Source organism: Spinacia oleracea, chromosome 2 (genome assembly GCF_020520425.1).
Source record: "Spinacia oleracea cultivar Varoflay chromosome 2, BTI_SOV_V1, whole genome shotgun sequence".
Classification (NCBI taxonomy): domain Eukaryota; kingdom Viridiplantae; phylum Streptophyta; class Magnoliopsida; order Caryophyllales; family Amaranthaceae; genus Spinacia; species Spinacia oleracea.
Genome location: NC_079488.1, coordinates 84,332,098 through 84,476,276, shown reverse-complemented (window position 1 = coordinate 84,476,276; position 144,179 = coordinate 84,332,098). Strand labels below are relative to the sequence as shown.

The 144,179-nt window shown below is 35.6% G+C and overlaps 10 protein-coding genes and 2 long non-coding RNA genes across 27 annotated transcripts; 4 read left to right on the top strand and 8 right to left on the bottom strand.

Annotated features, from left to right (window-relative positions):
* Nucleotides 1–14,042: 14,042 nt before the first annotated feature.
* On the bottom strand, nt 14,043–15,904 carry LOC110799240 (probable UDP-glucosyl transferase 73B6). Its single transcript, XM_022004460.2, has one exon. The coding sequence runs from the start codon at nt 15,817–15,819 to the stop codon at nt 14,317–14,319; it is 1,503 nt and encodes a 500-aa protein (XP_021860152.2). The 5' UTR covers nt 15,820–15,904; the 3' UTR covers nt 14,043–14,316.
* Nucleotides 15,905–18,896: 2,992 nt separating this feature from the next.
* On the bottom strand, nt 18,897–19,247 carry LOC130467594 (uncharacterized). The gene has a single exon (XM_056836147.1). The coding sequence runs from the start codon at nt 19,245–19,247 to the stop codon at nt 18,897–18,899; it is 351 nt and encodes a 116-aa protein (XP_056692125.1).
* Nucleotides 19,248–26,033: 6,786 nt separating this feature from the next.
* On the bottom strand, nt 26,034–27,921 carry LOC110799239 (uncharacterized). 2 transcript variants are annotated; one of them, XR_002536347.2, is made up of 3 exons: nt 27,216–27,869; nt 26,913–26,974; nt 26,034–26,282 (listed from the first exon to the last, which is right to left on the bottom strand). It is a non-coding gene; the product is annotated as an uncharacterized lncRNA (long non-coding RNA). The 2 variants fall into 2 exon arrangements; XR_008928140.1 differs by having other exon boundaries at nt 26,913–27,921.
* A 9,224-nt stretch (nt 27,922–37,145) lies between these two features.
* On the top strand, nt 37,146–42,338 carry LOC110799252 (uncharacterized). Its single transcript, XM_022004478.2, has 8 exons — nt 37,146–37,609; nt 37,710–37,831; nt 37,980–39,063; nt 39,655–39,746; nt 40,145–40,219; nt 40,308–40,369; nt 41,099–41,168; nt 41,280–42,338. The coding sequence occupies exons 1-8, from the start codon at nt 37,483–37,485 to the stop codon at nt 42,036–42,038; spliced, it is 2,391 nt and encodes a 796-aa protein (XP_021860170.1). The 5' UTR covers nt 37,146–37,482; the 3' UTR covers nt 42,039–42,338.
* A 1,013-nt stretch (nt 42,339–43,351) lies between these two features.
* LOC110799248 (putative glycerol-3-phosphate transporter 5) lies at nt 43,352–45,552 on the top strand. Its single transcript, XM_022004468.2, has 2 exons — nt 43,352–44,485; nt 44,599–45,552. The coding sequence occupies exons 1-2, from the start codon at nt 43,516–43,518 to the stop codon at nt 45,132–45,134; spliced, it is 1,506 nt and encodes a 501-aa protein (XP_021860160.1). The 5' UTR covers nt 43,352–43,515; the 3' UTR covers nt 45,135–45,552.
* A 466-nt stretch (nt 45,553–46,018) lies between these two features.
* On the bottom strand, nt 46,019–48,619 carry LOC110799247 (probable protein phosphatase 2C 27). 2 transcript variants are annotated; one of them, XM_022004467.2, is made up of 4 exons: nt 48,249–48,619; nt 47,414–47,617; nt 46,951–47,162; nt 46,019–46,810 (listed from the first exon to the last, which is right to left on the bottom strand). In XM_022004467.2, the coding sequence occupies exons 1-4, from the start codon at nt 48,366–48,368 to the stop codon at nt 46,249–46,251; spliced, it is 1,098 nt and encodes a 365-aa protein (XP_021860159.1). In that variant the 5' UTR covers nt 48,369–48,619; the 3' UTR covers nt 46,019–46,248. The 2 variants fall into 2 exon arrangements, with proteins under 2 accessions (XP_021860159.1, XP_056693142.1); XM_056837164.1 differs by having other exon boundaries at nt 48,142–48,254.
* Nucleotides 48,620–54,476: 5,857 nt separating this feature from the next.
* On the bottom strand, nt 54,477–54,919 carry LOC110799238 (uncharacterized). Its single transcript, XR_002536346.2, has 2 exons — nt 54,848–54,919; nt 54,477–54,752 (listed from the first exon to the last, which is right to left on the bottom strand). It is a non-coding gene; the product is annotated as an uncharacterized lncRNA (long non-coding RNA).
* Nucleotides 54,920–57,152: 2,233 nt separating this feature from the next.
* On the bottom strand, nt 57,153–60,592 carry LOC110799236 (40S ribosomal protein S11). Its single transcript, XM_022004457.2, has 6 exons — nt 60,448–60,592; nt 60,297–60,337; nt 60,093–60,193; nt 57,782–57,926; nt 57,588–57,677; nt 57,153–57,493 (listed from the first exon to the last, which is right to left on the bottom strand). The coding sequence occupies exons 1-6, from the start codon at nt 60,457–60,459 to the stop codon at nt 57,403–57,405; spliced, it is 480 nt and encodes a 159-aa protein (XP_021860149.1). The 5' UTR covers nt 60,460–60,592; the 3' UTR covers nt 57,153–57,402.
* A 3,826-nt stretch (nt 60,593–64,418) lies between these two features.
* LOC110799250 (ubiquitin-like domain-containing protein CIP73) lies at nt 64,419–76,346 on the bottom strand. Of its 13 annotated transcripts, none has more exons than XR_002536350.2 (17): nt 76,166–76,342; nt 73,288–73,417; nt 73,052–73,169; nt 72,304–72,384; nt 70,134–70,252; nt 69,950–70,021; nt 69,167–69,334; nt 68,446–68,515; nt 68,170–68,342; nt 67,786–67,950; nt 67,627–67,698; nt 67,423–67,552; nt 66,931–67,338; nt 65,196–65,614; nt 65,042–65,116; nt 64,626–64,805; nt 64,419–64,540 (listed from the first exon to the last, which is right to left on the bottom strand). XR_002536350.2 is itself a non-coding variant. In XM_022004476.2 (16 exons), the coding sequence occupies exons 2-16, from the start codon at nt 73,405–73,407 to the stop codon at nt 64,797–64,799; spliced, it is 2,154 nt and encodes a 717-aa protein (XP_021860168.1). In that variant the 5' UTR covers nt 73,408–73,417; nt 76,166–76,346; the 3' UTR covers nt 64,490–64,796. The 13 variants fall into 13 exon arrangements, 10 of the variants coding, with proteins under 10 accessions (XP_021860168.1, XP_021860169.1, XP_021860167.1 ...); XR_008928138.1 differs by having other exon boundaries at nt 65,196–65,611; nt 66,931–67,335; nt 76,166–76,341; XR_008928137.1 differs by having other exon boundaries at nt 65,196–65,611; nt 76,166–76,338.
* A 22,730-nt stretch (nt 76,347–99,076) lies between these two features.
* Nucleotides 99,077–101,065, bottom strand: LOC110799237 (uncharacterized). Its single transcript, XM_022004458.2, has 5 exons — nt 100,831–101,065; nt 100,625–100,689; nt 100,378–100,504; nt 99,794–99,858; nt 99,077–99,612 (listed from the first exon to the last, which is right to left on the bottom strand). The coding sequence occupies exons 1-5, from the start codon at nt 100,901–100,903 to the stop codon at nt 99,424–99,426; spliced, it is 519 nt and encodes a 172-aa protein (XP_021860150.2). The 5' UTR covers nt 100,904–101,065; the 3' UTR covers nt 99,077–99,423.
* Nucleotides 101,066–111,080: 10,015 nt separating this feature from the next.
* LOC110799245 (uncharacterized methyltransferase At2g41040, chloroplastic) lies at nt 111,081–121,003 on the top strand. Of its 2 annotated transcripts, none has more exons than XM_022004465.2 (9): nt 111,081–111,355; nt 112,843–112,940; nt 113,016–113,156; nt 113,572–113,653; nt 113,907–114,100; nt 114,198–114,309; nt 114,928–115,032; nt 115,924–116,079; nt 120,709–121,003. In XM_022004465.2, exons 1-8 carry the CDS (start codon nt 111,200–111,202, stop codon nt 116,050–116,052), a joined length of 1,017 nt encoding a protein of 338 aa, XP_021860157.2. In that variant the 5' UTR covers nt 111,081–111,199; the 3' UTR covers nt 116,053–116,079; nt 120,709–121,003. The 2 variants fall into 2 exon arrangements, with proteins under 2 accessions (XP_021860157.2, XP_021860156.2); XM_022004464.2 differs by having other exon boundaries at nt 111,091–111,355; nt 120,725–121,003.
* Nucleotides 121,004–124,446: 3,443 nt separating this feature from the next.
* LOC110799243 (protein RGF1 INDUCIBLE TRANSCRIPTION FACTOR 1) lies at nt 124,447–127,454 on the top strand. Its single transcript, XM_022004463.2, has 4 exons — nt 124,447–124,911; nt 125,547–125,792; nt 125,938–126,078; nt 126,906–127,454. The coding sequence occupies exons 1-4, from the start codon at nt 124,909–124,911 to the stop codon at nt 127,257–127,259; spliced, it is 744 nt and encodes a 247-aa protein (XP_021860155.1). The 5' UTR covers nt 124,447–124,908; the 3' UTR covers nt 127,260–127,454.
* Nucleotides 127,455–144,179: the final 16,725 nt, after the last annotated feature.

Sequence of the window (144,179 nt, the reverse complement as noted above, 5' to 3'; positions counted from 1 at the left end):
TACCTGAGTTGTCAGCCATATCACCTACTTCACCTTCGGCGGACGACGAGTTTGCCACTACCTCCTCAAGCAAATCCAACCTTTTCCGACGACGAGTCAGTTGACCTGATCCCTCGTCTATCTCCTCCTCCTCGGCGACGTCGCCTGACCGGTCCACCTCCTGCTCGTCTAAAAACTCTCCGTCGCGACTGAAAGACCTATCCTCGACAGAATAACCCAAGAACTTCCAATACTTATCCTCAGAATCAGCGTTCAACTCAGTCAACGACGACGCCTTGACAACTGCAAAACAAAACCAAGTAAGGCGACGTTCAGTAAAACGACGAGAAACAAAGATAAAACGACACATTTACCTTCCATCGTCCATCCCTCGACCAGAAACCGCCCTTTATCTCCCAGAGAATCTTTGCCTACAAAGACAAAACGACTCTGCCAACCCCTGTCGTTCACACCTAAACCAACACCTAAGTTCGTCTTCCCCTTCTTCGTAACCAAGGTATACCTACAACACTTCTGCAGTGCTAGGTCGTAAGAGTACATCAAATCAGACAGGTCAAACGGCGTACGCCAGTTCGCAGTAACTCCATGCACCACCGTGAAAACCCGCCATGTCTGGGGCATCAACTGACCCGGACTCAAATGGAAAACCTCGATAAAGGACCTAACTAGAGGAGTGAAAGGAAATTTGAAGCCAATTGTGAACGGATACTCATACATAACCACATACCCCTCTGGACAGTCAAAGGCTTCCTCATCCGAGCCGGGAATCTTCACTTCCGCCGACGGCGGCAAACCAGCAAGTTCAACAAAAGCCGCCGGATCCACCACAGTAGAATATATCGGGTTAAGGGACTTAACCCGAGTGGAACCCGACTCCCCCTTTCCTCTCGCTACAACCGACTTAGATCTACCCATCTCACTTACAAAAATCTACAAGGAAATCGAAAAAGAAAGCAAATTTTACCTGAAAATCGAACAAACTCAGTGCGAAAATCGACTTCGCTTTCTCCCTCTTCTCTCTCCTGCTTTCGGATCTAGAAATTTTTTGAAAAACTTGGTGTGAAGAACTTTATTGCATGTCGTGAATTGGTATTTATTACTCTAGAATTTTGAACGGTTTTATCCCACGAACTAGGCAGTTGAAGACGGTTTTTTAATTTGAATTGTTTCTTTTGCTTTGTGTGACTCCGCAAATTCACAATTGGGGGCAAACTGTTATCCCACTTTTTGGACTAACGACATAACCGTTCTAACGTTTGGTCATGTCGTGTCACCCAGCTCATATCGTGTCGCAGGTAAACACAGCTCCAGGGAGATACGTCCGACGTAGCATCATACAACGAGGTATAGCCGACGAAGGACAGGCGACAAAGTACAAGCAACTGAGACGCGTCCTCGAGAAACGGGCTGATGAAGATAAGTTGACCTAAAGCCCATGATAGGCAGCGCCGTCAAGCTAGCAAGAACGAGTCCAAGACTCACGCGAGAAGCGCGGAAGCAGTTGAAGGCTGAAGAGACGTGTGATGAAGATACTCCTATCTTTGTGGGATTTTCTCAACCGATTAGACTGTTGAGAATACCCTATAAAAGGACGAAGATAATGATAAGCAAGCGACGTTCACTCAAGCACCGAAACTCTTAAGTTATAAACTGTTTCATTATTCATTATTGTACTTGAGATTTTAGTTATCGATTCTCAGAAAGAAAAGCATAAACAATCATATAGAATACTTAGTGGATTGATAGCCTCATAGCTATCCGCGGTTTTTTACCTTGTTCCTGGGTTTTCCGCGTCAACACTCCTCTGTGTCGTGCCTCTTTATTTGTGTCGTTGATTCTTTGCTTAGTTAGTGTCGACCCTAGCCGAAAGTCGCCCCCATACGAATTTTGGCATAAACAGTGGCTATAAAACCACTTTTCACATTTTCTCTGATATAATAACAATCCAACATCATATGTTTCGTGTGCTCATGTAGAACCAGATTTTATGCAATATGCTGAGCAGACTTGTTGTTGTTAGGTTATGATTCATATGACAGTTCATAAATCATGCGGAAAAACCATAAAGCCAGGAAACATATTATTTACACATAATCATTTAGCATAGTTTAGATGCATACTCTTTGTTGCGTGCCTTCCCTAGCTGCGCCCGAACCGAACAAGAACAAGTCTTTAGGACTCCAAGTGTCGTCCCTCCGTAGATAGTCCACAGCACGTCCGGATCCGCCTTAAGATTGACCAACTAGAATCGCCCTTAAGGTTCTAATATTTTCGGTTAGGTAGGCAAGAATATTGGCTGATTTTTCTGCTTAAAAATCTTAGTTTTGAATACTTAAAACTTGTGTATAAATAATGACCCCTAGGCCTTTATTTATAGAGTTATGGAAAAGGAATCGTAATCCTAGTAGGATACGAATTAATTGAAATTAGAATCCTACATGAATTCTATTTAATTAATTTATCCAATTAGGAATAGGAATTTAATCATACACTAACTCTTGTAGATTTAGGAATCACGCATGAGCACAAACTCACACACACACGGCAGCCACAAGGGCTGCCCATGCGCGTGCGAGCAGCAGCCCACGCAGCGCGGCCCACGCATCCGTGGCCTTGGCGCGCGCTGGGCCTGCCTTGCGGTAGGCCTGGGCGCTGCCTTGGCTGGGCTTGTGGCGCGCGTGCTTGCTGGGCGATGGCCCGGCTTCGTGCTGGGCCTTCGTCCGGCAGGCCTCGTCCGATGCTAATTCGTACGATACGCTTCCGATTAAATTTCCAGTTCCGGAATTTATTTCCGATACGAACAATATTTAATATTTCCGATTCCGGAATTAATTTCCGTTTCGAACAAATATTTAATATTTCCGTTTCCGGAATTATTTTCCGATTCCGGTAATATTTCCGATTCTGACAATATTTCCGTTTCCGGCAATATTTCCGATTCTGGTAATATTTCCATTTCCAATAATATTTTCCGATACGTACCATGTTTCCGTTTCCGGCAACATCTACGACTTGGATAATATTCATATTTCCGATACGATCCATATTTCCGTTTCCGGCAATATCATCGTTTCCGGAGTATTCATTTCTTGCCTGTGACGATCTTAGCTCCCACTGAAACCAAGATCCGTCGGTTCCGAATATTCATAGATGGAGTATCTAATGCCATTAAATACTTGATCCGTTTACGTACTATTTGTGTGACCCTACGGGTTCAGTCAAGAGTAAGCTGTGGATTAATATCATTAATTCCACTTGAACTGAAGCGGCCTCTAGCTAGGCATTCAGCTCACTTGATCTCACTGAATTATTAACTTGTTAATTAATACTGAACCGCATTTATTAGACTTAACATAGAATGCATACTTGGACCAAGGGCATTATTTCCTTCAGTCTCCCACTTGTCCTTAGGGACAAGTGTGCATTTCCTAATTCCTTTGTCGCTCGATGCTTGCTCTTGAACATAAGGTAAGAGTTGTCATCCTTATTATGTCCAGAGGCGTTCCTCGGTTTCAGAGTTCAACTGATCAAATAAACAGATAATCATAGCCTATGATTCATCCGAGCACGGCCATGCATTTCACAGTTTCTAGCTCTCCGAGTGGCCTTGTACAACTTTTAAGCATCTCTTCCCGATTTATGGGAGGACAATCCCAATCTTGCGATCTTGAGATTAGACTTCGTTTGATAGGTGATTACCTGAGCGTTGCCTTTATAGCCTCCTTTTACGGTGCGACGGTTGGTCAACGTCAAAGCAACCAGTTCTCAAACAAGTAATCTCAAATCACTCAGGTATTGAGGATTTAGTGTCTAATAATTTAATGAAATTTACTTATGACAGACTTTCATCTCTTACAGTAAAGTTTCATAGGTCTTGTCCGATACTAGTCTTCCCAAAGTAAGTATCTATGCAAATGATTATGACATTGCCATGTCCACATAGTTCAAGAAACAGAACTACTAGTCATCTTGCATTCTAATCGTCTAACGTTTTCTATGCGTCCAATTTTATAGAAAACTCCGATTAGGGACCATTTTCAACCTTTGACATTCAAGTTCACTTGATAGACATTTCTTAGTCACAGGACTGGTCCTGACAGTCTATCTTGAATATATCGTCAAGTTGAAGGGACTCATCATTTAATAAACCACAAATTAAATGGAAAAATGAATTCCTTTCATTTATTGTGAATGATTAACCAATAATGTTTTACAAAGATTTAAACTCTAAAACTTTAAAACATTAAACAGAGACATCAAAGCCATTCTCCAATATGCTTGATTCCCATAGCTGCAGTGTGCGAGTTGTGCTTCGCTTGCGGCAGAGGTTTAGTTAATGGATCTGATATGTTGTCATCAGTTCCAATTTTGCTTATCTCGACTTCCTTTCTTTCAACGAACTCTCGTAGAAGGTGAAATCTACGAAGTACATGCTTGACTCTCTGGTGGTGTCTAGGCTCTTTTGCCTGTGCAATAGCTCCGTTATTATCACAATACAGGGCTATTGGTCCTTTAATGGAGGGGACTACACCTAGTTCTCCTATGAACTTCCTTAGCCATATAGCTTCCTTTGCTGCTTCATGTGCAGCAATGTACTCCGCTTCAGTTGTAGAATCCGCAATGGTGCTTTGCTTAGCACTTTTCCAGCTTACTGCTCCTCCGTTGAGGCAGAAGACAAACCCAGACTGTGATCTGAAATCATCTTTGTCGGTTTGGAAACTTGCGTCCGTATAGCCTTTAACAATTAATTCATCATCTCCACCATAGACCAGGAAGTCATCTTTGTGCCTTTTCAGGTACTTCAGAATGTTCTTGGCAGCAGTCCAATGCGCCTCTCCTGGGTCTGACTGGTATCTGCTCGTAGCACTGAGTGCGTACGCAACATCCGGGCGTGTACATATCATAGAATACATTATTGAACCAATCAATGATGCATATGGAATCCCATTCATTCGTCTACGCTCATCAAGTGTTTTTGGGCACTGAGTCTTGCTTAGAGTCATTCCATGAGACATGGGTAGGTAGCCTCGCTTGGAGTCCGCCATCTTGAACCTATCAAGCACCTTATTGATATAAGTGCTTTGACTAAGTCCAATCATCCTTTTAGATCTATCTCTGTAAATCTTGATGCCCAATATGTACTGTGCTTCTCCTAGATCCTTCATCGAAAAACATTTCCCAAGCCAAATCTTGACAGAGTTCAACATAGGAATGTCATTTCCGATAAGCAATATGTCGTCGACATATAATACTAGGAAAGCAATTTTGCTCCCACTGACCTTCTTGTATACACAAGATTCGTCCGCGTTCTTGATGAAACCAAAGTCACTGACTGCTTCATCAAAACGTATATTCCAGCTCCTGGATGCCTGCTTCAATCCGTAGATTGACTTCTTTAGCTTGCATACCTTTTTAGCATTCTTTGGATCCTCAAAACCTTCAGGCTGTGTCATAAACACAGTTTCTGTTAAAACGCCGTTTAAGAAAGCAGTTTTGACATCCATCTGCCATATTTCGTAATCGTAATATGCAGCGATTGCTAACATTATTCGAATAGACTTTAGCATTGCAACTGGTGAAAAGGTTTCATCGTAATCCACACCGTGGACTTGCCTGTAACCTTTTGCAACCAATCTAGCTTTGAAAACTTCAAGTTTCCCATCCTTGTCCTTTTTCAGTTTGAAAACCCATTTGCTTCCAATGGCTTGGTAGCCATCTGGCAAATCTACCAAATCCCATACTTGGTTTTCAGACATGGAGTCTAATTCAGATTGCATGGCTTCTTGCCATTGCTTGGAGCTAGGGCTCGTCATAGCTTGCTTGTAAGTCGCAGGTTCATCACTTTCAAGTAATAGAACGTCATAGCTCTCGTTCGTCAAAATACCCAAGTACCTTTCCGGTTGAGATCTATATCTTTGCGATCTACGCGGGGTAACATTTCTAGATTGACCATGATTCTCACCAGATTCTTCTAAAGATCTCTGAGTTTCATCTTGAATGTCATCTTGAGCATTCTCTAGAGTTTGTTGTTCGACTCGAATTTCTTCGAGGTCTACTTTTCTCCCACTTGTCATTTTGGAAATGTGATCCTTCTCCAAAAAGACACCATCTCGAGCAACAAACACTTTGTTCTCAGATGTATTGTAGAAGTAATACCCCTTTGTTTCCTTTGGATAGCCCACAAGGATACATTTGTCAGATTTTGGATGAAGTTTGTCTGAAATTAATCGTTTGACGTATACTTCACATCCCCAAATCTTAAGAAAAGACACATTTGGAGGCTTTCCAAACCATAATTCGTATGGAGTCTTTTCGACAGCTTTAGACGGAGCTCTATTTATAGTGAGTGCAGCTGTATTTAGTGCATGTCCCCAAAATTCTAATGGAAGTTCGGCCTGACCCATCATTGACCTGACCATGTCTAGCAAGGTTCTGTTCCTCCGTTCTGACACACCGTTCCATTGTGGTGTTCCAGGAGGGGTCAATTCTAATAGAATTCCACATTCTTTCAGATGGTCATCAAATTCATAGCTCAGATATTCACCGCCTCTATCAGACCGCAGTGCCTTGATCTTCTTGCCTAATTGATTCTCTACTTCACTCTGAAATTCCTTGAATTTGTCAAAGGATTCAGACTTATGCTTCATTAGGTAGACATAACCATACCTACTGAAGTCATCAGTGAAAGTGATAAAGTAGCTGAAACCACCTCTAGCATTTGTACTCATTGGTCCACATACATCTGTATGGATTAAACCCAATAGTTCATTTGCTCTTTCTCCAACTTTAGAGAAAGGTTGCTTTGTCATTTTGCCAAGTAAACATGATTCGCATTTACCATAATCCTCTAAGTTAAATGGTTCTAGAATTCCTTCCCTTTGAAGTCTTTCTAAGCGTTTCAAGTTTATATGGCCTAATCGACAATGCCACAGATAGGTGAGATCTGAATCATCCTTTTTGGCCTTTTTGGTATTTATGTTATATACTTGTTTGTCGTGATCTAATAAATAAAGTCCATTGACTAATCTAGCAGATCCATAAAACATCTCTTTAAAATAAAACGAACAACTATTGTCTTTTATTATAAAGGAAAATCCCTTAGCATCTAAGCAAGAAACTGAAATGATGTTTTTAGTAAGACTTGGAACATGGAAACATTCTTCCAGTTCCAAAACTAGCCCGGAGGGCAACGACAAATAGTAAGTTCCTACAGCTAATGCAGCAATCCGTGCTCCATTTCCCACTCGTAGGTCGACTTCACCCTTGCTTAACTTTCTACTTCTTCTTAGTCCCTGTGGATTGGAACATAAGTGTGAGCCACAACCTGTATCTAATACCCAAGAAGTTGAATTAGCAAGTATACAGTCTATAACGAAAATACCTGAAGATGGAACGACTGTTCCGTTCTTCTGATCTTCCTTTAGCTTTGGACATTCTCTTTTGTAATGGCCTATTCCATCACAATAAAGACAGCTTGATGTGGACTTGTCCTGCTTTGATTTAGCATTGCCCTTGGACTTTCCACCTTTCTTGAACGGTCTCTTTCTAGCCTTGAGTAAATCTTTGGCTTCACAGTATTATTTCAGCCTTTCTGACAAGGTGAACAAATTCTGCAACTGTTTCTTCTCTTGGTTCACTTAGGTATAGTTGCTTGAAGCGACCAAACCCACTGTGTAGTGAATTGAGCAAGACAGAGACTGCCATCCTTTCGCTTATTGGTGTTCCTAGTAGACTTAGGCGATCAAAGTATGAACACATAAGATCCACATGGAACCTCAGTGGGACGCCTACCCTCTGTTTAGTGCGAAGGAGCTGAACATGTGTTTCTTGGACCTCCATCCTATAACACCTGTTGGGAGAACTAACCTTTAGACCAGACATTGATTCAATCAACTCATGGACGTTCAGGTCCCTGTCCTCCGTACTTCCACGACAGATATCCCTCAGATTCTTGATGAGCGTAAAAGGTTCATAGGCTACAAACCTTCTAGCCCAATCATCAGGGATATTGTTCAGCATGAGACTCATAACCTTTTTGAGATCCGCATCCCAGGCGTAAAACCTCTCAGGGGTCATGTCTCTGGCATAGTAGCTTGGCATGGGATGTGACAGTACATACTCAAGTCCATTGAGTTTGACTATTTCAACTAGCTTAGCTTCCCATTCAAGAAAATTTGTCAGGTTCAGCTTGACCATAAGCTCAGAACCCATGATGATGTTTTGATTGTTGTTTGCCATATTAAAACTACAATTGAAAAGAATAAACAAATAAATAACCATTCACAGTTTCTCTTAATAAACTTAAATTCTAGCATACATGCATAATTCAATGTTTATTAAGCATTTTATTCAAGTTATGTGTTCCAGCAGGTGTGAATAAAATGATTCCAAGATCCTAAAATCATTGAAGAACTAAGCACAGTTTGTCGACTTAATTCTAGAACATCTTAGGTAAGCAAAAGCCTTTTGCTAATAGTCTAGAAACTATTCTTGGTTGATAGGTACGTCTAAGAACTTATTAGGTAAACCTATCGAATTTGCCACGACATAAAAGGACTCCTTACTTATATCGTTGAGTTTCACCAAAACTAACATGTACTCACAATTATTTGTGTACCTTGCCCCTTTAGGACCAATAAGTAACACCTCGCTGAGCGAAAACTATTACTAGATTGATGTAAAGGATATCCAAGCAAGTGTATATTTTGGCATGGCACCTTTTAACTCAATTTTTAAGTTTGGAACTTAAGGCTCTTACTATGTTGGTTAGATTTTAAGTGAACTAAAATCCTTAATCATGCAACATAATCAAGCTTTTGATCTCATGCATTTTAAGACATATTTAAAACAATAAATAACTTAAAACATGCATAAGATATTTGTGATCTAGTATGGCCCGACTTCATCTTGAAGCTTTGACTTCAAAGTCCGTCTTGAAAATCTCCGTGGGAGGCACCATTTTCTTCAAATAGGATAAGCTATAACTAATTACAACTATTTGATGGTTCGTAGACCATATTTGAATTGAAAAATAACTTTGGTACTTTAGACCAATTACATTCAAATTAATGGTACGCAGACCATATTTTCTATCCTATTTGGGCCATACTAGTCACTTCATAACCTGCAAAACAGTACATATACAATATATACCATTCACCCATTCATTATCATGAATGGCCCACATAGCTGGTTAGTAAAACACATTATGCATCACGTAAACATTTGCAGCAATTAATCAAGGGCACCAATAATCTACCAATTATTCAGTCCTTATTAATTCTAATCAAGTTGTTTTAACCTTAAGGATTTGTAGACCTAATCAAGAGTTTATGACTAAAAAGCGCTCCCACTTAAACCAATAAATTCATATGCTTTACCAATTTTAAACATAAAAATGTATTTCTAGTCCAACCGGAAACATACAAATTTAATTAAAATTTAAAGCTCATATCAATTTATAATTGAATCCAAAAATTTAATTTAATTTCAGTCGTATTTAAATTAATTCATGATTTTAATTTTAAAAATAATTAGAATAAATAATATTTATTATAATTATAATATTCAAAATTAAAATCCAAGAAAATAATTCAAATTATTAATTTTAAAATTAATTAAAATTACGTGAACTGAAATTTTCAAATTAAACATTCAAAACGATCTAATCGTAACGCAAACACCCTACGCGTTGCACGCCCATGGGCCGTACGCACACAGCCATTGCTGGCCATGTGCGCGCAGCCCATGCGCTCGTCGCATAGCTACTGCTTCCCTATCGCAAGCCTCCGCACGCATTGGTGCTCGCTGCGCGCGCCAGCGCTCATCGCACGCGAGCTATCGCTCGCAGTGCGCGCGCGCGACATCGCTCGCTGGGCGCGCGACATCGCTCGCTGGACGCGCGAGCCATCGCTCGCTGGGCGCGCGACATCGCTCGCTGGGCGCGCGACATCGCTCGCTGTGCGCGCGAGCCATCGCTCGCTGGGGCGCGACATCGCTCGCTGGGCGCGCGACATCGCTCGCTGTGCGCGCGAGTAATGCTGGGCGCAGCGCTCGTGGCACGCGAGCTTGCGCTCGCTGCGCGCGAGGCTGCGCGCTCTTGTGCGAGGCAGCGCGCGTTGTGGCGCAGCTCGCTTGCTGCCCACACGCGACTGCCTTGGCTCGCTCTTCGCCCATGCCCATTCGTTCATAGCTCGTGGCACACGACACAAGGCAGGGCTGCTGCCTTGTGCTCGTGCACTACGCCCTTGCTCATTGCATTCGTGCCGCACGGGCGACGAGCTCCCTTGCTCGTCGTCGCATGCCCGCATTATACAACACCCCTTAAGGGTAACACGAAGCGTCCATTGCTTCGTGCGTGCAAGTTATATGTACGAATCGCATAAAATTTAAAATTTATATTTAAAATTAATGACAAATTAATAAATAATATTAATTTCATAATTTTAGGGCGAAAAATCGAAAATTTATTATCCAATTGATTTCCGATTGATATGGATTCAAGTTTAGGTCATAAAAATTTAAAATTTATCGTAAATTTACAATTTTTATGGTGGTTTTTAATCATAGGTTTCTAATTAAATTACAATTAATTATGAAAATCAAATTAATTCTAAATTATTCTAATTTTCAACAAATTAATCATAATTAATAATTAGATTGCATAATTAACAAGACTAGGCATTCAAACTTGTTAAACATATGCAGTAGGTCAATCAAAAATTCAAGATTTATCAACAAGAATCGCAAATATTTAATTTAACATCTTAAATTTACGAAATTTTGCATTCGAAAAACTAAAACCTTCGAAAAGTCATAGTTAGGCTTCGAATTTGAGAATTCTGGGTTCGGCAGAAAAATACTATTTTTGTCAAAATTTTAGAATGCCTTTTACATGCGGAATTGACACAAAAATCACTCAATTCGGATGAGTAACGAAGAAACTGCCGAAAAACTGCGTACGTATAATTAAATAAACGCAATTTGCAATTAATTAACAATTACGAAAATTAATCACCCCTTTTAATTCTTGCAAATTTGTAATATTTAACCATATTCATGCAATTTAGATTATGAAAATAATAAGGGGCTCGTGATACCACTGTTAGGTTATGATTCATATGACAGTTCATAAATCATGCGGAAAAACCATAAAGCCAGGAAACATATTATTTACACATAATCATTTAGCATAGTTTAGATGCATACTCTTTGTTGCGTGCCTTCCCTAGCTGCGCCCGAACCGAACAAGAACAAGTCTTTAGGACTCCAAGTGTCGTCCCTCCGTAGATAGTCCACAGCACGTCCGGATCCGCCTTAAGATTGACCAACTAGAATCGCCCTTAAGGTTCTAATATTTTCGGTTAGGTAGGCAAGAATATTGGCTGATTTTTCTGCTTAAAAATCTTAGTTTTGAATACTTAAAACTTGTGTATAAATAATGACCCCTAGGCCTTTATTTATAGAGTTATGGAAAAGGAATCGTAATCCTAGTAGGATACGAATTAATTGAAATTAGAATCCTACATGAATTCTATTTAATTAATTTATCCAATTAGGAATAGGAATTTAATCATACACTAACTCTTGTAGATTTAGGAATCACGCATGAGCACAAACTCACACACACACGGCAGCCACAAGGGCTGCCCATGCGCGTGCGAGCAGCAGCCCACGCAGCGCGGCCCACGCATCCGTGGCCTTGGCGCGCGCTGGGCCTGCCTTGCGGTAGGCCTGGGCGCTGCCTTGGCTGGGCTTGTGGCGCGCGTGCTTGCTGGGCGATGGCCCGGCTTCGTGCTGGGCCTTCGTCCGGCAGGCCTCGTCCGATGCTAATTCGTACGATACGCTTCCGATTAAATTTCCAGTTCCGGAATTTATTTCCGATACGAACAATATTTAATATTTCCGATTCCGGAATTAATTTCCGTTTCGAACAAATATTTAATATTTCCGTTTCCGGAATTATTTTCCGATTCCGGTAATATTTCCGATTCGGACAATATTTCCGTTTCCGGTAATATTTCCGATTCTGGTAATATTTCCATTTCCAATAATATTTTCCGATACGTACCATGTTTCCGTTTCCGGCAACATCTACGACTTGGATAATATTCATATTTCCGATACGATCCATATTTCCGTTTCCGGCAATATCATCGTTTCCGGAGTATTCATTTCTTGCCTGTGACGATCTTAGCTCCCACTGAAACCAAGATCCGTCGGTTCCGAATATTCATAGATGGAGTATCTAATGCCATTAAATACTTGATCCGTTTACGTACTATTTGTGTGACCCTACGGGTTCAGTCAAGAGTAAGCTGTGGATTAATATCATTAATTCCACTTGAACTGAAGCGGCCTCTAGCTAGGCATTCAGCTCACTTGATCTCACTGAATTATTAACTTGTTAATTAATACTGAACCGCATTTATTAGACTTAACATAGAATGCATACTTGGACCAAGGGCATTATTTCCTTCAATTGTCACAAAACAAAGGAATCGGGCAGGAGAAGTATTTTCTTGGCATCGAGGTCACAAGAGATTCTTCTGGTGAAGGGTTGCCTTTAAAGACTGATCGAATAACATCCAAATCAGTACCCGCTACCATCATCAACATAAGCCACAATCACTGTAAAAGTGACATCGCTATGTAAAGTGAACATAGAATAATCATTCACAGATAGAGTAAATCCAAGCTGTAAAAGAAATCTAGAAAGCTCTGAGTTCCATTTCCTAGCTAGCTTGCTTTAATCCATAAAGTGGCCGCTTTAGTTAGCAGAACTTCCCAGGAGGAGCCTTCTCATAACCTTGAGGAGGTTTCATATGTGTTTTATGTGAACTAAAGTTGTGGTCCCATGATCTTTTATAGTAATGATGAAATCTTTTAGGGACAACTCAAAACCGCAAATGGGACAAACAAAAACAAAAACAAAAAAATATATTTAGCCACCAAGTAGATATATAAGTCTTTAAAAGACACCAAACTAAAAGTTACGGAGTAGTATGTATTGAACACCAAAGTAGAAATATAAAGCTTTAAAAAACACCAAAGTGAGTTAAGGTATTTATAATACACCGAATGAAAATGAAGGGTTTAAAGTTCACTTAATTTATATTCTAATTAAAATCTGAATTTTAAAATTAAAAAATACTTTTTAAAATAAACAAACTTAATTTTGTAAAATTCACATCAAGAAAATGGATACACACAAAGTAATACAATTCAAGATGAAAAATATAATGCCCTAAATCATGGATGATGATAGCTACTTAAAGCCCGAGATGATGAACATTGTGAACGATAATCATTATACTTTTTGATGTTTTGGCATTGTCAATTGCAATTTATTTTAAAATATTTGTGAAATATGAAGTATTGATCTGATCAAGCTACCAGTCTCTTCCCGATCGGCAATGTTTCTTGCCAAGTATGGTGGTGTGATTTTTGTTTAGTTGTCGATATGTAACTCTTGGAACCGAGACTAGGTAGTTTGAGGTTAAAATGTAGTTTCGACGTTCTTTTCAATTTCATTTCTTTATCTCGCATTCATTGTATTTCATCCGAAAGGGTGACCTAGGTAGTCCACCTAGTTACTTTCCTTATCAAAACAAAAAGAATTTTTTTTTGAATTTTTGACTCGTCCGGTGTGAATGATTTATTGTTTATTGAGATGAACTAACCTTATTTTTTTAAACTTTAGCAAGTAACTTTGTTTATTTTAAAAACTATTTTTTATATTTAAAATTTCAGATTTTAATTAGAAAATGAATTAAGTAGTTTTAAATCCCTTCTTTTTTGTTGGTGTACGTATCATAAACACCCTAATTCACTTTGGTGTTTTTTAAAGTATTATATTTGTACTTTGGTGTTCAATACATACTAACTTTTATTTTGGTGTTTTTTAAAGACCTGTATAGTTGTGTGTCTACTTTAAATGGCTAAAAAAAACTTTTTTGGCAAATAAAAAAGGGCAGGGAGTATCAGTTATAAGATGGTGAAAGAAATTAAAACAAGGAAAGTAGTTTATTTTGAACTAAAAATATAAGAAAATGCAATCCCCAATTATTTGGACAACAGAAAGTAAAACCCTAAAACACATCCTTCTACAACTTATGGCAAACTTGATAAAAAAAAAACCTAATCTATTTAAAAGCGAAAATCATACAGAGTAGATGATTAGATGACATAAGTCACTATCATCTTTCATCCATTAATTTATTTATTTGTTGTTTATTATAGGAAATATTTTATATCTTTAACACCCCTATCCCTCAATCTTCCTGAAAAGCTAGTTACTTGAAAAATGAGCACCCATTAATTCTTTGGTTGCTCCAAAATGGTAGTTCCTTGGGCGGCCTTTAGACAGTGCAACTCCTGGATCAAAGCAGTCAAATTGTTAGAAGACGAACCACCAACATGAACCGCCGTTCTAACAGCCTTACTCATCTCTTTCACAGCGTGTCTCCTTTCCTCGGCCTCGGATTCTTTACTCATCAGCTCTTTTATAGCTCTTTGTATTTTATCTTTTTCAATTAAATCAGTACTGGCTCCAATACTCGGACTCCACTTGTTAGCCCCCACCTCAACTCCCACCTTGAGTACTCGTGTTACCAATTTCTCATTGTAGAATTGTTCAGCTGAAAGTGGCCATGTGATCATAGGCACACCTGCTGTTAAACTTTCTAAGGTGGAGTTCCATCCACAATGAGTCACAAACCCGCCTATGGCTGGGTGCTCCAGTATTTTCACCTGGGGCGCCCACCCGTTTATCAATACCCCCTTGTTTTGTTCTGTAATTCTTGCTTCGAATCCATCAGGTAATAATTTCTCTCCATTCCTTACTACCCAGATAAACGGGTGACCTGATGTTTCAAGTGCAGACGCCAACTCTAAAAGTTGAGCGGCGCCGAAACACGACAAGCTTCCAAAACTCACGTATATAACTTCTCCTTGTCCCCTTTTGTTAAGCCAATCAAAACATGGGTGGTCGTCTTTGTTAGTACCATTGATATTGATATTGATATTGATATTGATATTGATATTGATATTAACCTTATCACAATGCAGCGAATAGGGACCGATACACCAAGCACGACGACCCAAGTTGTCTCGATAAAAGTCAGCATAAGACTTTTCTAACTCGTAGGAGCTGTTAACAATAACTCCATAGCTCTTCTTGTCACCCTCGTCAATCTTCTCCTTGAAAACCGAGAATGGATTTCGGTTTTGGATCCATTCGGGAAGCTGCGAACGGGTCATATGAATCGGGTCTGGGAGATCAGGTAGAAGAAACAACTCACTATCAGATTCGACCTTCTGATGAGGAGCGAACCTTGAGAGAACCTCAGCAGCACACAAAGCAAAATAGCATTTGACATGAAAGACTAGCCTTGGAATAGCAAGCTGATTTGCAAGATCAGCAGACCAATGGTAATACATATCGGAAACAATAAAGTCGGGCTTGGCAGCCCTGATGGCTTGTTCCATTGGGTTTTGAAGCATTAGTAAGGCTTGAAAAACCTTACTTGCTTGGTCGGGGGTGGCATCGGTATAGTTCTCGATCCCTTCAGGTAAGCCCACTTCCTTGAACGGGAAGTCGACAATCTCAACGTCGATTTGGTAACCCAAATTATTGATGGAGTGTTTGAAACGGAGGGAGTTGTAATGGGTGGTCAGAATGGTGACTTGCACACCACGTGAGGCGAAGAGCTTAGCAATGTCGACGAGATTGGAAATGTGACTTGGAACAATGTATGGAATGAAATACCCCCTTAATGTTTGGGCTGGGGGAGTGATTGTTGTGGTAAGCCCCTCCATATAGTTGGGTTGTTTTTGGTAGGATACTATGGTTTTCAAGTGTAGTATCAGTATGTGTATATTTATACTAGTAGTACGTCTCTTTCACACAACAAATTATTTATGGTTCATGTGTGCCCTCGAGTAGCACGAGAGTCTAAAATCAGATCGAATTGGTGGTGGTGGAATGGTGGATCAGTAATTCATACCAGATTCACACTATCTATCCAACCCATGAGCACAACCTAACCAATCAAATATTACATCAAAAGATTGTCACGTTTTAATTTTCTACTTTATTAAATGTTGTATTCAGTGAAAATGTAGTTTTACAACTACGGAGTATGGAGTATTCTTTAATACTTCCTCCGTCCTTTTAGACCCTGTTTAGTACGCATTTTTATTCACCTTATATTAATTAGGAGTGTTTGATAGTTAACTGAAATAAAATATAAGTAGATAAATACACTGATTTTGAAACGTGATCCTAACTAAACGTTTAGAATTCTGTTTTACAAAGGAAATATTGTAGCAGCAACCTATCATTTGATTGGTATTAATCTGCAATTCTGCGTGTTTAAGTTCCACATGTCCCTATTGTTTAGCCAAGCAAATCTGCGGATTTTCAGAAAATTCGATCTTTAACAGCTCATAACTTCTTCATACGAACTTGGATTCTTGCAAATAATATCTTGTTGGAAGCTACGAAATCCAAATTTCCAATGTCGGCGGTCTCTCATCAATGGGCTTCGTAAATCTCGAGTTATGGCCCAAAGAGTGAAGGTCGGTCCGTTTGGCGAAGCCCAAGTAAAAGTCTTATAACTTATTCGTTTTAAATCGGATTTGGGCTTATGATAAGTCTATGGAAAGCTTAGTCCATGGCCTATTCAATCATGTGATGTGCATGATCCAAATCATAATATATAAGATAGACTTTGACTTCGTAAGGACGTATCATTTGCTAAACGGGCTAACGAGCGTATTCTAGGCACTCGTAAGCATTTTTAAGTAAGTTGGGTTAACATTTACATGTATTGTGCCCAATAAGTATGAGTTTGAGAAGTGTTATTATTCGAGCTATGTTATTCTAGAGCATGAAGGCAAGCACTAAAACATTGTGGCGCGTACAGGTGTGTTGTAATGCGGACAATCATATCCTATCTTTCTATCGATGCAACCACATATTAAGCCGTATCGAGAAGCGAATGCGACTAAATATGTGTCCAGTCTATTTCGGGAGGTTTTCGATTTATGCAAGCTACTATATTTAACAAGTTCTGGTTCGGATGGTCTCTTCAGTCAGTCAAGGGTCGTTCTTTAGCTAATCGGAGTGCTTTGTTGACAAGTAGGTTATAGTTTCATCATCGAACACACCGCTTCGGGCCTAGGGACAAATATAGGCGTCTACACATCCACACCTTAGACCTAATCAAATTGCGAGTCGGACCGGGTCATGACTAACAAATTCTGCCCATTTGGTCAGGCCGGGCCAAAATTTTCTGCTAAAACCCTTTATTTTAGGCTAAAAATAACGGGCTTTCGGGCCATTCAGATCGGACCAAATTTATAACTAAATTTGCAATTTTGAGTTTCCCAAAACCCAACCAAAAATTTAAAAATTGGATCAGGGCGGGGCAGGCCCGAAAACGAACCTTTAAATTCTGTCCATACCCACTATTTTTCGTGCTAGGCTCATACGGAGTAATGATCAAGTCTACCCCACTCTTAAACATTTAGAGGGCCATATGATACATTTAAAATCGGGCACTTTACTTCGGAGCATGTGCAATTGGACTCCTTGCAAACCCTCATAAGTCATAACGTACCGAACCCTGCTTAGGTAGTGTTCTTTCAAATAAGAAAGTTGGAAGACTACCTATTATGTAAACTACCTTAATCTTTGCATGAAATTGTACAACAAATCTTATCTTTTAAGGGACTAAGAAACCTCATAGAGCAAGTTCCATTATCTTGGCTAATTAACAACACATAAAATGAAATTCAGGTGCAATGGAAGACAATTAGTTAATCATGCCATCTGCTCTCTCCAAAATGGGTTACAACTAATCCAAACTGTAGGAACTTCATTTCCAAACCAGCAAATATATTTCTGACGCATTAATAAATTTGTGTTATAATTCAAAAAACATGTATCATAACTCTAAAAATTGCTTAAGAACAAAAAGTACCTCGTATATAGAGGCGAGAAACATTATTATGGAGTACATGATTTGCTAGTATGAGAATGGATATTGGTTCATAAATCACCACCTAATTTGCTAAATAGACCAAAATTGTATTGCTTTCATGTTATAATATTAGGTTCGCGGTTCGTGGGATGATTAGATCCCTCCGTTTTTTTCTTTAATTGTCTCACTTTGAATTTGACACTATTCATATACTAAGTTTGACTTTATTTATTTTACCAGTATATAACAATCAAATATTAATATGTAAAATGTTGTAGGATTAGTCACGTGATAGAGTTCCATAATATCAACTCTTTGTAATAGTTACAACAACAAAAATAAGAGATTTTAATGTTTGACAAATGTGTTGGGTGCGAGTGATGCGATTAAAAAAAAAAAAAAAAACTGAGTAGGTAACAATGGCAAGAACAGTCACATTCGAGCTGTAAATCATTCCTTCAATCCCAACAATAATTGACATAACCATGAATGAATCAAATAAAGGCAAAAAGGAGGGGTCCATCTCTAAAGCATTGCTATAATTTTCCAGACTAATAATGTTGTTACAGACTAACAGTACAGATCTCAATATCTCATCGTAATACACCTCACACATTGTAAATTGTTAAATCTCGTTGGTTCTTGAATCAATAATTAAGACAACAAACATACATAATAATCTAATTAACCAAAATCGCCGAAAAAGTAGATTCATAAACCCTAAAAAGGGAGAAATCAATTAAAATCTGATTGGACAAACAAACGTTAGTTAAGATGCACAGTTCGTAAATTGTTAAATCTCGTTGATACTTGAATCATTAATTAAGACAAGAAACATACATTAATTCAAAATCGACGAATTGGAAAATCATCGAAAAAAATTAGATTGAGAAACCCTAAAAAATAAAATTAAGATCTGATTGGACAAGTATGCAATGTTGATGAGGAAGAAGTGCGAGGAAGGGGAGGAGTACCATTACCCTTAGAAATATGATCAACGGAAGCAGGGGATGAAGAAGGGGATGGATTCAGTGACGAATACATAGCCAAGGATCCTTCGCTCCAGGATCGTTTGATCGGGTAGGAGACTTTAGGGGGCTTTTGATGGGGACAGTTGGCAGTTCCTGATGAACCGTGGAGGGCGCAGGTGCAGTTCTTATGGTAAGGTCGTTTGTCGATCTCGAAATGAGAACCAGAAATGGATCCTTCGAAGAATCCGCGGAATAGTAGTCCTCCGTCTCCTACTCCGGTACTCGCCATTGATTTGATCCTAACTTTCTATTTTTGGTTGCGTTTTGAAATTTGAACTTTTTTTTTTTTTTGATGGAGGTGCAGGTGGGTAGGAAAAGAACTCAATTTTGTTTCCCTCTCCGGGAAAGTTGGGGACTTGCGTGTCTTGCCTTGTTTTGGTTTTATACACGGAAAGAAAAGGTGTTGTCCAGGTGCACATGAGAGTAAATCACGACAAATTTGAACACCTTTTATTTGACTACAAGTCTACAACAATTACAATATTGAAGGTTTGAAGCTTTGGAGTATGGCCTATGGGAGGTTGAAACACAATGAATCAATGGAGCAAGTGTGCTATCAAATAAAAAATGGATCAAGTGTTAACCATTTTAGGAATTAGGATCAATCTAGTTTTACAACTACGGACTTTTCTACTATATATGGATCAAGTGTTAACCATTTTAGGAATTAGGATCAATCTAGTTTTACAACTACGGACTTTTCTACTATAATATTACTCGTGTCTTGTAAACTCGCAGTATTACAAGATATTGATCTAATGACATAGTAGATCGACTTCAAAACTACGGAGTAGTTTGTTATTGCAATACACATCAAACTTTAATGTTTGTTTAAGAGGTTTTATGACTTTAGTGTATAGAGAATTCGAAAAGGAAATGCACAATATATGCATTTACACTCCCGGCTTGTCTTTTAACGTTATAAAAGACAAGCCTACAAAATAACTAATTTCACATGCACTGTGCGCCTAACACACAAAATTCACCAATTATTTAAGCATACAACATGATAGTGATCAGTGATCACTATGGAGATTAGTGGAGGGCATGTAAAAAGGGAGTTGGGGGCTTTGATAGTCCCTATCTGAGTATCGAATACATAGTCGGATACTTGGATATATACTCCTGTCAAATATAATACATTTGTGTGCATTTAATTCTAAGTGTATTCGAACACGTGTAAGGATTTTCACACGCCAGTGCGGCACAAATTTTCATATATAAGCACTTAAATGATATGATATGACTTGGACCATCAAAGCACTTGAAAATATACATACATTGAGCAAACGTATTGTCCTTGTAGTGTCATGGGTCAAGGCTCACTAATCACAAAGAAATATAGGTGACCCTATTATAAGGCTTACTTTGGCCCCGTTTAGTTCATCTTATTTCTCCTTATCAAATCTGATCTAAATTTATTTTTTCTGATCTGATCTGATCTGAATTTATTTTTTCTGATCTGTTCTAATCAGATTTTTCATAATTAAGATTTAAATGACAAAAATTATAATTATTAATATTAAATGATTTGTACGTACAATAAATTTTATTCAAATTTATAATGTTGTTATAATTACAAATTATTTATTTAACTTTAGTCATTATTTAACTATTTCATATATTAGATAGACTTGGACATATTCTTGATAGATCGGTTCAAATTTGGACACGATCTGGACAAAATTGGTTATGAGTTGCACATAATCTGGACATACCGGTTCCAATACGGACATAATGGTTTTGACTTGGACATTATTTGGACACACCTGTTCGGATTTGAACGTATGTGTTCTGATCTGGACATGATATTACATCTCAGTTCTGACATGGACATGATTTGTACAGACCGCTTCTAGTCTGTACATGAGCTATATAGATCGGTTTTGATCTGGACGTGATATGCACATACCCGATTTTGATCTGGACATAATGATTTTGGTCTGGACATGATGGTTCTGATCTGGACATGATGGTTCATGATGGTTCTGATCTGGACATGATCTGCCCATATCGATCGTATACAGTTCTGATCATACCGGTTATGATCTAGACATATCAGTTCAGATCTGGACATGATCTGCACAGATCGGTTCCAATATGGACATGATCTGTATAGATCGGTTCTAATATGGACATGATCTGTATGATTAGTACGATCAGTTTCGATCTGGACATATCGGTTATGATCTGTACATGATCTGGTCATACCAATTTTAATTTGGACATACCGGTTCTCTAGACATGATCTATATAGATTGGTTTTGATCTGCACATATCGGTTCTGATCTGCACATGGTATGTATATATCGGCTCTGATCGAGACATGATATGACAGATCATTTATGATTTGAACATGATCTGATCATACCGTTCTGATTTGGACATATCAATTTAGATCTAAACAATAACTTTTTTTATTATTAAAGCAATAATAGTAATATTGTAATAACAATGATATAAATAATAATAATAAAAAAAAAAAAAAAAAAAAAAAAATAATAATAATAATAATAATAATAATAATAATAATAATAATAATATGATCTGAACTTATTTTTCTGATCTGATCTATCTAATATATATATAAAGGAGGCATATTTGCTGAAATATTAGAGCGCCACCTAAGATTACTAATGGTTTCGGCCAATGAAAAATAAGATTTTTAATTTATTTTTGAATTAAAAAATCGATTTCCATGTAGATAATTAATTAGGTGCCACGTAGATATTTTAATTAATTAATCACTAATATGTACAAATACATCTAAAATCAAACACTATAATAATTTTTTTTTTTTAAATCTAAAATAAAATTTATTCAAAATCAAACACTTCTAAAATTAAATAAATAAAATTCATTATCCAATATTAGAGCGCCGTGTAGGGAATCTAATGGTTTCGGCCAATGAAAAATAAGATTTCAAAATTAATTTTGAATTAAATAATTAAACACCACGTAGATATTTTAATTAATTAATTAATAATATTACGCATATACAATTTCATCCAAAAACAAACACTCTCATAATTTTTTTTGTTTTTTAAATCTAAAATGAAATTTAATACAAAATCCAAAATTAATTTAATCTAATACGAAGTATATAAAATTGGTATATACATAACGATTTAGTAGAATCCGTGCATCGCACGGGCTCTAATCTAGTTAAATATAAAACAAGGAGTAAATAGATCTGCAGGTCCCTAAACTTTGCCAAAAGGAGCAGTTAGGTCCCTCAAGTTTCAAAAGGAGCATTTAGGTCCCTGCGTTTGGATGGAATCCGCTGCTTTTTGTTTTCCGTCACTAACGTCCGTTAAAATGCATTTAAATTAAAAGGAAACTAAATAAAAGGCACTAAACGACAAAAAAACAGTTACATTTACCATTTACCAATAATTAAATAAAGGGAAATTCATTTCAGTTAGCTTTTTACAAAAATATAGCCGTTGAGGCTCTCAAAAAACAGAGTATTTAACATTCCATGGCAAATAAAACACTTAAAAATTTTGTAGAACGTGAATTATGAATTTTGTTACAATTTACAATTAGACGTTGCACTTACCGATATGTCCAGTATTTCATGCTCCTGAATCTAATTTATTTATCAAGTTTCGATGTGTGTTCAAGCCCGTCTAATTAATTAAATAAATGAACATAAACGAGCTTGTTCACGAGCTTGTAACATGAACGAGCATGTTTGTGTTCAGATCATAAACGAGCTTGTAACTGATTTGTTTAATGAGCCTCATTTTGTGTTCTATCTCGTCTCAAAGCTAAGCTCGCTCATCAGAGTATTATTTAACGAAATTCAATTAATGGTCATACTCGTTAGATAAGAGGACGTAAAAGAGCTTCGTCCGAGTAAGGTAATGAACCTTAATACGGAGTATGTGTTCAAACTAGGCACATATACGAAGTATGTATCCACTGTTCTGGAAATTTAAACATTTGTATTAGATACAAGTTGCATTTCAGACGCACTATATTTAATTTGGTCTTCCTTGGTCTACTAACTACTCCTAAGTATTTAATGAGGAGCATTGAGATGTGAGAAACAGCTTATCTTCCATTGGTCTTCCTTGACTATATAAACACAAGGGGGTTGGCTTAAAGCATTACAACAAGACTATATTTAATTTGGTCTTCCTTGGTCTACTAACTACTCCTAAGTATTTAATGAGAAGCATTGAGATGTGAGAAACAGCTTATCTTCCATTGGTCTTCCTTGACTATATAAACACAAGGGGGTTGGCTTAAAGCATTACAACAATATTCATCTCTTATATCTTGGTTTGTATTCAATACTCCATATATATTTCTTCTTCTACTCAACAACCCAGTTTTTTTTCCTTTCAATTCATCACAACACAATGAATATCTTCTTAACCATAGAAGATTTCGTATACAAATATCACCCCCCATATCAGAAAATAAAAATTAGTCATAAAAAAAACACAACCGTAGTTTCTCTGTCTAAGTAGCCTTCCAATGTCATGCTTCCATGACCCCTTGTTGAGTCATTCTCAAAGGGGTTGTGAATGTTGGAGAATCCTGAAAAGCAGATCATCGAATGGTGAGGAAATCATTTTTCGATGAAGTGAAGCTTGGGTTCGACAAAGGCGTGTTGTGAAGGGATCCACCTCGTGGGGCCTCACCTCGAGAGTTCTAGATCATGGCCATCAAACCAAGGCTTCAAGCAGTACATGAAACGAATGGATGGCATGTGAACAGAAGGTACGCGAGGCAGTTGGTCTGTATCCCAGCATGTCTGTATCCCGGGCCGAACAAACGTGAGTCGGATCAAATTGTGCATAAATGGTATCCGTTACTCGGTTGGTCTTATGTTATGGTTCAAGTGTATTACCCTTTTGAGGATTGGGTTGGCAACGGGTATTTACTAGCCTTGTACAGTGGGGAAGGACCATTGTCATGTAACTAGATTATCCTTTATTAATATATGTTGTGATTTTGTGTTTAATAAGTTAAGTGTAAGAACTATTTGTAATCAGTTTTGATGAAATGTGTATGGTGAAAAAGCAAATGAAAAGGCTAAGGAACTTGAAAAAGCTAAGTCAAAATCAAAAGAAGCTATTTTAAATCATTTATACACATGTAAATTGATTTCCCTTTATTTAAAATCAGTTTTATTATTATTTAATTGAACTTAACGGAAAATGTAACGGTGTTAATAAAAATAGCTTATTCCTTCCATTTTGAGGGACCTAAATGCTCCTTTTGAAACTTGAGGGACTTAACTGCTCCTTTTGGCAAAGTTAAGGGACCTCCAGACCTATTTACTCATGAAACAAGTAATAAGATCATATAAGGTTAATTAAACCGGACATAACTATGTGGCCAACTTGATTTCCTTGTCCCTCAAAAAAAAATGTTAATTTCTTTGTAATCGCGTCGCGAAGTGAAAAAAGTTGAAGAATCAGATTCCAAAGGCCTTTTTCATAAATCATAAGTTTATGTCTCATCAAAGACGTGATTAAAGTTATTACTCGTTTTGATGAATCGCGAATCCAGAATTGGGATTTTGTTGAAAGAAATAACAAAACTTTTCTAGTAAGTTTTGGACTCTTGTAAAGTTACAAACTAGATTCGTATTTTGCGTTACAGGGGCTTCTTCCTGTGGAAGTAACCAACTTGCATGTGTAACTTTAGCTGAATTTGCTTATACAATCAGATTTGTGGTGCCTTTGATTTCGTAACCACTGCACCATATTACATCCTTACTCTTATAGCGCAGAGCTATTAAAAACTGACCCGGTCTAAAAACCCAACCTAAATCGATCGAACCCGCAATCAATCATAACCCAAAATTTTGATTAAAGGAGTAACCCGTAACCCGACCCGAATAAAAAAACTGATAATCGATTTTAACTCGATATTGTATGACCCAAACCCAAATCTGGCACCCGACCGAAAGGCGACCGATACCCGAACAGACCCGACAGGAAAATGACCCGAACCCTCGATACCGGATCAGGCAATAACCTTAACCCGATTATTACGGGACATAATCTGTTAGTGACCCAACTTGTAGAGTAAATATTTTACACTTGAATATGTATTGACTTGACAAGAACACACGATGGCCTGATTTGAATAAAACTCAAATTTGAAATAAATTGAACATTATAGTTAAAATATAAGGAAAAAAAATCATAAGTTAAGACCTTGCCCAAACCCGATAGTTATTCCAGATCTTGACCGGTGTCCGGGAATGAACCTGACATGAATTTTGATCGATCACGACAATTTTCCGATCCAAACTTGACCAGACCCCAAAATTACCTGTGACAAAATCAGCTTAAACCCGACTAGATAAGAGCCGAACTTGAAATTGAACCCGACCTAAACATGATTCAAGACCGAGGTGACCCGACCCGTGTAATCGTTTTGACAGCTCTACCATAACGTGCAAAAATTAAGGAGTGGAGAAGGGAGGGGCCGGGAAAAAGACGGAACCTTGTTATATCGTTGATCTTGATCTTGTCTTGAATCGTACGGAGTACAATCATAGATAAACGCATTAACTAATGTCCCTTTTTGTTTGCTATAATTTCCATTTTGGGATGTCCCTTCGAGATTGTCCACACTTTAAATGATAAGTTTAAACTTGTTTTCTCTATATATCTCTTCTCATGACCGAGTCTCATTTTATTAACTCATGTGTATTTTACACACAATTTTTAATAAATTGAGTTTAATTATGAACTTCCGAGGAAAAAGAATGATTAATAGAAGTAAAGCTAACATTTCAACCAGAATCAGGGGCGGTGCCAGTAGGGGTTCAATGGGTTCAACTGAACCCCTACTGGACTTCATGAATCTAGAAAAAATAATAAATATATACATGTAACACCCCGATTTCTAAACACCATTAATTAGGTTAATTATCTTTATTTAGCAGCGGAAACCCTAATTTAGTCGGAGCGTCACATGCGTATCTCCCTCGTGGGAAACACAAGGCGACATACCCTTTTTAAATTTACTGACTACTGTTGAGTAACAGTAAATAGACTTAACTTCGATTAACTCTTTAATATTTACAATGAAATCTAAATAAACCTTAACAAATATTCCTAACATTGATTAAACATTAAAATTAAAATCTAACTCAATACTTGAAATTAAACTTAGAGTTTAATTAATTTATCCATTATTACTAGTGACACATAATTATCTTTACTAAACGTCGATCGTGAATGTGATGGTTGCATCCTCACCCTAAGGCATCCCATGATCTTCTTTGTACCTAAAACAAAAGCAACATCGTGAGCCGAGACCCAGTAACATACTACCCTAACAACGTAAATTCATTTTATTTACTTTGCAAACAGGGAGAATAGAATATATAGTAAATCACTTTCATAAATGTATTATAATAAAACATCATTTATAACTTGAAACTTTAGTAGTTCCCATTATCTTTCATAAAACCTTCATTTTACTTGGTAACTGACAAGTTAGCCTTGCGGGACGTCTCCCACCTTGCGATAGTCCTCAAGGAGCACTCTCCCTTGTTGGACATACGCCCGTACCTAATTAGTTTCTTTTTTAGCTTGCGGTAACCCTCAAGGAGCACTCTCCCTTGTTGGGTGTCCCGCGGTACGGCGGTACGTGCACGACCTAGAAATAGTAACCCCACTAACTGCCAGAACCGGTTACACTTTTATTTACCATGTTTCGTATCTTATTTTTAACTCATAAACATCATTCTTATAAAATCATACATAAACATGCTTGAATATAATCATCATAAAACATATTTTATAAACACATTTCATATCCCACAATCCATTAAAACATATCATTATAAACATATTTCATAAATTCATAAAACACAATTCATAAGGGGACTGTGGGTGTTAGCAATAGATGTTACCTCAACCGTAGTTTATACTTCCTGTTCGATGGACCGTTCTTCCCGAGCTCCGAGTTTGATTTCTTTCACAATATTAAATTGTTAAATTAATACTAAATGATAAATAATTTAAAATCAACAACTTTAACATAATGAATATATATTTTATAATTTCGAAATTAATGAAATATTGTTTATTTCCAAGAATTTGTCAAATTATATATTAAATCATTATTATAATTATTTTTTTAAAATGTTTAAGTAACTATTCATTTTCATAAAACATTTAGATTGATAAATAAATGGGCAAGATAACAAACTCACTTTGGGAATTTGGGCCAAGGGAATTTGGGCCTCTACTTAAGGATTAAAGAAAACAAAAACAAACAAAGTTCCAAATGGAACTTGTTTCCTGGGAAAAAGGAAGCACGACAAAGGAGGCACGAAGGAACAGGGGAAGGGAAGGGAAGGGAAGGAGAGGGGTGATGGTGACCGGAGGTCTGGGCAGCGCAAAGGCGCGGAACCAGGCCGGAGAGGAGGCGGCAGTGATGTGGTTTTGCGGCGGCGGAACTGCAAGGAAAAAGGAAGGGGGTGGTCGAACGAAACAGAGGAAAAAGCACGGGAGGGGTATTTCTGGTCGAACCTGGGGCAGCGCAGCAGCCTATCGCCGGGGATTTTGAGGTGGAGGTAGGTTTATAAGGTGATGCGGTGGCCGGAGTGTGGTCGTTGTGTGGCGTGGGTGGTGCGGTAGATGCGAAGGAGCAAGGCAGGGGAGGGGCAGGGGAGTTCACGACGGAGGGGGGGAGGGAGCAGGGAGGTATGATGGATGTGCGGTGGTGATTGCGGTGGTCGAGTGAATATGGGGTGGTGTTTGATGGTGGTTTCTGGTGGCGGCAGTTACTGCCGGTGGTGGTGGTGGTGGTTTTTGGCGAAATTGAAATTGAAATTCAATACGAAATTTGTGGCTGATTTGTGTGAATAATTGGAGCAGACTTTTTATAGTGTTCAGTAGAGTGAAGAAGAAGCTCAAATTCTTGGGGACCAAGGTATGAATCAAGACTGAATTGAGGGAAGGAGAGGAATGAAGAATTTTCTTCCATTCCTGCTTTGTACGTGGAGAGCAAAGTGAAAAGAAAAAAGGAATTTTGGCTTTGTAGGGGCATTTTCGTAATTTCAATTACTTAGGCAAAAATTCAGAAAATTGGTGTTACCTTAGAGAATTAATTGGAATAGAAATGTTTAATTAAAAATCAAGTTTTTGAAATAATTCTTTATAAAATATCGTTTAACGAAAAATAAATTTAGTTTTCGAATAAAATAAGAACGTTTCGAAATTATCAGAAATCCGAAATTATGAAATAATTAAGATTTAAAAAGTAACTTGAGCTCGTAAATCTGAAATTAAATTATAAAATCTGGAAAAAAAAAATATAAATCGCGTAACAATATTAAAATTTAAGCGGAATTAAACTTTGTTAATTAAAATAAAGTTCGAATTTAGGATTTAAAACGTTTTAAGCTAAATAAAAATAATTAGGCATAATTAATCAAGTATTAAAAATTCAGGGTATTACAATACAATTGCGTGCAGAGTTAATGATGATGAGCAGAGATGGCGCAGTGGTCCACCCCTTCACTTATACCTAGTAGACGCGGGATCGATTCTAGCCAATACCCCTTGCTTTCCCTTATTCTTTGTTTTCTATGTCCTCCGTCTTTTAATACTCACAACGTTTGTAATAATCTAACAAGATCCCACGTGACTATGTTTTATCTTATATAAAAAATACTGCGAACACAAATTCTTATTTATAAAGGTTTTACAATAAATATTGTACACCGAAGTAAAAGTTAACTCAAAATGCTTAAAAGTTAAGCTTATACATGTAAAAGTCATCTATTTTTTAGTGATAAATTTTTTCATTTTAGTAAAACTTATTTCTTCAAAATCACTAATAATGTATAAAATTAATCTTTTAGCCCTTTGAAATGTTTATCTATTAACTTTTTTTTACTAATATAAAAGTTAATCAAAACTAGGTTAAAGTTACAAAAAAGGGGTAAAAGTTATCTTGGTGTACAATAAATTTATTGTACACTTGTGCGCGCAAGACCTTTTGTACTACGAATAGTCAAAGTAGATTATATGAATAGTGACAAAAGTCCAAATATTACAAGTATTAAAAGACAATGAAGTACTTTTTTTATAATTTTTCTTTTTTTTAACAAAAATATCTCAATAGTTTAGGGGGCTTCATTTTTATTTACTTTTTTCTTGAAAATTTTGATCAATTAACTGACTAATATTTTAAAAAATAAAAATCCGAACCCTTAATGGAAAATTCCTGGCAAGGCAACTTACTAGAACATAAAACAGAGACATCTTTAGTTATACTTAATAACTTGTATTTACAACTACAATGAATGAATAAAATAAAAGTACAACAAGATACCGGCGGTAATCCAGGCATGCAGTAGGTTCATAAGATTGGACCTCCTTGAAGAAAAACCTGAAGAAAACCATAGTTACTAATCAATTAAAAACCTAACTACCATAGTTTAGTTTAAGGAGGTCCAGATTTACAGTGCAACAGAAACTAGTGTTTAATTCCCCGATCAAACTTTCTTAATTTGACGACGACGACGACGACGACGAAGCAGGGGACGATGAGGAGGAGAGAGAAAGATTGGTAAGATTATTGTAAGAAGAAGAAGCTGAGAGAGCTAAGGTTCCTTCGCTCCATGAGCGTCGAATTGGATAGGTAACGTTAGATGAACGAGGGAGTGAGGTGTGGGAACAAGAACCTCGAGATCGATGAAGAGCACAGCTGCAATTCCGATGGTATGGGCGGCGTTGGATCTCTGAGTTGCCGGAGATACAACCGTCGAATACACAGTGGAACATCCCGTGATCTGAGGCTGCTGCCATTTCTCCTTCCTTTGATTGATTTATGATTTTTGAGTATTCGCTGACTCGTAAATTCAAATTAGAAAGAAAGAAAAGGTGGGTGGGGTTCGTTTTATAGAGAAAGAGAAGGTCAGGTTGGAGGTTGCCAGAATTTATAGCTGTCGTAGTTCCGGAACACGCCAATTCCTTTCCTCCTTTTTTTTTCCTTTTTTTTATTTTTTATTTTTTTTTTTTTTTTTTTTATGTTTTTTCCGGTAAACTAATTACTTTCGTACTTCGTATGTGCTTATGGCATGATTAACAGATTAACAAATACGAAATACTATGATACACAAGTAAACAGAGCGTCATATTGAGTTGCAAATGTCGGTTGCGTAATTAGAAATAGTATGTACTCCAATTTTCAGTAGCGATTACGTACTTGGGAGTTTTTCGGAGTAATAGTCCACATTTACTTCCTATTCTCATTAGTGATTATGTACTTAGGAGTAACCCTCTAACGTAGGAACTCCTAATATATTTTTCAAAAAAAAACATACGAAATATTAGAGTAGTTACGGATTAGTTTGAATGAACTATTTTCCATAGCATTTTAAATTTGGGGAACTTGATTTATAATAATATTACGGCTTAACGATTTCTTAAAAAATTAACAAAGTATATTTTTAATTTAGCTACAATTGGGTGATATATGATTTGTGGAATTGTGGGCTTGGGTTAAATTGGGTAACGTTATTTTCCAACTCATTGTAATGAGACATTAAGTAATTAATCAATTTCAAACAATTTAAATTCGGATAGAGAAAGTCTCGGATCATCTAATTTCGATTACAAGGTCAAACAATTTTAATTTTATCGAGTTTACTTCTAATCATTTTGTGTATTTACTAATCAACCAAACAAGCATGTACGAGTAACATTTAAAGGGGGGGCTTTGGTCCTATAAAAGATTCCTGATTCCGTAATTCCATAGACAAGACAACTCGTCTGATACCGAAGTTGCACACGGAACGCACACTCGTCAAACAGTGCAACATTGCATAAGCAGAGTTTAGAAACGTAAAGCAGTTAGAGAGGTTTAAATTTTAATTTAATTAAAAGGGGTAAAGTTAAGTGAAGTAGACCAACGGTCCCTGGAATCCCAGATGGAAAGAAAGAAATAGTCCAACATTGGGAGCTGGATATGGGTGGGCCCAGGCCTTAATGGGTCCGGGCCGTCCATACAAGTGTCCACATGCAGCTTATTGTTGGCACTTGTCTTCTCTTCTTCCCCATCCCCACCCATATTGGTATCTAACTATTCAACGACTTCAAATATCTTTACTTTTTAGTAGACTAGTCCACTCTCTCCTTCACATGTTACAACCATTTTTCTTCTTTTTAAATACGAGTTATAAGAGCAATACAAATTACAAATGAGGATGAAGATTTTAACATGTGACATGATACACAAACTCTCATCTTAACAATAGACCAAGTTGTTTTATTTTAACTTTTAAGAACAAGAAAGTAGGACTTACAGAATTATTGTGTCGTGATAACCAAACCACTGCCTTGAAAACGAGATTCGGTACAACCGGGGTGCACAATTGTATTCACTGACCCGTTATCTAAGGTTTACACAACTCTCAACACACAATGACACTCTTGGGTGTGAGATAGAGTTACTAGAAATTATGCCCAAAAGAGAGGAAAAACAGGAGAAGATAAGAGATTAATTTTCTGTAGACAACACCAGAAATGAATCATGTATTTATAGGATTAGTGGAGGAGATCGAACAGTCCAAGAAAACCAATGGACTCAAGAATCCAATGATCTTAATCATGACAATTAACCTATGATAATGAAGAGTTAAAACCCCCTTAATCAATAGGGACTTAAACACACTTAACTCACCATAATCAGAAAGGTTAACAGCCCTTAAAACCTACTTAATAAGGCTGCCACAAAAGGGATCCCAAGGAAGCAAAACCATCGTCCAAAAAACGTCTTTTGGTATCCGCCCGATGGTCCGCTTGATCGGGCACCCACCACCGATCGGACGACAACCGCCCGGTTGGACATGCGTCTATCAAACCAAAAGAACTTTCATTCGCCCGATCGGGCTCCCACAAGTGAAATATTACGAGTCATTCACCCGATCGAGCGACGAGCGCCCTGTCGGGAAAATTACTCGCCCATTTTCACATTGTACGCGTGCCCGATCGGGCGCCATCCGCCCGATGAGCATCTGAAAAGCTTCTTTTTTCAAGCTTTACTTCCAACAATCCCCCACTAAAGATAGAAAAAGAAATGATTGAAAGAAAATGAATTTCTGGGCATAAGAGGAGATCAATACATAACATCTGGTGTTATATTTAAGTAAATTGAAACCTCTTTTGTAACCTCGTTAGCCAAAAAAAAAACATTGGACAAAGACTTTGGCTACATTCTATCCGACTTATTTGTCCGAACTTATCTTAACTTAAATGAACTTATTTTATCTGGAAAAAAAATCTGAAAAAAACTTATTTGTGTGTGATAATGTCTGAAATTTTTTATTTTTTCTGACTTTATATTATAAGATATTGAGGATAGCATAGTAATTATATTCCCCCCTCAATAATATTATTTTATCATAAGAACTTATTTTATCTGAAATAAGTCAAAATAAGTCGAAAAGAACATAGCCTTAATAGAATATTTTACTCAATATTTGTAATATCCCGAATATTTTATGTAGTAAAGTTTGGTATATATTTTCGTTTTTTTTTAAAAAAAAAAATTCTTTAATTAGCGTTTGAAATTAAAGTCACAAAGTTTTTCTAACTTAAGTTCCGGGAAAAACTTCTTTTAAAGAGGGTATATTTAATAATCTATATCTTTCTAATTTTAAGTTTCGGGACGAAACTTCTTTTAAGGGAGATAGATTGTAATACCCCAATATTTTATAATTTTGTAAAATATATTTTATAGTCAAACTATAATTATATCCGTTTTTAGCTAGTCTCTTTTAATATTTTCAGAAGTTTAAAAACGCTATTTTAAAATTAGTAGGACTCTTATTACGAGCACCTATATATAACCCATTAACCCTAATTATTTTTCCATCTTGTTTTATGTTTGTTTCTTCCGCCTCTCTTCTCTATTGTTTTGCGTAGAGACTTTGAGAGCAAATCAAGTTTTGATATTTTCCCCCTACATCACCGTATATGATTTTCATATAGGACTCCATCTTCTATTCTTCTTTATCAAACCCATTTAGTTTTCTACTGTTAATTATCATACTTCATTGTTGCTTATCAAAATTTGGAACCTACTACCGTAATTCGTATCTGATGAGTTCCGCTAGTTATCGTGTGTTGTGGGTGGAATGATGTATTGTGAAATTGTTACGTATTATATTGGTATTATCATTTCGGAAGGTAATCACGCACGCCTATACATATGTTATTATTATTACCAATTATTTGTGTGATTGACTTTATATTATTAGTATACGCCATAATGTTGTGTTAATTATGCTAATTATTAGTTTAGATATAGGATTATTGATGATCCAGCGTACGTAGTATGGATGAGTACTATTATTTTCCATCAAAGAATTAAGTTTATGTACTCCGCATGATCAAGGCGATCAAGTAATATTTTGGCATGCAAATTATAAGTTAATGATTGGTATTAGTTGTACGAATGAGTTTGGTTATTTTAGGCAGAGCTAAATTATATCGTAATATAGTATTTTGGGATCTCGTGCTAGTATTGGAAAGTATAGATTTATTCACTCATAGTGGGTATCGATTATATTGACCGTATTACGAGATCAAGATTGAGAATGATTATTATATTTTTGGTTTGAGGCTCAGCGTTATAGACCTTAGTCCTTGGCATGTTGGTGAGGAGATGATAACCATTAGTAGAGGAGCAAGATACAATCTTTATTTTTCTTAATATCCCCAAAAGTAGGATTTGGTCCAAAAGTGGCCTTGACTCAGAGAGTCTTTCTAGTAGCTATTGAGAGTTTCAAGTTTTTATACTTGTTGGTTTATTTATTCAAATTACCCATGTCCAAGGCTAGGTATAGAACAAAGAGAAAACATGGCACCTATTGGTTTAAATAAGTTTAGTAGAGGAAAAAGATTATATCAATATATTGAGGTTCAGTTGAAAGGAAGATCTAGAGTATCTATAGACTATGGAGCTAAGTACGCTTTTGGGACTATATTTGAAATGTAGTTTCGTACTGCACTGTTTACATGAGCATTTATTATTCTATATTGGTATGTTTTTTATTTCAGGTGATTACTCAGCTTTTTGCTGACGTGTGTGTTTATTTGTTATGTGTGTTTGCGGCCATGTCTTTTTCTTATGATGGCCCTGCGACGATCCTTTTGGAATTTGTCCTCTATGGTGAGCAGTCAAGATTGATTGGAGCCGATTGATCATGAAGGATCGCAGTTACAAGTTGAAGGATCTCAAGTATTATCATTTAGTCTTTTATGACAGTTTAATGCTTTTCAGTTGTATAGTTGTAAATAGATCACCTAGTAATCGAATTGTAACAGTTTGAGTTTTGTAAGCCTTAGCACTTGATAATGTAGTCAAGTGTGGCGGTGATACCTCCGATTTAGGTGTAAGCTTCCGCAAATTTTTATAAAGTATATATTATTCTTATTTATTTCTAGTTAGTAAATCGGGGGTGTTACAATATTAGCAATTATTAAAGACACTAATTTTTACTTATCAATATTGCTTAAATTCATTCAAGGAGTAGTGATTTACGTAACTGTAACAGCCATAGCGGGATTTGGGTTCGCATTTGAGCTAAGAGAGCGATGGGACAAGAGAGAATACTAGAGATATGTGTAATGCCTATACCAGGGTATAGCCATCTATTCGTGTACCCCCCACATGTACCAAGCACATGTAATAAAAAAGAATGCTTATATATAGAGCTTTAAAATAAAATTAAATAAAAAAACATTTCAAAACCCCACTTAATTACTCTCTCCATAAAGTTGACCTCTTTAAAAAAACCAGATTTTTTTCTCTCTTCGAAAAATCTCTATTAAACTTCGAACAAGCTTTAATTGTTCGTCTATTTCGTTGCCGCAATCACTCATAAACACTAAAATTCGTCGAAATATGCATCAAAATTGGAAAAAAAGAATGAACATAAGTCATTAATTTTTTGAGATTTCAAGCAAAAGTAAGGAAGAAACAATTGATGTTTGAGAGAAATCAACTTGAGCAAGATTTTGGATGAAAAAATGCTAAAATAAAAGGGGAGTGGAACACTTTTGCGTACTAATATTTTGTTAATTATAAAGTTGTTTTAAAAATTATGGTTTACATCTCCGATTGATGTTTGAGAGAAATCAAGTTGAGCAAGATTTTGGATGAAAAAATGCTAAAATAAAAGGGGAGTGGAATACTTTTACGTACTAATATTTTGTTAATTTTAAAGTTTAAAAAAATTTGGTTTACATCTCCATTTTTCTTGTCAAATTTTGAGAAATTTATATCTGGAATTTTAATTTTTGTTTAGATCTAGATTTTTTCGAAGTTTATATGATATATACTAATGTTCATTTCGTGAGATTTTAATGTTCATATTTGTTTATTATGAAGATTGAATATATGCTTGTTGATTAAATGTTGGAATATAATATTGTTTATTTTTTGAAAAGAAAATATACTTCCTCCGTTCCGGAAATATCGCACCATTTGTTTTTTACACTATTCACACTACGACTTTGACTATTTTTTGTGATTCGTACGTAAGGAAATTTTAGTCATGTGGGGTCATGTTAGATTCTTATCGATATATATTCTAAATATTATTTATTTATAATTTTTACTTGCACACGATTTGTGATATTAAGAGTCAAAGTAATGGCTAAAAGAGTAAAGGTCAACTATGGTGCGATATTTCCGGAACGGAGGACGTATTCATTTTCTGATAATAAAATGCTTATTTTTGTTGTGTATAATAGTATTCTTCTTAAAATTCATTTTGCTAATACGTAAGATAAATGCTCGTATTAGTATATCATTATGGTAATTTTGAAAAGTTTTGAAGTTTATTTTGAGATTATGATGTTCATATATCTATTATAATAAATATTAAATATATACTATGATTAAGTTTTGTGACTTAAAAAATGTTCATTTCCAAATTAAAGAATAAATTGTTCACTTTCAAACGATAAAATATTCATTTTTTGAATCTATGATGTTCTTATTTTATTTTAGTTGTTAAATTGTTAAATTTGTTTAAAATTATTTTCCAATAGACTAGAGTGTTCATTTTCAACCATTTAATTTTAACATTCAAGTTATTCCGCAACAAACAACAACAACAACCAAAAAAGCAAGTGAAAAAACATACACAATATAAATGAGTTTATATGTTATACTATCAATTTATATTATTGTTGATCATATTCATTTTGAAAGAACACGATGTTCATTTTTGTAAAGTTTTATGTACATATTATGAAAAGGTAAAAAATAGTGCTCTTTCTATTATGATTTTTTTTTTTATGTTCATAATAAGAAGATACTATGTTCATAAACAAAATAGCTTGGATTGTGACAACCGATCCTTAATTAGATACGCTATATATGTTCAAAAATATTTTTTTATTATTTTTATATTCTTTGAACATTGACTAATTTAAGCATGTATGAGTAGGTATTCTGTTAAATACATGTGATTATACGGGTACTTTTTCAATGATAAAGTTGCAATTATTGTACAATTACTACACGTAATTACCCCGTATATGTTTTAACTCAATATTATTTAGTGTAAAGATATGTTCATTTTCGAATACTTATATGTTCATAATAATAATAAAAAAACATGTTATTAACTACTTTAACTAAAGATCTTGTTCATTTTAACTTCTTCAAAATCAAAAGGTATGATATTCATAACCTGGATGCATAATACATTTATTTTTATGTAAGTTTTATGTTTATCATCAAAAGTATAATTTCAATTGTCAAGTTAGTACATACTTCGTATATCATAAATTAGTATTATGTTCATTTATAAAATAATAAATGTTCATTTTAAAAACAATAAGAAAATGATCATTTTCAATTCAGTAAATGTTCATTTTGAAATTTGTATATAAATATTCATTCTGAACAACACAAAACGACGTTATTTTAGAGAGGGTACGGCCAACACTGGTTGTACCTGGGTGTAGCCAAAATGTTGTGAATACATGAGTAGTCAATTTGAGTCTGTGAATGATTTGTTCTGAATCGGGTCTAATCGGTTCAAATCATAACAAATAATGGTTTATGAGAAATCAATATTTCTATACGGATCGAAATATGTATACTCCAAAGTCGACAACCCCAAACATGTGTTAAAGTCTAAACCCAAACTCGAAAATCCTAAAGTCCCAAACATGTCCAATGATCAATAACCGGGTTAGACCGTAACATAGCCCTAATATAGAAAAAGAGGTGAATATTCCATATTCCAATTGGGCTTGGAGGTAAGATACCTTAAGCCCCAAGGCCTAAATTCCCGAGTAGCCAAAGTATAATTCCACAAATCAATTCCCCTTATCTTAGCGCCACCGCAACTCGGCTGCGACTCACTGAATCATCACCGCGCAATTCACAAAACCTCATAAAACCGATCACCTTTGGTTTCCATATCCGAAACTTCCGAGTTTTCAATGGGTGGTGGTAAAAGAAGACCAATTAACAAATCAAAGCCTCGAAGGGTTACACGGCAATCCCTCTTCGTCGAAGGCGGCATCTTGGCTGGCTTGGATTCCCCGCATTCTTCTACTCCTCGCCGAGGTTTCTTCCTTTTCCCTCTTTTTTATTATTGTTCATAATAACTGGGTTAATTTTGGTTTTTGGGGAAGTTAATCAATGAACACTAAATCCTGAAATGCAGGAAACAATCACAAATTGAGATCTGGAAATTCGAAAAATGGCTCCAATTCCGATTCTAAGGCCGCTGTAAGGAAATCTCCAGCTAATTCTTATCGTTATGATTACCCTTTTGTTGATTTCAAGGTATGATCATCCGTCCTGCACCTTTTTTGTACTTTTTGTATTTTTTACGAAGACGAATTATTCATCAATATTTACAAATTAATATCATATACGGGATCATTGAGCTTAATATAAATTTTATAATTAGTATATATCTGCTAAATTATAGGAACCTTGCATTGGGGTAAAAAATGATGAGGGAAGTTCAATAGGATTGCACCCAGTTATCTTATTAGGAAAGGATAGTAAGATTGTTGCTTTTGAAGACTCAATACCATCAATGGGGCCTTCCAAGGTGGATTACCGTTACGAGTACAATTCCGATTTTGTATTGGGTGAGAGTTCTCATTGTGGATTGGGGTTCTCTGATGAACAAGACCAAACCCCTGGTGTTACTGAGTTGTCACCTGGTATGATGGATGAGAAAGAAGTTGAAGAAGAAGAAGAAGAACAGTTGCATACAGGATTGGGATTCTCTAATCACCCAGAAAGTGTAGCTAGTGGAGAATTGGGGTCACCGATAGTTGTGTTAAAGGGAGAAGGGCGGACCAATTGTTTCTCCGCTAATGAGATTGAAGAGGATGACGATGATGAGGGCTCTATGGACGAAGATAAAGATGGTTCTGGATCCCTTGATGAATTTCCAGTTAAGACACCATCTTCTAAAACTAATTCTGCATTTGTGTCAATTGGAGGTGTAAGATTGTACACCCAAGATATTTCTGATGAAGATGACGATGAAGAAGAAGATGATGATGACGATGAGGACGAAGATACGTCTGATGAGGGGAGCTCATCTGAATCATCTGACAGTAGTGACTCTGAAGATAGCTTGAACTTTGATTCTGATATTGATGAAGACGTCATGGAAGATTATTTAAACGGAATAGGAGGAAGCAGTGAAATTTTAAAGTCCAAATGGTTAGCATTACAGGATCTTGATGGTGGAGCCCAAAGGGATGGCAGTGACGAAGATTCTCGCAGCCCATATCAGGAAACTTTAAAGAAATTGAGTGGTGTTGCTCTTCAAGAAGCATCCAGGGAGTATGGTAAGCAAAAACAGCAGACAAAAAAGAAGCCTTCAGGCAAGTCCAAGTCAAAGGCAACTGATGTTGCTTGGTCTTCAGCTATGGATGATCTGATGTTTGTTAAGGATCCAAGACGACTTTCTGCAAAAAAGAAGCATGTTGCTCAGTTTCCTCAGTCATGGCCTTCTGAAGGTCGGAAAGGAAATAAGTACAGGAGGTTTCCAGGTATTGGTCTATCATCATGTTTTTGGGACTAGTGGACTACACTTATAGCTCATCTGATAGGTGGTAATAAATATTGGTGATGGTATTAGTTTTCATTCTTATGTCCATGATAATTCTTGTCCATCTGAAGTATCACTTTTTCTTCATAAGTTTTATTTCCCTTTAATACCACTGGCCACCTCTTTAATGATTTATGAAGAACACAAATTTGGGGATGAAATTGTATTCTATGAAGTTTAAGCATTAACATGAACTTAATCTTAGAAATTAGTCAAATTACATCCAAATTTATCACCTTTACCTCCATTTATTACCACTTATTATATGGGCTGTAAGTGCATTCCTGTGGTATGTTGTCTTTTTTATACGTCTTAAAATGAAAGAATTTGTTATTTATATTGGTTGTTTAGGCGACGAACCCTGCTTGTGCTATTTTGAATCATAGTTTGTCTTCAGGCAGAATGATCGTCATTTTTTACAGGAATCTGTTGGAAATATCATGGAACCTTTTATGTACTTCACTTTGTTATTAAAGCTTGCATTCATGGTTCCATTTAGTCCTTGCTACTTTTCTGATGGTTGATTTTCCAGGTGAAAAGAAGAAACAACGTAAAGAGATGATAGCCGTTAGGCGTAGGGAGAGGATGTTGCGTCGTGGTGTTGATCTTGAGCAATTAAACTTGGTAATTGGAAATCTAGATTATAAATTAATACGCATGATCAATTTTCTTTATCTTTTGTGGTGATTTGCTCATAGATTATCTACCACCTTATTGAATTTGGTATGTAGCCTAACCAGCTTAAGACAAAGAATGGCATTAATGTGACTTTCATTGAAACTTCACTAACTGACAATTAAACATGGATACTACATAATCATGTAAATAAATAAGAGATGGTACTTAATGGTGTTGATACAATAAAACTATGTGAGTTAAGTGAACAATTAATATTAGTGTCATGTCATTTGATATAGTTACTTGTTGTCTCCAGTCTCCACTGATATTGTTATCTTGTTATTAGAGTGATTCTGATTTGTGTGGACCTTTCCTGCTAACTATCTAAAGTTTCTGCTCCGTAGAAGCTGAAGCAGATGGTTTTAAGCAACTTAGATATGCTGTCATTTCCTCCCATGCACTCTCGGGATTGTTCTCAGGTACTTTGAACTGCATTGCATAGGTTCAGGCCTCCTTATTTCTCAAGTCTGATATCTTAATTCAATGGGAACTCTTCGGTACATATAGGTTCAACGGTTGGCTGGAATTTATCGTCTAAGGAGTGGCTGCCTTGGTTCTGGCAAGAAAAGGTAATGTCCTGATTTCCTTTATTTTTTGGAAGTTGCTGGCTTTTCTAATTGGTATTAATTTTAGCTGCATGTTGAGCTTTTTGCAATGTGAAGTCTGAAGCATATCTACTATCATGAACTTACAAGCTAATGAATCCAACATATTAAGACAAGAAAAAGCACTTGTATTTGTACATCACTAGCCTTGTGATGCACTGATGACTGATCTACCTTAACATATACTTCGTATTAGGTTGCAACTTTTCTTAAAGTGCTGTAAAGATACATGTCCTACTTTCTTGGATATGTGGTCAAGAAATCTCTTTAAGCATAGCCTTCAGAATTCTTCACTGAAATTGGCGTTTTGGCTGTGTGATACGCATATGCATGAGCATTTATGCACTATAATAGTTTTGCTTATATGATTAGTTTGTTTATTGGTGACATGTCCTTGTGGAGAGAAAATCCTTGGAACTTTGACCATTTCATATGGATGTTAATTAACCCTTGCGTCTCTGTAAAATAGTTGACTTATTGGATGTGTTTGGAAGTTTTTAATCAGTTTGGGATTAGAAAGTTCATTGGCCTACTTAAAGTGATGCCACAGTTGTGCCTTCTGTTAATATTCCATATTGAAAGAAGAGAATGTCGGTTTAATGGGGTATTTGAACCTATCTGTCTATGTCTAACTGGTACATTGGTATTACTTTGATCTACTATTGCCTTGAAACATTTGCTTTTCCTGTGTAGGTTTGTAACGGTTAGCCGAACACAGCACACGTCTATGCCATGTGCAAGTGATGAAATTCGTCTGAAGAAGGTAAGTTCACCATAGCAATCTGCAGAGAGTTTATTATGAATTTATCTTCTCACTTGAATATAGGTTTAAAATTCTAGCTTACTAATGGACTGGTGCACTTTAAATCCACAGTTAATTGGATCCAGCAAGGATGATGCTGATTTCCCGGTGGTTGATACACCCCAAAGTGGCCGTTCCCGGAGTGGGTCTGCTCGAAAAAATTCAATCAAGAACTTGGCTGGCCAACAAGGAAGCAGCAGCAGCAGGAATGGTAAGGTAAGGAGTGAGACAAAGCCCGGAGCATACAGTCAACCAGTTTCATTTGTCCCAAGTGGTGTAATTCAATCGGAGATGGTCCAACTCAGCACTGTTGGAGCAATTGACAACTCCAATGAAGAAGTCAAAGCTATAGATAATTCCCCATCGGCGTTTGGTTCATTTGAAGTTCACACCAAGGGTTTTGGTTCAAAGATGATGGCTAAGATGGGATATGTGGAAGGTGAAGGTTTGGGGAAAGAAGGCAAGGGAATTGCATCACCCATCGAGGCGATCCAACGACCCAAATCTCTAGGGTTGGGTATGGCATTTGTCGAAAACAGCAGCGAAACTGTGAACATAGCTACAAGAAGTGGTGGATCAGCTAGGAATTCTACTCCAAACATTGGGTCGGTCAGGAAGTCTACTCCAAACGTTGGATCAAGCAGGAATCCTACTCCAAACATTGGTGCTTTTGAGAAGCATACTAAAGGGTTTGGGTCAAAGATGATGGCAAAGATGGGATTTGTAGAAGGAACGGGTTTGGGCAGAGATTCTCAAGGCATAGTTACCCCATTGGCAGCTGTTAGACGCCCCAAAGCCAGAGGTTTGGGCGCCGAAGGTAAAAGGTCATAATTTATATGTGCAATAACTTGTATTTAAATGCCTATTTGCGCAGTCTCTCCCCATCTGCTGCTGCACTCCAAGGTTGTAGGATGATCTCAAAAGGCGTTGTCGGTTGAGGACGAGGTCAACAAAGATAATGCAACTTTAGTTACTTGTATTTAACAGTGAACTTCCTTGAGTTCATGCAGTATTAATACTTTTAGATGACAGACTTGTAAATTGATGAGATGATATGTGATGAATGTTGGCTGTATTTTAAGTTTTTAGTCTTTAATCTGATATAAATAAAATGGATTACAATTTGTTAAAGCGATGAAGGGTTTTCCATTTAAATGAAACGTTTGACACCAATGTGCAGTATGATAAGAAAACGATGAATTTTTAAATTGACTTTGCTTTTCAATATTTTAAAATAGAATTTTATTTTCAATAAAATCGTTACGGCTAATAAAGTTGTGTAATTGAATATAATTTTTATTAAGGTAGAAGTACTCTAAACAACGGTCAATCCATACTAGAGTAGAGCAGTGAACCCGTACCATAGTCCATAACCATAACTAATCGGCTAATCCTTACGCTGTGAACAAATTGAGTCTAGCCGAGTACTAGCGTGTTGAAGTTAACCTTGTCAAGGAGAAATTGGTGTGCGAGAGTCGAAATAAAACGATGTATAAACGAGCTTTATCAAACGAACTTTGTAACCAAACTTTTTATAAAGCCATTTAAATAGCTTAAAATATTAAAATTTAAATTCGACTTAAGATATAATGACTCTGGTCTTAAGGTCCAATCAACTACGTAGTACAATAAATTGGTGTTAAGGTCTGGTTGTCTACAAACTCAAATAGACAAAAGTTGGGATTTTGATTGGCTAATGGACAAAAGTTTAGCAAATGACTAAGAGCTAATTACGATTATAAATGAGTCATAACGAGTTATGAATGAAATATTTGCAAACACAAATAAGCCTAACGCGATATTATTCGAGTAAAGCTTATTTAGTAAACGAGTCTTCGAGTTTTAATCGAGTCTATTCAATTGCTTAATCACTGAACTTGTTCACTAGATGCTCACTATTAACCAACATAGAGTTGGCTCAAGTGGTAAGCAGCTTGATGCTGCTTAAGGGAGGTCTCGAGTTCGAGCCTCGCCGTATGCAGAAACTCTTGTTGGGAGACTCACCCACCATAAGCAAGGTGTGCGATACGAGTCGAATCCGGATGTAGTCGGAGCTAAGCTCCGGTGAACCGGGTGTGCTATGCGTAAAAAAGATGCTCACTATCAACTGATTTGCGCCCACCTAATCTCTATACACTCTTGTTCGATCTTGAGAGACTTGAATACGGAATAATTAAATCCCAAAAACGGAGGACTCTGAATCTCCAATGATACAGTTTTCCACTGCAACAGCAAGAAAGAAGGTCGTTCTCTGTCAGTCTGTCTTTCTCCCCCAAATGTTCATTCTCCACTTTCCTAAATCGTGAAAATGGCACCCAATTCACCGTCTTTCCTCTCTCATCTTCTCCCAAAAAGCTTGTTGTTCCACCAAACCCTAATCCTGACCATCACCTTCTTCGCCTACGCCTCTCTCCACGCTTCTCGCAAACCCCCTAGCATTGTCAAATCAGTCCTTGGGCCTGAAATCTCCAAAAATGGCACCACCCCACTGCAAGATTTGGCTAATTCAGAAATGGGTTGGCCTCCTTTTAATGGAACTCAAGGAACTCATCGGTTAGGTGAGCTTGATCTAGCATTCTTATCTTCATATGCAATTGGGATGTTCTTTTCTGGCCATTTTGCTGATACTACTGATCTTAGGCTATTTTTGTCATCTGGGATGTTGCTAAGTGGTGTTTTTACTGTGGCTTTTGGATTTGGGTATTGGCTTAGTATTCATTCTTTCTTGTATTTTGTTATTGTTCAGATTCTTTGTGGTGTTTCTCAGTCTACTGGTTGGCCTTCTGTGGTTGCTGTTGTGGGGAATTGGTTTGGAAAATCTAAGAGAGGTCTGATCATGGGGGTTTGGAACTCTCACACTTCTATTGGGAATATTATGGGTTCGATTGTCGCTTCGTCGATGCTGAAATTTGGGTGGGGTTGGTCCTTCTTTTGGCCTGGATTCTTTGTGTTCTTGATTGGGATTCTTGTGTATTTGTTTCTTGCTGTGAGCCCTGCGATCATTGGCTTGTCTCTTCCAAGCGAAAGCGAGTTGAACCCAATTGAGGTTTCTGATCATGGAGAAGCTGAACATTTGGGTCTCCTCCAATCCAAGGATTCCAATTCTTTGGAAGAAGTTAAACCTCTTGAACAGGAGGTAATCGTATCTTCGGATGCAATCGGGTTTATAGAAGCTTGGAAACTACCCGGAGTTGCATCTTTTGCAATCTGTCTGTTCTTTTCCAAGCTTGTGGCCTACACATTCCTGTATTGGTTGCCATTCTATATAAGGCACACAGGTAATAATAATAATGCACTTAATTTTGGTATTTCTAGTTTTGGTGTTTGTTACTGCAGATTATGGGAATAATGTTCCATTTGACATGTGTTTGTCTTATGATTGGAATTGAAGCTGTTGGTGGTGTGCACTTGTCTCATGAAACTGCTGGATTGCTGTCAACCATATTTGATTTTGGTGGTGTTCTTGGAGGTATTTTGGCTGGTTTGCTTTCTGACAAACTCGAGGCTCGGGCTATCACTTCAGTTTCATTTCTCCTGTTATCAGTTCCAGCGCTGGTTCTGTACCGTGTTTATGGGAGCAGTTCGATGTTTGCAAATAACATTTTGATGTTTCTTACGGGTTCACTTGTCAATGGACCTTATGCTCTCATAACAACAGCTGTGGCTACTGATCTTGGGACACAGACTGCAATTAGAGGGAATTCCCGGGCATTGGCTACAGTTACAGCAATCATAGATGGAACTGGTTCTGTTGGAGCAGCTATTGGTCCAGTTCTAGTTGGTTATATCTCCACTAGTGGTTGGAATACTGTGTTTGCAATGCTTATAGTTTCGATCTTCATAGCAGCATTATCCTTGGTACCTGCTGTGAAGTCTGAGCTAACAGAGAGGAAATCTAGAATCCAATTGAATGAAACAGCTCACTAATCAGAAGTAAGGTGGCTCTCGGCCTCTCACCCCAGATCAAATCAACAAACATGGATCCTTTTAACAATCCATGATTGTATCACACATTCACACAGACAACAAAATTATATCAACAGTAGCATTCTATAGTGTCGCAGATTCCATAGTGCGAAGAGGTGTGTACATTTTGGCTCTCTTTTCATACAAATACTTTCCCGCTTCATGGGTATTTCACAATCACAAGGATAGCTTCTGTTATATAGAACATAGCTTATATCCTATAATGTTTAGAATTGCAGTTTGTATCACATTTTTTGGAGAATACTTATTAGTAGATTTGGAACTGCATTACATTCTTTACAGCTCTTAATTTCTTGTAAACATTGGACAGATGTATTGAAAGTTTTTCGGTAATAAAGACAGCTCTTGATTATTGTCACATACAGAGTATTAGCATTTCACTTCGTAGAATAACAAGTTGTGGTGGCGCAGACACTAGACAACTCAAACTTCTGATGCAGTTCATCCCAAGGATGAGTGGATGACTGATTGTACAGTATTAAGAATGCATAACTACTTCTAAAGCCAAAGCATGTTGGAATACTTCCATCAAAAACAGTTCCTGATGTCTGCAGCCAATATTATGGTGCTTCTATGCTCGAAATTGCAAAAATTCAGGGGATATTTGAGATGTCACTTGCTTTAGCACAAGCATTCTAGTTATAAAGTTAATGGACACACAAGTAGTTCAGCACGCGCAATACCATTATTGTGTCACACAACAAAAGCTAGCCCTTTATATTGCCCTCCCTGTACAATTACAGTGCATGACTGGACTGTAAGACTGCAAGGCTAACATATTCTACTTTCCCATCACTAAATAAAAGTAATGGTATTTTCCGAAATTCAATCATTAAATAATCAATTATTATTTCATAAAAAATGGATATTGTATGTGACTATTGTTTTCGGATGGAATGAATGGAGCTAACAGATTGAATACCGCTATTCCGGTACTTTCTGCTAACTCACCATCAAGAATAATTATGTACAGACATTACGAATGAAGATGGAAAAGCAGTTCAATAGATGAGTCTATTTTTACTGATTAATCTACATAGTGGCATTATTTTTTCTAACCTTCCAGGTTATTCCTAATGTTCTGAAGTCCATCAGCAGAAATGCTTCTTCTGAACCTCATTCTTTGTGGCACAATTGCTGGAGGTGGATCCAAGTGAAAGCTTACAATAACAACTGTCAAATTATCCATGGCATCCCGCTTGATCGCTTCCTCTACTACTTCCTTGCAGCACAACTTAACATCATTATGGGTTTGAAGCCGCTTTCGAACAAAATCCACCACATTTTGGTTGCTGAAAACATCCCATATGCCATCACATCCAATGATCAAAAACTCATCTTCTTTGGTTAATGTCACAAGTTTAAGTTCGGGCTCAGCACTCAGAGGTCCACCCTTTTTATCAATGTGTTTCATTCCCTCGAGATGCCAATCTCCAAGAGCCCTTGTTACACCTAATTGCCCGTTTAGATATCCATATTCAACGTATCCTCCCAACGATTCTACCCTCGCCAATTCATTTCTACAGCAGGGCCTGTGATCTTTTGACATCTCCAAAGCCATTCCACGTCGACAAAGAACTGCTCGGCTATCTCCAGCATTTGCTACAAGTAAAGATCTGACCAAAATGTCACATTATTCAACACACAAGAATTGGGAGAAGCACATTATAATCTACCAACAAAATATAATCAATAATTTATCACATAATCTGCGTTTTCCATGTCTTAATATGATACGGGATTTATAGTAACCTACCTCCCAAAGATCATTGCAGTAATAGCAGTAGTTCCAGAAGATAGGGAAGATCCAACAGGGCACGACCTAGCAAATGCAGTATCAGTCTTAATGAATGACCTTGTGACCACTTTCTCAAGCTCTACAGGAAAATCAGCATCTTCAACTATGACTCTAGGGAGATGGTCTCGGACATATTGTGCAGCAGCTTTTCCTCCATGACCATCAAATACCTGTCCACGGAACTCTATTGTTATACACTTCATTGCAAAATGTGCAAAGTTTCAACTATATTGTTATACATTTCAACTCTAAAAACATTCCATGATACATAAGCCCCCACTTAGGAAGACTGCAGGGAGAAAAGGCCAGTTTCTAGCTTTCTGTTCCATTTTAAGATTTGTTTTTCTTTTGCTAGCTAATCAACTCACAATCTATAGAGTCAAATATATAGGTTTCCTCAAGATAAACTAGGTAAGCGTACCCCATAGAAAGACACAGCTTCTTCATCAACTGTTTCGCTGCCAAGATTCTTGGCTAAATCAGGTATACATACATGTGTATCTTCCATGTAATCACGTCCTCCAATATCAGACCACTCTCCTGATCGAAGGGTAGGAACGAAATCCACTGACAAAGTTTGAATTTCATCTAAAACGACACTTCTTTCTTCATTAATGCTCTCTAGCTGAAATCCAAAATTCCAAAATAAAATTGACATTAGCACATCAAAGAAGGGTACATCTTTAAGCCAAGACTTGAAGTTACAAAAACCAGCATTGCATCCCCCAAACACCAGTTGGGACTCTTGAGTACACAAAAATGAGTGATATAACAGCATTCTGATATCCTATTTACATACTGAATCACAATTATGTTCTGTTATTAACAATTTACTTTTACGGCAGCATCCTGTCTAACAGGTCTGGTAATTAAGAGGTAAAGCTACAAAGTAAACTGTATTAGCTGCAGCTTAATACCTAATTACCGACAATGGTACTTCAATCATCAATCATCAATCCCCAATATTCAAGTATTCTACTACAATTCAATCTACTAACAACAGAACAAATCAATCCAGTACTACCTAGTTGAATTCAAGCTACAAAAACATAGAAATTGAGTTCAAATTGACAAGAAAACATACCAAATTAGTGGGTATCCTAAAAGGGAAAAAAGGAGGAATTAGAACCACCAATAATTGATTCTTACCTTAGAAAAAAAGCAATCTTTCAATCCTGATCAACAATGCAAGTAATCTAAACAATAAATTAAAACAAATAAGAAGAAGAAATCAAAGTAAAAAAAGTAGTTCTTACAGGAGAAGAATTAGAGTTGGGAGTAGTTGAATAATCCATCTGGGTATTATTGGAATTTTCAGAAAGATTGGAGGTTTTGAGCAATTCTTCATCAGTTGACTCAAAGTCTTGCACGCACATTATATAATAATAATGATAATGGAAAGTGTGCTAGCGTGTTTCGGGTACAGCTACTCCTTTCCTTTCCTTACAACTTGTGTGTGCGTTTCTGCTGATACCAAAAGCAACGGACATGAATCACTTGCACTTGCACTTGCAATTGCAGAAAGATTACACGCAAAAGAGGAGAGAGAAAATGAGGGGGGAATTAAAAGAGCAATTGGGGTTGGGGTTGGGGTTGGGGGTAGCTCAGCATAGAAGATTCTGAGCATATAATAAGAGATCTTTTCCAGGGATATGAGAAGTTGGAGGGAGCTGTCAAGTTTAACAGAGTTTGGTTGGTGAATGGTGAGTTGTTTCTCAAATACCGAGTATGACAGGGAATTTTATTTTTAGTTGAATTTCCACTTATTAGCTTATTGTATCTCGTTAAATTTATTTTTTTTGTTTGATTTTTTTTTCCAACTTTAAGCAATATTTAGTGAGATTTTATAATCAATGAGTATCTGTCGTTTTAACGGGTTTTTATTTATCTATTACAAAATTTCAAAATTTATCTCTTATTATCTTTTAGTGGGTTTTTATTTATCTATTTTTATTTTTCTCTTATTATATTTTACTGAGTTTTATTTATCTTTTAAAAAATGTTCAAAATTTATCTCTTATTATCTTTTATCGGGTCTTTATTTATCTTTTTTTATTTATCTGTTATTATTTATTACTGAGTTGCATTTATCTTTTTTCCTCCCTAGCAAAATTTATCTCTTATTATCTTTTACCGGTTATTTATTTATCTATTTTTATTTTTCTAATCTTTATCTCTTATTATCTTTTAAGGGGTCTTTTTTTTTCTCTCTTATTATCTTGTACTTGTCTTTATTTATCTGTTTTAATTCTTAAGAAATCTAAAATAATATTATTGTTTGATGACATGAAAATCTTAATTATCTGACTAATAAGAAGAGATAATTAATTGATTACATATTAATTGATTACATAACAAGCTAAGCAAATACTACTAATAATAATTTGAGATATGACAAAACACATACAACTCCACTAATCATAAATAAAAAGAAATAAGTAGTGTGTAATTTTGGATAGAAAATAGGATTTAACGAAAAGATAAATTAGAATTAAAAATGATAAAATCCTTTAAAAACACAATTGTCTAGTACTATTGATACTATCCGATGGATTCTAATGACTCTTATCTTGGTAGTTGAATACAACCAGTAACTCCATAATCACTAAAAGTATTAATACGTATTGGTATGGTACCGAATTACTTCGTATATAATACTACGTATCCCGGTGTGAGACTCGAGTATTCTCATCATCTGATCGATCATAAATTAAGAATACAATTTGATCATCCAATTTTGACAATTTATAGTAATCAAATTAATAATTTCAACATGCATGAGTTAATATGTCAAGTCACACTCCGTATGAGTATGAGATATTGAGGTGTTTATATATTTGAATATGATATGAATCCAATCAAAAAAAATATTTTATAAATTTGATGCTAAAAATAGTAAAATCATATAATACAACACCCTATAAATTAACCCGTGCATTGCACGGGCTTAAATCACGTATGAGATACTTCGTATATAATATCTCAGTGGTTATAGGTTTGAATTTTATTGTACCTATGCCTATCACAAAAACTATGTCGTGGAAGGAATTGAGATTAAATTGAAAATTTAAGCACGATGGTGGCTTTGTCAATTGATTTTGTGTCAGAGGATATATATAAAGGGGAGTTTTTTGGAGAACAATGAGAGCGTACACATAGGATTTCATGTTACAAAATTAAATGGTAACGCCATTTTAAATAATAAAATAAAAATATAAAATTTTAAGATAGTATTGAAAATTTTCATAAAAAAATCTGAAAAAACATAAGATAAAATTGAAAATTTCTTGAAAAGATAACTCTGTAAAGATAATTTTTGGTTTAGTACAACACAACATTGTTCAAGTTGTAAAAAAAAAAAAAAAAAAAGAGATGAGAATAAAAAGTGGATGAAATTCTTATTATTAAGGTAACATCTAAATTGTACGTAGTTCGTTGTGCCGGATAAACTTGATGAATTAAAGTTTGTGTTTCACTTTTTCTTGTGCGCCACCATCGACTTTTGCGCTGAAACACAATAAATAATTAATGTACGTGAGTTGAAATACAAATATATCAATAATTAATATACAAAATTCTTGCGATGAAACATAAACAATGAAGCAGATACAAAATTCACATAAACAATTATGCTTGTACAAAATTCACATAAACAATTATGCTTGTACAAAATTGTTGCGATGGGACATAAACAATGGAGCAGATACAAAATCCTTTTTATATGTAACATAAACATCATGTGAAAATAAATAAGAGGTAGATGGAATTAAAATTACTTACTCGATCCATACAATAAAATGATTTGAGTGATACTTACATGGACATAATTTATTCGGCAAAACTTAGAGAAAACGTATGAGAAAGTACGTAATACTGTAATACTCCGTAGGGTAGGTTAAAGAATGATCTAATTTAGTTAAGATTTTTAATGTGAGGGTATGTATATATATACAAAAAGATGGAAAAAGTTTGTGAAATCTATCTTTATCATATTGAGTAGTTAATCATAGCAAGACTCTAATATTATTTATTTAATTAGTTAATAATATATGATGACGTGGAAATCCTACGTGGACGCTCTCAATGCTCACCAAAAAACTCCCCTTTATATATATATATATTAGATTATTTCTTTGTTTTTCAATAGTTGCATCATATTTCGTATTAATTTGTCACTTTATTCAATTACTAACTTTAACCACATTAATTACCCATATGTAAAGATAAATTTTGTATTTTCAATTGTTATTGGGTTAATCTTAATACGTCATATATTTTGAAGTTATTATTTTTATTAATATATAATGAAATATATTCATGGTCAAAGTTAATATTTCCTCCGTTTCGGAAATATTGTACTATGGTTGACTTTTACCTCTTTAACCGTTACTTTGACTCTTAATATCTCAAATTGCGTGCAAGTAAAAATTATAAAAAATTAATATTTAAAAAATATATATCGATATGAATCTAACGTGATCCCACATGACTAAAATTTCCTTACGTACGAATCACAAAAAATTGTCAAAGTCGTAGTGTGAATAGTGTAAAAAAACAAATTGTGCGATATTTCCGGAACGGGGGAAGTATACAAAGTTAATATGAGAATCTAAAAATCATTAGATCTAATTGGAACTTGTCAAAAAAAGTAAACGTACGAGAATAAACTAATTAGAACTTATAGTATGAAATTTTCCTAACATAGTAGACCTGAAACTTATTTCTTTTTGTAAGGTGAAAAAAGTTCACCCTAACTGATTTTATTAGATCAACAAGTAAAAATATATCCCTTCAATTTTCTATAAATATTTTTTGTATATTTTCTTTGAATTATTTTCTTACATTTCCCTCAATTTGCAATTATCTTTATTAATAGTCATGGAACTTCTTTGAACTTTACACATTTTGTTGTAACTAATTCATGCCAACATTAAATTTAAAGACCAACTTAAAAGTCTTTTTTAAATAATACAGTGGGGAGGAAGGAAATAATAAAACAATTAATAATGTAATGTAGTCAACAAAATATGTTGAAGAAAGTGTTTAATACTCCACTTCGTATTTACATAATTGAAAAAGAAAAGGTATTTAATAAAGAAGAATTAGGCCCTGTTCTGTTCACCTTATTTTCACTTATTTCAGGAAAAATAAGTTCAGTTAAGTTCAGATAAGTTCGGGAAAAATAAGGGTTGGCCAAGTACAATTTATAACTAAAATAAGTTTTGATAAGTTCTAATAAGTTCAGATAAGTTCAGTTAAGTTCAGATAAGATAAGTTCAGGAAAAATAAGTGGAAATCAGGTGAATAGAACGCAGCCTTAGTTAGCAATAAAGAAAGTGTGCCCTCTCAAGTCTAAAACAGGCACCCATCTCAATTTCAACCACAACTTGGCCATGATATAAGGGATACATCTCAACGTCCAAAAAGAAATTATATAAGGGATCGGATACATGAATATTTAATGCTTATATGTTGTTGTTATCGTAAATTATTATTTAAAGGAATTTCTACCCATCTTAAACAACTAGATATACATTCTCTGTTTTTGTTGTAAATCATCTAAATTCAAACATTTCAACCAACTTTTGCTTCTCCAAAACAACTTACAATAGAGTAAAATTGAGCAAGTTCGATAATTATTTTTCGAAGCAATTATTTAATTATTTATACTCTGTATGCAATGTGATTATATAATGTTTATACAACTATGAATGCATAAAATAAATAAAAAGTATTTAGTGAAGATCTCTTAAGATTTAAGAGTTGTAGTTTTCATTAAGATGGTCCAAAATTCCTAAGATTAACTAGGTAAAGAGACATACGTACAAATCCAAATGCAACACATAAAGATTGATTAACACTTCAAAAATAGTAACTTTCCAAAAAGAAAAAGAAAAAGAAAAAGAAAAAATGGGTTTGAAATTTCCAGAATGAGGGGTGGACACAATACTACGTAATTAGTTGTATAAATTTAAGGAGGGAGAGCCACAAATGTTGAATGAGTTCCACTTGCACACAATTGTAGGAAAGTGATATCCAAAAACAAGACAACTCCACATTGGATATGGTGGAAACATCACCAACGTCGTCCAATTTTCCCTTTTTGTTTTTATATTTTTTGAGGGGCTCTTAACTCTTAACTCTTAAGGGCACGCTTGGATTGGGTGTAATGTATTATAGGGGTAATAAAAGTCAAACCACCATAATAAAAGGATAATGAATGTGAATTGAGGTGGTTGTAAGGAGGGTGGTGTGGTGGTATTGTGATGAGAAGTTGTGGCAGTGGTGGTGTTGTGAGAAGAAGGGAGGAAAGGGGAAGTAATTACCCCCCAAATGAGGGTAATAATCACCCTAGTGGGATGGTGGGTAACTATTCCCCCCATGATTAGGGTATTTGTTCCCCTTCCCTTTTATTTTCTTGTTGCCAACACTAGCTTGTTTCCTTTGCCACCACTTTATCCCCTCATCATCACCTTCAATTACATTAGTTTGACTTTTATTATCCTTTAATACATTACCCTCAATCCAAACATGCCCTAACTCTTAACTTTCCTTCCTCGTTTTGCCTTTCGTTCTTTTTCCACCCGAATACAAACTTTGTAGACCATCTTTCCCTCGAGGCCTCAAATACCTTTCTCCACTAATACACAAAACACGAGTGTTGTATCAAATGGCAAATTGAACATTGAATAACACTTGGATTTAGTGTTGCGTTATTATAGATTTGTAGTAGCCTATATGCGCGTGATGTATGCGTTGACATATGACATGAAATGCAAAGCAATACTCGTTTATATGTTGTTAGTTTCTTGTTTTTTACTTAAAGTTTTGGGTCTAAATAAATCGAGACACTTCAGGTGAAAATTAACTCTCTCACAGTTGGTTTATAGAATAAAATAATAATAAATGTAATACTTCATCCGTTCTTTAAATATTGCATCATGATTGACTTTACCCTTTCCGACATATACTTTGACTTTTAATATTTCGAATTATGCATAGCTAAAAGTTACTCCCCCGTCCCTTTTTGTTCTTTACGTATTTCATTTCGGGTGTCTTATTTTGTTTTTTACGTTGAAATTTTTTCCTTTATATTATCACATAAATGTTTTATATTCTGTCAAAATTTGTACCCAATGATTATTTTAACCAATTAAAATCAATGGAACATTTAATCTTGCATACTTTTCCATTGGGGCATTAAATCTTTCGCATTTTCTCAATGTCAGAATTTTTATAAAAGTAAAACAATTATAAATAAACGTAATTTGTCTTTTTTAAAAAAACTAGTTCTTGAACCCGTTCGATGAACGGGCTTTGGTTCACCGTGATATGTGTGGTATTTTAAAGATCCAATTAAACTTAACAATCACCATGTTGAAGTGCTCATATTAGATAATGTTAGGAATAAAGAAAACTAATATTGTAGTTGAAGTACCTCCAAAATAGGCAAAAAGTAATAGTACCAAATTACCAATAGACTATGCAAGAATTGGGTTAACATAACTGGTGAATTGTGAAGACAACCCATTTACAAAAGCTTGCTACAGCGTACTCCGTATTCAACTCCTAACATTACAATAGAAAGATGAAGATAATTTCTTTTCCCCATCCTTAGGCCTTTATGCTAACATTGAGGAGTTTGATTACCATAAGATACTTGACGGTGAATAAGTATGATCAAACTGCTAGTTTTGTTTATTTCTGAATGCTAACATTATAAGTGAATTGACGACGCGAGAAATACACACCATTATATCCTGAAACGTGATCAAAATGTATCAGCTTTGTATATTATGCCAAAGTACAAAAAGTTTCTTAATCCAACAAGTTATAATGGCAAGTTTGCAAGTACCTGAGGTTGCATCTTTAAGAAGTTTGCTCGTGTTTTATGTCTCCCAAACGCTATATCAAATTTTTCCTGCAACAATCTCAATTCAGTTCCTCTAAAGCTTAAACACCCAAATTGATTTACATATATGTATTTTGTTTTTCCGAAGTACACATTGCAGATGAGTGGCAAGATTATTAGCAAATTATTATTCTAATCACAAAATCATTATTCGAAAACAATAAAATACAATAATACATAAATTTAATCCTAAAACCGAAAACAAAACCTTTTAAAAAAATATTATTAGTTCTTCCTTCTTTCCCTACAGCCTCTTCACTGTTGTGCTTCTCAGTCCCTAATCCCTTATTACAACATTAACATAACAGCCCAACAATCCAACAGCAAAACCAAGTTTAATTAATCACTGTTGGTTGTCCACTCATTTAATCACAAGAAGTCCAACTATTTACATGAGTAACAAAACCTAGCTTATCTTTGATGGATCATTGTTTTCAAAAATTTTAGTAAAAATCAAAACCTGCAACACTTGGAAATACTCTGTACTATAATTAATTGGGGAAAAAGTTACAGGCTTACACTCAACGCATAAAACACATAATGAGAGCATTTGATTTGACTACACTATGACATTCAACCTCAATCAAACCTCTAATGAAACAAACTTTCAAACACACAAAACAAACTAAATACTCCGTATTAACATACTACTATTTATCAAAAACCGATACATCAAATCTAATCACCGGAACTGGTAAACCCAAATAGAAAAAAGGAACCCAAAAAAAAGTACTTGCCTCGATCGGTCTAGCTCTCACTCATAGCATTACTGTTGTCGTATCTACTGTGTTAAATAGAGTTAGGATTGGATTTAGAGATGAGAGACCAAATATAAGCGATCGTTTGTGATTACGAAGTGTAACCGGCATTATTTAATCAATAATTAATGGTTCTGGGAGGAATTGATTTATAAATGGAGGCTCTTAAAGGAGATGGGGAGAAAATGGTGGATCAAATTGAAGGTGGAATTCCATAAAGATGATGTATTTAGAGGTCCAATTGAAGTGTATTACAATTTACTTTAATTGAAGAGTTTGTACAATTAAAGATTCTAGAATTAAAGATTCATAAAAGAATTAGATGAGATATTTATATCTTGTAACTGCTCATGAAATTGAAGGAGGGTAAATGAAGAAAGGTTTGGCATGGAGTAGAATGGGGAAGTTGGACGGTGCTCTGGTGTGGAGTGATGGTGGGTATTTTATGTTTTTTTTCCTTCAATTTTTACAATTATACGGATGGGAGAGCAATGAGATAGACACGTGGCCAAAGTTTTGGTTTTCTTTTTTAAATATTAGGTATAGATATTGAAAATCTTAATGCACATTAATTAGTCGTTAAATCGTGTGCATAAAACCAAACATAAAAAATAAAATGGGACGGGGGAAGTATAAGAAATTAATATTTAGAAAATGCATGTCAATATGAATCTAATAAGAGCTATAATTTTTATTAGTTATGAATCATAAGAGATGACTAAATGTCTAATGTGAATAGTGTACAAGACAAGATGGTACAATATTTATGTAAAGAAAGAAGTAGAGGGATATGCTAGTTTTTAGTTTCATTTATTTATACTATAATAAAAAAGAAAGTATTGATGACGTTCTGGAACTGATCCTCTTATAATTGAAAAGCTACAATTTGCCCCACACACAATAGGGCCATGCAATTGTATAGACCCTTTCAACGTGATAAACGAGTTTTAATGCTCCCAAAAAGTCAAATTTCAATAATATATAGAAGATCATATGCACCCAACTACCCAAGTGTATAATTTATAGTTATCATATGAAATGGAATATAAATTTATAGAAATAAAAGATATTGATCTTAAAGAAATACAGAGGAAAATAGAAAATAGATTCGAGGCTTTCAAACAAAAAGCAATATTCTTGGATGGTCAAAAGCTAATAATACAGGCAACATGACGCCATTGGCAAATACTCCGTACCAAACCAACAGCAGGAGAAAGTAAAGTTGGTCGAATACTCGAATGACTCGTAATAAATCGCTCCTTGTTTGGGTTCATTCATCAAACACCACCCGAATGTTTTTACTGACATTTTACTTCAGTTCAAGTCCAGAACTCATGCATGAAAATCAGGATGCTGATATTTCAAACGCAACCACCAGACAAAATCAGCAATAAAACCATAATGGAAGAGAAATCCCGCTTTTAACAATTCACAAATTGGTTCTGATTTCAGTCGTGCTATGTTGCCAGCAAAAAATAAAGAATTGATAATAGAGAAAGCTGAAAGGATGTGATTGCAGTAATAATATTGCAAAACAACGTACAGTAGGTCCTAAAACAAAACATTTGACAATATAAAGATATTTGAACTACAATTTCCCAAGATTATACCAAAGAGACGTAATATAGAGTAATCATAAAACTGATTTCAAAGTATCAAAATTAAGGGTCATGCAAAATATCACTAAATTTCAAGCCCCAAAACAGATCCTAGCTACACCACAATCTGTCCAAAAACACCTTACAGTCCTGCAAAAGCCTTCTTTCCTCCAGCAGCAGCTCCAGCTGGAATCACCTTCAACACATTGAACCTCACTGTCTTTGAGATAGGCCTGCATACATACAAAGGTTAATATAAAACATTCAATACTATCATCTGATTCGAAATTTGCAAATAGCTGTGAAAGCGCTCCAAAAGTTACAAACCTGCATTGACCAATGATAACATGGTCTCCTTCCTTGACACGGAAGCAAGGTGACACATGTGCAGGGATGTTTGAGTGTCTCTTCTCATACCTGCAGGCAGAATCACATATAGTCATATAAGAATATACGGAGTACTTCACAATCACATATAGTCATATACCACAGCACGTGGGAGAGGAAAATAGCTATCTTACCTTTGGTATTTCTTGATGTAATGGAGGTAGTTCCTACGAACAATGATAGTTCTCTGCATCTTCGCACTGTGGCAAGTACCAGCTAAAATACGTCCCCTGATTGAAACAGAACCGGTGAAGGGACATTTCTTGTCAACGTATGTTCCTGTCATCAAACATCACTTCTCTTGTTAGGTTTGAATTACAACAAAAACAGTATCACAAAATAGATTGAGAATAGGAAGATCAATAAGCACAATGATACACATGTAATAATCCCTTTCAACACAAAGATCAGAAGGATTTAAGAAACATAGCTATAAACGATGTACTAAATGAGATATACTTCCTAAACCGATCCCATATAAACCTGACCAAGATGACCATAATCCTTTCAAGATACTATGACTGATTAGCACCTCATTTAAAACTAGCTTTTACAGGATTAGCCCATAGAATAAACAAAATCTTGAACGTTGACCAAATGAATCCCAGTATCAGCAAGCAGTACAATATTAGGTCAAATATATGAAGCATAAGGAGCAAGGGGGTAACAAAATGGAAACATATCATATTCAGAATGGGAGCACTACAGAACACTTATGTATTAAAAAGAATATACAAAGATTTATTACTTTCTCTCTTTCCCATTATTCCTAACAATCTCTTATATGACCTGCTCCGCTAACATACGTCTTCTACCCAGGAACTCTTTACACCATATACACGTCAAGCAATAGGGTAGCATCCGCTGTTTTTCAACGGAGTTCAACCAACATTCAAGTGCTTTCTTTGACACCACTTTTTTTCTCTTCACAATAGTTTATATGCCTTGTAATCCTAAACAATTCTAAGTTTCGAACGAACAAAATGTCTCAAGCCCTAAACAAGGGAAACGACTACCATGTTTCTCACCTTGGGCACTCTTTTTCATTACAAAATAGTAAAAAGTTAGGTGTTCTGCAAAAGAAAAAGCTTTTTCCTTCCTACCACAATTTAAACATGAACTCAGCATTTATCTGGAACTTAGGCAAGTTTAAGGTTCTTCCCATGGATTTCAACATCTCTTAAGTGCATCTTTTGACATCCATCTTTTCCGGAAGAGTGGATATTACCAAATACTATTCTAAATAGGGAGTAAACTATATACTATGTCCAAAAGCAATAATCTTCATTTTAAGACCCACTATGACACATAGTTCAAACAAACTCCAATAATATTTTATAGTCCATTAAGGCCTCCTTTGAATAAAATAGCTGCTCATCTCCACCATAAAGTACTTTGTAATGAGTAAATCTACAGTGGTTCCAACAGTAGCAAGTGTGTATCAAAGTGAGGAAATAATTTCATTTTATCCAGTTGAGGACCATTAAATAAATAAAAGTTCACGAAACAATTAAAATCCTTTTAATAGTCCGAACCATAACTGAAGTCATGTCCCTTGACAGCAGAACTTTTAGATCAGACAACAAATTGACTACTTTAAGCTCTCAAAACATTATCTGATTATCAAGAGTTAAAAGTAAATACCGAACTGATAAACAAGCTACTTTCCTAATACTAGACATTGCACCAACATTGCTTAAGCAAATAAATAAGTGAACAAGTCACTAAACACCAAAACTAACTACAGTGGTACCAACTTGAACCTGCCTACATGTAGTGCCCGGCAAAGACTATTATGTTTCAGTGTCAGCTTGCTCAAACCGAGACAGGTAATGTGCATAACAAACCTCAATACAGCTCTCATCACCTAACCGATCTCAGAATCCACACCAAGACATGGTCTAATAACACAATAATAACCTAATACTAGGAAACACTCCAACCTTTGCAGTTCTCGCAAATGCAATGCAGAGAAACAATCAAATTCATCCAGACTAATCACTACTCACCAAGTGAACATCAACGGTGCGCGCCCACTCCACTGAAGATCACATGAATCCATTTCATAAACTACAAACCTTTTCTTAAACTGACCGGTTTTCCAGCAAGTTTCTTTTTTTCTCGTGGATATTTAAAATCAACTAAGAGCCCAAACAAACTACTATGACAGCGAAGAAACATTGAACCACGAATTCATACAACACAGCATCATACACTCATACCACTACCAATCTTTGCATACCAATCTTTGCAAACCATCAACTTAAATTAAAGACACCAAAAAATTGCATTACCAACAGACTCAAATTACCAAGTCACAAAAACATAAAATACATTCAAGCAATACGTCCATTAATCACCGCACTTCCAACATTAACATATTCAATCGAAATTAGTAAAATTATTCTCTTAAACTCAATAATCAATAATGAAAAAAGAAAGTACCTTCAATAGCTTCTCTGGGAGTCTTAAAGCTCAAACCAATGCTCTTCCAGAAACGATTTCCTCCTTTCCCAGGCCTCTTTCCCTTTCCAGTCTTCTTCGAGCTACAATTTAATATAAATTTTCAAATTTTCAATTAAATAAAGTAATAAACTTGATAATCAACAAAAAACGTATTCCATTTCCAATCTAAAAAGAAGATAATACCTCAAAAACACCTTAGGCTGCTTCAAAAAAGCTTTTTCAGTCTGTGCCGAAAATAACGAAATGTAAATTAATAAAGACGATAATATAATAAAAACTTGGGGAAAAAATTGAAATCGAAACAATAAATGGAAGCAATAGGGTTGAATTGTACCTGTTCCGCCATTGTTGCAAGATGAGATTCGCTGGAAGCAACGAGACGGCGAGAGGAGAGAGTGAGAGAAAGATGAAGAATAGCAACTCTTAAACCCTAATTGATGCTACCAAGTTTAAAGGGGAATCCGCTCAAGTTGGGCTCCTGATTTTATAGGGTTCCTTCTCAAACTAGAAGCCCAACATTTTTGGGTTTTTTATACGTTTCTTTTTTGTTAAACAAGAAGCCCAACATTTTTTGGAAATTGGACCAAGTTTTTTAACGAGTTTTTTTTTTCAATTTGATGAATGTAATACTCCGTATTTTGACAAAATATTTCATTAAACATTATTTTTGAAATATTATAAATAAATTATAATTAACTTTTGAAAATTTATACTTCCTCGTTCCCTAAATATTGCACCATCTATTTTTCCATTATTACATCAATGGGTCAAGAAATATGAAATGCGTAATTAAGCAGCATTCATTAAGTGAGTTAGGGGATGCCCCAGTATTGAACCCAAACTGGAGAATTTTTTCATGCGCTAACGCGCTTTGGTCTGAAAGGTCATTCGTGTAGTCAATCGACTAGTTTTTATTAAAGAAAAAGCCTTTGGGCGCTTAGGATTTAAACCATAACTAGTTAGTGGCTCGGGCGATGCCCAGCAGTGTTGCATATAGTTCGATTTTTTTAGTGATTTTAAATTCACTTATAAATTTCTTTATATACGCAATTTGACAATTAATAATATGATTTTCATTACATATGTAGTTTAAGAATAAAATTGGTTAACCAACAACCGGTAAACTAATTTTTGAGTAATTTTGAAATATTTGTATAATTTTTTTGGTACCTACTTTACTTATGACTTGTAAGAATTTTTTAAGTTACAAAGCCGAAATACATTTTGGAGGAAAAAAACACATTTGATTAGCTAAAAGATAACACAATATTATTTTTTCATATTCTTTTCTCTGTTAATTTCATGGTTTTGTGTTTGATCCAAATATTTCTAGAAAAGATAAATGATTCGATTAGTAAATGAATAAAAATTAAGAAATTTTTTGTTACATGAATTATTATTATTCAAATACATAAATTTGGGCATTAAATATTTATGCTTTTATAAGTAAAAGTTTTCTATTTTTTTAATAAGACAGGAAAATTTGGTAATATTAATCCAACCTTTGGTCGGTTTTCTTTTATTAATCCCACCTACGACATATTTTTTAATAATCCCACCTTTACTACCCAACGACTTTTATTGGGCTTAAGTGACCGATAACTGGTGAAAAAATCATCGAGATGGTGATGAATTGATGATGATGACTGAATACATCTAGAGAGAGTACTTCCACGTAGGGATATATTACCGGCGACAATAGGTTTATGACGTGTTGGGCCCAATAAAAGACGTTGGGTGGTAAAGGTGGGATTATTAAAAAATATGTCGTAGGTGGGCTTAATAAAAGAAAATCGGCAAAAGGTTGGATTAATATTACCAAATTTTCCTTGTTTTATAGGTATAAGTTGTGTCATTGGAGTGATGGTTAAGACTTTACATTAACATATAAGAGATCAAGGGTTCAAGGATGGATAATAACATTTTTCATGAGGGCAAAATAAACGATATATATATTAAACCAACAAAATTCCACAACCATACGAAGGTCTATACAGACCATTACACATATTAAACCAACAAAATAAAATACACATGAATAAACAACGAAAGGGCAGAGTACTCTTTTCGCTTGAGCCCGTGATTGTTGAAAATGCCTTTCTTACACCACCTTTGATGCGATGTCTTGCCAAGGCAATTTGCGACTGAGTTTTCTATATAGTAGATAGTGCTGATGTTAGGCCTATTACGACTAGGAGTCTTCTGGAAGTACATGTAGAACTTGGGAAATATGGAAAGGAACGACAGAAAGACAATGCTACGGGGTAGGCTCATAGACCTTGTGTATTGCTCATAAGCGTCGAAATATGACTTGTTTAGCATGATATGAAACCCCATAAAATAGGGAGTAATGTTCAGATATTGGTTTTCGAAAGCGCTAAGAACAACCCTCAACGCTAACCTAAAATAAGGGATAACAAAAGTTACCCTACATGACCAAAGGACAACTCAAACCCACACTAGATCTTCCCATAATCTATTACTCCTTAATCAAACAACTAAAACTACAGCCCCCAGCCTACACCCAAATCCAATGGACAAGAACTCCAATATCCCAACATCAGCTACGGTGGAGGGAGGACACACGTGACCACAAATTAAATCCCCCCACCTAACAACCAACCCCACCATTTGAACAACCTTAAAGGGTTAAATCACCTACAAACTGAAAATATATTCAAGATACATCCAATCAACACCAGAAAACTCAGACAAACACCACAAACAACAATCTTAAATGGACAACACTTATAAAATCAAAGGAGAAACCAACACAAAACTGCCCAAAACAAAGTATTAAACCAAAGCATATTAAAATTTAAAAACAAACCTAGAAACTAACACAAGGCAAAGCAGGAGAGGTACGAGCATAAGCACAAGAGGCAAAATTGAAACCCCAAACTAACCTTTACCTTTACCGTCAAGGTCGGGGTAGTTCGACACTACAAGACGGCGACAACTATCTTTACAATCAAGATAGGGGTGGTTCGATACTACAAGACTGCGGCGACTACCTTTACCGTCCAGATCGGGGTGGTCCGACACACACAAGACAATGGTGATTAGAAAGGCTTGAGAAAAACAAACCACGAAATCCACAAAACAAGGATTTCCGAAATCTACTCAAGAGAACACAACCCACAAAACACCAGCGATTCCAATTCCAAACAGAAACCCTAACCCTATTAATTAGATTACCTTACTGATGGCGGCGGCGACGATTAAAGCGAGGCTGGAAGAGGCACCTAGGTTGTGAACTTGACCCGGTTTTTAACCTCAGAACCCAAAATTACGAGCTTTGCTTGGTTATTCTGAATACTTGAACTAAAACCCTAAAAAACTACCCGAAATCGGCGAGAAATGCTTCGAACTAAGAGAAGGTGGAAGCTATGGCTCTGTTCGGCAAAATTAGCGTTAGCGGGTAGCGATTAGCGGTTGAGTAGCGGGTAGCGGTTAAAGTAGAGAGTAGCGGTGAATAATAGCGGGTAACGGTTAGCTGTCAAAGGAGCGGGTAACTAATATGAGTGTTCGGTAAAAGTAGCAATTGATATTATAAAATAAAAATAAAGCAAGAATATCATTTAAAACTTTATTATAAATTTGTCAAACGCTACCCGCTACCTTAAACGCTATTAATTTTAACGTTTGACAAAAGCTACCCAATCGCTACCTCAATCGCTAACCGCTACCTAAATCGCTACTTTACCAAACACTTACAAATTTTACAAGTAGCGTCTTGACTAGGTCAAAACGCTACCCGCTACCTCAAACGCTACCGTCGTACACGCCCTATAACTTAGCTCCTCTTTTACTTCTCTTCCGAGAGGAAACACCGATGATGATCGCCAGCGACCCGAGTTGAGTAGCGAATCAGGTCGCCGACAAACAAATGACCACTAGGGTTTGGGGTTTTCTGTTTAGAGAGAAGGGAGAGGGTTTTAGAGAGAGAAGAGAGTGCGGTATCTTTCTCCGAGTTTTAAAATTTCAATGATACAAAGAATCATTCATGTCTGAACTTACAAGAATTAACGTCTCTTAACATAGTATATAAAATCCAGGGCCACACTTGGCCCGAATAGAGAACAATACATACAAGCAAGACAATCCTTACCTGGCCACGATAATTATAAGAATTGACAACTGCGTAAATTAGTCAATATATAAAGGATGGGATTGTTGGCGTTCGAGAAAGAGATTTTTTTGAAAAACAATTACACATCTGAATGCAAGTAGATCAAATTCTCTACTTGAAAAATCCAAACAAAATTATAAATCTCTCACGCCAGATTTAATACAAGTTACAAATATTAGAAACGAGTTGCTGATGAAAGCTCAGTGTCATTTTTCCATGAACTGATATTAGTGAAGAAACTGTGTTGAATATCCTCAAAGGTGATTAAGTAGCGAAAGATGTATATCTGTATAATCTGTGCATTGCATGTACAAAGAGTACTTGAGGAGAAAAATATAATATTAAATATAAAAATAGGATTTAAAAGAACAAAAAACAACCTCTCCTCCTTCAGGTGCCCAAATTGTTCTAAGGCAAAGACCAAAAATAGAGCCTAGCAAATTTATGCCTGCCTCCCATCAAGTCTATATTGCTTCAAGAAACTCAACTGCGATTCTTTTTGTTCCGCGAGAACTCTATCTCCAAGCACCAGGACATTCCAATGTTGAAGGTCATTCCGTCTGCATCAAGAAAAAAGATTAAGGGAAAAAGGTGGTTATGTTGAGCATTCCCATTGTACAGTGTATGTGTGTATGTTTCTCATAGCACACAAGACAGTCAAAATCTAACTCAATATAATACATGACGGCAGACAAGATCCACAGTGCATTCGCAAATCGCAATCCATTAATCATTTGAAGTATTCAAGTGCTAAACACTAGAGAAAGGAAATTTAAAATATAAGAAAAAAGATTACCTTTCGGCGCTTAGGATTTGGACCAGGATTAGCATCAGCTTCCCGCCGTGATGTCCCAACTTCATAATCCTCTGCCTGCATATTAAAATGTTTATTACTTATTAGCAACAATTACAAGTAACAAATAAGAAACACAATAAGAGTGAATGCTCACTGGAGTTGAAGAAGCGGAGCCATCTCCGTGATGTCCACCAGAGTATGCAACACCTTGAGCTGTTGTACCAGAATTCTCAGAAATCAAAGGCATAATCTGTTCAAGCATCCTAGACAAGAATATTCCTTCTTCAGTAGCCATCGGTGGTTCTGCTTCCTGCGCAACTGCACTGCTAGTCCTTTCCTGCTCTGTAACAGATCCTGTACCTGTTCCTGTTCCCTGGGAACTGACACTCTCTACTTGGAACTCACTGCCAGGGAACAGTCCTCTCAGAAATTGAAAAATACCCGGAGGGATCTGCCCCTCAGAATTCTCATCACCCTGAATTCCTCCTGCAGACAGGATGTTGATATCAATGGTGCGAGATGAAACTGACTCTCTTTGTCCCAGGCCAGAAGCTGGACCCCTACCAATACCTGCTTAAAACACACAACAGGCCACATCTCAACTAATTTTTAATTCAAAAAACACACAACAGGCCAATAAAACTGATAGTAAAAGCAGGATCCTCCAAGTCATACTTCATTCAATAGGCATATACTAAAACATATAATGCAGCACCGCATTACCATTCTATGGAGTTTCCAGCTCGCACATCACTGATAGTGAAAGCTAGCAGAAAATCCCATATGCAAATCAAATAAATTTGGAGTTACTATCCCATTTACATATGCAAATCAAATCAAATAAATTTGTAGTTACTCCAAGTTAACAAGTGACCTTGTTTTGAAACACAGGGAGTAGAATGCTAGTGTCAGCATGTACTCCAAATACTCCAAGCCCACATAAAAAAAAGCATAAACTATTCAGAAACAATCTTTGTCCTCTTTCAACCATCCTAACAGCTGTATCTTTTCACGCCATTCATGTCAGAAATATAGCACAAACTATTTATATCCTAACTCATAAATGGCAACATAAGGTCATAATAATTTAACATCCTGCATCACTGCAATTAGCTGCGTACACCGTAGTCAAAGAAACCCATATCTCAGCAACCAAGACTCAAACTCAAAGTTCCCAGCATTCTAGTAATCTAGTGTGAACCTACATTTGAAACACTCCAACCCCTTTTAAGCTTTATAGTTCCTCTTTCCTTTTACCCAGTCCAGGAAGAGAACTAAAGTACAATCTATTTATAGCCAAAAGTAGACAAAGCAGGACTATAATCATACAGCCCCGTGCATCATTGCAATTAGCTGCGTCATGCAGGCGTAGAACCTTCCCACTAATAATAGAACTTATAAGAAAATGGAAGGGAGCGCCATGGTTTTGTTAAACTACCGAGTTTTTCCATGAAGTTCCGAAAAATAATATGTTTCTAAAGGGAAAACAAAATTATACATACGATGAAAAAAGACTGAGGGGCTGTCCCCTGTCCACCCTTGAGAAGTTCCGTCCAAAAAAAATTATACATACGATGAAAAAAGACTGAGGGACTGGCCCCTGTCCACCATTGCGAAGTTCCGGCCCTGCCTCCCACCTTTACCACACCCCAGCAAGCAAGAGTTTCTGGGCTCATTTCCCTATGAAAAACTTTTTTCAATATGAAAATAGTTTATTGACTTATTCCCTGCATTAATGTGAATTTATATCCGTCCCCCAAAATAACGAACTTGAAACAATATACAGCACCCTACCATGGGGACACTGCTGCTAGCAGCCTAGTAGAGTGTAAAAAGTATAAACTAACAGCCAGAGTATAGGAAAGAAAATCAAGTGCTTGTCAAGTTACCATTTCCAGCAGCACCTTCACTATTCTGTGGCAAAGATGCAGATTCAGGACTGCTATGCGGCTGTGTCTGGACGCCGGTAGACTGGTGTTCATCAGACACTTGATTTCCTGTTCTACTACTCAAGTTCGCAGAGGGTATGCTTGAATACCTTCCAAGAACAGGATATACTAATCCTAAGGAACCACCAGAAGAGTCTTGAGGTGAGCGATTCAGGTCAGGAACTGCGGCCATCATTGTCCTGAAAGGTAATATACGAACAGCTGGCCCACTATTTGAAGAAGGAAGGCCCGAGGTCCCCGTAGAAGATTGGTTGATCAGCGCCTCTCCGCTGCTATTGGTCGTAGAATTCCTTTGGGCTGAAGATTGCCGAGATCCAGCAGGTTCAGTTTGATGAGTCGATGCGCCTACTGGCAATGTGTGTGAAAAATCAATCAATAATTCTGAGAAACGAAGCACAGGAATGCACATACATGAAAAGAAAAGTGACAAACCTCTTCGTATTTGTATATCTATACGCCTAGGGACAAAACCAGTACCAATTCCATTAGCCAAACCAGAGCCAGGTTGTAACGTTCCTGAAATAGGGGTACCAAAACTAGCTCCAGGCTGGAATGGGAGAGGCTGTAAAATGCTATTCAGTCAGCAAAATGTTCAGATGAATAGAAACGGAAATCTGTAGGTGATTCGAGAAGTACCTGAACCATGAGTGGATTAGGGCCAGACGAAGAAACAAAAACTGCAGGGCCGGCGTTGACTACAGCTTCTGACTGCAAACAAGTATAATCAATAGGAAATATTCAATAATGGAACAGACAGGATTAAAAATCTGCAGAAGATAAGAAATGGTAACCCACAGGTGATCTGCCAAGTCTCAGTGTCGTGACTGTGCGACCAAGCTCAAGAAAATATGCACCTAGATTCTGTAGAAGAACCCCATTTCTCAATGCATCAGCTTGAGCAGTAACCCTTGCTGCTGGATCTGTCACATTCTGCTGATTATCTAACTGCCTTCCTAGTTGCTGCAAGCCAAGTTGAACAATACACATAAAACATAAATCGACAAAAGTAACTGACACTAAATGAATCATCATATAATTCTCCCTTCTCCGTAAAAAAGAAATGTGTCCAACAGAATTTAAACATTAATCTTTTCTAGCAACTGTGAGAATCTCGTCACTCAGGCTGATCACAGACCCTGAGACCCACTTCACCAAAAAATATCGTTTATAAGAACATACACGCAAACATTCTTCAACTTGCTCATTTAGCAGCTGCCTTGTAGCAGACAACAACCCTGCCAACGATGCCGGAGAAGGAAGCCCTTCTTGTACATTCTCCGATTGTGCCAGGTGACTGGATCCACCTTCATTTTCAGGACGAGAAACCCCACTATCGGTTTCACTAACCCTTCCTGTTTGGATGATTTGGAAAATTATGTATGAGCTAGGCTCGCAATAGAATAATAAATTCAATTTGAAAAATATTTAGATACCACATTAAAAATGAGAACCAACCACTGTCTGTAAATTGCTGTCTCATATGACTTAAGTACTGTGATAAGGTCGCAAGAGCATCAGGAATCACCTGCAATACCCGAGAAACACGGTGAATGAGAAAAGAATGAAAAAACCAACCTCCAGATAAAGCAAGAAGAACAACAACTTTAAATCCTGATACTGGTAGTATTGACTACTCCCTCCGTCCCTTATTGTTTGCCCCGTGAAACAAAAGTGCTTTGTTAAGAGTTGGTTGAGAAGAAATGAGAAGAGACAAAAGTGGTGGGACCAAATGTACTTTATATGAGAGTAAAGTTGTGGTCCCCATGAGCATTTATGGTAATGGACAATCTTTTAGGGACGGACTAAAACAGCAATGGGGAATATAGAAAGGAAAGGAGGGAGTGTCCAGGGAGATCCAGATGTCAGCTAGAGTACAACAACGATAGAACCTAGTATGTATAAGATTGGTAGGTCTATGGCACTCTAGATGTATGCAATCTTAACATGAGGCATTTATGGTAATGGGGCAATCTTTTAGGGACGGACTAAAACGGCCAATGGGGCAAACAGAAAGGAAAGGGAGGGAGTATCTAGGGAGATCCAGGTGTCAGCTAGAGTACAACAACGATAGAACCTAGTATGTATAAGATTGGTAGGTCTGTGGTATTCTAGATGTATGCAATCTTAACATGAGGCAGATTTAAGCCATGGTTGACATGAAATTTAGCATAAGTACCGTGGCCTGTAGGGATCCAAATGATAAACCGGTAGGGACTCCGAAAGTATTATACAGCCTAGATCTATCATTAGAGCTTCTCGTCCCAGATTGTTCAGGTCGTGTGTGGGTTGTATTTGCAGTGCCATCCAGAATAGAAGTCTCTCCAGGTCTATCACCAACATGGTCCTGCATGAACAAAACCTAAACCTGTGAATATAGGAGAGCATACACACAACACAGGATAAAGTAGTACTCTATGTCCCATTAAGTTCATAAAAATTATCGTTCTCAAATATGCGTTTAAGGTATGACTATCATAAGCAATCCAGTAATTAAATTAACTTGATAATTATAAATAGGCTGATTATGCACCAACCATTTTTTTGTTTAGTAGACTGTAGGGATCATGTCTAGTAAGTAGTAATACTACTATTTTTTACATTTCTTTTAAGATGGGTAAGTACTACATAATTGATGGTAGACAATGCAATAATCATGTTCCCCTTTTTCTACTATGGTGCTGCTACGGTACTACCAACTTAATGGGACTGATGAATTGATAAAGAGAAAGAAACAAAGGGGTCCTCGATTACTTTACTCTCCCTAGTCTTCAATAATTCGGAGTAGTCCATAAGATGAAAAGATACACTGCATGCTTTTATGTTGTCTCCTTCCATTCAGAAACACATTCCTGAAATCTTTTTCTTATCATGGCTTGCCTACTCACAATTGTATGGTACAGATAAATAGATATTATACATTCTTAAAAAGATTTTGGATCTCAAAATCAGCAAATCTTACCCTGATACCAGTTCCTTCATTGCCATTTCCAGGATTAGTTATGCCCATAGAACCAAGAACAGCAGATATGATCTACATAAGAACAAAAAAAATAAATCCAAAGAGAAGCAGGCAAGATATGACAGCCAGACAGGATATATTGTGAAAGTGTAATATCCAAAACTCGAATAAAGCATAGCCTCACCCGATTAAGATCTGGAAGTACTCTATCCCCTTGTCCAGGCATATTAAAAGTTTCAACAACAATACCAGGAGCAACTTGATAATATTCGCCACGATTTCCACTAGAAGACTGATCAACAGCTGCAAAATATTTATTACAATCAATCATTATAGTATGTTGGTAGAGAAACAGAATTCGAATCAGGTATATCTTGCCATGAATAGCAAGACAAAAGACCATAACACAAAAGGCAAGCAAAAATCACAACACAATTTGTCACACTCAGAATCTGTTTTAACATTAAATTCAACAGCAACAAGTATTATTATCTTGAGTACACCCAACTAAAAATCCTTTGATTGTTTCAAGTCTCTAATTAACTAGTAAAATACATCATCTAGGAGGGCATAAATAACTGAAAAGAAATAATATTAAATATAGGAAAAATTGTCAAAAGTACCTTCTTTTTGCCTCACGTTACTAGTACCTTATGTTTTCAGTTTTGTCAAATAGTACCTTGAATTAAAAAGTTGTATTAAAAATGGTACCTTATAGCAACATTCCGGCCAAATTATCAATTTTCCGGCAATTGATTCAAGCTTCCCTTCAAAAAACTGTGCGTGTGGAACAAACCAAGCTAAAAATCACGCGCCTCTGTTACTTTTCTTATAAGAACAACAATACCAACAAAAAATTTAGATCTACACTCAATTTTTTTGGAGGGAAAGTAACTGGTTTATTGGGGAGAAAAAAACTAGTTTCAAGATCCAAATGTATGATTTTCTATCTTTTCATGTCTTGATTTTTTTGGTGCAAATTGTAATCAATTGAAATTGATTGCTTGTAATTGATTCCCATTGCAGATGTCTTCTCTTTCTCATTCATCTCTTCGATGATTTCCCTCCATATGTTACTATGGACTTCCTTAAGCTGGGCCATCAAAGGCGTGGACAACGGAAAACCCAGGATGAAAATTCATAGCCTACAAGTTCTATGACTATGCGACTGGAAGAAGGGGATGCAAGTTTTTTGAGTTGGTGGACGAAGGTATCCTTGGGTGGCAGAAGGATGTTACCAACCAATTGCAGCTTGAAAAGAGAATTTGCAATCCCAAATTGATCTACTCAAGAGGGAAATCAGTATTCAAGAGTTAGAATATAAAACTGACCTTCAAGTATGGTAAGTTCAATTTTCTGATTTCCCTTCTTTTTCAACCGTACACTGCCACTTTCTGGAACAATTGGAACCAATGAGAACAAGGAAGATGGAAGAGATAAATGGTGTGGTTGACGTTTAATCTTGACTGAAAATGGTGGTTAAGGGAATTAATTTGAGTAGAGGATACAGAGGAGTAAATGAGAAGAAGAAAGGGCGCTGGAAACTTTGAATGTGGTTAGTTAATGAGTGCATGTTCACACGCGTTGATTTCCCTCTCAAATTGTGCCAACAAACGGAATCAATGGCCAGAAAATTGATAATTTGGCCGCAATGATGCTATAAGGTACCATTTTTAATACAACTTCTTAATTCAAGGTACTATTTGACAAAACTGAAAACATAAGGTAGACTAGTTCACAAAGTGAGGCAAAAAGAAGGTACTTTTTGACAATTTTGCCTTAAATATATTTGATTTCATTAACATCCATTCAATAGTTCTGCACTAGGTGACATAAAAAAATGTCAACAAGTACCAATGCCACACCAGCAAGCACTTCTGATGACAGGAAAACAATAATTACATGCCTTCGACAGTGGTCCATCTCCATGAGTCGTAGATTCATAATGCTTTAATTTATAAATACAACATAATAAAAAGCTCATTAAACTACTTGCACCGGAAAAGGTAGTGCCTCGAACGTTCGATTGAAAACAGTCTCTACTCTACAAAATCATAGAAATTAGGCAGAAATGCAGCATACACCCCCCCCCCCCCCTTTCCCGCGCTAAACTAGAGCCTCTATAAGTGAAACTGGGATGAAATTAACGTTGATGTTAATTCCGACAGAGTTAGGTCTGTTGGCGCATTGCAGTTCTACGTTCACATCCCCCGTCCCCAAAGAAGATAGAAACCACGAAGCTCCTAGCAATAGCATAAGCAAGGTATAGATAAAGATACCTAAAAGGGGCAACATCTCTTTGACAATCGATAGAGAGAAGCCAAAACCATAAACAATTCTTTATGAGTTCAAACCTGAATCAGCAGATAAGCTCCCAGATGATGACGCAGTTGGTTCTCGAACTACCATGTGTAAAGTATGACCATCTTCCACATCTAGCTTAAGTTAAGTGAACTTGACTATGATAACTACTAACCAAATAGAAATAAATTTATACCTTTGACTGTCTATCAAAGTTTCACCAACTAGGTCAAATGTTCCTAACTGAAGTAGACATGCCACTTTCTTTTCATGTTAGCATTCGCATAACATTCTGCGTCTAAGATTAGTATAAAGAAGTGAGACATTAACAGCAGATTTGTTTAAGAGCTGTACAACAATGCATCATAATCAAATGGTAAAACTTTGAAATTTTACAGGATGCAAAATGCAGACAAATTCACTGACAAGAAATTAGCCAGAACATTTTGCACATGAGTTGTATCCTTGACACGGCGATACTCTTACAGCACTTAGGACTTAGGAGTTTACTCTGATGGTGCAGAAGAGACATGATGAAACCAACAATTACCATACATCACAACTTCGCATATTAACATAAGATCTTCTTAAACGTCCAAAGGGTATAAACAGGAGACCGAGAACTCAAAAATACGCAACATTAGGTGAAACCATAATAAAAGCAATGCCCCCAATGATAATACCAGGACACTACAGAAACTAAGTTTGCATAAGCAAACAAAACATCATATTTTGGAAATGAATGACCTCCACAGGGGATGGGTAAGTATATTTTCTAAAATCCAGTAAGAGAGAGGATACGGTATGCAGACAGCAGCTGGTCGTCTTTAAGAACCTTTCCTCGACATATCAGGCGTTGATGCTCCGTTACAACGCCAGTCACGGAAGCAATACGTTCTTTCAGGGCAGGTACTGGCATCTGAAGAACACAAGCAAAACAAAATAACATTTTAACATAAAGAACCATAGTGACATAAAAATGAATTTGTAAATTAGTACTCCGTAGCTAAGAAGAGAAGCAGTCAAAATTGGACTACCTGCTTATCCACCTGCAAGGTATATGTTTGAGAATCCATTGTTTTTATTTTGATCTCTATAATGGCCCCGAGACTACCAGATTCATCATGCATCGACACCTCATTAACACTGTGTGCCATCCCTGACCAACTACAACAAACAGGTTGAAAATGAAAAAAGTAATTCCTCTTATTCCTCTCAATCACTAGAAAAAGAAGTCACAACCTAGATACTCAAGAAAACATGGGACATGCTCGCACGCATAAGCATATACAAAAATACATGCACCACAAATAAAGTGAACCAATACTTAAATTTTTCCAGCGTAACTCCATTGAGCTCATTAACGCACATATTTGTTACACCACTATATGTGACAATCATTCCCTTTATTTAGCTAATACTTCTACTAGAACGCAGCTTGAGTTTGGTAACTCCATTGAGTTTGGTAAACCTTTGACAAAATACATCCCGAGAAATTAACAGCATACTAGCATGTTCCTGTTTATGCAACATCAATTCCCATATTAGCATAATTGAAATGGTGAAACTAAGAGTCAATAGTAGAAACAGAAAAATTAGGAAAACCTAATAGATCTTCAAGAAATCCTGTGGATGGGGTGAGACATTGCTGCCCAATCACAGTAACGTCCCACCAACAGACCACTGGTACTATCCTTCTACATATGGAAGACTCATGCTTTCTGACTTCCGCCCTAATGCAATGATCTGGACTCCTGAACCTAGTCCACCTACTAGTTTGATCTCACCCATAGTTACCAAATTTGCTCAAACCACATCCTCACCATAGACCACATCCTCACCATAGACCACATCCTGAAACATGCTTGCGGAATCCTGGTACTCTGACATTCTAGACATCTGCGGTAGTCGATCTAGACATTGAGGATAAACCTACCACTCTTTCCTTCCAGAAATTTGAAAATTTTCCATCATAATAAGTATAAAAATTAAAAGGTGGTGAGAAGAGGGAGAGTTTCACCTAACCAAGGGGAAGAATATGTTAAATTATTTAGTAAGACACTCGGAAATACAAGAAGACTCTCAGTATGAAAAGGACAAAACTAATAAATCAATAATATAGCATGTCAGCAAAACTGCAGGAGCAGTTGATTAAAGCACATTAATACCAATGTAATTGAACTATTAACTTATTAAGCCTTTTCCTAAAACAAAGTACTTTGTATTAATGTAGGGGGGTGGGGGGAAGCTTCAGTAAAAGGCATGTTTCAGAAATCAGCAAACAAGGCCCGATAACTTCTCTACAAAACTTAGAAGGAGTTGGGTTAGCAATCCAAATATACATCTAGAACATACCATGTTCTCAAGTAATATACCACTTAAATTTCCCTATATACCAATCAAAATAACAAAGCTACATCCACAACAATGCTCCTCATTCATTTCAAGGCAAGTACCGAGTTCCGTGAAACACATAACCTCGCTAATATAAGTCTTTTCAAATTTAATCATGTGATAATGATATTGGACATCTAAGATCACAATACTTACATCTAGTTCTGTGGAAAAAGTACAAAAAGCAACCAGAGTGACATTTTCGATGAATAATCAAGCAAAGTACGATTGAATAAGTAGCTCCCAATTTCATATGATTTCTTAACTCTTGAAGAGAAACAGAAGGGAAATGAAATTCATTGGTAATAAGCAATCACGTATATAGATTGCATACTAGTATATCCAACCCTGAAAGCCTTTTGCTTTGAATTTAAATCAAAATATGTGTTACTCGTACTCCGTAGCAAACAAGTATATGATTGTTAATCCTGAGCCAACACAAAACAAGCATTAAAATGTATTCAACCTTATAAATTACCATTACGTAGTCAACGCAAGAATAATCAATATGCAAGACACCATATCATTGAATCAACACCCACCCACAACCCTAATTCTGCTCTCACTTCCAATTCCACTCCACATGAAACCGAATACTCAATGAAATAATGTGATATAGTGATAGCATATAGGGAAAAGACAAAAAGTACACTTCGACAACTCTGTCAGAAAATGAACCATTGGAATCCAACGAAGCATTGAAACAGCGATGTAGGAGATATTAAGCAGACATTGAAATGCATAAGTTTGCTACAATAACTGATTCTTGTATTCAAATCTACCACTTTCTTGACAATGAACCATTGGGAGCCAACGTAGCATTGAAACGGCACTTTAGGGGTAATTAAGCAGACATTGAAATGCATAAGCTTGCTACAAGTGACACTTATATTCAAGTGTACTACTTTCTTGCAAAATCAAACATATTAGTAATGAGGAATCACTCATAAAATCCGATGAGCCATAAAACTGCAGGTGGCAGTGTCTTTTTTCCGCTTTATAATGAAATTCAATCTTCAATCAGCATAGAACAACAAACTGAACTGAAAATTAGATCACATCATAAAATCAACTCCCGTCACCGCAAAAACCCTATTTCTGGTCCCACTCTTAACACTAGCCCCCATGCCCAACCCTAATCCCAACCCAGAAAGACCCATCAAAACCACACTGTCTGGCGAAAAAAGCAAAAAAATGACCGCAATTTCATGCAAGAACCAAGATTTGAGTGAACTTCTTTCATTTCCACTCATAATCAACACCTACTAGCCCAGAAAAGGGTGGCAACTCAAACTTAGGGCTTTCAGAATCACCCAAATAAAAAACCCAAAATAAAATCTAGAACCAACAAAAAATGATTTACATAAACACCTAAATTAAACAACTATTAACAGAAATCAACATCACCATTTTCAGAATTACAAAATAACCCCGAACTTGAAAAAAAATAACGAAGAGGAGCAAAAACAAACCTAATAAATTAGATTAAACAGTAGGAAAAAGAAAGGAGCCAAAGAAAACCTTGATTGTGGGGATTCTCTCTCTGGAAAGGAGTAGTCGCAGGGGAATCCCTTCACAGAAAACGCTTATCTGGCGTAAGCGTGGCAAAGTGAAGAAGGAAGATGAAGGAAAAGAGGGAAATACAATCAGCCTGTGAATCTGTATCAGATCAAATCTGCACCGTTGATGTAATTTGATCTTCGGCGGCTAGGCCGGTAATCATGTGAGTTTATTACACAGTAACATTTTTACTTTGTTTTTTTTTTTCCTCCAGTTTTGGTTTGGCCCGTATAAATTGGCGCCCTTCAAATTACTCAGAGGCTGATTTTTTTAACGCACCTGTTCGTAACTGGCTCGTTCGGTTTCATTTTCAGTTTTTACGGAGTAGTTTTTAATTTTATAAGTCGTATTATTTATATTGAGTCATGAACTAAAAAATAATCATACATATAATACTCATGTTAATTTTGAAAACTGACAACAAAAACCTAGAAACTACTTTTTGTTGTTTTCATATTTTGGTTTTTAATTTTGTAAAAAACAGAAAAGTAAAAACAAAAAACGATACCGAACGGGCAGCACTGATGTCACGAGTGTACCATCGTACCGGTATGTACCACTATGCACCAACTCTTGAGGCGATGTCAAGAAAGTGAATTACCTATTTTACTATAGCGATTTTCGACAATAATGTTGGAAGATGTTGAAATTTCCAAAATATGCGTTATTTTATATATGTTAATTCTCACTCTACCGTCCACGTAAGCAAATTTTTTTATGGTTTAACAATGAACCCCTAATTCAAATTGTGGTTTTGTTTTGAAGTAAACCCCCATTTGAATTAGCGGTTATATACTACTTCCTCCGTTTCAAAATATTTTTTACGTTTGATATTTTATACGCGTTTTAACGTATAACTAGTTTTTGGGCTCGCGCGATGCCCCGAGTTACTATATTAATAACACTCACATTTACTTATATGTTTTTCAATGATAACACGGAACATGTAATAGTAAAAGCTTTATTGTTTAAACTCAAGTTTAGGGGTTCAAACCTTATGCAACCCATGTTTGACATTTTTTATGTAAAGAAGTTTAGTAGATTACATGGATCGAACGACCCATAAACAAATCACCACGTGTCACGTATACGGTATACCTCTAGATTTCATTTAAAGGATGACACCACAAGTATGGGCCAAATACTAGGTTGATATAGGCTTAATTATTTGATTTAGATGGGTTCACAACTCGTATGAGTCATATCTTCAAATCACAGTCCACCATAATCTTAAGGTAATTGGGCCATGACTCATTAATCCAACAAGGAACATGCGAGCCCACATGCAAATAGTTTGAACTTTGAACAACGACTCAAACGATTGCAATTAATATTAAAAATGGTGGACCCCACTTGAAAGCCCCATACATAACACTTTGTTCCCTTCTCACTCGCTTCTATTAAAAGCCCAACTAGGCCCCCCTCCCCTAATTCCTACTCCCCAATTTCCAAAATCTCAAAACATTCTTTATTGGAAGGACAAATTATTTTTTAACTAACTACAAAAATCGTTAAATTATTTCTTACCACCTAAAAAGAAATTAAAACTTGTTTTTACCACCTGAAAACGAAAAAAATAGATGAAACATGCATTTATGTGTGGCTAACCAATTCAATTTTTCCACTCTTTGTGTGATTTTCTTTAACTCTTTCACGCTTCTATCTTTACTTTCATTCAATTTTGTGAATTAATGGTGGTGAAAAATTATGTTAATTCATGAAAGATAAGGAAGATAAGGAAGCTACGGAAGAAAAGAGAGTTAAATATTCTCTCCGTATTTTAAAAAGAGATACGCTTTCCTTAAACGGCCGTAGTTTAAAAAGAGATACATTTTGTTTTGACATGTTTGGTCTCCACTTCCCATAATATCAATATTTCTATATTTCTTGTGGTCCCGCACTTACTCACATCATATTTTAACTATAATAAATAATCCATCAACTACTCCACTTTCATCTTTTTCATTCATTATCATTACCCCATTGCCCCAAAGAGGCTCCCGCAAGAAGCGGGGTAAGGGGGGATCGAGTATACGCAACCCTACCTCTACAATTACAGAGAGGTTGTTTCCAATTGACCCAAAAGCGATAACGGGACGACAACGTGAAGATCATCTTCTACTTCATGGAAAGGAAGCGAAGAGGTTTTAAGAGTCATTTTGATTTAGTCCATTACATTCACATCCAAAAGAACAAATGAATATTTGGCTCCATCAGAAATGGACACATACCCCACTTTCATCCTGTTTTAATAAATTCAACTCACTCTCTTAAAACTTCGTGCCGGTCAAAGTGTATCTATTTTTAAAATACGGATGGAGTACATGAAATCGTGGAAGAAGGGAACATATCATAAACATTACCGTTATTGTGTCCGCCACATAACATTTTCATTTTTTTTTTCAGGTGGTAAAAAACAAGTTTTAATTTACTTTTTTAGGTGGTAAAATACAAGTTTTAGTTTTTATATAATAAAATAGAAATTTTTGATTTTTTAGATGGTAAAAATAATTTATCCTTACTCGTAAATATCAAAATATTTTTTCACAAATTCCTGTAAAAAAAACATTTGACGGTTAACTAATGGTCATATTACATCACCTATCTCCTATCTAACTAACATATTACTCCTTCCGTATTTATTTAAGAGATACACTTGGTCGGGCAATAATATTAAGAAAAAGAATTGAGTGAAATAAAATAATAAAGTAAGTGGGGTTGTGTAGATATTTTAATAAGTAACAAGTGGGGAACATGTCATTTTGGGGGTGGGAGATGGGGGAGGGGTTATGAAATTATTTGTTTAATACTACGTAGGATGGTGGGTCATAGGGTAAATTAGATGTATTACTCCCTCCGTATTTTTTTAAGAGATACACTTGGTCGTGCACGGGTATTAAGAAAAAGAATTAAATGAAATAAAGTATAAAGTAATAAAACAAGTGGGTTGGGTAGATATTTTAATAAGTAAAACAAGTGGGGACCATGTCATTTTAGGGGATGGGGGGTGGGGGTGTGGGATAAATAAATTATTTAATTAGATGGTGGGGTTGATAAGTTACTAAAAATGGCAAGTGTATCTCTTAAATAAATACGGCCGGAAAAGGCAAGTGTATCTCTTAAATAAATACAGAGGGAGTATTTAGTTAGATGGTGGGATTGACAAATTATTAAAAATGAAAAGTGTATCTCTTAAATAAATACGACCGGAAAAAATAAATATATCCCTAAATAAATACGGAGGGAGTATTGACTATTGAGTATCGTATGCTAGTAGAGTAAGCATTAGATCATCTAGTAGAAGACAAACTGATTTTTCTAAAAAGTAATTAGAACAATCTTGAATGTTGGCCCCACTTTTCATTTTTGTCGTACCTAAAATGTTTATTAAGCATAAAATGTTTATTAAGCACAAAAATATGTTGGTCATACTTTTATGTCTCATGCATTATGAACTTGATGGGTCTAGCCTTTCCAAATTAAATAGTCTCATACTATCTTGATCAGATTACTAGCCCATATGTCTAACGAGTTGGATTTTGTTGTTTTCTTTGCCTTAATATGGCTTGAATTTCCATAGAGTGATGAGTATATCTTTAACAATGAGTACGTATGTGTTTTAATTTCACATATGCTTTCATTATGACCATCTATTTATATGTTTTTTAAAACATCATCTGTTTTATCTAAAAATTAATTCTTAATTGAAATATACCCCTTCTAGAAAATCTTTCACGAGTATCTAATAATCTAATCTATTTATCTATTACTATATACTAAAAGAGACACCAGGAATGACACGTGTTAATTTCTGGTGCGATATTTTCCCGCTAAAAACCACTTTCTCAAAAAAGTGTATCTGTTTTATTTTATTTTTATTCTTTACCTTTTTTTTTAAAATAAACTACTTATGCATGAAAATAATTTTAGTTTATAAATTATAATAATAATTGTTCTGAATTGGTACTCCGTAATATTTTAGTCAAATCGCTATATTAATAATTGGAAAAATATCACTCAATATTTTGGTCAAATTACCATATTAACATTTTAAATATGCATATTAGATGAATAAATTTAAACGAGTATGTTTAAAATGTTATAACTATGCAGTAGTTGGGGAGATATTCAGTTAAATATTTTGTGAAAAAATGATCAAAATCCGTGCGTGCACGGGATCTAATCTAGTTACTATATACTAAAAGAAAAACCAGAAATGACATGTGTCATTTCCTGGTGCAATTTTTTCCCGCCAAAATGTTCTTTTAATTTTTTACTTTAAAATAAATAAATTACATTACCTTTTTTTTAGGAAACTAAGATAAAAATATATTTTAATTGCCATGGATGTGTACTGCATAATATGTTATTGGAGAAACGCTAACTCAATATTATTTTTTCCTTTATGATATAATTTTATTTATTTATTATTATAACTTTTTAATTTGATAAGAAATATAAAAAATATTGATAAATGAACTTCTAATGTTAGTCTACTATTAATAATATAATACATGGTAACTGGTAAGTAAGAATGTTAATTAAAATAATAATACATGGTAAGTAGACTAACATATAAGTTTATTTATCAAGATTTTACTCAATTCAAAATATGTTGTATTTGACTAACTCGGTTATGCTTGGGTCTTTTCGAAAAGTAGTCTTGAGTCATTCGGGTTTGGTTAACGTTGTTAGATCGTTCTACATACAAGTAAACGACTATAATTTTTAATTTTGTATAGTAATATGCAAATTTAGTTCAATTGAATATTTTTTTTACACAACTTTGAATTTATACTTTTTCATATATCCTTTTTACTTTCATGTTTTCCTAATATCACAAGTATTTTAGTTACTATTAAAATAACAAATTGTTTTAGTAGTAGTCGTGCTTTGCACGGGCCCTAAACTAATATGAAACTAGTAATTTGGCCCGTGCAATGCACGAGAGCAATTTATAAAGTGTTAAAATAACTTATATTGCTTACAACAATTTTTAGATATTATAAAATTTTGAATTATTTATGTAAATTCATAAATTTTGTTTATTGTAAGATATAAATATATAAATAAATAACATTTAAGGCTATTACTAAATTAATCTAAATAATATTTAGAGAAAACGATCAACAATCATGATAATATACTGTACAATATAATATCTATGATAAAACAAATGATTATTAAAATAATCATACTAAACATGGACGAAAATTGAGATTTGGCCATAGAAAATTAAAGAAGATACACGCGACACATAACATAAATTAAACACGCACACATACCTCGGGAAAAATGTATGCTGATATTTTTTGTTGAAAATGATGATGATATAGAGTTGATGATGTTGTGATATGATAAAATGGTTGATAGTTCAATTTATTTATAAGGAGTGCAAGGAAGATGAGAGGATGCTGGCTTATTTTGATTAGATGTTTAGTTTTCTCTTTTTTGTAGTTAAGAATTTAAAAAGACTATTAACTTATACAAAGTAAGTATTAGTGTTTAATGTTCATTGTTATTGTTATTGTTATGGAGTATTAGTTGATTAATATAATTTAAGTTATTTATTAAGTTATGATTATTATTGTATGTTTATGTTATGTGTGTCTTTTGAGTTGTTTATTTATTTATTTAGTTAAATTATTATTTATTTTAATAAGGGTGTCTTTTGAATTTTCTCTATTTTAACTATAAAATATGTAGAAAAAAGGTAGATTGATGAGGTGATGACACTTGTCATTTTGTCACCTATGGTTACAGTTTTTAAATACTAGGTATAGATATCCCCCTTCCTAAGTGTTTTTACCGTTAGGAGTTGTTTCTTCCAATATTATTCTTTTGGAAATGTTTTTTGTTCCACATTGATTAAAAAAAAAGGAAGCACGCCTACCTACCTTTATAGTACATCTGCTACTAAAAGTTATTTACGCTTTCCGTTTAAGTCCGTTTCTAAAGTTATTTACATTTTTGCTTTATTCTATTTTTGGAATACAATGTTTATTTTACCTTCTATTCTGGTTTTTTTATTCATCCACTTGCAACATTTATTGGCCCACTTGCATAATTATGCATTCTATTCTGATTTTTATTCATCTACTTTCAATTCACACTTAAACAAGATGTTATTTTCACCCACTTGTAAATAATTACCCTCTCCTTTAACTTAATTCGCGTGAAAACAGTAACCACACAAAACATATAGGAATGAAGGTAGTATATGTCACTATTATATACGGAGTAATGATTAATTTGTTAGCTACTACCTCGGCCCCAACGAATTATCCCATTGGGAAAAGTTCACTTTATTATTTTTGGGTGTGAAAAATGCACGTGGTTTGGTAAGGTGGGTCATTGAGAAGAGAGATATAGGAAAATCAAGTGGAAAATGTTATTAAATAAGGTACGAAACAAACAAATAGGGACATTCCAGAATGAAATATGGGGCAATCTTGTAGGGACAAGAGAGGTGAGTCTAGTAATCACACTCGCGTTGGAACGAGTGTGGCGCGAGTGGGCCCTTTATATTACTTGTTATATTTGTAGGGCAGATTATTATCACGCCACAATATACAAATTAGCTCGTTCTAGTTGCTCTTGTTATTAGTCATCGTTCTTGAACTTACTTGGATTTTGTGGAGAAATGACATGAGGTTTAATGGTCCTTCGCGTTTTACCCACTTATTTTAAAAATAATGAGGGCGCCACATTTAAGCTAACTAGCTTTTGAGCCCGTTCATAGAATGGGCGGTTGTATAATGGTTGTTCAGCTGTCTTTTAAAGTTTTAATTAGTGATGACTTGTTTTTTGGTAATATATGAATTAAATAGAGGTGTAATTTGAAGTGGCAATGGATCGGAGGTCGATCGGGTGGAGATTCATCCGCCTCCATCCGTCAACTTTTCATCTATGATCCAACCCATCCGTCACTCCATTTACCCTCCATCCATATCCGACTCATCCATCATGCATCCGCGGATTAATTGGGTTGGTCGGATGATTAACGATAGTAATTAAAAGTATCGTCAAGTTTATTTATAATATCAATCAATATAAAGTAATATGTGTTAGTATAGTGGAAAATGAATTATAATTTTGACATCTACATTATAAAATAACCGAAAACTAATAATAAAAAATTATTAGGTAATACATACATGATTCGATTAATAATTAAGTAATTGTAGTAAACAAAATTATTAATTTTAACGGATGGATTGATGGATCAAATGATGGATCGGGTGACGGGTTGGATGAAGCTCCACCCGAATCCGACCCGACCCATCACCCGATCCATGCGCCACCCTTTTAACATCAGTGTTTTATCGGGTTTCAACCATATATTCGGTTCGGGTTGTTCGAATATCCATCGGAGTTTGATGAAATTGTCACCCCTAATTTTAAGGTTGAAAAAATATAAAAAATATGAGTTAATATCTATACTAATATATTAAAAGGCGTTTATAAGAACGTATATGTGCAACGTAGATCCCTCCTTATTACGCCACATCACCACTACTAAGTATCATGACATGTAGTTGACAACCAAAAAGATGTACGTAGCAAGGATTGAACACTAAACCTCTTGAATTAAAAGTTACCATTCTTACCATCTTAGCTAGCCACAATGATGTTATATTTCTCTATTTAAATAATAAATACAACCTTTTTAAAATGAATAATAATGAATTAAAGGGGAAAAAAAACAAAAGGGAATTAATTACTTAACTTATAGATGTACAATTCTTCTCTTCTCAACTTAAGCTTGAAAAATAAAAAAAACTTAGGGTAATGGAGTGTAATTATGAGTGTGGAAGAGGGAAACATTGACAAGAGTAAAATAATCAACTAATCATGAAGAAGAGAACTCGACTTTGTTTTGATTTTCGGATATAGGAAGGAAGTTTGTTGATCGGCCACTGATCTTGCATGGAAATCAGATAATAGCACCACATACACATATTTAAAATAAGTAAATCCCACTAAAAGTAAAACCCGGAGCAACGCCCGGGCCAAAAACTAGTTGAATGTTAAAGGGGGTAAAGTGGAAGAGATTAATGTGTATATTGGACTATTGATAATTTATGTTGAATAAGGAAGATGAAGTGGAAGAGGAGTTAAAGTTGTAAAACACAGAAACAATAATAAAAAAATAAAAAAACTAATAATGAATTAATGAATTAAATGAGGGATGACACATGGTTTCCAATAATTTATGGTGACACATGGCTTTCAATAATCTATGGTTATCCTTTTTAAATACTAGGTATAGATTGCCAAAATACATCAGATAATAATTCATAGAAAATGACATGATATAATTTCACCAGTAAACCCCTCCCCTTGCATTGATTTTTCAATTCCCATCCTTCGATTTAAATAGAAAAAATGGATTAAGGAAGGGAGGCACTATTAGAGATTTAGAGTATTTCAACTGCTTGAATGTCAGGATATTATGTAGATAATTAATAATAAGTGTTTTCTATTTAAAAAAAAAAGTGGCTTGCAATTCCTTCTCCGTGAGTTCAAAATCATCAAGATGAAATCGAACCATTGTGCACCATTGCAAGGATAATAGGTAATGCGTACTCCTCGTTTGTTTCGACGGAAAACATTTTCAATCGAAAATGATTGTCCGTGTGAAAGACAATTCTCAAGGTAAACCACAATTGTAACATAGTTTAGGGTATAGGCAGAAGGAGATAGAGAAACAAGAAATATAAGGGATTAGAGAAAAAAGTTCCATTCCTACTTTACTAAAGGAAAACGTTTTCACCTTAGAAAATTTGTTTTTCTCCCTTCAAAAAATTATTTTAAACCCCCCGATAAAAACTGACCAAGAAAAATGTTAGAGTTATGGTATATTTAGGGTTCTAGTATGTTTATGAAACTAGAGTTGTGTTAGTTTAGGAATCTAATAGAGTCCTAAACCTAATAGATTAATGTTATGGTTTCATAGGTAAACCAATGATGTAAGCAAGTTATGATTAATTAAGCTGTTAAGTTATATCATCGTCAATTAATACTATTCTCCGTGGTTTAACATGGTATCGGAGCTTGTGTTGGTGCTCAACGTGTCCTAGCATCGCCAAACTCTTCACCATTTATTGGGGAGTTTACCGCAACAAAGGAACATGAGTGTACCTATTTGTCTCCACATCAGATTGATAGTTTCGGTCGTCATGATTTTACACTTCAATCGTACCGTAATTGTTACTGTCATCGCGATTGCGGGGAGTGTTAGAGTTATGGTATTTAATTTGTAGGTGATAGTTCAGTAGGAACACTTGACAAGAGGGGGGGGTGAATCGTTTCTTGGGAACTTGGGTAAGTTTCTTGCGGAATTTAAACAATAAAGAGATTGAGAACAATGAGCGAAGAAAGGTATAAAACGGAGGAACCTTCTTGACCCTAATCAAGAAGAATCTCACTATCTTTTGTATTAATGCAATAACTCTATTACAAATACACTCTTTAACTCGAGTTCCTCTCGAACACGAGTTCCCCACAACAATCCCCTTCGATTACCGTGCTACTCTTTTTCTCTCTGACTTAACTCTAAGTCGCTCATTTTCTCTTTGACTTAACTCTAAGTCACTCTTTCTCTCTTTGACTTAACTCTAAGTCACTCAAGGATCACTCAATCCTTATACCCAAAATACAATATGATAGATAGATTCTAATACGTAATAAAGCTTATAGTAATAAGGAACTCAAGGAACACTCTATTTTGCCAACTGATTCTTTTAAAACGTTTAAGCTCTTTAAGATAGATTTTGTAGAAATCAGTTGTGTTTTGAAAGCCAAAACTCTTCTCCTTTTATAGAGGAGTTTTACCTAAGGTTGGATACCCATGTTCTCCTCAACTACCCACTAACTGTTACTGCTAAGTAACATGGGCATAGTTGGAGAGAAACAGGGAGACCAAATCAAAACACTACTTGCACGTTTAAACAGAAATACGTGGGAGAGTTTTAAGGATCATGGAAAATATTTTGCTTGAGAAACAAGGAAAATGAAAATAGAATCTTATGTTTACATTTATTAATTAAATTCATTTTATTTATTAACAAAGATTTTCCAACTTAAAACTCTTTTATAATTACAGTTAACATATTTCAATTTAAAACGTACCAAAATACTTAGGTTCCTTTCGTTCCAAATTACGTATAAACATTATTAAATACTTACATAAATCCTAAACATAAACTCATATGTTTTAGTCTTCATGTTGCACCTTTAGAAGCTTCACTCGAAGACTTCCCAATTTGTTCCTTCTCTGGAACGTCGAGGATCCACATAATATATGAGGATCTCGCCTTAGGAACTCGCCTAAGGATCTTGATGAGTGACATTTATGTCACTCCTATGATAGTATTTTGTATCTTTTTATTCTTGTTTTTGTTTGCTTTCCTCCCCTTTTATGCTCATTTTAGTCCTTTTGCTCTTATATGCTAGTTGACTCGGTTTTCCCCTAATCACCGCCCTTTCGCCTTGTTTTTCTTAATTTTTGTCGCTTTTCACGGGTTTGTGAATGTGTAGGGAAACAAGCAAAATGGACGAAATAGTCAATGGAAGTCAACGGCATTCAAGGAAAGCTTGAAGTGGAAGGGAGGAGTCAAAAACTCAAGATGTTCGGCCGAACTTCAGAGGTGTTCGGCCGAACCAAAGCAGGACAGCCTGAAGAATTAAGCCCAAGAGTTCGGCAGAACATTCACAAAAGTTCGGCCGAACTTACCTATGTTCGGCCGAACCTCCCCCATTGTTCGACCGAACTTCGCACTCAGTAGCTCCTGTCTCTTCCCAGGTTCGGCCGAACCTGCAATTATGTTCGGCCGAACTTTCCTCTTAGTTCGGCTGAACTTCATTTATGTTCGGCCGAACCTACTGCCAGCGCTGAGCACTTTTCGGGACTATTTAAAGCATTTTAGGAGCTTTTAGAAAACCTAGTTTTTTACAAAAGTAGTTTGAAATTAATTTTAGAGAGAGAAAGGAGGAGAACTTCATTCATTGCTCATTGTATTGCTTGGGATTCTCCCTAATCTTGGATTTTGAAGCTTCATTGTAAAAATTCTCAACTCTTATTTCTATTTAATGTCATTAATTTCTGAATTTTCTTATTTTGTCTCTTATTTTTCTCATTAATCAAAACCCCCAAAAATAGGCACTTTTATATTTTTCCTTCCTACTTGTTTGATTGTTTAGTTCTTCCTAATCCTTTATGATTAGACTTATTAGTTTCCTTGCTAATCTCTTGAGATTTGGTGATTTTGATTGTATTGTGGATGATGGTTTTGCCTATAGATTTGATTCCCATGATGAAACTAGCTTGAACTCTTTGGTTAGGGATTTTTGCTTTGATTATTCGGAAATGCATACTTCCATTGAATTCATCATGTTGAAATTTGTAGTCAAATCCATGAGTGAGTAGTTCTCATCTATGGATTTGGGTGTAGCCTAGGGTTTTCATGTGTGGGGTTTTAAGGTAGGATTTGCTAGTTTTGCAATTAAATGCATAAGTTGGGGGGTCCTCGTTGCTTGCGTGGTTAGACGTAACTTTGCTTGGTCAATGGAACGCGATGCATTGATTTGGCAAGGGATTGTAAGTCATTGCATTGTATGATTTCGATCGGATTTAATTTGATTAGTTCTTAAGCTTTGGGTTGATTGCGGAAGCATGATTCGTTGCTTGAGGATTTTAAAGATCGATTCCCCTTTCAATTTGTCTTTGCAAGTTTAGTTAATCCCCAAATCCTTATTTCCCCCATTGCATGTATCCCTTGGTGAATCCCAATCCCCTAGTGTTTTTTTAATCCTTGTTTAACATTTTAATCGCTTAGTTTGAATCTTCTTCCTTTTTCAACAACCAATCCCTTTTCGAATTAGCTTATGTTAGCATTTCTAGCTACGGAACTCGCAATTCCCTGTGGATATCGACCCTTTGCTTGCCACTCTACTTGATTCTTGTGGTTAGTTTAGGTATTTAAGTTGGTTTAGGTGTGAGACTAGTAACGACCTAGTTTTTCCCTCTATCAGATCTCGCCTTTGTAAACTTGCTTAATGATTATTTCTTCAATGTAGTGTCTGACATGGATCAATTACTTTCTTATATTCCACGTTGCTTAGTTTATCCAACTCAGGATCTCCTTAACTTAGCATTATCCCTCTAAGGATCTCGGAACCTATTATGCAACATAACTTAACCAACTGTCAGGAGTTTGCTTTGTCATCATCAAAACTTTAGGGTCAACAGTAGGATTCTAGTATGTTTATGAAACTAGAGTTGTGTAATTTAGAAATCTATTAGAGTCCTACACCTAATAGAGTTATGTTATGATTTCCTATATAAATCAATGATGTAACCCAGTTATGATTAAGCTGCTAAGTTATACCATCGTCAATTAATACTATTCTGCATAGTTTAACAATGAGAACCTCATTTTCCTCCAAAAAAACAAACCCATAATTACTACTCCGTATTATAACAAGCAGACCTGGATAATAGCTTGTGCAAGCTGGGCTATAGCACATGGCCCACAGACAAAAAAGAGTGAAAAGTGCCACATAATTTTGATTATATGCTAACTTGCAAGTTGCAACAATATGGTAAATTAATGTTGTTGCTGTATTGGTTGAGCATAAATATAAAGCAATAAATTAAATAAATTATTTTTATAAAAATTAATCTAAACTTCCTAAATGAAATTAAGGAAAATTGAAATTAATTTTAATAAACGAAAATTAAATTAAAAACGAGAAATAAAATTTTATAAACTTACATCGAGAAGAGAGTAGTGAGACGGACTCAAGTAATCAATTTAAGTTAAGTTTGCATTCATTTCCCCCTTTTGGTATTAACAAAAAGTAGAAAAATACAGTACTAATATATACCGATTATAGCGCCCTCCGATCAACGGTTGGCAAACTAAGTTAGCCTCAAAGTTAAGTTCCAACGTACTAAATTCGAATATAAAACATAATAATTAACAAGCCAAGTTTTTAGAGATACGATCTTTTAGGAGTTCCACAGAAATAAAATAATAAAAATCGTATGTTTCCCAACAGAGGGTGACATACCAAAATAAAATATAAATAAATAAAATAAAGAGTTCCAAAAAAATCAAAAGCATAATGTAACACAGCTAGGATCAGGGACGATGGTTTGGGTATGTAGCAAGTTTAAGTTGGTCCTTTTTAACTGCATATCGATCCACACCCTGTGTCAATTTATACTGCTTCCAATAAGTCTCCCACCTTCTCATCATTATTCTCATCATTATAAGATATATCAACAAACAACAGAGAACTGATCACCTTAGGAACTCCCATTCTAACCCTTTTTTTTTTTTTTTTGGGGTATAACAACGACATCCCTTAAGTAAATAAATCATAACACATCATATCATTCAACGAATTCCCCAATATATGTGTCACACCCAATCAATTAATTCCAAATCCATTCACCAAATGTGCATCCTCAATCGAAGGAACACGGAATGAGGTAACTTCCCCCTAAGAACAATCCGCCTTATTTTCTTTTTCTTTTTTTTTTTCTTTTTTTTTCTTTTTTTTTCGAACTGAACAGAAACACGGGGGGTTTGTGAGGTAGATCTGGGCGGGTGAGGCATATGGGTCTTGGTGAGGAATATGGGTCACGATCAGGTTGGTGTGCCTGGTGAAGAGGGGTCGCAATCTGGTGTGGATGTAGGGTTGTGGGTGGGTGTTTGTCGGAGGTTATGGTGCGGATTTCGGGGATGACGGACGGCTACGAGAGGGCTGACACCGGTGGGTTAGGGTGAGCGGCGTCGGGATCGCTGTTGGGTGAAGGGATGGTGGTTCGTGGCTGGGGAGAAGGGCGAAAAGATGGTGTTTCGCGGCTGCCGGCCTTGCGGTCCTCGGTTGGTTGGCCGGGTCGTGTCCGGTCGCCGAGCCGTGGTTGCCGGTGGTCGTGGCTCCTTGAGTCCGGCCGCTAGTGGTGGTGGTTAGGGTTTCAGATTGGGGATTTTTAATTTCTAGGTTTTGTGGTGTTTGAATTTGGGGTTTTTTTTTATTTTTAGGGTTGTTTTGTTTGAATTGGTGAGATGTGAATTTGTGGTGGCCTTGGGTATGAGAGATCCATAGGTGTGATCCATTAGCTTTTAATTTTGGAGAAAATAAAATTTAATGAAATAAATAATAAAAAATTTATGAATATATATGTAAAAATTGAAAAGAAAAAATAATATGTGGAAAAAATAAAATAAATAAAAGATAAAAAAAATTATAACAGAAAATAATATATCCATGATCCTTCTATTTTAGTGGAACTGTTTGAATCACGTATCTCATATTACTGACTAGTTAAGTACATATTTTATTTCTAAATTTTTGGTTGTTCCTTAACGATGGTAAACTTTAGTTATGCTTTACGCACATGTATTTATAATGGTATATAGTAGTTATTCGTAAATCTATAAAGGTAATACCTCGTGAGGAACTGTCCTGGTTACTTATCTTAGCTTGATCATCCCGATATCGAATCTCATTTTCCCGTGCTTCTCTCTGCTTGTTTACTTTGAAAGATTCTTGCAAAAACTTTCATTAGTTGTACCAAACAGTAATTTATCAAAGTAAATTTGAACAACTAGTGAGTCAGATCCTTTTGATTTTAAAATTAGAATTATATCAATTTTTCCTCGTTTAAAATCATTTTGTAAAAGAAACTTGCATAACCTCTCGTACCACGATCTAGGAGTCTGCTTTAACCCATTGAGAGCTTTGTCAGACTTATAGATGTGATACGGAAATTCGGGATTCTCGAAACCGGGGGGTTGTTCCATATAGACGTCTTTTTCAAGAAAACCATTTAAGAAAGCATAGGCGTACATATGATACAACTTAAATCCTATAAAGGCTGCAAAAATAATTAATATACGAATAGCTTCTAATCTAGCAACATGAGCAAAAGTTTCTTCGAAATCAATACCTTCCTGTTGATTGTAGCCTTTGACTACTAACCTTGCCTTGTTCCTGATGATTGTTGCACGTTCATCGAGCTTGTTCCTGAACACCCACTTCAAACCTATGACCTTCTGATTCTTTGGTTTGGGTTTCAAATGTCATGCCCTGTTCCTTTGGAACTCATTTAACTCATCTAGCATGGCAGTGATCCAATCAGCATCTCCCAATGCTTCAATGTGGTTCCTTGGTTTGATTATGGAGAGAAACGCATGAAAAGCACAGAAGTTCCTTAGTTGAGAACTTGTGTGAGTTCCTTTCCTAATGTCACTGATGATCAGTTCCATTGGGTGAGAACTTTGATGTTTCCAGGGCTTAGGTTGAAATTGTGCCACTGGAACATCTAAGGTCTCCTCAGTTCCTTCTGTTTCCTGAGATCCTTGTTCCTGTTGAACGATAACTTCTAATAGATCTCTGCATCAGAAGTTTCTTGATCTTCTTTCGGTTCCTTAGGATCAGCAGTTTCTGGTTCCTCAGGATCAGGAACTCTTAGATTTCTTCTTACAGGAACTTCTTGGTTAGTGGCCGTTTCTTGTGTTTGTGAATCTGCTATTTCATTTTGCTGTCTTCCAGGAGAGATTTCCTCATCATTATCTGTAAAACGAATTAAACCATTTTCGAAATCTTCATGTTCCTGAACTTCATCAAGATTGTCAGCTTCATCAAAAATAATATGTACAATTTTAACTCTTTCAAAAGAGTATTTAAGAAAGGTGTTCCTGTCAGGCAACTGAAAGAACCTACCATGTACATTAGATTTAACATTATTGAGGTAGGTTATGTATTCTTTGCTAAGTTCCATTGCCTTGTCACTTTGAGCCTTTATTACGCTAAGCTTTTTAAAATTGTCTAGAGTTTCTATCAATAATTACACTAATTTATTTACAGACAGAGATTGAAGAGTTGAGGTACTTACTTCTCTTGATGGATCTTGGGTTGATTCATCGATCTTTGCCATAAGACAAAGGTTTGCTGTTTCTTCTGGTTGATCCTCATCTTCTTCCGATTCAGTGGCTTCTTCCCAAGCTTCGATCATTGCCTTCTTGAAGTTGGGTTTGGCAAAGGTGGATTTGTTGAATCTTTCCTTGTATTGATCCTTTCCCTTGCCTTTCCCTTTTTCATTTTTCCACTGAGGGCAGTCTTTGATTTGATGGTCAGAATCACCGCACTTGAAACATCCTTGGTCAGACTTGGAACCGCTTGGTTTTCTCATTGAGTTCCTTCCTCTTAGATTTCCAGGTTTAGAGTTCCTGTAAAATCTTTTCATTCTTCTGACCAACGTAGCAACCTCATCTTCATCAGGTTCTGAGTCCTCCTGTTCCTCAGCCTTGAGAGCAAGGCCTCGGTTCTCAGGAACAACTGCTCCTAGATGTAATTCGTGAGTCATCAAGGATCCCGCCAATTGTTCAACGTTGAATTTGGTGAAGTCCTTTGTTTCAAACAGTGCCGTGACCTTGGTTGTCCATCTATCATCATGTGGCATGCTCCTTAGGATCTTCCTAACCTGTTCATCAGAGGGAATAATTCTTCCAAGAGAAACTAGCTCATTAGTAATGTTAGTGAAACGAGTAAACATTTCCTGTATTGTTTCTCTTGGTTGCATTTCGAAACGTTCATACTTAGACATTAATAAATCAATTTTTGAACGTTTGACCTCATTAGTTCCTTCATGAGTTATTTGAAGGAGATCCCAAATTTGCTTTGCGCTCTTGCACCCTATAACTCTGTTATGTTCGTGAGGTCCAAGCCCGAAATGTAAGATTTTCACAGCCATTGCATTGATTTCAAATTTCTCAAAATCTTCCTTAGCAAATTCAGACATAGGTTTAGGAACTACCTCATTTTGAGCATTGGTCGTTGTTACCTCGAAATCGCCAGCTTCTATGACTCGCCAGACTTGATAATTCTATACCTTGATATAGCTCTCCATCCTGTTCTTCCAGTAGGTGTAGAATTTTTCGTTGAACATTGGAGGTCTTTGAGTGGAGTAACCTTCCTCGAGTTTCTCGTAAGCGTTCATACTTTCCAGGAACTTTTTCTCAACAGGGTTTCCTGTATTTTTGTGAGAACCTGGCTCTGATACCAACTGATAGTTCAGTAGGAACACTTGACAAGAGGGGGGGTGAATTGTTTCTTGGGAACTTAGGTAAGTTTCTTGCGGAATTTAAACAATAAAGAGATTGAGAACAATGAGCGAAGAAAGATATAAAACGGAGGAACCTTCTTGACCCTAATCAAGAAGAACCTCACTACTCTTTTGTATTAATGCAATAACTCTATTACAAATACACTCTTTAACTCGAGTTCCTCTCGAACACGAGTTCCCCACAGCAATCCCCTTCGATTACTGTGCTACTCTTTCTCTCTCTAACTTAACTCTAAGTCGTTCATTTTCTCTTTGACTTAACTCTAAGTCACTCTTTCTCTCTTTGACTTAACTCTAAGTCACTCAAGGATCACTCAATCCTTATACCCAAAATATAATATGATAGATAGATTCTAATACGTAATAAAGCTTATAGTAATAAGGAACTCAAGGAACACTCTATTTTGCCAACTGATTCTTTTAAAACGTTTAAGCTCTTTAAGATAGATTTTGTAGAAATCAGTTGTGTTTTGAAAGCCAAAACTCTTCTCCTTTTATAGAGGAGTTTTACCTAAGGTTGGATACCCATGTTCTCCTCAACTACCCACTAACTGTTACTGCTAAGTAACATGGGCATAGTTGGAGAGAAACAGGGAGACTAAATCAAAACACTACTTGCACGTTTAAACAGAAATACGTGGGAGAGTTTTAAGGATCATGGAAAATATTTTGCTTGAGAAACAAGGAGAATGAAAATAGAATCCTATGTTTACATTTATTAATTAAATTCATTTTATTTATTAACAAAGATTTTCCAACTTAAAACTCTTTTATAATTACAGTTAACATATTTCAATTTAAAACGTACCAAAATACTTAGGTTCCTTTCGTTCCAAATTACGTATAAACATTATTAAATACTTACATAAATCCTAAACATAAACTCATATGTTGTAGTCTTCATGTTGCACCTTTAGAAGCTTCACTCGAAGACTTCTCAATTTGTTTCTTCTCTGGAACGTCGAGGATCCACATAATATATGAGGATATCGCCTTAGGAACTCGCCTAAGGATCTCGCCTTTGTAAACTTGCTTAATGATTATTTCTTCAATGTAGTGTCTGACATGGATCAATTACTTTCTTATATTCCACGTTGCTTAGTTTATCCAACTCAGGATCTCCTTAACTTAGCATTATCCCTCTAAGGATCTCGGAACCTATTATGCAACATAACTTAACCAACTGTCAGGAGTTTGCTTTGTCATCATCAAAACTTTAGGGTCAACAGTAGGATTCTAGTATGTTTATGAAACTAGAGTTGTGTTAGTTTAGAAATCTTTTAGAGTCCTACACCTAATAGAGTTATGTTATGATTTCCTATATAAATCAATGATGTAACACAATTATGATTAAGCTGCTAAGTTATACCATCGTCAATTAATACTATTCTGCATAGTTTAACAATGAGAACCTCATTTTCCTCCAAAACAAACAAACCCATAATTACTACTCCGTATTATAACAAGCAGACCTGGATAATAGCTTGTGCAAGCTGGGCTATAGCACATGGCCCACAGACAAAAAAGAGTGAAAAGTGCCACATAATTTTGATTATATGCTAACTTGCAAGTTGCAACAATATGGTAAATTAATGTTGTTGCTGTATTGGTTGAGCATTACATTTACTATACATGGAACTCGTGTTCGATTCGGCCCTGATAACAAGCTTTCCATGTGGCGCGACTGAAACGACCATATCAATATTCTTTGAAAAATCAATTCAGAAATAAAATAATAAAGCAAGTGGGGTTAGGTAGATACTCCGTATTTTAATAAGTAAACAAGTGGGGACCATGTCATTTTGTGGGGTGGGAGGTGGGGTGGGTTTATGAAATTATTTGTTTAATAGGATGATGGGTCATAAGGTAAATTAAATGTATTATTTAATTAGATGGTGGGGTTGATAAGTTACTAAAAATGGCAAGTGTATCTCTTAAATAAATACGACCGGAAAAAATAAGTGTATCCCTTAAATAAATACGGAGGGAGTACTCCATACTCTGTACGTACTCCGTAGTTAATTTACGGAGTAATTAAGCTTTTAGTTGGTTCAAATACTTCTGAAAGGCAAAACAAGTTACGGAATGGAGTACTACGTATAAAAACAGCTTCATATATATGTGCAATTGCTACTTTTGACTACGTATGTACTTTATGTTGGTATTCCCTCTTGTAAGCAAGCACGAGCTGCATGTTTAACCATGCACATGCATTATGAAGCTTCTAGAAACAACTCTAACTACTTTCCCTACAAACAAGGAAGGTTGTTAGAAGGTTGTTAGGTTTGTTAGATGATGATCAATGCTGATCATCCTTGTAATATTAGTCAGCTTTGTATATTGATGCTGAAGTGTACAAATAGAAGCTCCTGATTAGCTAGTACACCTCATTGGTGTTAGTTTAGATTCGTGTATATATAGCATACATTGTAAACATTTTTCCTAATTATTCATTCAAGCAATAATACTCTACTTTCAGAATTCTCTCTCAATTTCTTCTAACAGATTTTCATCCAACAATGGTGAAATCTGACATGGTATCAGAGCAAGATCTTTAGATCCTGCTGAGTTTTTCATTCTGATTACTTGATCAACTGATCAAGTCATTGTCTCAAACTAAATCATCAGTTTTCTTCGATTTCTGTTTAGGAATTCTTCCTGATTTTCTGTAGAAATTCTATCTAGAAATTTTTCAAAATGCCTGATGATCAGGATTCTTCTCTTAATCCAAACTCTGCCTATTACCTCAGCAAAAATGATCTTAATACCTCGAAATTGGTTAACATAGTATTTGATGGCAAATGCTTCAATGACTGGAAAAGGTCTATGGTGATTGCTTTATCTGCTAGGAACAAGTTGTGTTTTGTTGATGGAACTATGAATCAGCCAGCTGTTGGATCAATAAACTTTAGAATTTGGAACAGGTGCAACGATTTGGTAATATCCTGGATGCTAGGATCTCTTGAGGTTTCAATTGCAAGGAGTGTGCTATACTTGAAAACTGCTAGAGAAATCTGGTTGGATCTTGAGGAAAGATTTTGTCAATCTTCTGGTCCACAGTTGTTCACAATACAACAGAAACTTTGTGATCTGAATCAAGAAGATGATGAGCAAATTTCAAGTTTCTTTACCAAGATCAAGCTTCTTTGGGACCAGCTTGATGGCCTTGATCCACTTCCATCATGTGTTTGTACTGGTTGCAGCTGCACATTAACTCAAAAACTTTTGAAATCTCAACAGGATCAGAGGTTAATACAATTTCTGATGAAGTTGAATCAGAAATATGATCATTCAAAGAGAACTATTCTTATGATGTCTCCATTGCCAACAATTTCAAAGGCATATGGACTACTCCTGCAAGAAGAGCAGCAGAAAGAAGTCAACAGCAACAGGACTCATAATATGGAATCAACTGTGTTTACTGCAAGCAAGTTTACTGACAATAGACCATATAAATCTACCTATGCTTCTAACTCTGGTAATTTTGGTGTTCAGAATGCAAGCAGTGGAAATCAGCAAAGGAATTTTACCTATTCTAGAAATAATCTGTACTGTGAACATTGCAAGATGAAAAACCACACTGTTGACAAGTGTTGGAAACTACATGGCTATCCTAAAGATTTCAAAGGCAGAGGAAAAAGAGTAGCAGCAACAGCTCAGTTGGAAGAATTCACTGAGAAAGAAAACCAAATTGAGTCAGACACAGGAGTGGTTCATGCAACTTTCACAGAAGAGCAATACAATCAGCTTTTAAGCTTTCTCAACACTCAGAAAACTGCTAATCAAGATGAACACTCAGGCTCTAGTTCACTTGGACTAGCAACTGCTACTCAACTGAGAGGTACATTTTGTTTATTTTCTAAATTCAAAACTAAATGGATTTTAGATAGTGGAGCAAGTGGGTTTATAGAATTAAGAAGAATGCAGATGGATCAGTTGAGAGGTACAAGGCCAGATTAGTGGCTAAAGGATTTACTCAGAAATATGGCATAGATTATCATGAAACATTTTCACCTGTTGTTAAAATGGCTACAGTGAGGTGTTTAATTAGTCTTGCTGCCAGCAAAGGATGGAAATTGTTTCAGTTGGATATCAATAATGCTTTCCTACATGGTACACTTGAAGAAGAAGTGTACATGAAGATTCCTGAAGGGGTTCCAGCTCCACCTGGTTATGTATGCAAGCTGAATAAATCATTGTATGGGCTCAAGCAAGCTTCTAGACAATGGTTTGCAAGATTGCACTGTGAACTCAAATCTCAGGGCTACATTCAATCAAAAAATGACTATTCTTTGTTCATCAAGAAGGATTCTACTGATATTACTGTTGTTGCTGTCTATGTTGATGATATAATCATCACTGGCTCTAATGAAGACACTATTTCTGCACTTAAACAACATCTGCATCTTACTTTCAGCATCAAGGATCTTGGTCTCTTAAATTTCTTTCCGGGAATTGAAATTAGCCACACTGATGATGGATATATTCTCACCCAAAAGAAATACACCAAGGAACTTCTCCATGATTGTGAATGGGATCTCTCCAAATCTGCTGTTACCCCATTCCCTCTCAATCTGAAACTCACCACTGATGGAGTTGATTATCATGATCCAGAATTGTACAGGTGTTTTGTTGGCAAGTTAAACTTTCTCACTCACACCAGGCCTGATATTTCCTTTGCTGTCCAATCATTAAGCCAATTCATGCACTCTCCTAAATTGCAGCATGTTGATGCTCTCATTCATACCCTTAAGTACATAAAGGGGACTGCAGGTCAAGGTATCTTGTTACAAGCCACTGACAAGCTTACTTTACAAGCCTTTTCTAATTCAGATTGGGCAGCTTGTCCCACCACAAGGAGGTCTGTCACTGGCTATATTCTTTTGCTTGGTAACTCCCCCATCAGTTGGAAATCTAAAAAACAAAGTACCATCTCTAAAAGTTCTTCTGAGGCAGAGTACAGAGCCATGTCACAGGCTGCTGGTGAGGTGACTTGGACAATTCGATTACTAGAAGAACTTGGTGTTAACAATCTCAAACCAGTTGAGCTTCACTGTGATAATCAATCAGCCATTCACATTGCTACCAATCCCATTTTCCATGAGAGAACAAAACACATTGAAGTGGATTGCCACTTCACAAGGGACAAAGTTCTGGAAGGACTTCTTCAACTGTCCTATTTGCCCACTCAAAACCAGCTGGCTGATATTTTCACTAAGGTTTTACCTGGAGTTCAACATAGAAATCTATCTAGCAAACTTGGCATGCTCAACTCTGATCTCATGCCTAGTTTGAGGGGGGTGTTGGTATTCCCTCTTGTAAGCAAGCACGAGCTGCATGTTTAACCATGCACATGCATTATGAAGCTTCTAGAAACAACTCTAACTACTTTCCCTACAAACAAGGAAGGTTGTTAGAAGGTTGTTAGGTTTGTTAGATGATGATCAATGCTGATCATCCTTGTAATATTAGTCAGCTTTGTATATTGATGCTGAAGTGTACAAATAGAAGCTCCTGATTAGCTAGTACACCTCATTGGTGTTAGTTTAGATTCGTGTATATATAGCATACATTGTAAACATTTTGCCTAATTATTCATTCAAGCAATAATACTCTACTTTCAGAATTCTCTCTCAATTTCTTCTAACAGATTTTCATCCAACAATGGTGAAATCTGACACTTTACATGGTAATTAAATATAATCCTATAATCATGAGTCAATCATATGTCTTGTATGAGAAAAATAAAATAAAACCTAACTACTTTATTCATGAAATTATACTTCGTACTATTTTTATATGGTGTATAATATCAGCTAATTATATATATACAAATATAATCCCTAATAAGGTAGTTAAAACCCTAAAAAGAGTGCAGCATTTCTGTAATGGTGTTTGATCTTCTATTTCCCACTTAATTGTTCTCCCAATCTCCCTGCCCCTATTGTGCTCTACGCACTATTCTATTGCATTGCTACCGCTATTTAATTAACAGAGGATATCATATATACTCATAATTGTATCCTCTATTATATTAATTACGATTACTCCGTACGTATGCATGTATTTTCCTTAATTAATTGTGAATTGGAGACTTTCTCTTCGCCGGGGAGTAGTCCATTACAGTCATGTCCATTGCGTTCTCGAATTCCTTGTGCTTATCAACATCAAACGCCGTCGGTGGATTTTCATGAATTGATAATAATGTTTGAGCTTTGTTATCTCTTTTCATGATGCCCATTTTTTCCCCTCCGTGGTCCAGAATCTGTACATTAATTAATTCAACATAATTAAAATCATTTTTATCATTATATGACCATTTTTTACGTGGTTTTGTACCATGTGAATGGTACAATATATTGTGTTAGACCGATGACGACCCGCCTCTTAACAAAATAGAGGCCGGCCATACCGATGGGGTGCTAAGAAAAAATGTTAGTACCAACCTTTTGGAAGGGTTTAGCGGAGGAAGTTGGGATGGTGGTTGAGATAATTAATTTTCTATACTTTCCTGCAAAAATAGATAAAATGAACCTACTTAAATATCGAGAATTAAGTAAAAATTTATAAGTAGGTACGTAATTAATCATACGGCTTAAAAAAAGTGCTACTACGTACTTCAAAAAGAATGTTACTACGTCCTAAGTACTTAAAAAAGAATGCTACTAATACTTCAAGACTTCCTTGAAGATGGATGGAGTTGGAGTACGTTACATGTAATGTCATGGCTAATTAAGCTAGCTAAGCTACCTCTAAAAAAAATTAATCTGATATTAATCCCATAAAAGGCCTAAAACTAACCAATGACCTAAGATAAAAAAAAAAAAAAAAAGGAGATGAAATTTGAAGTATAGGTAAAAAAATGTAATCTAGTGGTGCCTAGGGCGATGTCTGTAAGGTCCACGGTAATCTTCATGAATCCATGAAAACCACTGATTATGATGATTATGATGATGAGGATGATGATGATGATGACGACGATGATGATAATTATTAGAGTATTCTTTGATGACTCTTCTCTTCAAAGTACCTTTTGATGAACAATTATCTTCGCCATCTTTACAGTTAACTTCTTCATCAATTGATAATATTTCCTTTTTATCAACATTATTATTACTATGATCATCATCCGATTTCTTCAAAGCATTTTCATTCTCCTGCAAGAATTATCACAAACAGATGTTTAATTAATTAATTAATTAATATACATTTCTTAGTTAAGACTTTATTCTATTCTCCTTATTTTCAAAAAGAAAATATGTATTATGGATACGTACCAAGTTGGTAGGTTGAGCATCATCATAAGAAGCCGGTTTCAGAGCAAATTTACCAAGACGAGAACCTACAAAAAATCATAAAAAAATTACTCGTCAATTAGTACTCGAACATAAAATTCATAACTGGGATGTATTTGGAATCATATTATTATTATTATTATTATTATTATTGTAATAAGAGGAAGTAATCGCGATATACGACATACCATAAGCTCCGCGTAGAAGATGAATATGCAAGACAAGAAGAAGGACGAATAATATAAATGAAGAAGGCCTCATATTGTATGTATGATTATTATGTATGTGATGATATTAAGTAGCTTATTGAAAGTAATGGAGATTTGAAGGTTGTTGAGTAAACAAGGGGTTGAAAGTTTAAAGTGAGTAGCTAAGTTAATGGAATAATTTAAGAGAAGAACATAGTTTCTTAAATATATGATTTGATATGGGGTGAATTGAAGATAGGGAGGGTGCAGTGGAGGGACCATCTTTGTTTTGTCAACATAGACATGGCAAATGGGCCTGTTTTTTTGTTCACTTCTCTTTCCTTTTCCATGTTTCCTTTTCTTATGTTTTCCCCTTCTTGCATTAATTAAGTCTTGCTAACTCTCCTGTTCTCGCTCACGTTAAAGAATAATAACCCACATGTGAGTTGAGACTGTATATATGTGTTTCACATAGAAAATGAAGAGAAGGGATGATAACATATAAGATTGGTGGGCTGTTTCACCTGTCACCAATTGATTTTAGGATGAAACCCTATCAACTAATAAATACCACGTACGACTTGTTTGATAGCTTAGGTAACGTACTAGTATATGATGACGTACTAGTATTATATGCATGTAGATATTTTAAAAATCTCATTCGATATATATGAAAGCAGTGTTCTAGCGTTCATTTTATAAAGTTTTTTAACCATTTAAAATTTTAAGTAAGAGTGTTGTCGATATTTTATATGGACACCTAAGTATTCTAGAGTTGACATACTCCGTATATAGTAGATATATGGAGAATGGTAAATTAGCTAGGCTATTGATGATAAGTTTGTTGGTAAAATTGTAATGATGCTTATAATAATGCTAGTTCAACTTCCTTCAAAAAAAAAAAAAAAATGCTAGTTTTCAGCACTCATTATCTATTTTTCTCAGTAACTTTTCTTTACCACTAATTAAATACCAATTGACGGAGGAATTCAGCAATACTATATGTAGAAATTTATGGAGAAAAATAAAGTTCGGAATAAGTGTATGAAATCAGCTTAAAATTAACTCACACTCTCCTCGTTCCATAATGTTACTCATTTGTACTATTTATAGTAATTAATAGTATAATTAAGAGTAAAATATTAACTTATGGGATATGATTGGATTTGTTTCATTATAAATTTTCTAAATATTTTTTTTTTTATAATTTTTACTAATGCGAAATTAAAACTATTAATGGTCAAAGACTCAAAGTAGTGCATTGGAGACCGCGTATAATAGAAAAGTAATGAACATTATAGAACGGAGGGAGTTGTAAAAGTATTTTAGGTTTGAGGTTTGTTTGTCAAAAATTACTTTACAAAATCGATTGTTTGTGAAAAACTACCTTATAAAAAAATGTTGAAATTAACTACCTTATAAAAAAAAGTTTATGTTTTAAGATATTACTTATTTTTGAATTATGAACGTTGAATCAAAATTCCGGGATTGACTTTACCATATGCATATTACATGCCATTTAAATACCCTTTTTCCCGTTAGATACCACGTGAGATACACCTAGTAAAGTCAATCTCAAAATCTTGAATAAATGTTATAATCCAATCAAATTTAATATCTTAAACCATATATTTTTTATAAAATAGTTAATTACAACATTTTTTTATAAGGTAGTTTTTTCACAAAACCTCAATTTTATAAGATAGTGAAAGCTATTCTTTCAGATAGTTGTTGACAAATTTGCCTTATAATAACTGGTGCATGTTCTGTTCTGATTGGCTGAAATGAAGCAGCCAGGGAGGATGAAGAGGGTTTATGGGGGACACTTGGAAGTGACCTAGTTGCTTAATTTGTGGGCACGAACCAAATAATGTAATGTATAGACCAAATCGTGTCCCAACTTTTTTCAAAAAGACCAATTACTTTAAGTAAATATAACATGCTTGAGATTAATTAGTTTATACTACTATATCAATCTGTAGTTCTCTACTGATTATAATCATGCATGATGTAATTACTTTATGCATCAGTCCCTAATTATTAAACTATATAATTAAACTATACGTAGTAATAGGGAATTAGGGATGATAATCCCTATAATAAACTATATTTTTTAATATTATTAACTTAAAATTTCCAAATCCGAATAGCTAGAGAGGGAGAATGATAGAGTATAAAACTAATCTTAGGGTTTTAACCATCAACTTAAGCTTTTGGTTGAGTTGGTCCTCTGACATGGTATCAGAGCCAACGTGACGCAAAGGTCACGGGTTCAAATCTCATCCACCCCTCCTTTCAAAGTGGAATATTTCGCGCTAGGTATGAGGAGGCTTATGCTGCATCCACACTTCAAGCCCAAAAGGCTTTCATGTGAGGGGGCGTGATAGAGTATAAAACTAATCTTAGGGCTTCAACCATCAGCTTAAGCTTTTGGTTGAGTTGGTCCTCTGACAGAGAATAATAGAGATGAACATGCAACTGGCGAGCGACTACGTAATACGAAGTAAATACAAAAATGTATACATTTTAAGCTCCAATCCCAGGGCTTCAACCATCAGCTTAAGCTTTTGGTTGAGTTGGTCCTCTGACAGAGAATAATAGAGATGAACATGCAACTTGCGAGCGACTACGTAATACGAAGTAAATACAAAATGTATACATTTTAAGCTCCAATCCTATGTTTATCTAAAAGTTTACACATACATGTAGTATGGTAAACACAAACGAGTATTTTATAAGCAAAACATTTAAGTATAGAGAAGATCTTGTCGATTGATCGATGAAAAGGCCCACAATTAGTTAAGTAATTAACATGCAATGGGGGTTACAATATTGACTGAAAAGAAGGGTTGAGTATGGGTAATTGATAACCTATGTACGTTATTTCATGCTTCTATCAATGTATTCAACGTTACTACATATATACAACCAAATGACTAGTCATGATTCCGACGAGTCGACGACTATGTCTTGACATTCATCCTTTATAATTTCGTATAGTACGTACGGTGACTTTTAATATTTCTTAAGTATAAACATACACAAATTAAATTAGATATTGACATATGGCTATATATAAATCACAAATCGTTCAAAATATTATACATAAGGCTATAAATAGGCAAACAATTGAATTTCAAACCATGGTCATCCATTGAAGAACAATTTTTTTTAATTCTAGGGACGTAGACGGGAAAGATGAAGGTGAAAGAACAAACCCAATAAATCAATAAAGACGAAAAACCTTTTCCTTATCTGTTATTTTCTAAGTATAAATTAGTATTATTTTTATTTTAATTTCCTATATCATATAAATAATTAAAAGTATTTTTTTTTCTATTTTTCCTACACAAATTAGAATTATTTTCTGAAATATAAAATTACATTATTCAATTTATAAGTTAGAATATTAAGATTTTCCTGCCTTTTTTGTAACATGCATGTTCATCGGTCAATAAGAACCCTACCTAATATCTTTCATCAATTGGGAAGAATGATTAGACAATACCAACCGGCCACCTTCTATTCGATCTCAATTATTCTCATCCCCGGCCTCAATCCCTTAATTTTTATTTGTATTTTGGGATAAAATGACAAATTCGAAGATTATGGTTTCTCGATCTAGATGATAAGTGGTAATATATACTACCTCCGTTTCAGAAAGTTCTTTACGCTTTGGAAAATGTGCCAAAAGTATGAAAACTTTGACCGTAAATTCCCACTATTATATACATCAAAATGTTACATGTAAGATCTTGTTAGATTGGTCTCGTTATTAACTTTCAGAATATCAACTTTTTATAATTTTTTCACATATGAATTTGGATATATTAGTAGTTAAATATTGCATTGGAGTCCGTGCAAATAGTAACTGTAAAGAACTTTTTAAAACGGAGGTAGTACTACGTATATAAATGGTAATTGAAAACCAAATTATGACGAAGATGAGATATTCCAAGTGAACCGTGATTACAAATTCAAAGATTATGGTCACTCTGCATGAAAACTAGCTTATTAAGAAAATGCATGACATACTTGAAGCAAACCGTCATAATTAATTACCATGGACATTATAGGTATATGGCCGACTTTTATCACAAGTATACCATATAATGATATAAATGCATTCTCTTTACCCGCAGTCAAGTAATACTTCATAGTCCAAAGATCTATTAGCCGACACCATCTATCCCATAATTATTCATAATATGTAATGTATATAAGTATAACATAGGAAATAAAATACAATCTAGATTATTACTACGTAGATATTAAAAAAAAGGGAAAAAAATTAGGATGAAATTATGTGAATGTGTCTGGTGGTGACAAAACATTGGCACTTGAAGAAGAGGGTGTGTGTTCCTACGATTGAGTTTCAACTTTTAAGAGCGCCAAAGTTGGGCAAAGAGAACACACATACACAAGCTAAAAGATTCCACATTGTCTAGCTTCCACTTGTGTTTCCTACTTAATTCCCATGATAACCAAATTATTAGGGTTGTCTTCTTGTATATTGGACCCATTTTAATTTGCCGATCAAAAGTGTTGCCCACTTTTCTCGAATCTCAATTACTAAAGTAAGGAGCTTAGTTTTTAAATTCTAAGAAAATGGTGTAATTATTACACCATTACTAAACCTAACGGGAAAAGTTTCTAACGGAGAAAGTTTCTCAAAGAAAGATCATTTGTAGAAAAAAATTGATTATTTTTCAAAGTACATGTATTGCGCTATTACATGCACGTCTCATTTTATGATTTATCCTAATGTCCGTACTTTTAGTATACGTCCTAAATGACCTCTTTAAATTTTCGCATATCATCAACTTAAAGTCCATCATCTACTACAGTACTATGTACTACGTAGTTTTTGTTGCGATTGAACTGAAATTAGAACAAATTTATCTGGTTGATGAACTATTGTTACATCGTGGATACCCACTGTCCTAAAAGATGATTATGCACTACCTCCCGGTGCAGTAGAACAGAATGCGATCGCCTTTCATAATTAGTGCAACATCGACTTTAATAGATAAGGCCCACAAAACCCACTCCACGCTCACGAAACGCAAGTACCAAGTACCATGATCCATGGCTCAAGGCCCAAGCTTGGCCTGGCCCGGCCAGGTGCACGCGCGTGTGTTTTATTTGTCCACCCATACCATTCTCATACTTTCTTAAACAAGAGTTAAACTCATTCCCCAATTAATAAAAAATGAGAATATAAATAGTTTTTCCAATATGAGACTCTTAATTTTATTTTATACTCATTTCTTTGTGTTTTTCAATGAGAACTTCCAACTGTTGTTACCTATAAATGTCAAATGTGAATGGTGAGAACACTTAGAGGTCGATCAATAATGTAACACACAGACGGTGATGTCTACGTATGTACGTACATCGATCATCTAGCTGGCATGTTTAATTTGGAAATGGTTTGATGAGGTGGGTTATAGACTTATAGCTAGCTAGGCAAGTGAATAGGGCTGGTTCGTATGTATCAATTTGTCCAGCGCAAGCAGGTCCCTCGTGTCACAAAATTGTTAGATATCTTCATGAATTTAATTTGCGAAAATGATAAAGGTCGTAATATGCGACTTTTAAGTCGTATCACAACGATGACATGACATGCTTATGTGTTTTAATAATCTGATTTATTTTATTCTTTATATCGACTATCTTCATAGTATAAAATATTGTATTTATAGTAAAAAAATATTCTGATGACGTATAGCATACGTGACACTTATATATATCAATTAAACTCCAATACGTAAGATTGCTACAACAAAATGATGTCGCAACCCTTTAATTTATGTGGTATGAACTAATTAAATAAAAACGAGCGAGTGAATTCTGTCCCAATAGTTGACAACCAAAGAGGGAAGTTCCAAATAGTGTTGCTATAACATGTATTTTATATGTCTAACAATTTCACTCGTTACTTTCTGGCAAATTTTTGACTTCCCCCCACACAAGATCTCACAATGTTTAAGTCAGATCATATAAGACCGACTTACATGTAAAACCGACAACTGTTGATATCGGTCAACAATATAAAATATAACTATGCAGTGATAAAGTTATTAATTATAAATAAGACCCTCATATATAAGTGTTTGTACAAAGTTTTTTGTTACGTTCCTTGTCATAGTCGTATGGCCTTCCTCAACAAGTTAAATTTGGAATGACACTATTTTCACGGATATGAGTAGCATTCTACAATTCTACTCACTTCGACTAGCTAGTGATGAACTACTCCGTATAATATCATGCAAAGATCAGTTCCCGCGCCATCAAATAATTTTCAAAGAATAGTATTTTCTTCTCTAGCTTTATCAAACTTTTTTTTAAAAATAATTATCTTAATTATGTTTAATCATTGATACTCCACATGTTTCAATTACCAAAAACAAAAAACTATACATCTCCTATAAGCCTCACAAATATTGATGTAGATTGTTGGCAACCAAACAACCATTCGACTATATAGCTTAGTTTTAGAAAGAAAGCTAGATAAAGACCCTCTATAGTGTATGCCCTACAAGTTGTACAAAAGCGTTACAATGGTAATTAACATTGACAAGCTAGTGTGAACAATAATATGAATAATTTACTCATACTCGTATGTCATACGTACATTGATAGAGTTTCCGATGTCTAAGCTAAAATTGAGTTGAATTCACGACATGGATACTAGTGTATGGTAGTCAGGCTATCCGCGTCAGCCTCAAAGCCCTCAACTATAACTCTACAAGGCGTTAGGGTATTCCCTCTGTTTCATTCTTAATTATTGATCATGATTTTTTATAGTAATTCAAAATAATATAGATAACACTTGGTCGTGTCAAGCCGACAAGCTTTGGGTCTGGATAGGCCCCACACACACCCAACCCACTAGCTTCATCTATGTGCCATGTCGTGTCAAAATTTTGGCAGCCAAGCAAGGTCCAAGCCCACGTGTAGCACCATGTTGTGCTTACTAGCACAAACCTAATTTCACTCAATTTAACTTGCTTTATTGTATCTAGTCGTATTTTTTTTTAAAAAAAGTGTGGCCCAAGGTCTCAACTTTGTACCTGGGCCAAAATATCGTACCACATCCAGTGCCATATTTACACAATAATTAGATTAGATTTCGTGCGCGCACATATTTTGTAAAAATAACAAAACCAAAAATGTGAACAAAATAACAAAATAAAAAAAAGTGAACAAAATATATTTTTATTGATTTTTTTTCTTCTTTATTTTGGTTACAATCTCTAATTTTTGCTTTTCTGATTCGATCTCCACTTTAAATTTGACTTGGCTCACGGATTTGTTTGATTGGTTCACGGACTAATTTGACTTGTACTTGAATGAGGGCCTTCGGGCATGATCTTGTTCAAGAATGTTGATGTAGAATAGAACGACTCGTCAGTTTTGTATTCTTGTTGTTCTTCTTCCACCAGGATGATTTGATGTCGATTTGGTGTTGCTCATGAACGAATTTGATCTTCTTGAATAAGGGCATTCGGGCTTTGGAGAGAATTTGGTGTGGCTTGACTGACAGGGAGAGTATTTGAGAGTTTTGGGTTTTGCCGTTTGTTTTTCTCTTCCTTGAAAATGAGGTGAAAAGCTTGTATGTATAGGGTAAGGGAGGCTTTTAGGGTTTTCAACTTGTCTTGGGTTTCTTGGATTGGACTTGATAGTCGTGACCCATTTTATAACAGTTATGGCCATTTTGTTGGGTTTAAACCATTAACAATATCCGGGTTTGATTAAATTAACTAAAATGGTCTAAATTAATATGGGAACCTAAATCAATTATTTCAACGGACCGTCAAATGATTTTAGTCAATTCTTTGACTTTTGACCCGAATAATATCCAATGTGGAACGTATAAGAATTTTCCGTGCCTACAATATAATATTGCAAATTTAGCTATACTACCTTGTAAAGTTGACAAGGGCAATAGAGCAAATTTAATGATTGACTAATTCATCTTATAGTTTGTCATGCTACATCAGCTTTTCAAGCGACACAATTTTCATCTATTTGTTGTTCCAATAGTTGGTTATTTATTAATAATTACTTCTTTACATTTAGTTTTATTTTTTCACGCAAAGTTTGTGTCTGTTGTGTTTTCTAAATTTATTAGAGCAACTCCAGTGGTCATAAGAAAGGGTATGCTTGCAAAAAGTTAAAATATATGAGTTGGTAGGCAACAATTGATACATAATTACGTAAGCAACTATCAAGATATTGTAGCTCTTTTGAGTAGGTAGTTGAAGAAAAAAAGTGGAAAGGTAAAATAAATAAAATATTATAGGGAGCTACAAGGTATTGTAGCCAACCAACGAGAAACTTGTAGATTAAAAGCAATGTAACTAGAAATGTGATATGGCAAATTTAGCTGCACTACCTTGTAAAATTGTAGCTACCCATTAGCTCTACAACTAATTTGCTTAGCAAAGTCAATTTAGAAAGCAACAATGGAATAGCTAATAGCTTAATGTTGTGGGATTATTTCCAGGAGGTTATGATGATGAGGTATTCGGTTCCACGCAGAGTTTTGTCCAACACGCTGTCGGTTACATCACCTGCAAAATAAGAACATTCCCGTAGGAATATTCCCTCTGATACTTAAGTAAGATAAAGGATTTTTAGGGATCGAAAGAGATAATAAATTTAGAGATAATTTTTTTTTGTTTTTTTTTTTTTGGTTCTACTACGAGGAGTTCCTACCGCCTTCGGCGAGTGGACTAAATTTAGAGATAATGAAAAGCAATCAATATCATGAATAATGATGTATTCAATGTATCGAAAATCCAACCCATTTTCCTTGGAAAGAGGGTTAATACTGTTCACTCTTTAGGTAACCCTAAAAAGGAAAGAATATGATTAGTTGGTTAACTTGGGAATGACATGTGTCCCTTGGGTTTTGGGCCATACAGTAAAAAGGGAATATAACCTAATATTAAGGTCCAATAAGAAAAGATTAATTGATGAATGCTATTGAAGATTTGCACATTAGTAAATTTACCCACATCACTTAACATTTTAAATATTCGCAAGATATTCCCTTCTCCTGAAGTTGCTCTTACAATTGCAAATGTCGAAGAGAGAATTTGAACCTTTGACTTATTTCACTATTGCACACATGCCCTAGCTAGTCTTCGTAACTAGGATGAAATCTCCTTAGTATTATACAAGTACGTGCAATAACAACGAATAAGACCCTCGTCTTCTCTCTATTTATTGTATTATAAATTACCAATGGGGCGGGTTTCGTGGGAGACCCACCCCGCATCCGCCCCAAGTCGGTGGGAATGGAGGTAGGCTTGGTGGGTGATGGGGCGGTAATGGGTATAAAAGTCGTACCCGCCATGGGTGATTGGGCATCAAAAAATTTTCATTAATGAAAGATGTAAATCCATTGGAAAATAAAAAATACGCATGTTGTCCCCATCCTTGCCCGCCCGCCTGCCCCGCCCCGTCCCCATCCGCTCCGCCCCATCCCCACTCGCCCCCTTTCATACCCGCCATAGGTGATGGGGCGGTTGTGGGTTTATTTATTTCTAGGTGATAATATGAATTTAGGTGAGACTTTAAAGTTTTTTAAAGTTTTTTTGTTTGCATTTTTTTTGTTATGGCAGGTATTTCTCCGATTGTATATGTTACTTTTAGTTATAAGGTATTTTGTTTTTCTAAAGTTAATTTTTCATTACTCCGTATATATGACAAATGTTTGCTAAATACGAAAAATTAGGCGGGTATTGGCGCGGGTATGGGGTGGGGGCCGGGTGAGACGGGGATGTGTAACCAGGCGGGTGGTGGGGAGAGGATGAATTTTAGTTCGTACTCGTTGGAGCATTGATGGAGATGAATTTTGTACCCGCCACGGGTGTTGGGGCGGAAATGGGGGTGAAAATTTTAGTTGGGATGAGGATGGCTACATCAGCATTCGCCGATTAAAAATACATTTTTACAAACAAAAATTACAATCCATTTTAAAAGCACATATTGTTAAGTACGACTAAATTACTGAAATAGTTTCTGAAAAATTGTATTTGCTTTTAAACTGCAAAAATGTGCTTTTAAACGCAAAAATGTACTTTTAAATTAAAAATGTGATTTTAAACCATACAAACGTGTTTGTGCTTTTAACCTGGTTACCGTTATAGCTATATGCAACCGGGTGCAAAGTTTAATTTGTGGGGACTGTGGAGTGTGTATACGATGAAACAGAAAGAGAGGGCTGAAATTAGCATTCGTTGGGGTCGTTGCTTCCACAGAAACACACGGTTACACTTCACAGAAATAAAAAGAGAATGAGAGTTGAGAGTTGAGAGTTGAGAGTTGAGAGTGAAGACCTCCACAGTTTGCGACTATGGCCTTCTCAATATCAAATTTACTTCCAAATCATTCAATTCCTCATCTTCGTCCTCAATTTACGCAATCTCGCCCTCCTTCCATTTTCTACCCTTCCCATTCCCGTTCCCGCCTTCCAATTCAAGCTAGTTCATCAGTTGCCCTCAACTTACCGGTAATTTTCACACACTCTCCTTTTTACTTCGTTTTTCTTGCTATAATTGTTATTTTTGATTCGTGTTCACTCATTATAACATGATTATGCTATTCGCTGTTATTTGGATTTCGAATTTCTGATCTTTTGTTCAAATAAAGAGTAGAATGTTCAATTTTCTGGGCTTTTTTAATGTTAATTTTAGATTCTCTTAACCGTACATGTATGTTATGTTGAAGCCTGAAATTGTTAAGAATTTAGAAAGTTGTTTGGAAAATCATAATTGCAATTTGGCAATTCAGTTGACATGTTACCCTAAACTTGGTAATTCAAAATGCTAGCAGGAATAGCAACAACATTACAGCAGCAATTTAGCATTTAGCATGCTATTGTCAAATGTACACAGGTCTTACTGCCCGTTTGGTAGACAGTAATAAATTGCAGGAGTGAGAATAAATCTAAGTGTTATTTAACAAGAAAAATAACATCATAATGTTCATGGTAATGAAACCTTATATCCCAACTTGATGTTGTTCTTCTTAAATTTGCATTCCAATTCAATATCACTCCCCCAAATGGTGGTGGTAATGAAAATCTACGAAGAAAAAAGAGATACTTCGTATCTTTTAGTGGACTAGCATTACAATGGGAATGAATCAATGAATATTGATTTTCCTTACAAATTTAAATACAGATTCATTCCCATGGATACCATTTATGACCGGCTACCAAACGGACCGTTAGTGGTAGATATGCTAAATGGTAACTAAAACGCTACTCCCTCCGTCCAGAAGTAGTTGTCACGGTCTTTCATAATTAAGGATATGATATGATATGATATTACCGAAGAATAACCGTTGAAATCGTTGTACCATTTCCTCACCCACTATATTACTCCGTTACTGTGATTTGTGGTAACTTTCACAAAACGGATATGGCTTTTGTAGGATTTTAGGCCTGGCTAACTTTTATATGCTATTTTCAAATATACTTAATTACTTATTGTATTTATTTTTAATTTTCTCTTTTTAAACTTTACTTATTATTACTATCCCTTATAATATATTTACCTCTTATTTTACTTTCATTACTTTTACTTTCCCCCTCTTCCTTGTTTATTCTTTTAACTTCCCGTTCATGTCTTGTTTGATTGGTCACATTGACGATCTCCTATGTCGATTCTTGTTAGCCGTCCCCAAATCATTAATTGTAATGGAAATGGGGAGGTTGCATATTTTGTTATGGATGTTTCATCTGTATCCTACCATGTGAAATCCCATAGTCGATAATCATGTGGTTTCATGGCTGTATCGCCTTTAGAAGCAACTCTAAGCTTTTGGAATAAGTGTAAAACTCTTGAAGCTTCACACTATGGTGAGTCTTTTGTAGTCGGGAACCATTTGGTTTCATGGCTGTATAACTGTATCGCATATTCCCTATTGCTTATGGTGTTGGAAACTAAAGCTTGCTTTCTGTACAATGATAATACTTTGTGTTTGGAATTGCAGGAAACAACTTCACAAACCTTTGCTGTACAAAAGGATATATTGTCTTGTCCAATATGTTTTGAACCTTTGATAAGGAAAGGTCCCCCAGGCCTGAACTTGTAAGTATTTGTGTGGACCTTTGAATCATGTTAGTTGAGTGAGACCTTTGACTCATCTTGTACTATGAATTTCAGGGAAGCAATTTACAGGTCTGGCTTTAAATGTCGAACGTGCAACAAGTCATACTCCAGTAAAAACATTTACTTGGATCTTACAGTGACAGCAGGCTCAGAGGAGTACGCAGAAAATAAATTCTTTGGCACGGAACTATTTCGGTATATGACTATGATGTTCATGTCTACTTTGTATTTGCCTTTTGGTGACGTTCTATCTTTATATTTGATTTTTTGTATTGCACCATAGGTTGTTGCCTAATCACTCCATGTTTCATAGATACACTTTTGAGTTGCTCATATACAGGCTTTTTGTTTGTTTTTTTGAAGGAAACATGTACAGGCTTTTATCTAATAAACTTGTGATGTTATACAGCTCTTTTCTGCATCTTTTTGATTGTTACTATTTAAACCTTCAATTGGAACTAGGAAAACCTTTGTTGTATTGCGTCATTTTTTGTTTAGAGTAATTACCCTCCTCTGTTCCTGTAGTTTGCTGCTTTCTTTCCTCAATCTGAAGGAAAAAACTTGGCTAGTTCTTTGAGTTAATTCTTACCCCACCTTTCCAACAAAACAGGAGTCCAGTTGTGTCTTTTCTGTATGAACGGGGATGGCGCCAAAATTTTAACCGAAGTGGTTTTCCAGGTCCAGAAGAAGAGGTTAGTCCGCATTCTGTTACTTCTTTATGTTTTTTTTATTATTTTGTTAGGATACTTCTTTGGGAAAATAGAACATGAAACCCTTCCCCAAAGCATAATGACTTTTATAGTGGAGAGGACTCATAGGAAGCAGCAATAAAACATAATTCCTCAGTTGATACAGGACTATTAGAGAGTTTTTACCCTGTGTTTTTGTGCAGTCATTACCTAGTTAGTTTATTGAACTATTGATCTGCTTCTGCGCCATATGCAGTTTAGAATGGCTCAGGATTACTTCAAACCAGCTGAAGGTGGCCTACTAGTCGATGTTAGTTGTGGAAGTGGGCTGTTCTCTCGAAAATTTGCCAAGTGTGGTACCTATTCTGGTGTGATTGCCCTTGACTTCTCTGAAAATATGCTTCGCCAATGTTATGATTTCACTAAGAAGGAGGATCCTACTTTATCCGAGTAAAGCTTCTCTTTATCTACAGTGTTCTTCCCTTCTTGATTTATCTTTTATTATCATGACTGCTTTGCTTATTGTAAGCCACGAGTAACTCTGCAGCACTCTTGCTCTTGTGAGGGCAGATGTTGCTAGGCTACCATTCCCGTCAGCTTCAATTGATGCCATTCATGCTGGCGCTGCCTTACATTGCTGGCCGTCTGCTTCAAATGCTGTAAGTTTCCATCTTGCAAGTTGTAATTGATTTCTGCAGGCCCTTTTAGGATTTCCCTCCTTAAGATGACTTCAGCTTGCCAATACCATCTAAAGATGCATGTATCTCTCTTACTGAACGTGTATGAATAAGAGAGTAAAAAGACTTTCTTTTGTTAGAACCTGTGCTTTATGTTCCTTTTCTGTGTTACATGGAACAGAAGTCTATTTTCATCTTGCCTGTGAGCATAATTAATAGTGGTTCTTGTTTGATCAAGGGGATTGGAACATGATTTCATTTCTCATAATTTTAGATTGAATACGTGATGATTCTCATGATTTTAGATTGAAAATGTTAACCATAGTGCGCTGAGAGTAGAGGTCTTCATATTAAATCGAGGTTGTGCTTGCTGTAACATGGTTCAGGTAGCTGAAGAAGTTGCTAACAAGAGATCTTTGTGATATAACTGAAGTCTCATAAGTCACTAAGACATCTTATTACCCATTATCTTCAGTTGCTTTTTCTGTGGATAAAATACTCGAACTATATGCAAATTTCTCTGTTAATGTAGTTTATTTTTAGTCAGTTCTTTTTGGCATAATTTATCTTATCTAAGTGATGATGTTGGTACGTTTTCAGATTGCTGAAATCACCCGCATACTGCGAAGTGGTGGCGTTTTTGTGGGAACTACTTTTCTCAGATACACTTCTTCAACACCTCCACTACTAAGGCCTCTAAGAGAGGTATTAGTTTTGCTGCTTGTATTGCAACTTTTAGCTGTACTGTACTAATAAGGCCTCCTAGTTCTTCTGGATACTGAATACCTCACTATCGCATGATTCAGCATTTAACATTTAGTACAACGCCAACAAAATATGATAAAAGATCATTGCAAGAAGAACATTCCTGGCTCAACACCTTTACCGAGGCTACTCCAACCTCGAGGACAACCTGAATGAGGGGATTTGGGGAGAAGGGGACGGGAGGGAGAGTATGGTACCAATTATCCCTTTTTAGATATTAGGTTGGAAAAGGAAACGGAAAGGAATAATAGGAATCAGTCACCCTTCCATAGTCTAAAAGATTTGGAGGGAAGATCTCCTCCCACCAAAATTGTTATCCGAAGTCCAAAGACATGGTAAATTTACTCAGTTTATGCTGAACTTGTTCCCTCAGTCCAAGGTACTTTGTGCCTTGAGGACATATGGAAAATTGGCAGTTTTTGCATTAGATCCACCAAGGACAAGTGTATGGGTACACTGAGCCACTGAGGTATTTCCTAGTTATAGAAAACGTTTTAGCATGGTCAAGATTAATGACATTGTACTCTAGATGCTTGTTTCAAGGCTAGATGATGTCGTTGGTAAAAAAAGCTGCTCGCTTCATATAAGAACTGCTAAACAAAGCAAGAAGTGTTCGTTATGATATCTGTACTGCTAAACATGTGTAAAACTTTTCTTTTCCTTTTTGGAAAAGAAAAACTGAGATATAAATGGGATTTCTTTCATGTTCAGAAGTAAAAAAAGTATTAATGTTATTACTGTTTGGTTTAAGTTGCATGCCCTTTATTTTGTGCTTCCTAGTTTGTGAATAGTCAATAGTATACTGCCTCATCCTTGTTTTAATTTCATCAGCGGCTAGTTCAGAGCTACAGTTACCTAACAGAGGAGGAGATTGAGGATGTGTGTAAATCTTGCGGCCTTGTCGACTACTCATGCAAGATACAACAATCATTCATCATGTTCTCTGCTCGGAAGCCCTGAAATTCCATCAGCTTTGGACTCAAAGGGGTATGTAAAACTTTCTTTTCCACTTTCTTTTTTTTTTGAATTACTTTGATGTCAAAAGATTGGAGTATGAAGCAGGTTTTGATAATGTACAGTATAGACTTTAAGGTCTTTAACCCATCATTGTAGTCAATGATGGTTCTGTTAATAAATATCAGTATTATAACCTTCAATTGTGGTTGACAATGATCAGAGAACTGTTAAATTAACAGTAAATTTAGCTGATTATGAGTTATAATTCTTATAAATTAATGGTTCCTGCCATCCTGTGAGTTAAGGAGAGGTGACTTAAATAATGCATTTAATCTGATCTGAAGCTACTAGAGAATTGTGTGCGTCATTAAGTACAACTAGGCATACCAAGAGAATGAGAGATGTCCTAATACACAGAATTTATAGGGTCATTCTTAGGTCTAAGTCTCCAAGATTCTACCTTACAAGTTTATACCCCTCATGAAAAGGTTAATATGTCAGAGATGACCCCCCTTCCAAGGGTTCAAACACTGACGTAATGGATCTCTAAGGCATAAAATATTTGTTGTTTTTTTCCTTTTCTTGGTTAGATTTGATTGTGCATACTCTCTTGAGGTATATGCTGCTTGTTCTTAGTTTCCAATCCTGGATTTGCTCCTACCCCTTTTTAGCGCCTAAGCTTGTATGCACATCTCTCTTGAGGTTATATAATTCACATGTCCTAGTCACATGGTGTTATATAATTCACATGTCCTAATTTAAGGATCTAAGTCTATGTTGCCAAATTTATCTTATCCACGAATTAACAAAAGTGAGTTGAATTGCCAAAACTTATGGTTGTTATTGTTGCTTTTTTTAGTCCTCTAATTGCAGTGGTTGTCATTTCTTCATTTACACCGTTTTACTTTACTGTCACATTTGGAAATGGGTGGGGATCAGATACAATTTGGTTGCCTATGGCTTTCTAGTTTTCATGTTTATTGCACCATGTGTTTTTCCGGGGGTTAGAATTTTTACCCACTAATTTGGGACTTTCATATGTCAATCTAAGACTATAATCTGTTCACCTTATTTCCACTTATTTAAGGAAAAATAAGTTCAGATAAATTCAGTTAAGTTCAGATAAGGTAAGTGTCCGGAAAAATAAGGGTTGACCAAATCCAATTTATAACTATATGTTTTTTTTATTTTTTTATGGAATATAACTCTATGTTTTGGTAAGTTCTAATAAGTTCAGAAAAAATAAGTGAAAATAGTGAATAGAACGCACCCTAAGTAGCATGCGACAACGAGATGTACTTTATTCTATATTTTGTCTTCTAAGTAACACATGGAGATTGGTATACGGAGTACTTGAGAACCATATTGATTGAAGATGTACATAGGGAATTGTGCGAGAGCTCAATGAGTCAGTGGTGGAGCTCACACCTTCCAACCTTGAGATTGGGGTTCGATTTCCATCCGCCCAGCTTCCCTGTTGGACTGGGCTCGAATTTCTCGTTGGGCTTGATTCCATTTTTCTCTCCTTAGCCTTACTGGGGCAGGTTCTCTGGAATTGAGTGAGAATTGTGAATCTAAGATGTTTGATTTCAACTAGAAAAATGATTACAATGAACTGAATCAAGCCTTGTCAAGTGGGTATTGAGCATCCTCAAAATAATTAATTAATAAGAAATGATTAGAGTACATAATTAGTACAGTAAACTCTTGATCTCTTTTTGAAAAGATAAAAACACATTGACTAAGCTTAAGGACAGCTGATTACTGACCCAGTGAAAGGCTCTGTCATGTGAGATCCTTTTAAGGACAAAGAGAGGCATGTAAACTGGTAAATTTAGGAAAGCACATGTGTAGAACTATAAGCAAACATTAAACAAAAACCGATTTTCATAACAGAACAAAGTTTGGGAGTCTGGGAGTTGTGGGGGAGAGAGAGGCAGAGTGAGTTGCATAGAGATCCCCTCCTGCATCACTTACTAGGATACCTTATGTTTTCTTTTCTATCATGTACTTTATTCTTGTATTAATCCTTGTTCAGTACTACTCTTCATTTCCGTTATCACCCTCGTCTACATAATTACTAGCACTTATGTTTAATTATATACATCCTAATCAACTTGGTTGCCTCTCCTTCCGCTTAAAGCTTTAGAGTCCTTAACACTTGAGTGGATACCTAAATATGTGCTTAAAGAATCACAATATAATCCATCTGAGGATATGATATTGATTCCTTCATATGAGACCCAGATTTATATTACCTTGTGAAGTTGTGATGGACAATTTCGTTTACTGAGGCTTTGAGCTTGTTAAGCCATATTATAGGGCTAGTTTGCTTGACATTCTAATGCATGAGAATCTCATTTCCAAGGAACTAAGAAGTGAAGAACAAAGTAGTTGTTTGGTTGACATGAGCACAGAAAGTGAAACTTCCCACGGGAATTCTTATTTAATATGCTCAACCAAACAAGAATACTCAATTCTTAAGAAGTTAAAATACATGAGAATTGCAAATATAAGGGAATATAACTTCCCAAGTGCAACCAAACATCACCTATGTTACTCAGACTTGGGTAAAGATTGTTGAATACAGGTACTTATCCGGGATTCAGAACGCTAAGGTTAAAAATTCTGGACATCAAATCCTGTCCTATAATTTGAAATGAATGCGGGGTTTTGATGTACCAGCAGTCCAGCATTACCATTAGTGGTAAAAAGTAGTGGTGATTTTTTTTGTGTCAAAGACACATTTGTGTGTGAAATTAGCATTTAGAGTTTATACTAGCTACTGTACTAGAGAGATCCAACCAAAATATTGCCTGGCTAAAAGGACCCTGTCCTATCTGACCAACCTGCCTATCTCAGGACTCAGGCTATGGACCACCAATGGTCCAACCCGTTTGAGTGCCATCTTAACCTCCTACCCTTTAGGAGCATTGAGTTTGGGTATCCGGACTAGGAAATGGGTTGTTTTAATGGGTGGAACCCGACTGTGTCAAATCTTAGTAGCGGAAAGTCTTGAATTCTTGACACTGATTCTTTCCAATTACACACTTCTCAGTTCTCAGCCATTATGTGGTACCATCATGATGATAATCATCATCATCATGTAAAGCTTTAGGTTAGATGGATCTTTGACCATTGACCAAATTAAAATAATGAGATAGTAGAAACAAAACCATATATTATTATATGAATGAGGAATATTTGAAGAGTCCGAGGACCACTCTCATTAGCAAAGCTGATGAATACATTAAAACTATTAATCAAGTAACTAAGTAATAATTAATTATACTATATGGTCAGGACTCAGGGCTCATGACTCAGGACTGAGGAGGGTGGGCATAGGATCCCTTACACGTGAGGTTCATCCATGCAATAATAACTCTTCTCTTTCTTTCTTTCGGCTTTTCATGGCACGTGGGGTTGGCAACTCTTCTGCAACAACATCTCTCTCTCTCTCTCTCTCTCTCTCTCTCTCTCTCTCTCTTTCTCTAATTGCTGCACCTTGGCTTAGCTTACCTTACTCAGAGCTTTCTTTGTTAAGCCTTTATTTGGGTTTTGCCTTAAGTAAGAATCAGAGATATTTATAAGTGGATTTATACCTTCCTTACCCTTTTTCAGTCTAGAAAGCTAGATTTCATTTCATGGCATTTATATGGTACACACACGTGTACTTCTCTGTGTCTATTCATTCATCTTTAAGGGTTTGTCCTACTTTTTCAAGTTTTCATATTAATTGAACTTTTTCTTTTTATCTTTGCTTCCAGGACACTGTCCCTCTCCCTTCATAGGCATAGACTATTTAGCAGGACTACTTTTTTGTGAGCTAAAAGTTACCCAGACCCGTCATCTTACCCCAGATACCCGTATTTGAAATCAAATCCATGCACAACTGTCGTAAAATAGATGTGTTTGTAGACTGGTACCGGAGTCTAAGTAACCCAAATTGTGGGAGCTGTATATTGTATTGAGATTCCATGGACTGATACTTAAGAGTACTTTGTTTGTTGGTAATACAATGTTTTGACATTTAGATGGGATTGCATCATGCATGTGTTTCTTGTGATGTGGAGGGATGGTAATTCCAAAGCATTTGATTGATTGCAGTATCATTGTCTTTTGGTTAGATTATTGGAGGAGGCTGTTCGTCCTATATTTCTTACTTTTTGCCATTTTGGGAACAAGGGAGTGAATGTTATGATTCCTTGGTCTCAATAAAAAAAGTGGGGTAAAATTAATTGTCACATTGTCTCAATCTCCCGATGTAAAAACTTCTCATAATACTCTAAGTATAATAATCGGACTGTTCCCTGAATATCCTCATTAGTCATTGTCATTGTCATGTATGAATGTTTGATGGTGCAAGTTCGTGAGTGTTCCCTCATTTCCCCCTTGGTTTGAAATAAATTGTCATGTTGACAATACCTTATAAACTAATAATGTGACAACTAAATCTCGACCAAGGTATATGGCTTATTTGAAACTCTGATTTAGTATTAACTGCTGGGGGAATTATGAAAAGCAATTGAATTTCCATATCAGCAATTATGAAAAGTCAATGTCAAAGCTGATGTTTCATGAGATATCACTTTCTTTTTAACTCCGTATTTATTTTTATTGAAACTTCTGTTGATAGCTTAAGACCTAAGATCATTACAGCTTTTTCTTGTAACAGGAACAGCATGGTATGGCAGTGTGATCAATAGCATGGACTAGTACAGAAAAAAGGTCTTTTAGACATTTCATCGTCATTCTGATTAATCAATATCAAAATTACCAATTAATCATTTTCCCTACATTTGTATATAAGTATTATCCCCTTCATATTTATTTGATGGACGACTAAGTTCAAGTAAGTTCCGATATGTTTATACGAGGACGGGGCTCCTAAATTCACTCATGTTATAGAAACAATCAAATTCAGGATAATAACATCATAACGTGACTGTCGATATTCTATACGTAGTACTTCGTAATATTTTGTGTTCAATGTTGTATTATACAGAGTATATTTATATGGAGTACAATTATACCAAGTTTAAATGACTCTGGATCTTCATTGATTTTCTATATACCAACTCTTTGACTATGACATGCACTGCTTCAATTCATCATTCGTAGTTTTTCGTTGTTGGACATTTTTTAGCATTAAACAAAGGTAAATAGAAGCTGTAATTTGCATATACAGATTGTCACTGCATTTCTCTTGATGGGGCGCGTTATTATTCAGACGCGAAAAATCAATATTATTCTACGAGTATAAACTAATTAAGATGGTTAAAGTCTCAAGAGAATGAGTGTGGGGAACATTTCAAACCCTAAACTTAAACATTCGGAGTAGTTTTGGATTATAGATTAATAAAAGTCAAGAATGATCAAAACTAGTACGAAATACAGAGTAGAATTTAGTCGAATTCCCGAAAATTGGATGCAAAAAAGTAAATTAAGAGTGATTTAGCTGAGTAATTAGTGCATAATTGAGTTGGGATTGTCTGTCAATTTTCATAAAAAGAGGCGCATTAATATGAGGAAAAAGAGATTAGTGGAGTGGTTAGTTGAATGTTGTCATGTTTGATTCCCCAGGAACAACACCAGGTTTTCCTCGTATATGTCATTGTTAATCGACTTTATAAAAGATCAGTCAATGTATTAATTAGCCTCAAATAACCTTAATTACTTACTTATTGTAGATTATAGTAGTAGAAGTACCACATGCCAAAAAAATAGTGCTGAAATGTTTGGCAAAGCGGCGAAAATACTTTTATGACCATTGTCATATATTGACATGCATACACTAGATATAATAATCGCTAAATTCAGTTTGTAAAAGATGGATAGGAGATTCGATATATGAACATTACTTACCGAAAAGTAATGTCCAAAGGCCAAATGAATCGGTTGGATTCCAGTTCCTATTTCTTTGGTAAATTGAAAATTGGCATAAATGTAGCACAACCATATGCTAAGACTGGTGTAATAGGATAAGTAAAATAAATTACTGGTAGAATTTAATGGTATTGTTACAAGACTTACAAGTGGGGGTAATTGTTTGGCAGAATAATATTTTTATTTTGTGGCCAACATTGAGTCTCACATTCACCAATACATCTTACTGCCTCCAACTCAACTATTGGCGGTGCCCAAAAAAATAAAAAGTTAAATATATTTTCACAAAAATATTCAAGCCTTCAAGGCTACATATACGAACTTGATATTTCAATTTGGATTTTTCTGAATTAATCTGATGAGAAATAGGATATATTTGAAATTTTTGTTTTTATTGGCTTAGTTTGTTGTTATTTTTTTTTGATGGAATTAAAGATCATTTGTTCTTTTGGCTTTGGAATCGAATATAATCAAAATCTCTTCGTTTTCTTTTCATGAAATACAAGATTATTGTCCCGTTTCGCTTATGGATTAATTTGAAACATGCTCTTTGTAATTGAAGGGGTAAGGTTACCTATGTCCAACCTTATCTTATCCACTTGTTGTTGGAGCCTCTTAAAAGATATTGGGGTTACGATAAATCATCATCATCAGCTTGCTGTGATTTTTAAATTCAAGTCCTGCATTTTTGTACCTTACCTATTTTATTGTTATACAAGGACTTGTTCTCTTCACTTTCAGTAAACAATATTCATTCTAAATAACTACAATACTTCCGCTAGACATAAGTTTCTAGCGTATGAGAGGATTCCATATGAGATATATAATTGCGTATAAGGGTATCTTCTATCTAACAACTCTGACTCTCGTTGCGATTATTGTTTGTGAAGTGATTTTTTCAGTTAATAATAAATAAATTCAAACAAGATAAAGCCTCCCTCTAATTGAATCTCAATTGATATTAGTCTCAATCGAATTGAACCAACAAAAAAGTATTAGAACTAATATGGGATTGGCAACAAACAACCCTAATTCAATTGAATAATAATAATAAAAAAAAATATGGCGTTTTAAAGAACCAAGTATTTGATCAATAAAATATGACTCGAGCTAAGTTAAAAATCTTTGAAATTTAAAAAGCTTGTAACCAAATGAAGGATCTAGGATCTTAAGTTAGTTGATATCCACGTATATGTACATGGTAGATAAAAGTGATAAAAAACAAAGGTATGTATAGCTAGCAAACGATACATTATTATCATTTACCATATGATTTGTACTTTGTGTCTTGTTCATATAGTGATTCACATTCGTAACAACTTGAAATGAATTGATATCTTATTTCGTTCATCTAATACTATATACTAAAAGACACACCAGGAATGACACGTGTCATGTCCTAGTGAGTCCTTAGTATTTTTTCCTTTTTTTTTTTGCCGAAAAGATTTCACCATATTTTAAAAAAAAATATATATACCTTTTTTAAAAAAGAAAATTATTCCTTATTAATTGATATCTTTTATCAACTTTTTTATTTGTAATGTATGTTATTAAATATCCTTATATTATACAGAGTATTTTTTTTTCAAAATATATTAATATAGCAACATACATCTTGTGTACTACACAATATTATTTTTACAATTTCATTTATGAACAATCAATCAATAATTACACTACTTTATTTTAAAATAATACTAAAATATTACGCGTTCCTTCTTTGCGAGAGAATATTTGTGGCACATTTTTAACTACCAAGATCAACTATACTTAAAGACACACAAAACTCCTTCAGAAAAAAAGACAGGCAAAACAATACATGTCAATACCTGTTGATTTGAAAAAAGTTGTGAAAAGAGTATGAGAAACTTTTTATAAAGAACTGAAAGAAACAAATATTAGCAAATTGTTACCTTATATTGAAAGTAAATATGAGTACACTTATTTCAAGGAATATAATTTTAGATAAATGTAGTTAACTTAAGTCTCTGTTTTATTCGACTTATTTTGTCTAAACTTATATTATCTCAATTTATTTTATATGCAATAAACTTATTTTGACTGGAATAAACTTATTTGTGTGTTAAAATGTCTGAAAAAAACTTAATTTTTTTTAATTATTTATTTAGGGAAAATTGAATCAATTGGTGTCGATGAACTCATTTACGAAATATATTTTATTTTATTAACTTTTCTGTAAATAATTATTAAATTATTAAAAAGTATTACATAAAAATATTTACGGAGTAGTAATAATCATGCGCTGCACGGATATAAAACTAGTTGATCTCAAAGACCGAGACAGACAAATAAAAAGAGAGTGATCATATCGACTACCCAAAAACTCAACTCTAATAATCCTACTATTATACTACTACTATAGTAGTACTAATAGTAATTTAGTAATTTGTATACAAGTAAACTTAGGAAATGGAATAAAAAAGACGGATAGAAAATGGGGACAAACTTATTTTTACTAGTTCAAGAAGGAGAGAAGAGAGACCCTAATAAACAAAGAGCAAAACTTTTGGATTTTATTTAGTTAAATTTTGAAGATCTCTTTTGCCAAGGTGATGAGCAACCACATTTTTGGCCCTTAATTTTAAAGGAAGATTTGTGAATGGGAGACATGGAAACAGCTTGCACGTTCTCCTCATATCTTACTCTCTCTCATTTTTATATTTTTATTTATTTTGAAATAAAATTTTTATTTTAAAAAAAGGGCAACTCAACTCATATATCTCAATCTTTCTTCTTGACAATATGTTGTCTCACTTCCCAAGGAATAAAAAAATATCCCCCTAATTTCCTCTCTTGTGAACTTCCATAAATACTCACAAACTTGATGCCCTAAAAACCCCTCTTCCCTCTTATTTGTCACTTCTTCCGATTTTTACTATTTCCAACTTCCACTGTAAACCTCTTCCTAGAGGAGATTACCCAATAATTCTTATTGTTTTCTTGCTTGTCATCATGGTATGTTCAATTTCTACCCTTCTTTTTCTTTAAGCTTCGCGAATTTTGAATTCTAATTACTTTCAAGTTCGTGTTCATATAATTAATAACAAATCCCGGCCCTGTAACTCAAACATATTGTGAAATTAAGATGTGTATATATATTTTCATGTTTGAATTTTGGTTGGCTCCAAGTTCATCATAAATCATATATGGTTGCTAAATTCTTGCGGATTTAATTAAAAGTTTCTCCTTTTCTTTAGGGGTGGGTTTTGGTTTTGGTTTTGGTTTTGGTTTTGGTTTTATCTTTATTTTATTATTCGTTTTTATGTTCCGAATAATCGAAATTCTGAATTTTGGTTTGCTCAAAACTCATAATTGTTAATAATTTTTGTTCTTTTTCATGTTTCAGATAATTATAGATTGTTGGAATTTTGTAGTGTATTTTTGATATATAAATGATTCGATGTATAATAATAAGTATAAAATTCATGCAAAAAAATGTTAAATTTCTGGTTTATTTTGACAAAAACTATTAGGGTTATTGGAATTTTATATGTAGTTTAATTAGCTCAAAAACTTGATAAGTTAATGTTAAATTCATGGAAAAATGTTAAATTTGTGTGTGTGTTTTGTATTGACAAAAAAATGATTAGGGTTATGGAAAGCCAGCATGGTTGGAAGCACTATACAGTGAAACCTTCTTTGTGAATTGTCCAGTTCATGAGACAGCAAAGAAGAATGAGAAGAACGTATTATGCTTAGATTGTTGCACCAGTCTATGCCCTCATTGCCTCACCACACACCGCCTTCATCGCCTTATTCAAATTCGCCGTTATGTTTACCATGATGTTATTAGGATGGAAGACCTTGAGAAGGTTATTGATTGTTCTAATGTTCAGGTTTGTTATTTTTCCACAATTCCCCTTCCATAATTCAGTTTCTTTTTTTAATTTTCAAACACGAATTTCAATATGTTAAGAATTTGAACTTTCAGAAATTGAGATAATTAATTAATACTAATACTCAATTTTGGATTTGATTTAGGCTTACACTATAAATAGCGCCAAGGTGATATTTATCAAGAAAAGGCCTCAAAATAGGCAATTCAAAGGAGCTGGAAATTATTGCACTTCTTGTGATAGAAGTCTCCAAGAACCTTATATTCATTGCTCTCTAGGGTGCAAGGTATACAAATTCATTAATTCTATTTAATTCCCTCTTATTATACTCCATTCCTGTCCTTTTTAATTGTCGCTTTAATTTGATTTCCGTATACATATTATGTAGTATGTGGTTATACAATGCAAAATCAAATGTTTGTTTAAGCATAGAGTTAATCTCTTGCTTAGATCGATTAATCACTATAGTTAATTATTGAAACTTGAACCTATGTGCATGTTTAATTAACTAATTACTTGTGTCACTATCACTACAAGAAACAATGAATTCCGACCATAAACTTAAAGTGTGTTTGGTCTTACTCTTGTGTATAGAATTCTCATTCCAAGCTCGCTTTTCCAATTTAATGTCAATATATTCAGACTGTACTCAATACTGATGCGTATGTACGAGACGTTTCAAATACTAATTAATTAAATTATGCATTCAGATGTGCATATTTGATCATACAATGCAATTATGCAAAATTCAAATGTTAGGGGAGTTAATTTTTTACAAAGTACGACACTTGGGAGTTTAAATTTCATTGTTTCAAGTAATTTTTGCTGCAAAAAATGAGAGTGGGTGTAATTGTGCATTGGTGCTTGAGCATCTTGAATTCGTCAGTGTTCAAATGTATTGAATTCCAGCTTTTATTGATTTTAAGAAATTAAAGGGTTCTAGTTTCAAGAATTACTCCAATTATAAGGGATTATAGTTCAAGTACGTACATATATTTAATTTGTGAATAACCAATAAGGTTGACATAATGGTTAAGGTCTGTGTCCGATATGTGTATGTAATTCTATTGTGAATAATGTTTAAAGTATTATTGTTATTGTTATTGTTATTAGGTGGACTTTGTGTTGACACATAATAGAGACCTTAAACCATACTTAAGGGTATGCAAAGTGTTACAATTAAGTCCGGACTTCTTATACCCTCAAGACATGGGAGATGATGAAATGACGAATGAAACCCCCAACTCCACCATTGTCGATTGCGGGGACGAGCCAATGAGTTCGTACTGCGGCGGCTCATCGGACTCCGAGAACATGAGCGTGGCATGCACGGCTACCGATATCGTCCGGAAGAAGAGAAGTGGTTTATATGTTTGTGGAAGATCAATTAATAAGGTTTCTGACGAAGACATGGCTACAAGCATGAGTAGACGAAAAGGAATTCCTCATAGGTCTCCTTTATGTTAAAATTTAACTTAATTACCAAAAAAAATATCACGAAAATAAAACAAGTCCTCAAATTATTAATCTCTCTATTTTTTATTTATTTGTAGGAGTATTTAGTTTTATTTCTTTTATTCCCTACCCCCTTTTCTGTTAAGATTTGTTGTGCTTATTATTGAGATTAATTGTTATATATTGGACTAACAAGTTCATATTTGATTTAGTGAATTATCTTCGATTGCAAATGAGCCACAAGTGCCCTACTGATTATAAATAGGGATGGAGATTTGTATATGTGACCTATCACACATAATGGTGGACCTTTACTATCACTGACCACGCACAAGCTTGACCTATTAGTTGATTTAGTTAATTACTTCATAGTTAGTTAAATTAATATTTCGATCTTAACCTTCTACCTCGTTCTAAGTTAATTAGTCACTCGGTCGGGCGTTTTGTCTTAATGGCATCACGTGGTTCCCAATTCCAAGTAAATGGTTTTTCTACATTTTCCATGTATATTATTATTATATTTTACTTATATTATTATACAATTAGGTTTTCAAATTAATAAAAGTAATTAATTGAATTCAGGCATTGTAAGGCTTTCATGCTGTTCTTCATGATTCTATCTCTATGAAAGTGACACTTCTTTCATCTGGGGACATTATTATGTAAGAGCATTCAATTAAATTCATCATACACTATATATGTGCATTTAATGGATACTACTACTTTTTCACTAGTAATTCATGCATTTCACATACATTTAATGTATACGTACATGTATAATAGACGCGCAATCTCTTATGTAGTACATTTTCTATGCTCCATATTAATCGTTATATCTGAATTATTACACAATTTTGAATAATAACGAAAATCTTGATGTTATTAAAGATTAGTTCTTCAAATTATAACATGATTTGTCTTCCCATAAGAATATTGATTGAAAATTTAAAAAGAAACGGTCGAAATGTATAACTATAACTATTTTTTACGTCTGTCTTTTTTAATTGGGTTTTGGGAGCATATTGTATAGCATTACCTCATGATATAGACAACAAGATACATAGTACGACTGGCAAATGAATAATTAATACTTCGTACTTGTTAATTCTTGGGTTAATAGAAATGAGAGTAAAGATGCTGTTAATTAAGTGTTAAGAGAAGATTAAAGTTGGTAATTAAGATTAATAAAATCCATAATCTTTGTCAGAATCCTGATACTGTGGTCCCCTACATATAGTACTTGCTATCTCGAAATGAAGAGCCTTCCTTTGACTTTGACCATTACGGACAAACACTTTACTCCGTTTCAAGCCGGTGTTGTTGACTAGTATAAGCTCTTGTTACAATTAGCAAGTTATGTTGCAGAAATTACATTATTGGTGGGCTTATATTATCTTTGATTGGCTTATATACACTATATTTTGATCTTACAATTAGTAACCTTGTTTCGGGTATGAAACAAGTAATCTGGAATAAGGTTTTAATCGTTGTGTTGAAAAAGACCGTGCTTGATTTGTATTTTGCGTTTAAATATACCTACATACAAGGATGTTAACTGGTATCGAGGTGGATCCTAGAAAAGCTCCTCTGATGCTTAACTCACTCGGTGAATTCACGTAAGAGAGATCTTACTAGCGCAAATACGATTGTGCAAGGGTGTGTATGGTGCTCTTGGTGCACTGGTGTCCAAACGACACACGTCAAATATAAAACGCGGGTTTAAATCTGGAGAAGAAAAGAACAAACGTTGTTTTTTTGTTAAAAAAAGAACAATGACTGCTCTGTTCTATTCTGGTCGTTTTATTTTCGTTCTTTTGTTTTTCGCTCCATTTTTCTGGTATATAGACCTTCTTTTTTATAATTTTTGAATCAGAATTTGTGAAGAGGAGAGAGAAAATATGAAGAGGAGAGAGAAACTGTGAAGAGAAGAGAGAAAGTAATCGAAAATCATCAGATATTAGTTGATTTTTCTACTTCAATATCAAATTCTATTGATTCTTCTTATTCAAATTTGAATTCCTCTGCTGATAATCCGATTTGTGAAGGCAATTTTTCAATTTTTTAAAAACGACTTACTTATTTCTGATGATTTTGATTTCGATGTTCGTTATTTGATCATTTCAATTTATTTGATTTTTTTTATCATTTGGATTTCTGCATTTTTCAATTACTTTGATTAATGTATTTTGATTATATATTTTGATGATTTTGATGATTAATGTATTTTGATTATATATTTCCGATGATTTTAATTTCTGTTCTTTTTTCGATTTTATATGTTCTTTTAGTCTTACCTTTTGTTCTTTTATATATTGGTTCTGATATATGTATTAAGAGATTGTAATAATACAGAAAATAATTATTGAACATGTTGTTCTTTTTTGCTTTAGCTTGCTGTTCTTTTATGCTTTGGCTTGTTGTTCTTTTTTGCTTTAGCTTGTTGTTCTTTTGATATTAACACTTCAGATCAAATTGTTCTTTTACCATTTTTGTTGTTCTTTTATCTTTTTTCTTGTTCTTTTTTCACATGGTTAAAATAAGTGTTCTACATGATATGTTCTTTTATGTTATTTATAATGTTCTTTTTCTTTACTTTATTATGTTCTTTTATGCTCTATTGTTGTTCGTTTTTTATTGGTAATGTTGTTTTACATGGTTAAAATAAGTGTTCTACATGATATGTTCTTTTCTGTTATTTATAATGTTCTTTTCTTTATAATGTTCTTTGAGGTTCATCCTCTTTTTGTTCTTTTGAGGCATTGCTTTGTTTATTCAGCCTCTCTTCTTGTTCTTTCAGCTGTTTTTGAAGATTTAACATCATTTGTTGCTGGTCAAGTAGAAGCTTTTGCTCTTCAATACTGTACTTTCTGAAAAAAGAACAAACATAAAAGAACATTAAGATTTATATCTAATAAACACAAAAGAACAGAACAACAAAACACACAAAAAAAAAACAAGTGCACCGTTCTTATCATGAACATGGCTTGTATTTCTTCTCCTTCCCCCCCCCCCCCCCCCTTTTTTTTTTATTTCTTTTATTTTTAATTTTCTATATATATAATATTTCTCATGTTGGATTCATAACTTCTCATTTTAGAAACACATTCTTGAGAGAGAAAGAGGAGAGTTTTTAGTTTCTCCCAACAGAAGAGAGATTTTATGAGAGAGAAAGTTCAAAATAAATTTTCTCCTCCTTCTTTCTCTGAAATGTGATATTAATTGAATTACGTTTACAAAAATCTAGTTTATTAAGCAAAATACTATTTCAATTTCGCTATTTTTTGAATTTTTTTTATTCATTCAAAGAGGTTTATGCTGTTGATGAAGTTGCATCGGGTGATTAAGGTAAATTTTCTCGTTCTTAATTCTATGTTCTTTTTAAATTTTAATGTTCTTTTCTTATAACTTTCTATTTCCGTGGCATCAAAATAATGTGTTCTTTTATAAAATCAGCAATTGTTCTTTTTACATATTTACAGTGTTGTTTTCAGATATTTTTTGATAAATAAAATAACGGAATTAAAACATATTTTTAATCTTAAATAATAAATTGTATCAGAAGTGCACTAACGACTTTTGAAATTCACCGTCGTGTTATTTTTTTAATTAGAACATAAATTGGTTGAAAAAGAACATTTCCAGAACTTAAAAGAACAAGAAAAAATATAGATATGGTTTTAAAGTTCATCAAAGGTTCGTCGTTTTATTTTTTAATCAGAACATAAATTGGTCGGAAAAGAACATTTCCAGAACTTAAAAGAACAAGAAAAAAATATAAATTTGGTTTTAAAGTTCATCAAAGGTTTGTCGTTTTATTTTTTAACTAGAACATAAATTGGTTGGAAAAGAACATTTCTAAAACTTAAAAGAACAAGAAAAAATATAACTGCTTTTTATATTTGTACCTTTTCTCTGATTTGTTAATATTAGTGTTCTTTTTGGGTTTTTGCTAATGTTCTTTTACTTTACTTGTTAATGTTCTTTTCTGATTTATTTTCTTTGTTCTTTTCTCTTTTTTTTGCGGTTTTTATGTTTGTTGCGTTTTATTGTTATTTTTGTGTGTTTTTGGGCAGGTGCACGAAGAGCACCGTGCACACCCCTGTATAATCCGAGCGTTGCTGTATTTAAGGGCAATAAATGAGCATCCTTAATTCACCGCTTATTGACATATCTATATTATTAAAGCAAAGTGGTGAGGAATGTGAGGGCTACAAAACCTCAATTCTCATCTCTCATGTTTCGTTATTTAAGGAAACTTAAGAAATAAAAAAAATTAACAAATCAGCAAAACCACCCACACAAAATTATTGGGGAGACTAAATTGGAAATAACAATAATAAAGGGTAATTAATGGACATGAAAGAATAAGGAAATAATTTAGAACAATTATTCACTTTCAAATTTCATGACAAATCTATGGTACAAATGAAAACGTTACATATTTTAGCTTCTACCAAAAAAAAAAAAACATATTTTAGCCATGGAAGATCGAATTCTGCATAGTTACACAAATGCGAAAATAAAAATAAAAATATAATAACTAGAATTATATATTGAAAATCATATTACAAAAAATTACTTCTAAGCCTACATGCACAATTGTTCATATTTTCAAAGCTCTGCATTTTCCACTTGCCGCTACATTTTAATTTCTATAATATTGTAATGTGCATGTCTATATTATTCTACCGAATTTCATGCCATTCTTATTAAATTTAACCGGCAAACTCCAACAAAAGGGAAAAAAATTAACACATAAGAATTTGAAGAAAAAATATAGAAAAATTGATAAAGGCAGTCTCAACTATGGGCCTTCCTCTTTAAAAGGTCCCAAGTACGGATTATTACTGGGTGGTCCTAACTTAGGGGGAGCTTGACTTTGCGTGGGCTTTTTTACTGGTGACCGGTTGACTAAGTTAAAGATGTTTTTTTTATATTTTTTAATTTATCTTTTTATTTTCCCAAATTTTGTGAGGTAAGCTATTGTGAGGCATGTGTTTTTGTTTTCCCTCCCATTTTCTGAAGCCCAACCACCTTCACCAACCTTCGTTCTTCCATTTACTCCTCCTTCTTTCATTTACTTCTCTGCGAAAAAAGGACGCATCCATCACCATCCACCATCATCACTCGTACTATACTACATCAATCACCATCTGAATTTCCGTTTTTGGAAGGATTCTCTTTCATTTTGTGGGTGACTTCAATTTCGCACCTAAACATCACAATCACGCCCAAAAATTGAAGGTCAACATCAATTTATGAGTACGTTTGTAGTTTAGGGTTTTATAACTGCATAATCAAGTGTAATTTCATGTTTAACCTAATTAATTTCGCAATTTAGGGTTTTCAATGTAGTAATTTTTGTAATTAGGGTTTTAATTTCGTGACTCTGAAATTCAACTTCCATGATTGTCGATGTGAAGAACCGGAATTATGCCTAATTGTTGTGATTTTAAAGTCGTCATTTTTCGTAATTTAGTAATATTTGGGAATTTGAAATCGTAAATTTGCATACTTTCCTAATTATTTTCAATTTAAAATCGTAAAATTGCATAATTCTGTAATTTTAGTGGTTTTTAATCTCGTAAATTGATCAATTTATGTTTGTGTGATTGTAGTTTAATGGGGGATCAAGTGGTTGTTACTTTGAAATTTTGGCATGGGGGTTTGTTTAAGGATAAACCGATAGGTCGACAATATGTGGGTGGGCAAGCTAGAACGTTTCATGTGGATATTGATGAACTATGTTGGTGGTATTTACTGGAATTAGTGGAGAAATGTGGGAAGTACGGGAAAGTTGAGGAGATATACTACTTTCTCCCTAATAAGGGGTTAACAGATGGGTTAATGAGGGTGTACACTAACAAGGAAGTCTTACAAATGGCTGAATTTGTGTTGAAGTGTAGGTCAATAGAGTTGTTTGTGTTACATGGAGTTGATGAACCTGTGGTCCTCCGAACCCCACTCCTCCCACTCCCTCCCCCATCAAAAGTTGTAACACCACAGAAGAATAAGGCCCAAATGAAAGCAAAGGCACCGGCTAAATCTCCAAGCCCATGATGATGCATAAAAGCCCAGCCTCAAAAAAAGCCACACAAAAGCCCAACTCCATACATCTTAGGTCCAGTCCAAGATTGAAGAGTACCCAATCTCAAACAAACAATCCTGTCCAATCTCAACCAGACTTACAAAGCACTATCTCAACAGAAATCCCACACACTCAACAATCCCAAACTGCAGAAAACCCAAACACTAAAAAAAACCCAAACAGCAGAATGAAGGAAATAATGCCCTTGGTCCAAGTATGCATTCAATGTTAAGTCTAATAAATGCGGTTCAGTATTAATTAACAAGTTAATAATTCAGTGAGATCAAGTGAGCTGAATGCCTAGCTAGAGGCCGCTTCAGTTTAAGTGGAAATGATATTAATCCACAGCTTACTCTTGACTGAACCCGTAGGGTCACACAAATAGTACGTAAACGGATCAAGTATTTAATGGCATTAAATACTCCATCTATGGATATTCGGAATCGACGGATCTTAGTTTCAGTGGGAGCTGAGATCGTCACAGGCAAGAAATGAATACTCCGGAAACGATGATATTGCCGGAAACGGAAATATGGATCGTATCGGAAATATAAATATTATCCAAGTCGTAGATGTTGCCGGAAACGGAAACATGGTACGTATCGGAAAATATTATCGGAAATGGAAATATTGCCGGAATCGGAAATATTGCCGGAAACGGAAATATTGTCAGAATCGGAAATATTATCGGAATCGGAAAATAATTCCGGAAACGGAAATATTAAATATTTGTTCGAAACGGAAATTGATTCCGGAATCGGAAATATTGAATATTGTTCGTATCGGAAAAGAAATCCGGAATCGGGAAATTAATCGGAAGCGTATCGTACGAATTAGCATCGGACGAGGCCTGCCAGACGAAGGCCCAGCATGAAGCCGGGCCATCTCCCAGCAAGCCAGCGCGCCACAAACGCACCAGCCAAGGCTGCGCCAGGCCCACCGCAAGGCAGGCCCAGCGCGCGCCAAGGCTGCGGCAGCGTGTGGGCTTGCGGCAGTGGGCTGCGAGCTCGCAGGCTGCGCGCGCGCGCGCATGGCGCCCCTCGTGGGCTGCTGTACGTGCGTGTGTGTTTGTGTGCTACTCGAATCCTAAAGCTACCGGGATTTGTCATATGATTAAATCTAATCCTAAAAGATTTAGTTTATTTAATTAGAGTCCTAGTAGGATTATAATTAAATAAATTAATATCCTAATAGGATTCCAAATCCTTTTCCATAACTCTATAAATAGGTGCCTAGGGTAACATATTTACATCGAGCATTCAAGTATTCAAATTGAGTTTTTGAGAGAAAAATTCAATTACACAATTGCCTATAAAGTGTCGAAAATAATAGTACCTTAAGGGCGATTCTAGTTGGTCAATCTTAAGGCGGATCCGGACGTGCTGTGGACTATCTACGGAGGGACGACACTTGGAGTCCTAAAGACTTGTTCTTGTTCCGTTCGGGCGCAGCTAGGGAGGGCACGCAACAAAGTGTATGCATCTAAACTATGCTAAATGATTATGTGTAAATAATATGTTTTCCTGGCTTTATGGTTTTTCCGCATGATTTATGAATTGTCATATGTATCATAACCTAACACAGAAAACCCAAACACTCAAAAAACCCAAACTGGAAACAACGTAAACCACTATAATGTTACCCAAAACCCTAACTCCTGGACCCACTGAATGCACTGGAAATACAGAGGAAGATTATGATTTCTATGATAACAGACCAGATAGTCCACTTAAATGGGATGAGCTGATTGGCGAAGAGTACTCATCCTCAAATGGTTCAGATGAAGCATACCAACCAGAAGAGGATTCTGAAGGGGGTGATTTTGATGGGGTCAATGCTGCTGATGATGATGAAGCTTTGGAGAAAGAAATCAAAGCTCTTGCTGATGAGGAGCTCAACCACCAGATTCCATAATTTGATAGTGATGATGAAGAGCTCAGGTGTTAGGTTATGATACATATGAATAAACATAAATCATGCGGAAAAACCATAAAGCCAGGAAACATATTATTTACACATAATCATTTAGCATAGTTTAGATGCATACACTTTGTTGCGTGCCCTCCCTAGCTGCGCCCGAACGGAACAAGAACAAGTCTTTAGGACTCCAAGTGTCGTCCCTCCGTAGATAGTCCACAGCACGTCCGGATCCGCCTTAAGCTTGACCAACTAGAATCGCCCTTAAGGTTGCTTAGGAATTTCGGCTATTTAGGTGCAAGTGTATGACTGATTTTTCTTCAAAATCTTACCTTTAGAATACTTCAATTGTGTCTATAAATTATGACCCTAGGCTCCTATTTATAGAGGTAAGGAAAAGGAATTAGAATCCTACTAGGATTTGGATTTATTAATTAGAATCCAACTTGAACTCTAAATAATAAACTTAATCTATTAGGATTAGGATTTAATCATATATCGAATCCTAATAGCTTTAGGATTCGTATAGCACGTACACGAGCATCGCACGAGCACCGTACACTCGCGCAGGCCTTGCGGCCCACGCTGAGCGCTCGGCCCACGCTCGCTGCTTGTGTCCGCGCGCGCGCCCAAGGCCAGTGACGTGGGCTGTGAGCAATGGACGAATGGGCAAGGGCGAAAGCATGCACAACAGTCGCGTGTGGGCAGCAAGCGAGCTGCGCCACAAGGCGCACTGCCTCGCGCAAGCGTGCGGAGCCTCGCGCGCAGCGAGCGCAAGATCGCGTGCCACGAGTGCTATGCCCAGCGTCGATGCCTCGCGCAGCGAGCGATGGCTCGCAGGAGCGAGCGCTGGCAAGCGCGAGCAGCGAGCGCTGGCTCGCATAAAGCGAGCGCTGGCGAGCGCGCGCAGCGAGCGCTGGTTCGCATGAAGCGAACGCTGGCGAGCGAACGCAGCGAGCGATGGCTCGCGTGCATCGAGTGCTGGCGCGCGCAGCGAGCACCAGCTCGCGTGATGTCTTGCGAAGGAGAGCAGCAGCAGCGATGCGACGCAGCGCATGGGCTGCGCGCACATGGCCAGCGATGGTTGTGTGCGTGTGGCCCATGGGCGTACGTTGCGTGGGGTTGTTGCGTTGCGATTAGATCGTTTTGAAATTTTAATTTGAAATTTTCAGTTTACGTAATTTTAATTAATTTTAAAATTAATAATTTAAATTATTTTCTTGGATTTTAATTTTGAATATTGTAATTATAATAAATTTTATTTATTCTAATTATTTTACTAAAATTAAAATCATGAATTAATTTAAATACGACTGAAATTAAATTAAACTTTTTGGATTCAATTATAAATTTATATGAGCTTTAAATTTTAATTAAATTTGTATGTTTCCGGTTAGACTAGAAATACATTTTTATGTTTAAAATTAGTAAAGCATATGAATTTATTGGTTTAAGTGGGAGCCCCTTTTAGTCATAAACTCTTGATTAGGTCTACAAATCCTTAAGGTTAAAACAACTTGATTAGAATTAATAAGGACTGAATAATTGGTAGATTATTGGTGCCCTTGATTAATTGCTGCAAATGTTTACGTGATGCATAATGTGTTTTACTAACCAGCTATGTGGGCCATTCATGATAATGAATGGGTGAATGATATATATTGTATATGTACTGTTTTGCAGGTTATGAAGTGACTAGTATGGCCCAAATAGGATAGAAAATATGGTATGCGTACCATTAATTTGAATGTAATTGGTCTAAAGTACCAAAGTTGTTTTTCAATTCAAATATGGTCTGCGTACCATCAAATAGTTGTAATTAGTTTTAATTATAGCTTATCCTATTTGAAGAAAATGGTGCCTCCCACAGAGATTTTCAAGACGGACTTTGAAGTTAAAGCTTCAAGATGAAGTCGGGCCATACTAGATCACATTTATCTTATGCATGTTTTAAGTTATTTATTGCTTTTAAATATGTCTTAAAATGCATGAGATCAAAAGCTTGATTATGTTGCATGATTAAGGGTTTTAGTTCACTTAAAATCTAACCAACATAGTAAGAGCCTTAATTCCAAACTTAAAAATTGAGTTAAAAGGTGCCATGCCAAAATATACACTTGCTTGGATATCCTTTACATCAATCTAGTAATAGTTTTCGCTCAGCGAGGTGTTACTTATTGGTCCTAAAGGGGCAAGGTACACAAATAATTGTGAGTACATGTTAGTTTTGGTAAAACTCAACGATATAATTAAGGAGTCCTTTTATGTCGTGGCAAAATCGATAGGTTTACCTAATAAGTTCTTAGACGTACCTATCAACCAAGAATAGTTTCTAGACTATTAGCAAAAGGCTTTTGCTTACCTAAGATGTTTTAGGATTAAGTCGACAAACTGTGCTTAGTTCTTCAATGATTTTAGGATCTTGGAATCATTTTATTCACACCTGCCGGAACACATAACTTGAATAAAATGCTTAATAAACATTGAATTATGCATGTATGCTAGAATTTAAGTTTAGTAAGAGAAACTGTGAATGGTTATTTATTTGTTTATTCTTTTCAATTGTAGTTTTTAAATATGGCAAACAACAATCAAAACATCATCATAGGTTCTGAGCTTATGGTCAAGCTGAACCTGGCAAATTTTCTTGAATGGGAAGCTAAGCTAGTTGAAATAGTCAAACTCAATGGACTTGAGTATGTACTGTCACATCCCATGCCAAGCTACTATGCCAGAGACATGACCCCTGAGAGATTTTACGCCTGGGATGCGGATCTCAAAAAGGTTATGAGTCTCATGCTGAACAATATCCCTGATGATTGGGCTAGAAGGTTTGTAGCCTATGAACCTTTTACGCTCATCAAGAATCTGAGGGATATCTGTCGTGGAAGCACGGAGGACAGGGACCTGAACGTCCATGAGTTGATTGAATCAATGTCTGGTCTAAAGGTTAGTTCTCCCAACAGGTGTTATAGGATGGAGGTCCAAGAAACACATGTTCAGCTCCTTCGCACTAAACAGAGGGTAGGCGTCCCACTGAGGTTCCATGTGGATCTTATGCGTTCATACTTTGATCGCCTAAGTCTACTAGGAACACCAATAAGCGAAAGAATGGCAGTCTCTATCTTGCTCAATTCACTACACAGTGGGTTTGGTCGCTTCAAGCAACTATACCTAAGTGAACCAAGAGAAGACACAGTTGCAGAATTTGTTCACCTTGTCAGAAAGGCTGAAATAATACTGGACTGTGAAGCCAAAGATTTACTCAAGGCTAGAAGGAGACCGTTCAAGAAAGGTGGAAAGTCCAAGGGCAATGCTAAATAAAAGCAGGACAAGTCCACATCAAGCTGTCTTTATTGTGATGGAATAGGCCATTACAAAAGAGAATGTCCAAAGCTAAAGGAAGATCAGAAGAACGGAACAGTCGTTCCATCTTCAGGTATTTTCGTTATAGACTGTATACTTGCTAATTCAACTTCTTGGGTATTAGATACAGGTTGTGGCTCACACTTATATTCCAATCCACAGGAACTAAGAAGAAGTAGAAAGTTAAGCAAGGGTGAAGTCGACCTACGAGTGGGAAATGGAGCACGGATTGCTGCATTAGCTGTAGGAACTTACTATTTGTCGTTGCCCTCCGGGCCAGTTTTGGAACTGGAAGAGTGTTTCCATGTTCCAAGTCTTACTAAAAACATCATTTCAGTTTCTTGCTTAGATGCTAAGGGATTTTCCTTTTTAATAAAAGACAATAGTTGTTCGTTTTATTTTAAAGAGATGTTTTATGGATCTGCTAGATTAGTCAATGGACTTTATTTATTAGATCACGACAAACAAGTATATAACATAAATACCAAAAAGGCCAAAAAGGATGATTCAGATCTCACCTATCTGTGGCATTGTCGATTAGGCCATATAAACTTGAAACGCTTAGAAAGACTTCAAAAGGAAGGAATTCTAGAACCATTTGACTTAGAGGATTATGGTAAATGCGAATCATGTTTACTTGGCAAAATGACAAAGCAACCTTTCTCTAAAGTTGGAGAAAGAGAAAATGAACTATTGGGTTTAATCCATACAGATGTATGTGGACCAATGAGTACAAATGCTAGAGGTGGTTTCAGCTACTTTATCACTTTCACCGATGACTTCAGTAGATATGGTTATGTCTACCTAATGAAGCATAAGTCTGAATCCTTTGACAAATTCAAGGAATTTCAGAGTGAAGTAGAGAATCAATTAGGCAAGAAGATTAAGGCACTGCGGTCTGATAGAGGCGGTGAATATCTGAGCTATGAATTTGATGACCATCTGAAAGAATGTGGAATTCTATCAGAATTGACTCCTCCTGGAACACCACAATGGAACGGTGTGTCGGAACGGAGGAACAGAACCTTGCTAGACATGGTCAGGTCAATGATGGGTCAGGCCAAACTTCCATTAGAATTTTGGGGACATGCACTAAATACAGCTGCACTCACTATAAATAGAGCTCCGTCTAAAGCTGTCGAAAAGACTCCATACGAATTATGGTTTGGAAAGCCTCCAAATGTGTCTTTTCTGAAGATTTGGGGATGTGAAGTATACGTTAAACGATTAATTTCAGACAAACTTCATCCAAAATCTGACAAATGTATCCTTGTGGGCTATCCAAAGGAAACAAAGGGGTATTACTTCTACAATACATCTGAGAACAAGGTGTTTGTTGCTCGAGATGGTGTCTTTTTGGAGAAAGATCACATTTCCAAAATGACAAGTGGGAGAAAAGTAGACCTCGAAGAAATTCGAGTCGAACAACAAACTCTAGAGAATGCTCAAGATGACATTCAGGATGAAACTCAGAGATCTTTAGAAGAATCTGGTGAGAATCATGGTCAATCTAGAAATGTTACCCCGCGTAGATCGCAAAGATATAGATCTCAACCGGAAAGGTACTTAGGTATTTTGACGAACGAGAGCTATGACGTTCTATTACTTGAAAGTGATGAACCTGCGACTTACAAACAAGCTATGACGAGCCCTAGCTCCAAGCAATGGCAGGAAGCCATGCAATCTGAATTAGACTCCATGTCTGAAAACTAAGTATGGGATTTGGTCGATTTGCCAGATGGCTACCAAACCATTGGAAGCAAATGGGTTTTCAAACTGAAAAAGGACAAAGATGGGAAACTTGAAGTTTTCAAAGCTAGATTGGTTGCAAAAGGTTACAGGCAAGTCCACGGTGTGGATTACGATGAAACCTTTTCACCAGTTGCAATGCTAAAGTCTATTCGGATAATGTTAGCAATCGCTGCTTATTACGATTACGAAATATGGCAGATGGATGTCAAAACTGCTTTCTTAAAACTGTGTTTATGACACAGCCTGAAGGTTTTGAGGATCCAAAGAATGCTAAAAAGGTATGCAAGCTAAAGAAGTCAATCTACGGATTGAAGCAGGCATCCAGGAGCTGGAATATACGTTTTGATGAAGCAGTCAGTGACTTTGGTTTCATCAAGAACGCAGACGAATCTTGTGTATACAAGAAGGTCAGTGGGAGCAAAATTGCTTTCCTAGTATTATATGTCGACGACATATTACTTATCGGAAATGACATTCCTATGTTGAACTCTGTCAAGATTTGGCTTGGGAAATGTTTTTCGATGAAAGATCTAGGAGAAGCACAGTACATATTGGGCATCAAGATTTACAGAGATAGATCTAAAAGGATGATTGGACTTAGTCAAAGCACTTATATCAATAAGGTGCTTGATAGGTTCAAGATGGCGGACTCCAAGCGAGGCTACCTACCCATGTCTCATGGAATGACTCTAAGCAAGAATCAGTGCCCAAAAACACTTGATGAGCGTAGACGAATGAATGGGATTCCATATGCATCATTGATTGGTTCAATAATGTATGCTATGATATGTACACGCCCGGATGTTGCGTATGCACTCAGTGCTACGAGTAGATACCAGTCAGACCCAGGAGAGGCGCATTGGACTGCTGCCAAGAATATTCTGAAGTACCTGAAAAGGCACAAAGATGACTTCCTGGTCTATGGTGGAGATGATGAATTAATTGTTAAAGGCTATACGGACGCAAGTTTCCAAACCGACAAAGATGATTTCAGATCACAGTCTGGGTTTGTCTTCTGCCTCAACGGAGGAGCAGTAAGCTGGAAAAGTGCTAAGCAAAGCACCATTGCGGATTCTACAACTGAAGCGGAGTACATTGCTGCACATGAAGCAGCAAAGGAAGCTATATGGCTAAGGAAGTTCATAGGTGAACTTGGTGTAGTCCCCTCCATTAAAGGGCCAATAGCCCTGTATTGTGATAATAACGGAGCTATTGCACAGGCAAAGGAGCCTAGACACCACCAGAGAGTCAAGCATGTACTTCGTAGATTTCACCTTCTACGAGAGTTCGTTGAAAGAAAAGAAGTCGAGATAAAGAAGATTGGAACTGATGACAACATATCAGATCCATTAACTAAACCTCTGCCGCAGGCGAAGCACAACTCGCACACTGCAGCTATGGGAATCAAACATATTGGAGAATGGCTTTGATGACCCTGTTTAATGTTTTAAAGTTTTAGAGTTTAAATCTTTGTAAAACATTATTGGTTAATCATTCACAATAAATGAAAAGAATTCATTTTTCCATTTAATTTGTGGTTTATTAAATGATGAGTCCCTTCAATTTGACGATATATTCAAGATAGACTGTCAGGACCAGTCCTGTGACTAAGAAATGTCAATCAAGTGAACTTGAATGTCAAAGGTTGAAAATGGTCCCTAGTCGGAGTTTTCTATAAAATTGGACGCATAGAAAACGTTAGACGACTAGAATGCAAGATGACTAGTAGTTCTGTTTCTTGAACTATGTGGACATGGCAATGTCATAATCATTTGCATAGATACTTACTTTGGAAAGACTAGTATCGGACAAGACCTATGAAACTTTACTGTAAGAGATGAAATCTGTCATAAGTAAATTTCATTAAAATTATTAGACACTAAATCCTCAATACCTGAGTGATTTGAGATTACTTGTTTGAGAACTGGTTGCTTTGACGTTGACCAACCGTCGCACCGTAAAAGGATGCTATAAAGGCAACGCTCAGGTAATCACCTATCAAACGAAGTCTAATCTCAAGATCGCAAGATTGGGATTGTCCTCCCATAAATCGGGATGAGATGCTTAAAAGTTGTACAAGGCCACTCGGAGAGCTAGAAACTGTGAAATGCATGGCCGTGCTCGGATGAATCATAGGCTATGATTATCTGTTTATTTGATCAGTTGAACTCTGAAACCGAGAAACACCTCTGGACATAATAAGGATGACAACTCTTACCTTATGTTCAAGAGCAAGCATCGAGCGACGAAGGAATTAGGAAATGCACACTTGTCCCTAAGGACAAGTGGGAGACTGAAGGAAATAATGCCCTATGTCCAAGTATGCATTCAATGTTAAGTCTAATAAATGCGGTTCAGTATTAATTAACAAGTTAATAATTCAGTGAGATCAAGTGAGCTGAATGCCTAGCTAGAGGCCGCTTCAGTTCAAGTGGAATTAATGATATTAATCCACAGATTACTCTTGACTGAACCCGTAGGGTCACACAAATAGTATGTAAACGGATCAAGTATTTAATGGCATTAAATAGTCCATCTATGGATATTCGGAATCGACGGATCTTAGTTTCAGTGGGAGCTGAGATCGTCACAGGCAAGAACTGAATACTCCGGAAACGATGATATTGCCGGAAACGGAAATATGGATCGTATCGGAAATATAAATATTATCCAAGTCGTAGATGTTGCCGGAAATGGAAACATGGTACGTATCGGAAAATATTATCGGAAATGGAAATATTGCCGGAAACGGAAATATTGTCAGAATCGGAAATATTATCGGAATCGGAAAATAATTCCGGAAACGGAAATATTAAATATTTGTTCGAAACGGAAATTGATTCCGGAATCGGAAATATTGAATAATGTTCGTATCGGAAATGAATTCCGGAATCGGGAAATTAATCGGAAGCGTATCGTACGAATTAGCATCGGACGAGGCCTGCCAGACGAAGGCCCAGCACGAAGCCGGGCCATCGCCCAGCAAGCCAGCGCGCCACAAACGCACCAGCCAAGGCTGCGCTAGGCCCACCGCAAGGCAGGCCCAGCGCGCGCCAAGGCTGCGGCAGCGTGTGGGCTTGCGGCAGTGGGCTGCGAGCTCGCAGGCTGCGCGCGCGCGCGCGCATGGCGCCCCTCGTGGGCTGCTGTGCGTGCGTGTGTGTTTGTGTGCTACTCGAATCCTAAAGCTACCGGGATTTGTCATATGATTAAATCTAATCCTAAAAGATTTAGTTTATTTAATTAGAGTCCTAGTAGGATTATAATTAAATAAATTAATATCCTAATAGGATTCCAAATCCTTTTCCATAACTCTATAAATAGGTGCCTAGGGTAACATATTTACATCGAGCATTCAAGTATTCAAATTGAGTTTTTGAGAGCAAAATTCAATTACACAATTGCCTATAAAGTGTCGAAAATAATAGTACCTTAAGGGCGATTCTAGTTGGTCAATCTTAAGGCGGATCCGGACGTGCTGTGGACTATCTACGGAGGGACGACACTTGGAGTCCTAAAGACTTGTTCTTGTTCGGTTCGGGCGCAGCTAGGGAAGGCACGCAACAAAGAGTATGCATCTAAACTATGCTAAATGATTATGTGTAAATAATATGTTTTCCTGACTTTATGGTTTTTCCGCATGATTTATGAATTGTCATATGTATCATAACCTAACACAGAAAACCCAAACACTCAAAAAACCCAATCTGGAAACAACGTAAACCACTATAATGTTACCCAAAACCCTAACTCCTGGACCCACTGAATGCACTGGAAATACAGAGGAAGATTATGATTTCTATGATAACAGA

Bases quoted from the DNA above. Each gene is read 5' to 3' on its own strand.
- LOC110799248 (XM_022004468.2), top strand. From the start codon at position 43,516: ATGGCACCCAATTCACCGTCTTTCCTCTCTCATCTTCTCCCAAAAAGC. The intron at 44,486-44,598 runs GTAATAATAATA...TTGGAATTGAAG, and splicing joins ATTCTATATAAGGCACACAG to CTGTTGGTGGTGTGCACTTG.
- LOC110799245 (XM_022004465.2), top strand. From the start codon at position 111,200: ATGGCCTTCTCAATATCAAATTTACTTCCAAATCATTCAATTCCTCAT. The intron at 112,941-113,015 runs GTAAGTATTTGT...TATGAATTTCAG, and splicing joins GGTCCCCCAGGCCTGAACTT to GGAAGCAATTTACAGGTCTG. The intron at 113,157-113,571 runs GTATATGACTAT...CCAACAAAACAG, and splicing joins TTTGGCACGGAACTATTTCG to GAGTCCAGTTGTGTCTTTTC.
- LOC110799237 (XM_022004458.2), bottom strand. From the start codon at position 100,903: ATGAGGCCTTCTTCATTTATATTATTCGTCCTTCTTCTTGTCTTGCAT. The intron at 99,859-100,377 runs GTACTTTGAAGA...CTATTTTTGCAG, and splicing joins AGATAATTGTTCATCAAAAG to GAAAGTATAGAAAATTAATT. The intron at 99,613-99,793 runs GTTGGTACTAAC...ATTAATGTACAG, and splicing joins CCGCTAAACCCTTCCAAAAG to ATTCTGGACCACGGAGGGGA.
- LOC130467594 (XM_056836147.1), bottom strand. From the start codon at position 19,247: ATGGCGAGTACCGGAGTAGGAGACGGAGGACTACTATTCCGCGGATTC.
- LOC110799243 (XM_022004463.2), top strand. The intron at 125,793-125,937 runs GTTTGTTATTTT...GATTTGATTTAG, and splicing joins TTGATTGTTCTAATGTTCAG to GCTTACACTATAAATAGCGC. The intron at 126,079-126,905 runs GTATACAAATTC...TATTGTTATTAG, and splicing joins ATTGCTCTCTAGGGTGCAAG to GTGGACTTTGTGTTGACACA.
- LOC110799252 (XM_022004478.2), top strand. From the start codon at position 37,483: ATGGGTGGTGGTAAAAGAAGACCAATTAACAAATCAAAGCCTCGAAGG. The intron at 39,747-40,144 runs GTAATTGGAAAT...TCTGCTCCGTAG, and splicing joins ATCTTGAGCAATTAAACTTG to AAGCTGAAGCAGATGGTTTT. The intron at 40,220-40,307 runs GTACTTTGAACT...CGGTACATATAG, and splicing joins ACTCTCGGGATTGTTCTCAG to GTTCAACGGTTGGCTGGAAT.
- LOC110799240 (XM_022004460.2), bottom strand. From the start codon at position 15,819: ATGGAGGGGCTTACCACAACAATCACTCCCCCAGCCCAAACATTAAGG.
- LOC110799236 (XM_022004457.2), bottom strand. The intron at 60,194-60,296 runs GTATTATCTTCT...ATTAAATTGTAG, and splicing joins CAGCCTAAGGTGTTTTTGAG to CTCGAAGAAGACTGGAAAGG. The intron at 57,927-60,092 runs GTACTTTCTTTT...GTTTGATGACAG, and splicing joins TCCCAGAGAAGCTATTGAAG to GAACATACGTTGACAAGAAA.
- LOC110799250 (XM_022004471.2), bottom strand. From the start codon at position 73,407: ATGGCACACAGTGTTAATGAGGTGTCGATGCATGATGAATCTGGTAGT. The intron at 72,385-73,051 runs GTATCCTCTCTC...AACTTAAGCTAG, and splicing joins CCAGCTGCTGTCTGCATACC to ATGTGGAAGATGGTCATACT. The intron at 70,253-72,303 runs GTTTGAACTCAT...AATATTTTGCAG, and splicing joins GAGCTTATCTGCTGATTCAG to CTGTTGATCAGTCTTCTAGT.
- LOC110799247 (XM_022004467.2), bottom strand. From the start codon at position 48,368: ATGTGCGTGCAAGACTTTGAGTCAACTGATGAAGAATTGCTCAAAACC. The intron at 47,618-48,248 runs GTAAGAACTACT...TTTGGATTTCAG, and splicing joins CCAACTCTAATTCTTCTCCT to CTAGAGAGCATTAATGAAGA. The intron at 46,811-46,950 runs GTAGGTTACTAT...CATTTTGGTCAG, and splicing joins ACTGCAATGATCTTTGGGAG to ATCTTTACTTGTAGCAAATG.